Below are 108539 nucleotides of genomic sequence, written 5' to 3' on the forward strand. Positions count from 1 at the left end.
TTTTTTTTCTTTTTTGGCCTACACAATTTTGGAACCTGGCTCTGATGACTGTATGTGAAATAGCATTCTGTTCGTCTTTATTGCTGCAACTGTGTTTCATATATTTTTTGAATATCATAGTACATTCTTATTGTCCTAGAAATTTTATTTGCTTAATTAGCTGATATAAATATATGAATGTTGTTTTGTACATATACATTACTGATCTGTACTGATTTTTTTTTAATTAATTATTAAAAAATTTAGTGCTAAAAAACAGCAATCAACCAGTCAACCTTAATTACTTTATGATCTTAAAAAATTTGATTGAGGCCAAAGATTTAGTTATATTTAAGATATAGTTATCACTTTCAATTTTTTAGTACAAGTAACAAAATTACCCAATAGATTTAATATGTTGAGTCATAGCAATTTCCTTAATAGATACTTTTACATTTTTACAAATACATTTTCTTATTTAAGTAATTTTACATGTAATTCTAACTAAATTTATTATTTCTAAGTAGTTAATTCATATATATGTAGTTTTTAATGATATAATTGCATATATGCATCATAAATTTTAATAAAAATATAACTATAAATATAAAAATATAAAAAATTATTGGTTCTCTTAACTTAGCAGTTTATTTGTTGAATTTTGAACATGGTGCCAAGTTTTAATTAATTCTTTAAAACATAAATTTAAGCAAAGTTTAGATTATAATGAAATAGAACTTTTATTAAAATAACAGATGAAAAGGCTATTTACTTTTTCATATGTTAAGTTTTGATAATATTTTCTTTTGTGTTTTTTTCTTATTTTAACATAGTTCAGTTTCATTATCAAGCATATAAATTTACAAAAATGTGAAAAAATGAAATGAAATGCATAAGAAGATAAGTTGTAGTTTTATTAGTATTAAGTAAATGACTGTTTTACTAATGCCAATAGTAAATAAAACATTTGAATTTAATGAAGTAATAAGCATAATTCTGTACTACAAGCATCATCCAATCAGTCTACTGGGTGCTTATTTATGGTTGTTGCTGTTGACTTGCTAACTGCTTCAAAACTGTTTTACATATAGGGGAGACTGTTCCATATCTGGACACTTTTTGGTTTATAATTATTTGTTGTGAATTGAGGCTACAGAACAAATTTAATCAAAAACAGCAAATTGTACAATTGTGAAAACAGGGTGATACACAACTGGACAGTGACATTCTACATTCAGAGATAAAAATTTCAGGGCCAAAAATTTGAATATCATGTACTGTACATTTTGTAAAAGTTTAAAACTATCATCCTTGTATTTAAATAATTATAAAAATTCTTGAGAATCAAAGGAATGACTCATTTAACAAAAATTTTGAATACATAATATCCACTTTTCAATTAAAAGCATAAATAAACATGCTAAAAATAAAATGTTATATTTAATGCTGATATTAGCCAACATTGGCATACCTATGCTTACTGAGAAACTTAAAAGTGCCACCTGAAAAAGTTAAATGTGATCACTGAAATTGGTCTACCAGTTTATGTCTACATGGTTGCCCAATCTTGCTGAAGTTCATACTGTAGATTTGGTGCATGGATACCATTTAGAAATAAATCTCAATCTCTTGACAAGATATGCATTGTGAAATTAAAATTGTCTGTTGGTAAAACTGTCTCCCATATTAATAATGTAATTGTGTTTTGGAATAGTTATAATTCATTTGTTTAAGTTGTTTTATAATGTAATTATTTATTATTATAATTAATATAATTTTATAAATATATTTAAAATATAATAGTGTACAGAGGCAAACCATTATTAATTTGAGGAGGAAAGCATATATATTAAATGAAATTAATTAAAAATATATGCTCTCCACCTCAAATTAGTAGTGGCTTGACCTTGTACATCATACTTTTTCTTTAACAACAGAGTTGTATTGGTCATCTACCTAACACTTTTCACAGGAAAATTTTTGAATTTACATAATGTGACTTGCAGTTTGCATCAGAAGTTCTTATATAGTTAATCGGGGCCTCCTGCCCCAAGGTTTCCATATCTGGTCTCATCTTTCATCTACCTAACTTCATTCTCTACATTAAGGAAAGATGATGGATGGACAACAGTGGGAATTTATAGGTCTACAATTTTTGAAATTGCAGTCCAACAATTGCTCATTTAAGGTTACATTTATTTTAAATTTTGATTTATGAAGATTCAATACTTAAACTATTTATAATTGCCTGTACTGTATGATAGCAGTTTATTGTGAACATTAATATTTTGTTAGTTCAATTGTATCACTCATATTTTTATAAATTAATGTTTTTTAAACACAAGAAATACAATTAGAAATGTGTCTAGTTGTAAAAATGTACATTTTGCAATGAAAATGTAGTTAGAAGTTTATTCATTAGAAGTAAAGGGGAAGTTAATAGTGGATGAGCAATTAAATCCTGCTGTTATAATGAATATTTTAAATATGACTATTTCACTGTAACAATGATAATGAAAAATATTGATAAAATTGAAAAAGACAACAGAAACTGCAAGAAGGAAAAACTGCAGGAAATAATTCTTAGTAAGTGAATACCTAAAAGTTCTTTTAGTTTTTCCTTCTTGTCCTGTGATTGTACTCTTATGGATTTGTTCATTCTTTTTACAGAATAAATATAATATAAACATTAGACATATGGATTTATATTTAATATACTATAAACATTTTTTATTCTATTTTATGAAAAAAGTCTTAATTTCTGTACACCAGAAATGCATCCTGTTGAAATAGATTGCAAGTTGTCTTTAATTTATGCTGATCTGATATTTGCTGGCATCTCCTAGAACCAAATCTCAGTATAAAATAAGGTTCTACTGTATCTTTCTAATTTAGTTGAATTTATAAATTATTTAAAATTTATTACTAATATACAGTAGAGCATTGATTATCCGACTCAGTTGGGGACTCAGGTTGGTTGGATAACTGAAAAATAATGAAAAAAATACATTAGTACAGTATATTAGGATATCCCATGTAATTAGTATATCGCTATTAACCAACTTCGCGTTAAATTTTCATCGATGTTTAGCCTAACAAATTTTTTAAAAATAATAATTGTCGCTATTGTATCGTTAAAAATTATTTTTAAATTATTTTATTGCTCACAAAACAAACAACCACTCATAATTAGAAAAGTAAATCTTGTTTAAATACTGGCCTCCCTTCAATGGTCGAGCCGATGTTGCCAGCTAAAACACGCAAAAATTTAACAAAAATAATATTAAAATATCCAAGACATAGCCAAATATTGTAGCGCCACATCATTAGCGGACATTTGAAATTTGCCGACTAGAACGGTCGATTAACCGATGTGATGGTTAATTGGGGGTCGGATAATCGATGCTCTACTGTATATACATTGTTTATTATCTGCTGAGGTTATTGAATTGCAATTTTTGAATAGTATGACCATCAGGGCCAATGCAAGGCAGGCTCTGTGAATTCTCTGGAACTCAGCCCCACAGTTTACTAAAAGTTCATTGTAAATTTTGCAGGATCCTATGCTTCATATCATACATGTATGTAAATTCAAATACAGAATATATAGTTAAAAAACTAAACTAAAACATGTAGTTTATTTGTAATTGTAAAATAAGTTGTTGTTGGTATGTATTTGCACTTTTTATTATAATAAATAATTTATTATTTTAAAATTCAGAAGTATGTATAAATGCAGTTTTTTTTTTCTTTTTTGGCCTACACAATTTTGGAACCTGGCTCTGATGACTGTATGTGAAATAGCATTCTGTNAAAAGAAATGAAAAAATTTTTCCCAAACATATTGAATATAAATATGTATTTTGAGTTAAAAATATTCACTGAATTCACTTAAAAATATTTCCAGAATCTTTTATTTCTTTGCTTTATCAACAAATATATAGCTTTTAATTTTGTGGTTAGCATTATATTTTAAATAATTATTGGGCTGCAATTTGAAAAACCTGTAGACCTATAAATTTCCTCTGTCTGTCTGTCTTTGCTTCCTTAATCTCAAGAACAGAGTTAGATAGATGAAAGACAAGACCAGATATGGAAACTTAGGAGCAAGAGGCCCCGATTAACTACATATGAACTTCTGATGCAAACTGGAAGTCACATTATTTAAATGAAAAAATTTTTCCATGAAAAGTGTTAGATAGATGACTGGCAAGACTCTATTATTAAAGGAAAAGTATGATGTACAGGGGCAAGCCACTGGTAATTTGAGGTAGAGAGCATATATTTTAAAGTAAATAAATTAAAAATATGGTTAAAAATTGCAGCCCAGCATTGTGACAACGTCACAATAAATAATTGCTCATTTGAATTTACATTTAATAACTATCTGTAGGATGACAGTTTCATAACTATGTAATTCTCATCTTATAGAAAGAATTAATCATAGACACAAACCCAAAATTCTTTTCACTTTATAATTTGTAAATCTTTGCATTATATTATATGCTCAAATAAGTGTCAACATAAGGAATGTTTTCTATTACAGTACTTATTTTGATATTTTATTTGGCTTGTATATATCAAATTACCATATAAAATTAAAATATCTCATAAATTAAAACCACATAATTTAAACTAAACAATAGCCTGTTTAGTGATAACTTATTAAAGAATGTATTGTTTATTTTGAAAAATCTATGAAAGCATTAAACATTTTATAAAAATTTTGTTTCATTGATTCTTCAGAAAGCGAGACATTCTAATAATTAAATTTTATTGTAATTTTGTTAATAATATAGGTAAAAGAAAAAATTATATCAATACTGTAAAATTGGAATTTTTGATGTTTAGTAAAAACCATTGGGATTGATAAGTATAAATTCAGAAAATTAAAAATGTTCACTATCTGAGAGAATTTATGCATGATGATGACATAATAATCATCATACATAAACAATGTAAGTATTAACAAAAATGATGCAATTCAATATAACAAAATTTTAGTAATATAACTTTCAGTAAATGGCTATATTATAGTGTAAGAAGCAAAGTTTTCTAAAAATATTTAATAACTGTGATTAATTTTAAATGAATGAAACAATGTTAAATAGAAAATGATCATTATTATGAATAAAATTAAAATGAAGTATTTTGATATTTTATATAGTAAAATTTTTTTTTTACAATTATTTAAAGTGAACAGAAACAAATGAACAAAACTCAATAATAATAATATATGCCAAAAGATATATGAGAAATATTATTGATTGTGTTCAATTACTTGTACTAGATATTTAATCATCAATGTCAATCATCATTTAAATATTAAGAAATATTGATAAAATTTACGAATTAAATTTCTGTTTAACTTGTGTCCCTAAACACTTCCAGTGATCTGTTTATCAATGAAGAGAGATTTATGCAATCATAGAAAATGATTACAACTAATTTTGCAATCATTTCCAACGAGTAATCATTACTTTATATGTTAATGTCACAAGTATATTATTGACTTTACTACTAGAAATGATTACAACAAATATTCAAAATTGCTTCTAACATTTTGGCTATAGGCCCAATTGTCCAACATTTGCAACAATAGATTCATGTAGATAGTGTAACTGTTATTGAATGCAGCATGCTTTATCAGCAACATAAAGAATTTGCTGAAACAACTAACCTCTAGTACATAACCATCCTCTGTACTGTACATTGTTGACTTTGCTGTAAATGTATTGCTAGTTAGCCTTTACTCCAGTTAGAATTAATTGTTGCATTTTTTTTAACAATTTCAAATGCTTGAGTTGCAGTTAGATTTCAAGAAAATATTTCAAAATTTTTTATTACACTTTTACGATTATTTAAGAGTAATGTTACTTTAAAGAATTAAAAGCTATTGGCTTTTTTTTTTTTCAGTAACGAGGAGAAGTTGTTGATGTAGGCTTTATTGATGGAGGAAATGCATTTTGTCCATCAATAAAGCCCATATCAACAACTGCTCCTTGTTACTGAAAAAAAAGCCAATAGCTTTTAATTCTTCAAAATCCAGAACAAAACCAGTAATGGAACGTTTAATTAAATATTACTTTACATTGTTGGATATTCTGTGTTGCATTTGAATAGACTTGCATTGATTATGCAAATGAATTGCATTAATTATTATTAATGGAAATAAAAGAATGTCAAACTCTAAAAAATTAAGATAATAACTAATAAAACTAAAACTAAACATTATATAATTCATGAATAAATAAATAAATATATATGATCAATTTTATTATCATTTAATTCCATTTTTTGTAAAAAAAAATCTATAAAAGATTAATGTTATTTGCCTGTGAATTGAGGTATTAAAATAATGATCTCAAATAAATATATTTTCAAAAATTGTCAATTATGCCAGGTTATTATAAACTCAGTTATAAAATTTATGAATAATTTGTAATAATTAGTATATTTAAATTTAATAGTTATTAGATAATTAATATTATTTTGATTTCATTATTGCTTGATTTGATGATTGTTATTTTTGTCATCATAAAGTAACTTTCAAATCATTATAAAAATAGTCATGTTAATATGTCAGAAATCAAGTATAAAAGTTTATAGAAATATTGATTTTAATAAAAATAGAAGTAAAACGGATTTATTGAAAATAAAGCTCTAAAAAATCTGAGAGAAAATGAAGTTGATTAATGAAAGTTGTCAAAATTATCTAGTTTTTTTGTTGTGAATGTATAATCATATTAATTACTATTGTATTTATCATGAAACATTTTTTCAATACATTATCCTTTTGAAGTACTATAGATATGCATTTTTTTCTAATATGCATGGTCGTGATATTTTAATGTTATAGGATATTTTTATAATTCTTCAGGATAGCCTTGAAAAATGATAAATTACCAATGATCCTGTCATACCAATTTTAATTTATTTAACACAAAATAAATTGCATATATAAATTATAATAATATGAATAATATACTATGTGATTTTTTTTTAAATAATTTGTTTTAGCTAATTCATTAATTAGTATATATAGAACTATTTTATTAACTCATTTTAGAATGTTACCATATTTAGTTTTTCTGTAAAAGTAAAATAAACTTTTTATTTCTTTCATACAGAATATCATTTCCACATCAAAAAGTATTTGACAGAAATGTAATAAATCTTCAGATATCAGTTACTTAATAAAACATTTCACAGTTTAATTTTTATTTATATTAAAATATTTCAGATTTAAAATTAATTTTATTTTATTTACATTTATATTTATTTATTGAACACTCACAAAGTAGTGTACAGTCAAAAAAAAACCATTGGTAAAAAAATAATTTTTCAGGTTTTTCTGTAAAGAAAACAGGGAAAGGTCAGGTTTTAAATTAATTGTACTCTGTAATTCAGTATAATAAAATTATTTTTAGAACTAATGAGTTATAATTATCTAATTTCTTTCAAAAGTATAGTGTTTTATTAAATCTTTAGGAAATAATATTCATACCTATATATTTACACTGGTATAAATAGTATTTCGATAAGGAAATCCAAGAACATAGAATCATTCATATCTATATTTTTCCTTCCATTTTATAGAACAAATTATATTTATTGTTACCTATAAAATTATTATCAAGTAAATTGCTTGTGACTGGACTAACCAGAATCACCATCAGGTAATGGGGATAAAATAGAATTTCTATTTGCAGGTATTATTTAAATAATTTTAAAATACAGTAGAACCTCGATTATCCGGACCTCTATTATCCGGATTTTCGATTATCCGGATTGTTCAAAATAAACAAAAATTTTACGAATTTGCTGATTTGCACTTGGCGAATTACGACACTGTTTATGTACGTGATGGAATGCATAACTTTTTTTGNGCAGCATGCTTTATCAGCAACATAAAGAATTTGCTGAAACAACTAACCTCTAGTACATAACCATCCTCTGTACTGTACATTGTTGACTTTGCTGTAAATGTATTGCTAGTTAGCCTTTACTCCAGTTAGAATTAATTGTTGCATTTTTTTTAACAATTTCAAATGCTTGAGTTGCAGTTAGATTTCAAGAAAATATTTCAAAATTTTTTATTACACTTTTACGATTATTTAAGAGTAATGTTACTTTAAAGAATTAAAAGCTATTGGCTTTTTTTTTTTTCAGTAACGAGGAGAAGTTGTTGATGTAGGCTTTATTGATGGAGGAAATGCATTTTGTCCATCAATAAAGCCCATATCAACAACTGCTCCTTGTTACTGAAAAAAAAGCCAATAGCTTTTAATTCTTCAAAATCCAGAACAAAACCAGTAATGGAACGTTTAATTAAATATTACTTTACATTGTTGGATATTCTGTGTTGCATTTGAATAGACTTGCATTGATTATGCAAATGAATTGCATTAATTATTATTAATGGAAATAAAAGAATGTCAAACTCTAAAAAATTAAGATAATAACTAATAAAACTAAAACTAAACATTATATAATTCATGAATAAATAAATAAATATATATGATCAATTTTATTATCATTTAATTCCATTTTTTGTAAAAAAAAATCTATAAAAGATTAATGTTATTTGCCTGTGAATTGAGGTATTAAAATAATGATCTCAAATAAATATATTTTCAAAAATTGTCAATTATGCCAGGTTATTATAAACTCAGTTATAAAATTTATGAATAATTTGTAATAATTAGTATATTTAAATTTAATAGTTATTAGATAATTAATATTATTTTGATTTCATTATTGCTTGATTTGATGATTGTTATTTTTGTCATCATAAAGTAACTTTCAAATCATTATAAAAATAGTCATGTTAATATGTCAGAAATCAAGTATAAAAGTTTATAGAAATATTGATTTTAATAAAAATAGAAGTAAAACGGATTTATTGAAAATAAAGCTCTAAAAAATCTGAGAGAAAATGAAGTTGATTAATGAAAGTTGTCAAAATTATCTAGTTTTTTTGTTGTGAATGTATAATCATATTAATTACTATTGTATTTATCATGAAACATTTTTTCAATACATTATCCTTTTGAAGTACTATAGATATGCATTTTTTTCTAATATGCATGGTCGTGATATTTTAATGTTATAGGATATTTTTATAATTCTTCAGGATAGCCTTGAAAAATGATAAATTACCAATGATCCTGTCATACCAATTTTAATTTATTTAACACAAAATAAATTGCATATATAAATTATAATAATATGAATAATATACTATGTGATTTTTTTTTAAATAATTTGTTTTAGCTAATTCATTAATTAGTATATATAGAACTATTTTATTAACTCATTTTAGAATGTTACCATATTTAGTTTTTCTGTAAAAGTAAAATAAACTTTTTATTTCTTTCATACAGAATATCATTTCCACATCAAAAAGTATTTGACAGAAATGTAATAAATCTTCAGATATCAGTTACTTAATAAAACATTTCACAGTTTAATTTTTATTTATATTAAAATATTTCAGATTTAAAATTAATTTTATTTTATTTACATTTATATTTATTTATTGAACACTCACAAAGTAGTGTACAGTCAAAAAAAAACCATTGGTAAAAAAATAATTTTTCAGGTTTTTCTGTAAAGAAAACAGGGAAAGGTCAGGTTTTAAATTAATTGTACTCTGTAATTCAGTATAATAAAATTATTTTTAGAACTAATGAGTTATAATTATCTAATTTCTTTCAAAAGTATAGTGTTTTATTAAATCTTTAGGAAATAATATTCATACCTATATATTTACACTGGTATAAATAGTATTTCGATAAGGAAATCCAAGAACATAGAATCATTCATATCTATATTTTTCCTTCCATTTTATAGAACAAATTATATTTATTGTTACCTATAAAATTATTATCAAGTAAATTGCTTGTGACTGGACTAACCAGAATCACCATCAGGTAATGGGGATAAAATAGAATTTCTATTTGCAGGTATTATTTAAATAATTTTAAAATACAGTAGAACCTCGATTATCCGGACCTCTATTATCCGGATTTTCGATTATCCGGATTGTTCAAAATAAACAAAAATTTTACGAATTTGCTGATTTGCACTTGGCGAATTACGACACTGTTTATGTACGTGATGGAATGCATAACATTTTTTGTTTCAACAACGTCTCGCCCAGCACAGTGGTCGTAAACTCTTAAATATATTTTGTGTCGTAATAAAAATATAACTTGACATACGTATTTATAAATACTTTATACTCAAATTACGTCATTTCTATAACCAAGGGCGGCATAAGGCATGGGCAACATGGGCCACCGCCTATGCCTCGCGGTTCGAAGGTTTATGCATTACTTAAAAGCCGCGAACGCGATGAAAAAATTTTACTCGTCATAAAACTATAAATAGTTTGCCAAATTTTTATTCATAAAAATGCAGTTTCAACTGCTTTTTATTTTATAAAATCTGTATTCTTGAGCCGCCAGAGGGAATTTTAAACAATAGGTAGTCTGTTAGTGCTGGTCAGTAGTAGTCCAAATTCAATAAAACATTTGTTTCTTGAAAATTTGATCACAATTTAAATACAGTATTTATTTTTAATATTACCGATATGTCATCGAAAAGAAAACGTGTTGTATTATCATTAAAAGACGAATTAAAGTATCTGTTTCGATTATCCGGATTTTTCCTTATCCGGACTACCTTCATCCCCAATTAGTCCGGATAATCGAGGTTCTACTGTATATGTAATAGATTTTTTTTATTTTTGCAAATACAAGACCAAAATGAAAATAGTTGATAATTATATATATAATACAAAATTAATATATAATTTAATCTTGCATATAAAGATAAATATGAATGTAAAACATAAATTTTGAAATTATTTACATATCTTTTCTTATAGTTTTAACATACTGCAGTCCACTAGTTTCATATAAAATTACTACCAGAAAATATTTTAAAAAATGTAAGTGAGATCTAATTGGAGAAATAAACAAAAGAAACAGTGCACCTTGCAACTCCAACAGTATATTTAATAAGTCATAATGCTTTTGACCTAATACCATAGGCCTTTCTCAACGAAGTACACCATTTAAAATAAAATTAATGCAAACATATCGAATTCAACAGAAACTATTTAAAATAAAAAAAAAGTTCTAAAGAGAACTCACTCACAGAAAAAATTAACAATTAATAATTACAAATAATACAAATAAAAATAAAAATAAAGATTAATATAAACAAAAATAATTATTAGAGGACCAAGTCCAGGTTACATTTCATACAAGGACATCCATGCCATATGTAAGGTGTTAGCATCCCTTTGATTGATACAAAATAGTTTTTGGTTGGCTTTAAAAATTTCTAACATTTCTAAGAGCCTAATAGTATTAATGTTCTTAGCAGGTCTAATGATTCTAGCCTCATTCCATTTTATTCATTTATCTCATTTGGCAGCATAGGCCTCTAAGACAGTTGAGTTCCTTTTTCACTGCTTTTCCAAATGTAAATATTTGGAAAAATTGTATTTATAATTCATTTTCATTTACTTAATACATATAATATTATATAAATATAGTTTTATATAATTTATGTAACTTGAGTATTATATTATATAGTTATATAAATTCAGCTAATGTGTTCCAAAAAATTACCACACTAATGGAAGTTATACTAATCAGAGGATGTATTTAATAGGAAAAATGATGATTTTCTTGTTAAATATATTCCCCAATTTGAAAAGGGATTTTAAAATTAGAAAATTATTAGAACTAACTTGATAACAGGTCATAAAATTCAGTAAAAAAAATACAAGGTGCAATGAAAAGATGATCTTTAATATAAATTTTTTAAAATATATTTTATGGCATAAGACAACCCTCATTTCAGTACAGGATATTTAGGAAAAAGTATTTAGTAAGTTTAAGCCATCCTCTTTGGTACTTGACTCCAATTTTTTTTTTACTGTATTCTGGTTAAAAAAAAAGGAAAATTAGAATGCACACTTTTTTTAACAGGGAAAAAACAGGAGTTTAAAATAAGTCATTTACAATTAAAATTAACCATTAAAATATTCAAAAAATATAGCAAAAAATAATAATATGTTTAATTAATAACATTTTTATTCAAGAGTTGGGCTAGGTAGAGGTTACCTGTAACCCATTGAAGCCTTTTGGGGAATTTATTAATCTATGGGAGTCACAATCTCATATATAAGATGCAGGGCAATTTTTGAGCTTCTCTGTTTTTGGACAAAAGTTGCATCTTAGATGCTGTAAAATATGGTAAATATTTTTATTAAAGCATAAATTTATTCAATGTTACTTGGACTGCCTCCCCCTTTATTTTTGCTTGAAGCTCTTAGTAGCACTGAAAATTGTTTTTTCTAATTATTTTCTACATAAATGCTATATTCTTCATTTGGATCATCATTCAAAATTATGCCAAAAGTGAACTCAAAAATGTGCTTGAAAAGTTCAAATTGTGTTGCACCTAAAGATAGGTAGTGAAAAATGAGCATCTGGACTAAATAGCACTAGCCATTTTGCCAACTCTTTTCAATCTAAATTGGTAGAATTGCTGTCAGCAATGTGTTATATACCATTTTTCTGCTTTGAAGTGTTTAATAACTAAATAGTTACTTATGTGCGATTAAAAATTCTCTACACTGTTTTAAAAGGAGATGCAACTTTATATTAAAATAAATTTGTAATATAAGTTAATACAGGGTTATTGTACATCCTCATTTATGTAGATATCATTTTTGGGGTAAAAATTACTGTTAATTAACACAATTTTGTGAATTTCCTGTTTTGTCTGCATTTATAATGATTGGAATTTTTTTCCATTTTTACAGTATACCATGCAAAAATGAGAGAAGTTTTTTGTGTTGTTAACAGTAAAGCAATGAATTTAAAAGTTGGCTACTTGACTAATTACATTAGCAATTGAGTATGATATTATATTTTTAGCAATGATTTTTTGCTGTTTCTGATTTCAGTTTTGATTCTAGTTTTGGTCCTAATCAATAAAATGCTTTTAGTGAAATGTGGATGGCATATAGCTTTTGTTGGCTGTTTACTGTATGAAATCTACAGATTTAGCAGTTTCTTTTTTAAATCAGCTTACCATGCTAATTGACATAAAATTTTATTGATTATAATGTAATAGTCCTGAGACTTCCAAAAGTAAAGCTTACAGTGTATTATTATAACATTTGAATTTTTAAGATTTTTTTCAAAACTTGATGCTCAACTCTGAGCACAGAATTGGTTAGAAATTCCCATTTTAGGGGTAATCATATTCATAATATGGTAACCATAAGTTAATAAGGCATTTAAACTGATGTTCCACATCTTAATGTTATATTATAGTTATAATTTCTCTTTATATATATTAGGCTGGTAGTGTAATTCATTATAAGTAGGCTAATTCTTAATAATATATATATTATTATGAATCATTGTTTTATAATTTAATCCTCTGGCACATATAAACCATTTAGTGTGTGATTCACCATAGTGTAAGGATGTACTGTACAAGATATTCCTCTATATGTAAATGTAACCAAATAAATTCATTAAAATATAAATTTTGATTTTGAAAATGTAAAAGATGAATTAAATATGTTACTTAACTGACATCATCATTAATAAGTCTCCTTAATAAAAAAAAAACATAAGGTTTATAAATATCTAATTGTTTTTTATAGTGATGCTATAAGGAAAGATAAATATCTCCTTTCAAAATTATATCATTATTCCATTAATATAAAAAAAGCATTCAGTTATGAGACCATTATACATCAATTAATTAATGATGGTGTGTTTATCATTAACTTTTTGATGATATTATTAGTATCAAATGACTATTTTAGCAGTAATAATTGGTAGACTTGTTATAATTTTTTGATAGTTTTAATTATTAATTAGTAACTAAATTAAATCTTTTTATCATCTGTTTTTGATTAATATGAGAAATGTAGTTATTTAGAATGAAATATGAACCTACATTTTTAGATACCAATGATTATATTTTCATTTAGCATTAAATGATTTATATTATAAATAATTGATATTTTTATTTTTTAATAAATTTATGAATTGTGTAAATTTCTTATTTCATCATTAGAGTTTAACATAATTTATAAATATAAAACATTACCAGAACAATTATATAAATTTATTTTTGTGAATAAATGAAAAAATTATTTTTAATTTACATTATAGAATAATTCTTATACATAAAAATATTTAAAATTATATTCTGTAAACATATATTGTAGATATATTAAAAAAATTGTATGAAGCAAACAAAATTAACACAAATATATTTAAATAAAGCATTTTACAGAAAATTTTAAAATTCTTATTTAAAAACTTATATTATTAAATTAATTTTATTTTTAAAAATATAGAAAATTAATTAACAGAGTATATGACATTATATGACAAAATGCATGTTCAAAAAATTTACAATAAAATTCAAGAAATCAACATAAGTTTATTTTAAAAATAAGTATTATATATAAAAGATATATAAGAAAAAAGTAATGAACTTTCTCACCACACCTGGTTGTATATACTCAAAATACATAACAACCTACAAATAACCAATAACGTGCCTTTTTTCAGAAAAAGGGCACATTTCAAATTTTTAAAAACATTTGAATTAAAGAATCCAGTTACAACGGAAGATATAAAAATAAGCCTGAAGAAGAGCCCAGGAGGGGCATCGAAAACGTTCGCCGATTTTTTGAAGAATTTCATGCCAGTAATTGGTTATTTGTAGGTTGTTTTTTAATTTGAGTATAAGAAAAAAGAGTTCACAAATATATTTGACTGTTTTTTTTTTTTTTGTTTTTTGAAGTCAATAAAAATTAATAACAGCATTAACTATAATGATCACAATGATTGTATCTAATTTTTCCAAATGATTGTAATTGTTGATTATTTCAAAGAAGAACATGATTGATTAATTCTATTAAAATTTAATTGCTACTCATTTCATGTTAATGACCATAGAATTCTGTATTTATTTATTTTAATTTTTGTAATTTTTAATTTTAATTTATGTAACTTGAGTATTATATTATATAGTTATATAAATTCAGCTAATGTGTTCCAAAAAATTACCACACTAATGGAAGTTATACTAATCAGAGGATGTATTTAATAGGAAAAATGATGATTTTCTTGTTAAATATATTCCCCAATTTGAAAAGGGATTTTAAAATTAGAAAATTATTAGAACTAACTTGATAACAGGTCATAAAATTCAGTAAAAAAAATACAAGGTGCAATGAAAAGATGATCTTTAATTTAAATTTTTGAGAACATACTTTTTTTATATAATTAATTTGATTTTTCTTTATTTTAAAGATAATTTCAATTTTTTATATGGTCATTTTCACAAAAACTATAAACATGTAATAAGTAACAATTCAATTTTTATCTGTTAATCATTAATCTGTGATAGTTTGTGGTAAACATTGCAGTACTCTTAAAGAAAAATAAAATCACAAAATAATACAGAGTTTGTGCACAACATATTTCATGTTCTATTTACTAGACATTATAATTATAAACACAACATTAGATGATGATTGTGCATCCAAGTCTGTAACGTTGTAAAAATATAACAAACATAGATGCCATTACAACTCTTGCTTTGTTTTCTGCTAGTGATATTTAAGATTAGGTTATTGCATTAACATTTAAATAATTAACAGACAATAACTAAAAGCAAGATTACAAACATGGGTATCAAAGCAAAAGTATTATAGCCGACAAACACTATGTGCATTCTTATGTGGGTGTGCATAACAATGACAATGTATTGATGTCGATTAAATATGATTGGTTCTGCAATTTTATAAAATAAACTTCTAATGTGAAACTTTTCTTATGCTTAATCTGGTACTTTATGCATAAAGTTATAATATTTAGACACATTTTTATGTATAAAAAATACCTAAAAATGTGTGAAAACTCTATAATGTCCTGATTTTTATTACATAATAATTATATAAATTAATTATACACAATTAAAATTAATTAAACTTGTACCAATCAAAATGGTATTCTTATAAAGATGCTTCTAGTATAAGGGCTCCTGTGACAGCACTGTTAAATAGTTCAGTGCAGTACCATCTCTCAAGGTCATATCCCCACCCCTTCCTCAGAAAGCAATCCTACTTGTTTCGCCACCATGTCTAATGATTTGTTTACATGCTTAGGAGAGACAGTATTGCACTGTTTTGTAGTGTTGTTACAAACAATATGGCAGGAATTAGTTACTGAGTCAGAGCAGAGGTGCAGAGTACTCAAGTACCTGCTAATATTAATGTGAAAAAGACAAAAATTTTGAATCTTGAATTAATTATCTTAATTAAAATGAAATAAATAAATATTGCTTATTATGTAAAATAATAATTGTTACTCAGCAGTAGTGGACCAGAGAGGACTCTTACCCTTGTAAGTAAATAAATAAATAAAAATCAAGTAAGTACAGAAAAAAGATTTGAATATGTCAAATGCACTTATACAAATGTGTATGAAATATCTAAAAGTTTACTCTCCATTCAAAGTACTGGTGGCTACATCCATAGTAGAACATGGTTGAATGTAGGCTTACACATTCTAACTTGGGCCACCCTATATCGATTCTAGTTATCCCATGTTAGATAGTCTTGAGTCATTACTGTTATTAATGATAACTAGAATCAGTGGTGTACAAGGGAGTACAAGGGATTGAGGACTGCACCAGGTGATACTATCAGAGAGGATGACATCAAAATGACTCTCTATAGAATTTTTGTACAGTGTTTTAGCAGAAATTTATTATTATTTTTTAATAAAAATAGTAGTGTAATTAGTTATAACAACAAAAATATTTTTTGTAAGACCAGCTTACCTGTATCAATATACTTGCAATACTAAAACACTATGCTAATTTACTTTTTGAACCTTTAAATGCACTCCAGTCAGAGCTTATTACCAAATTACAATAAAAAATACAAAAATATTTTACATTTTAAATATATAATACAATTACAAAAGTAAATAAATTAATGTGAGTAACTTTTATGTTGCTATAAGGGAATTACAATTTACAAATAACAAACAACTCTACTAAGCCCAATACTTTGTAATATTAAAGCCAACCAATGCCATATGCTATCAGGCTACAAATAACATTAGTATATATATATATATATAAACTTACTAAGGATTCTGTATGGTCTGTTTACAAAAAGAGACTGCAACCCTAGTAATGCCTCTGATTAGAATGGTGAATTGTAAGTTTTAAAATTCACAACAGACTATCTACATAGATATTAATACCAGTAATCAATTTGAGTCAAAATTTATCTATTTATATTTTAATTTTTATTTCATATACTCAATATGAAATTTACATTTTTTTATTTATTATGTTAAATACTACCTTTTATATATTTTAGAAACAATATATTTGAATAATAAATATTATACTACATTTTTATTACATAAAATAAATTATTAAAATTTTATTTAAAAAATTAAATTCTTAAAAACTGAATTTAAGAATTTAATGAAAAGATTCATTATATATAAAATCAGATAAATTTCACTAAAGTATATGTAAAGACACAAAATAGATTTTGATGAGTTTCAAGGATGAAATTAGACAAAGGAACTGTTGTTGCCAATTGTGTTACAAACAAAATTGTTCAGATAATGAGAATATTTAATTACGTATTCAAAAATAAAGGTCCTACACAGTTTATTACTATAATTTATTTATATAAATTTCATATAAATTAGATATGAATTATTTAATTTAAATATTTATGAAAATAATTTATTTTTGAAGGCATGTTATCTGTAAGCATTGAAGTATTGGAAATGTATATAGGATTAAGTGCTAAATTTATTTTTTAACCTTGTTTTAATTTATAAAGTTTACTGTTACAATATACATTGGCAACTTTGCTATGCTTACAGTTAGTTTGTCCTAGTTGCAAAGAATTGAAGTTGTGTACATGCCACTCACAAAACAAAGACAATTCTTATATTCATTGTAAGATTTTTTTTTCTCACTGTATTAAATTTAATGTCAAAAACAGTTCAGACATAAACTTTGTGGTGTACAACTTATCTTGAAAAAACACAGTTATGAAAAATTCTATTGTAAACAGTTTGACAAGCAAGAAAAAGTTAAATGTTGTATCTGCCATTATACACAAGGATTCAGACTGATGTAATAAAGTGAATAAAATTTAAAAAACAAGATATTTATCAATACATTTTGCAAGTTTTTAGATAATATTGCTTAAACTGTTTATAATTTAAAAATTTTTTATGTACACCATAATAAAATTGTTTGATACATTAAATATCTGAAGAAACAATAAAACATATTTCACTTTTTTTCTTCTTAATTTATATATATCTAATACAATAAAACTACATTGGTCCATTTGTTGATTATGTCACTAATATGAAGTGTGTGGATAGAAGCAGACTTCTTACAGAAAAACAATGGTAAAGTTGAAATGGTATGTCAGAGATATTTAAATTTTTGAAAAAATAAAATATTTTATGCTCTATGAGGGTCAAACCCTTGGCATCTCATAGAATACCGTGGTATCTGAGAGGTCAGAAAAATTATTAAGTTTTCCTTATTGGATATAAATATATTACCAGATATTTTTATAACATTGAGAATATGTGGATGATTTTTTATTATAATGTATATAAAGTTATTGATAAAATAAGTAAAAAAAAAGAGTTTTATGATAAAATGCAATAATAAAGCCCACATGGAAATTGCACAGAGTAAACCGACTGTCATAATGTGCACACGGAAAATTGCCGACAGAAAAATATGCATATACTGTGTCATAATTTTATTGTATATGTAAAGATGTTCAATTTCAAGTTTATAATTTACCATTCATCTTCCATTTATGAGAATGAATAGGTATTACTATATTTTCAATTGTTATCAATATCATATCATTAACATAGTTCATATTCATAAGCAATGATTTATGTTATGATTTTATTGTGTATAATTGGGTTGCAATTTTCACATTGCAGATCTATACATCCCCACTGTTATATGTCTGTCCTTTGTTAATTAGGTAGATGGAAATTGAGACCAGGTACAGAAATCTTAGGGGCTGGATACCCTGATTAACTGTATACAAACTTTTGATCTGGACTAGAAGTTGCATTTTTTTAATTAAAAGATGATTAAAAATTGCAGTTAGACATTTTGATATGCATTTGATTTTTAAATAATAATTTTATTATGCTATAGGTATATTAATTTATTGCTATACAAAAGTGATTGATATGAAGAGGGCTTTAATGATCTTGAATGTAAAAAGAAATAGAAGGAATAAAAGTGAAACATTTTTTTACCAGCAAACTGTATTTAGGAGGAAAAACAAAAGTAATTGAAATTAAAAAATAACAATATAAATGAAATAACTTACACTATATAGATATTTAATGTTTTAACTAGAACTAATATTCGAAAAGAGTCTGAATTCACAAACCTATATTCACACCTATACTACTATGGCTCTATCATTAGCACTGTGGATGAAGTGTAACTTTTAGATATTGTATATACATCTATACAAATGCAATTTGTCACATTTAAATAATTTTCCTGTACTTATTTGATTTTATCTTCATTTATTTATTTACAAAGGAAGAGGAGGTCTAGGCCCTGGGCCCTTTTCTAGTTATACTATTGAATTAATGTCAGATTGAAAGATATATCTGATTGCTTAAAATTATTAATGAATATATGAGTATGATTTAAAATTTAAAATTATTCTTATGCAATTGTATCTAAAGCAAGATTAAACGATATAATAATATTTTTGTAATTATTATTCTGAATAATAACATTAATCAATATCACACCTTCTTTATATCTTTCAACAATACTTTATTAGAACAAACATTTGAATCAATTATTGCTGGAAGACACAAGGAAGGTGTGATATCGATGAAAACCCTTACAAAAAACCTTTACCAAAAACTTGGAAAACCCTTACAAAATGTCTCATTTATTTAGGAAGAAATTGGAAACAAAATTTTTTTTGTTAAATATCTCAGTAGTAGTAATTTTTCTGTGTGGGTGATTTTCCATGTGGGCATTTTTCTGCATTGATAATTTTCCATGTGGGCATTTTTCTGTGTGTGGTATTTTCTGGTTATGGATTAAAATACTTAATATCATAGTAACAGACAAACTTGAATAGGAAACAATATGATTTATCTTCATATCTTTATGTGAAAAATTTCTGAAGTATGTTTTGGAAATAATATAATTCTTTAGTGAATTTTTTAATTTCATTTTATTAAGAATAAATTATGTTTTAAGTAAAATAGGTAGAATTATAAGCATTTAACATTTACATATACATACATTTTATATAATATTTACATGTACATCTTTGTAAAAAACAAAATATTTTACTTTGTCTTTTTACAAAAATGAGTTTAAATAGAACTTATTTATTATTAAATTATCTGAAAGATAATTAGTTAGTTAATAAGAAAATTCTGAAGCTAATTAGTAATTTTAGTTAATGTTTAGTTTTTAAAAAAATCTAAATAAAGTTTTCAATCTTTGAACTAAATAAGTATTTTTAATATGCTGTAATTTATTTGCTGTTTTGTATTTCATTATATGCTTGTATGTTTTTGTTCTATGAGATTAGAAATTTAGAAGTAATAATTGTTTGTTTCTTTATTGAATAAATATTGAAAATATTTTATTGGTATTATTGTGTGAATTTAGTCAATATTTTTATTATGTAATATCTTTATTTTGCAGAACAAATGTTCTCAAATTCAGAAGAAAAATGAGCACATGGAAATGGAAGTCATGGAAGCAAGAACTTATCGTCCAAGTGAACTGAATGGAGATTTACTTGATGATGATGAAAGTAAGAAAAATATTATAAACTCATTAAAGTAACACTACATTACATTTTCTGTTTTAAATGCTATTTTTATTATAATAATTTCTTCAATGTTTTTGAAGCAAAAGCTTACTGAGAAAGTACTGTATGTAGAACATTATTATACCAGTACATGATAAAATAACTGTTGATTCAGTTTTAAAAATTTTAGACTTCATTTGTCATGCTGTAGTTTTGCCTTCCAGTACAAATTCCCTTAAACTGGGTTCTTCAAAATGAAAAAAATCTATGATTTGCATCTTTATTGAACTTTATTTGCATCTTTATTGAACTTTATTGAACTTTATTTGCATCTTTATTGAACTCTATGATTATGTGACTATATGATTCCATATTTAAACATCGTTTCTTAGTGATATATGGTAGACTGCTACTTTATGGTAAGAATATATTTCAGAGATCCCATTGAATCATAAAAATATCTTAATCTTAACTTAAACTCAATAATACATTGTTTATTTGTAATTTATTCCAAAATTTTAAGAGTTGAAATGTTTATTACAGAATAAATAAAAGTGATCCTGTCTAAAAAGTAATTTTTCTAATAAAAGCATTAGTTTTTATTACTATTCTGTATAGGATGCTAAATAAGTAAATATTTAAATATGATAAAAAGAAAAAATAGGTAAAAATGTTGATAGTCTTATTTTTTTACTTATTTTTTAACCAAATTATTATTTAATATACATGCTTACCAAAACACTTGCATTTGTTTGGCTTATTTACCTGTGTGATCAAGTTTGATGCAATCATAAGCCTTTTGTAAAGCAAATATTTATCGTGCCGTGAACTGTATTTTCTTTTGGAAAGTCCATCATGAAGTAAAGATCCACTGTATTTCAAAAAATTTTCAACATTCTCAGCTTCAAATTTAGATCATAATGACTTTTTAAGTCTCTGTTTTTATTCATTTTTGGAATTTCTAAAATCATTTGTCAAACAGAATTCTTTTTTACATGAACACATGTGTGACGTCATTTTTATATTTATCTATCATCATACTCTAAATTTTTCACTGTCATCACATTTTCAATCATTTCACTACATCGTTTCTTTTCCTAAAACATCTTAAAACATTTAATGCATGAGAATTAAACTATCTTATTGTTGTATACTGGTTTTAATACTTTATATGATGGAACAGATTTTACTATATTTAAATATTAATAGTATTTCTAGTTAATTCTTTGTCCATTAAATTTGCTGTACCTTATAATTGATAATGCAAAAGAAATGTAAAATTATTATAAATATTAATTATAAAAAGTAAATAAATTGTAAATATAAAACTTCTTACTTACATTAGTAATAATAGAGAAAACTGTTTTTGTAAGTAGCCATAAATTTTATACAAGTAACTTGCTTTGGAAAATTCTGGGAAAAACTGCTTTATTATTAAGTTTATAACAATTCTAAATTGTTGGAATATTTATGTATATTGGAAATATTCAAAATACTTTTTTTTTTAATTGTCTATAAAGAATTTAAGCTCTTGGAATTGCTTGCTTCTTAGCAACTTAAAAAAATATTAAATTAATTATAGGAGTAAAGGATTTAACTGTTTTCTTTTATAAATTAAATAATGAATATTTTAATAATCTGTATAACATAGTATAGATAATAAATTAAAATTAAATGAATCATATAAATTTATTCTTTCATTCTATTATCAGATCTTTATCATTTGGCTTAAAGTTAAGTCAGGCTTTGAATTTTATAATTTTTTTGTTATATATTAATAGATGACATTGATATCAAGATATTTTAGAACTAGTTGCCAACCCAATCTATTTTTGCAGAAATTGGACTTAATGTTTCATAACTAATTAAAAGGCATGAATTCAAAATTTTGCACTTGTAGTATTAATGCCAAATGATTTGATTTGTGTGTTATATTTTTCAGAGTTTTTATTAGTAGACCTGTATTTTGATATATATTTAATTTTAAATTTATATATATATATATATATATATATATGTGTGCATGTGTGAGAATTCTCCCCATAAAATACAAAAATACAATTGTTGATGATAAACAATAACACTCTTGGTCAATTAATAAGTTATTTCAATAAATATAAAATAACTTATATTTCATATGTACAATTTTTATCACATGCAATATTAATAATATTTTTCTTCTTTTGGAAACATTACATATATTTATTCAGTCTTAATAATTTGAAAGAGTTGATTTTATTGCTAAAATATAGTACAAAATTATAAACTAGAATTAAAAATAATAGGCATTAATTTGTATTTTAAAAATGGTAATTTGGAAATAATTAGAGTTCTAGTCTCTAATTTAAATAAATTGATGTATGATGGTTTTAGGTTGTGAAATGTAAGTATTTGGCAATTGCAAGAAAAATAATCTTGCCATCTGTTAGTCAAATTTGGGTTTTCATCTCATATAATTAAACAAATTATACTCTTATAACAAAATTTTTTATAAAAGAAATTATTAAACTTTTTCTACACAATAGAAAAATTGGTATTTTCATCTAATTTAATTGAAAATATCAGTCTTAAACAGTAAAAATAATTTTACTTTTGAACATTTTTGAGCTAATCAGCTTAACATTAATAAGGATAAACATTTCTACATTTCCTTATGCTAGAAATGTGCCTTCTGAATAAGGAAAATAATAAATAAACTTTATTTTATTAGAATTAAAGATATACAAAAATACTTGAATGCTTAATTCAGAATTGTTAAAGATATACATATGAATTTATCTACTTTATATATTTTTAGCTGCAGTAAAATAGTAAATGATATTTAATTTTTTTATATAAATTTTCAAAAAACTGTATATCTATTTAAAACATATGCATATTGTGTAGTTATGTAATGAAATAGAAATTTATATTTTGATTTTAAAAATGCTAATTTTTATTTCTGTAACAAACAAAATAGAACTTCTTGTTATATGTCACATTATATACAACATTAAGATGTTATCATAATATACACATGGGATAAGATATTACATAGATGGTTAGTTTGAATATATCTATATTAAATAGAGAAAAGTAAATGACAAGATGTGTAAAATATAGGAATCAAAATAATTTGATGTAAATTAATGTCTTAGGTCAATTAGAAGTTTACAAAGTGATAACAGATTAAAAAAGAAAAAGGTGATTTACACAGTGTACTATTTGACAGTAAGGAGTATTGTTATTGCTTACGTTAACCTAAAAAAAGCATTGTTTTCTAAGGCTAAAAAATGAGAATAGATTTTTTTAGTCTATGAAGTCTACACTTATTAGATGTTAAATTTAAACAACTTAAATTCTAAGAGACTGAGTCAAGCTAAAACAAGGAATTTCCAAATATAAAGAGTATAGTGAAGATTAAAAATTAAGATTAAAACAGGAAGTGTTAGTTTTTCTGTGGTTTGAAATAATATAAGTCTTGAAAAATGTAGACGTAAATGCATATAATTTTTCAGTTGAAAATAAAAATACTTCAATAAGAAGGATGATAACTAATATATTAATTTATGTAATCATAACAACCAAAATTGTGAAAATTAAACTTTAATTTTAATTATGCCCATAGTGAAACTTTGGGTGTAAAATTTAATCATAGTCATTGCAAGATAGTTTTTTTTTTTTAAATAGTAAAAATAAACTTAATTAGTTTAGCATTATTTTAATAATTAAAATTAATTATAAATAATAATGCTTATCCACACTAAGTTCTGGCGAAGTTATTTGCACCCTTTAGTTGCAATTACTAAGAACATCTGTGTGCCAAAACATGATACATTTACTTCCTTGTTTGGGATAGATTCAAATTTCACCATGTTCGACTCATACTGGCAGACAATGATACTATTCTTCTCTATGAATTTTTTTATAATTAACATCCTTGTTTGGGATAGATTCAAATTTCACCATGTTCGACTCATACTGGCAGACAATGATACTATTCTTCTCAATGAATTTTTTTATAATTAAATTCGAACACATTTTAAAACGTTTGCATTTATTTGTTCGAAGTGAATAGTTCTTTTAAAAAATGTATGATGGATGAGGCTTTAGAGACAGAAACAATATGTCACGTTTCGTTTACTTTAACAGAAACTTTTGTTACATTGACATAATTTCCTTACATAACTTTCTCGATTACATAAGAAATGTCCAAAATATACTTCACGTTCATCTATGCAAGCATAGAAACGTTAGAACACAAACAGCCACAGTCTTTAGAAGGTCGCGAATAATGATATAGGCAAGCGTTGTCGATGGGGGTGACATACACTAGCGTTTTCAGATGGCCTTACAGAAAAAACCTGCATTGTAACATTACAAGACATTGTAACATCTGTCACGTATATCTTATGTCCGGAAAGCGTCAATTTCCGGCCTTTTATCTTTATTTTCTTGTCAGGAATCATCGACTGTTTCTGAAATACCTTGTATAAAGCAAAACTGTTATTGTCTTAATTCCATAACATTTTTTTTACTGTTAAATTTTCTATTCATTTATACAAATTAGAGAATTTTTGAATTTGGCAAAGAAAATTATATATTAAACAGAGAAAATACTTAAAATTCTTATCAGTTAAGTGTAAAAAAGTGCTGAGAAGATCTCAGAATCTTATATTAATAAGTCTTTTGTGTCGATTCGACAGAATTTTTAATCTATTTGACAAAATGTAATTTTACTCTTTTAAAAATCTAATATATATATTTTTTTCTTATCGATTTTCAAATTCTTTAATTTGAAAACTGAATCCGCAGATATAGTTTTTTGTTAAGCACTTTTTAAATATGTATGATAATTGGCACATCTGGACCCTCTAATATACTGCAGCCCGTTTAAAAGGGGAAAAAGATGTTTTCAGGTTAAAAAAACTGCTATTAATCAAGCAATAACATAGTTTATTTTGTATGAAACAAACAATTATTAGCTTACTTAGTTCCTTGTTACCGAACACTTATACTATCTCTGCTTCGTAAACAAGCTTAAGTTTTATTTTATGCAAAAATTTAAAATAAATACATAAATAAAATTTTATAAACACAGTAGTTAAGTACTATTTATTTATTGATGTGATTTTCTAAAATTTAAATAGGCCACTGTGGAATTTAGTGACCGAGTGGATAGTCACTGAACAGTAGGTTCGCTCCTCTCTCCAACAGGCTTTCCTCTTGGAATCTCACGTGTTTAACATCTAAATATGGGCCAGTTTCCCATTTTAAAATAATCCTTCCAGAACTGCCCCCCTATAGAGTAGTTATCGAAGAGTTTAACAGGTTCCAGTCACTTCCCACTAATTACATACAGCAATCTGGATGAAATCTGTTAAATAAGATCCTATTAGTCCCACAGGACGGAAAGAGATTGGTTTAGATAGGATACGTCAAGGCAAAATGGAAGATCTGAAAAGAATGTTACCTCCGAGAAAACTTTTTGTGGGAAATTGGGTCCTATTTGGGTGTTAAGCATATGAAGAAAACTAAAAAAACTCTACGTGGCCCATCGGAAAGACGTCAATCCACGGTAAAGAGGGCAAGAAGGAGGGAGAGAGGAGATAGACAGTAGAGAAAGATAGGATCCCTCTAAACGGCGTACGTACGGCAACAGTACCCTCTATGNAATTTTGATAAAAATTTTAAAGTAATATTCTTTCATTTCGATTCCAAGCAAGAAATTTTTTTACATCAAAAATTTAAGTACAAAATAAGAGTTTAATAATATGGAATTTTTTGTCTTTTTTGCGTTAAAATACATAGACACTGATCAATTCGTTTTTTTTTTAATTTAAATTAATACTTCATTACAGCTGGAAAATAAAAGAGCAGATAATTATAAGCATTAATAAATTTTTTATTTTGTGTTCTTATGCAAGATTATAACTTGCAGAATAGAAAGATAACAATTTTACAATAAATGCACTTTTAATATTTGCAGTTTGCAGAAGTTTTAGAGGATCTGGAAGAAGAAAAAAGAGTGTCAAGTCAATGGAAAAGAAAAGCAATGAAAGCCAATAGTGAAATTCAGGATCAGAGATTAATGCTAGAGGAACAAATGGCAAGAAATGCTGAATTAGAAAAAAAACAAAGAAAGTAAATATCGAAAAATATTACTTATTAAGTTCGTAATAAATTTTGGTAATTAATGGATGAAGTAATTAATTTCTATCAATATATTAAGATATTATAAATTATGCAATATAATCTGTAAAATTTATATTATAAAAATATTCTTCTTGGATTATATTGGCTTATAAGAAAGACAATAGAATTCAAAAAACTAATTTCATGTGTTAAATAATTCAAACATAAATTTCTCAAACAAATATTTTTCTTTTACTTGATAACATCCATCGTTTGGTTATTATTCCTTTACTTCATAAATATACCATTTTTTAATGAATATATCTGCAAACTGTAGGACATTCTGGTGTCTATGTTGCATATGTAATCTTTAAATAACAACATATTTTTAGAGAAAGACAATGTGTTAACAATAAAAATTCAAAATTTAATAAATAATCTTGCTTTTAGTTTAGTTTCGAGGCTAAAAAACAAGAAAATAAAATATTCTAAACAATATAACATTATATAAAATTTTGGATAATTTCATTTCACTTTACATTGCATTGTTTATTATCACGATTAATATTTTTATTTTCTCCTTATTCTTCTCCTTATTCTATCTGTAATTTTACAAAATATTAATGAATTGTTTTTTTTTACAGATTTGATGTAGAATTAAGTAATCGACAAGAAGAAATTATAAAAGAACACTTTTTAAGGGAAAAGGTTGAAAGAGAGAAGGACATGCTCCAACGTGAAAAATATTCGTTAGAACAAGAATTGCATGTATGTAATAAAAGATAATAATAAAAATTAAAATAATAAAACCAATATTTTGAATTTAACATACCATATTTACTTGCATATAAGATGTCCTCGCATACAGGACGAAGTATGACTTTAAAGATCAAAATAAAGAAAATTAGATTTATTAATACAAATTTAATTTTATTTCATTTAATCACAAGTAAAATATTAAATGAATGTAAATGCACACATTGTCCTGCAAAAATTACTGTCATTTTAAACTTTAAGGAAAAATCCTGTAAAATTGACAACATAGTTTGTTCATTTAAAGCTGGACAATCGAGAATTTTTTTTTTTCCAATTCTTACCAGTCAAATCCACTCTCCATCAATTACACTTATGAATTTCTTTGAATTCTGATTTCCAAATAATCATCTGTTTTCATATGGGAATGGATTAAAACTTATATCATGCTTCTATGTGATTTTGGAATTTCAATCTGGAATTCAATTCAAAAGCTTTGCTTTTCCTATTGCTATTCATCTTTACTCCTGACAATATATTGGGTCTACTGGAAAGTTCTGTCTGTTTCAGTTACAACAAATTTCAGCAACCATGCACATATTCATTTGATGCATATTTGTCTCTCTCTTTTTATCACTGAATGTATACAAACTGACCTAGCAAATGAACTAAAACAAAGATGATTCATGTTAGTATTAAGTGAGATGCGATCGTATACACATGGCTACTGATAAAGTTCATTTATGCCACTGTATTTTGTACGAATTCCAACAAGGAAGAAATGTTGCAGAAGCATGTAGAAATTTATTGAAAGTGTTTGGTGAAGGTACAGTTTCTGATAGAACATGCAGAAGATAATTTGAAAAATTTCAAATAGGTGATTTTGACCTTTCTGATAAGCCATGCTCTGGGCGACCATCTTTGATCGACAACGATACTGTCAAGATCATGTTAGAGCAAAATCCTTTTTGACAACATCGGAGATTGCGGAAAAGCTTGACTCAGCTCAACAAACCATTTCAAATCATATTTGGAAATTAGGATTGGTGTGGAAATATTCGAGATGGGTGCCACATGAGTTAAGTGAGAAGAATCTGAATGATCGAGTCATCATGTGTACATCTATGCTTGCATGGAACAAAATTGAACCCTTCTTGGACTGGATGATAACTGGGGATGAAAAGTGGATTACCTATGAAAACATCATAAGGAAAAGGGCATATTGTGAATCCGGAAAACCTGCCCCTCCACCTCTAAACCAAAGTTGAGCCTGAATAAGAGAATGTTGTGTATATGGTGGGACATTCGAGGACTAATACATTTTGAGCTGTTAAAACCGAACGAAAAGCAAAATTCGGAGAGGTACTGTCAGCAATTGGATAATTTAAAAACAGCACTCCAAGAAAACAGGCTGGTGATGTTCAATAGGAAGGACATCATACTGCTTCATGATAATGCCAGGTCACATACTGCTTTGGGGACTCGTCAGAAACTTGCAGAGCTAGGCTAGGAAATTCTGTCACATCTACCATACTCCCTGGACCTAGCACCCTCCGATTATCACTTGTTTTTGTCCTTACAAAATTTTTTGCAGGGCAAAAAATTCAAAAACGAAGACGATATCAGACAAGCACTGGTTCAATTTTTCACCTCTAGGGATAAGGCATTTTTTTAAAAATGGGATATACAAATTACCATCATGCTGGCAAGAAGTCATAAATAATGATGGAAATTATATTATTCAATACAGTTTATTCAAGGTATGAAAAATTTATTATTTTGTTTTATTCTAAAAACGGACAGAACTTTCCAGTAGACCTAATACAAGAACGATTTAGACGAGCCAGACGTCTTTAAATACAAGAGGGTAAGCATCCAATAAAAAATACAAATACACAGTTCACAAAAATTATTTGCAAAAACATGAAGAATCTTTTCCTTGTGCGTATGGGATGACCTAGGAATTTGAAGCTGTGATAAATGAATAAAAACCTCATCTTATATTCGAGTAAATATGGTATGTAGTAGACTCCCTGATTTTATGATCTAATTGATTCATGGGATATCATCTGTAAGCAGGTCATCATACTTCCTGTAAGTACAATATTTTAAATTGAATTTATGTTCCAAGAAATGTAGTTTGAACTATGACAGAAATGGCCAACAAAGAAACATAGCATTTTGTGTAGACATAATAGAAAATTTGTAATAGTTGCACATTTTTTTACCCTACTTTTATAGTCATAAAATGGGGGACTCTATTGTATTTTACATAAATTTATTTTGAAATTATAATATCGTTTTCTTTCTAGTCAACTAGATTAGATATGGAAATGCAATCTGAAAAAATTATAATGTTAAATAAAGAATTAGAAGAACTTGCTGGAAGTACTAGTGGAGAGGAAGAAGTAAGTTTATATTTACTATAACTTAAAATGTTAGTCAAGATTTTCTTTATATTTGTATGCATTACATTAAATAGTTTAAGTAATATGCATATGCTGTATACATTCACAATTTTTATTAAAGACATCTCATGATCTACGAGATAAATATAACTAATATAAGAAAATAGGAAAATGATTTTAAAATGATATAGTCATTCTGTTAGAAAATATTATGATATTATCATCATATTTTAAATAAGTTAATTTAATTATATTTTAATTGATTTAATTACTTATTTGGAACATATGTCAAGATTAATGAGATATTTTGTAAGTTAGAATTAAAAAAAAGTATATTTAAGAATTGAATGAATTGTAATGTACAAAGTTTTATTTTAAAATGTTCTATGTGAATTAATATTGAAATCAGGAATGATATTATATCTACTATCTAATGCAATAGGAATTATTTTGGGAAGATTTTGATTCCTGTTATATTGAAAGAATGTTGGATATTAATTGTGTCTTGGTTTCTGTTTCTGAATATTTGTTTAAAAATAAGTTTTTGATTGACTATCATCTTAAAAGTCATAAAATCATAAAATTAATCAAAAGGATACACTACAGTAATCTGTAATTAGTTTTATAGTGGTTATACAGAATCATAAAATACTACAATTCCACATTCACTATTCAATATTTCTGCATAATATGTAGTGTGAAATGGGACAAAAGTTCAAAGTACAAAGAAAATTACATTAGTGACTTTTTAAAGAATTTTTATTTTTTTTGAATGATAATATTGTTATCGAGATATTAATGTCTTAAATGAGAAATTTATAAAATTTCAAAAATTGATAAATTTTCTGCTATCATTATTCTATTAAAACCAGATTTTTTATTTAATTTGTTAATTGTCTAATCTATTAAGTAATGATTTCATATACATAATTTAAATCAGATTATCATTACCAATTCTGGAACATAATGGCATTAATGGTAATCAGCAGAGATCTATTATGGATCAGGTGTACTGTAATAGATAAAATTGCAATTATCCTTAGTGCCTGTGGCTTTCTTTTTAAAATTGAAATTAAATCTGTATAAAAGTATATATTAAAGCAGACATGGCCAACATACGACCCACGGGCTGGATGTGGCCCATGTAATGGATTCATGTGGCCCACGATTAATCTTTCAATATTAGCTACTCAAGTGAGAATAGAAAAAAAAAGGTCAACAACTCGCTGTCCAGTTAGAGTTAACCCTCCATTACAAATCTCTTAAGTACAGCATAGAACGTTGATAAAGCATGATAATGTGAAAAATGTATCTGTAATCTCTATGTACAATTTAGTCTCTATGGGGTGACACCACCTCAAAATCTTCCTAGGGCAGCCTCTGATTTGGCCTGGGGGCAAAAACTGTTGGCCACCCCTGCATTAAAGTATATTATTGCAGTGGGAAAAAAAGAATTTGAATTCTATCTCATTTCTATTTTTTCTGATATAAAGCAAATATTGATATGAAAGAACATACTAAATAAATTACAGAAGCCATATATTTATTGCAATAAAATATTTTTTAAGACAAAAGTCTTGTCATCAGATTGAACATTTTTCTAAAGAAATAATGAATATATATTCAAATCAAATTTAGCATTTTGTATTCAATTTCAATTACATTTTTATCATAATAAATATATTTCTATAATTTATTTAGCATATTTTTTTGTCTTGATGATGATCAATGAATTAATAGTTAAGATTATATAAGATATCCTAAGTTTACAGATTTATAAAAATTAAGTATATATGATTTTATTATTATTTGTGTGTATGTATGTGAATTTTATATTTCTTTTACATAAATGTAAATTGATAGAAGAAGATTTTTAGAATAATTAACAATAATTTAAAAACAACAATTTTGTAATCAGATAACACAGCTGAAAAGGGCCAAGCAGGAATTGGAAAGGAAGTTTAAAGATCAAGAAGAAGAATTAGAAGAACTTGCAGGTCAAGTACAATTATTAGAACAATCCAAATTAAGATTAGAAATGTCTCTTGAAAAATCAAGACAAGAACTTAGAAGAGAGTTATCTGTAAAAGATGAAGAAATAGAAGAAGTAAGGGCAGCTGCCCAAAAGAAGGTAAGAAAGTTTAAAATTAATCATACGAAAATAATTTACAAATTTAGATTAAATTTTCTTACTATAACCAAATAGCTTATATGACAATAGTGGAAACTCTTGTGAATTAGCATGTACTGTAGTGGTGACAGTAATTCACTCAAACTTGTGACATCTAGCAGTTTGAGGAGAAAAACACTGCAGACTATGTAAAGTCTAACAAAACTTGCAAAAGTGCAACAAAATAAATATTTTATCATCTTTTTTTCTATATTTTATTATCCTAAAACTTGAATTATAATTTTATTTAGTAGGAAATGTGGATGGATAGTGATTTAAAGGAAGGAATAATATCAATAAAACAAATCAAATGCAATAAGAGTAAGATTTTTTAAATTAAAATCTGAGGTTTTAATTTCATTTTATTAAATTGAAACAATTTTTTAAAATAAAACATTTTTACATTAAATTAAAACACATTGAACACCAAAATGTATTATGTGCACAGTTTGATCATATAGGTCATGGATAATACAGTTATTAAATATGTGAAATCTTTAATTTAGCATTTTTCGTTCTCAGAAAACTTTCAGATGAATCATTATTTTTTGTCACATATGTTTTAATAAGAACTTTGAAATATTTATCTGCCAATAATTTAATACAATTGTCACAAACACATTTAATATTTGCATTCTTTAAGAAATAATTAATTAACTTAGTTTTAATTCCATATGGGCTCTGTAACAAAAATGTATTAAAATTGTTTTGAAATATTTATGAAGATAATCTTTTTCCATAAAATGGTCAGAAAACACAACGTAATTTCTATTTAAATATTCTGGCCCTTTTGTTTTCAAAATCTTGTCTAAATTGTATCTTCTGCTCTTAAATACCCATTGAGTGCATCTGAAAATCAAATCAATCTAGTTGCTTATTAATTTACTTACACTTGTTTGTTTTTAGGGAATCTATACGACTTGTGATCACTTTGTATCTTATAATTAAAGCAGCCATACATAGCACAAATAACTCCTCTTCTAGCCACTCTAATTATTGTGAGATATAAAAATGTTCAAAACTTTGTATTAATACCCAAAAACGTCTCCTTATACACGAAGTACTGTACAAATGGATTGAAGTGTAGTTATCTCCTCAAACCACTAGATGGAGGGCAGAAGCTTGTCACCAGTTTTCAGCAGAAGTTTCCACTATTGTCGTAATAAACTATTTGCTATAACTATTGATAATTTAGAAAGTTTTTTTTATATACAAAAAAACTATCAATTAATGTTTTCAAATAATGAATTGTATGGATTGAATATGTTCTTAATAATCAACATCTAGTTTATACAGATCATTGTAAAAGCTATATTAAATTTTTTACATTTATTTCACATTCATATTTATTTTTTTTATTTATATTTAGATTTTTATCTATGAAATGTTTATTACTCTCATTAACTACAAGCATATATGAGTTAAAAATAATATGACTTTTTGTCAGTTGAGCCACATTGTCACTAAAGCATTGAATACATGAACTTAATTATCTATTTTTGTGGTTATTTTCAATTTTTTAATAACATATAAAACCAAAATAATAACTAAGATTTAGTGCTAGATTAATAATAAACTGTAGAATTAATAAATAATCCTAACTATTTTCCCACAGACCAACCTGAAAAATAAAACTAATTCTTAACTCTCCTGGATAAGTTTGAAAGTACTTGGGAATTAAGAATCAGAATTTTTTTCAGGATGGTCTCTGGAAAGTAGTTAGGATTACTTATAAAAGTTTGTTTTGAGAGAGACTTATGGTTAATAAATAAATTTTATAAACAGGTTAAAAATCTTGAATCTCAATTGGAATCAGAACAAGAAGAACGCCATCAAGTATTGAAACAGAAACATGAATTAGAAAGAAAAATAGTTGAATTATCTGACCAACCTCCACCTCATGATCCTGAAGTGGAGCGACGTCTTCGACGGGATCTAAAACGTACAAAGGCTCTGCTTCAAGATGCACAAATGATGTTAGAACGTGTGCGTGAGGGCCAAGCTGGTAAATCAATAATACGCCAATTAAAGAACCAAGTAAGTACATTAAAATTTAAATTAAATAATTTTGAAACAAATTCAAAACTTAAGTTTAAATATTAATAACACAGTTAGAAGATGCAGAATTTGCCAAAACAGCTGCTATAAAAGCAAGACAGGGAGCAGAAATGGAATTGCAAGATTTACAATCTCAATTGGAAGAAGTGACAAGAACAAAGTGTGAGGTAAATAAATTTTTTTATTAATTAAATAGAAATTATTCTAATAAACACACTCAAGAAAACCTTTTAAATATGCAGCATTAACATTCTAACATTTTTGGTCATATTTAATGACCTTTATCAAAAATAAATGGAAAAAAGAAAAAAATCAAACTCCTAACTAAATTGTTCATATTAGAATAATTTCTAATATGAACAATTTGCCATTAGTGTATTATATGATGGTGATCAATTGTGCTTATACTCATTTTTTATCTCAGGTTCCATTATATTTAAATTTTAAATTTGTATATTCTATTTAATGTTTATATTTTTTATTCTTTTACATTTCAAACTTTGTATTTGATAGTTCATTAACTGAAGAATGCCAGTTAATTTGGTTGATAGTTAATAAGTTAATAATTTTGTTAATAAGTTGTGAATTTTTGACTACAAGTGTCATTTCTTCCAGTTTTTTTTAATCATTTTTGATACTCATTACATTAACCTTCCATCTCAGTATTCCCCAGTTGCTTTCATTAAACTGTGATATTTTTAATAATTGTACTTGATAGTAACCTGTACTACTGCTACATATGATGGAAAAAAATCATGATGATAAATTTTTTCACTCATTTTCTGGACTGTGTGGTGAATCCTTATTGCACATTCTACAACAGACAATACTTTTTACAATTGAAAATACTTCAAAAATAAAGATTTTAGTGAGTTATGTTTGCATATTCCTATTTATTACTCTATATGGAAATATTTTTTGTCTTGTTTTATATCCATTTTTTAAATATACTCTATAAGTAGATAAATCTGATGAGTGCCACAAAGCAACCATTTACTATGTCATAAATATTTATTGCATAGTAAACTATTGCTTTCTGTAGTAAATAATAAATGAGTTTTGTATAGTAAATAGTTATGTTTTGTGGTTAATGCTAATGCATTACATAATATGATGAGAATATGTAAATTGTGATTGCTCTGTAATCCTCTTCACTATAGTGTTGAAATATACAAATTATAGTGACAGTTTATTGGTTGCAAAGACAATATCTTACTCACTAACAGTTGATGGTAATTAAGTTGAGAGAGCCATTTGTAGCAGTAGACCAAATTACAAGATTATCAAGTCATTTTACTCATATTGGCATTGTTAATAAATGTTCCATTGGGTAAAATCTTGAATAATTGGAGAGAAGAGATGTAGGACTGGCCATTGGGATAAAATTGTCTATTTACAAGTGACTTAAAAATTGAATTAATAACTGGAAATTTCCTGGGAATAAAGCATTTTATTTTTCTTCAACCAAATAATTTAAATGTTGGGGTATAATCTAAAGAAGGAAAAATAATGAAAGTATGATTTAATTTATTTCTTTTATACTATACAGTATTTACTTTTGCAGTATTTGAACATTCCTTAATTTTATTATTGATTATTTTAAAAGCATGACCAAACTTTAGTAGAAACAGATTAAGAGCACTAAAAAGATCTCACAGTTCTTAATCTGGTATGATATCTTTAATAATAGTAATAAAAAAAATTGATATATGCCATATTTTCCGTAAGCACTTTCCAAAAGTCTGTCATGGAAACTATTTTTACCTAATAAGTTGATAATCAAATCTGGATAGGCCTTAGGAGTTGCATGATAAAAATCCAAATGGCTTTATTTTGATAGTGATCCTTAGACTTATCAAAATGAAATACTTACATACATTTATAAGTTGTTATACAATAAAAACAAATTAAAATAATTTAAATGTACAAAACCAATAGTTGTTAGCCAGAAGCAAACCATTTTTTTATATTTATCTGCTTTATTTGTTACCTAGTCCTTAATGGTCTGTAGTTATTTGCATCATTTGTTTCTTTTTTTTTATCTCTGAATGAATCCTTATTTGATAATTTCATTCAAGTTTATCTTAAAATTTTTTAGAAAACTACAATGACCATTTTTATTAATGTTATCTCATTAATAATTTGTTCATATTCATCAATCTAATATTAAGAACTCTTGTTAGAATAGTTAAAACAGTCTATCTCAATAATAGTTGTTTTTCTAGACTTGACATTAGAATTTCATTTCTCAGTTCTTTAAAAATATATATAAATTTTTTCTAAATAATAATTGCTAAATTGTGGATCCATCTTATAATTTGTAAATATGAGAATTTTATTTATAAAATATACTGTTGTTATTCCATTATTATTATTTTTTATAAGCACTGCACACACAACCAATATCCAGCAAGAAAATACAGAACTACATAAAAACAAACATTTTGATCTGTGTTGAACGATCATCAGGCTAATTGTTTTACCAGCTGCATTCAAACTCCAAAGGTGAAACATATTTGCTTTCATGTAGTTTTATATTTTCTTGCTGGATTTTGGTTCTGTGTGTAGTGCTCATTTATGTATACCCAGTTTGAATGGTTGAATTATTTTTTATAATTTTATAAATATAAACACACAAATATAGAAAATTTTATATATAGTCAGCAGCTTGAGTAATAAAATAAATGATATATTGCCATTCCATTCCACCATAGCATACTAATTTTCATGGAAACTGAATTTAAAAATTTAATATTTGTGACTAAATCTTCTCAAACAAGTATAATAATTTTCATAGAAACCTTAAATTTAGAATTTTTAAAATATCTTAAATCAATATTTTTGTTAGGGGAAATTACAAGCAGAAAGATGTATTTCATTATATTACAGTACATTTAAATTTTAAAAAGTTACATATTTTCTTTAGGTTGAGAGCAGATCTCTTCAGTTGTCTCGAGAGAAAAATGCTCTACAAACTCAGTTAGAAGAAATGGAAGAAGAACTTGCAGAAGTCATGAAAAAATATAAAGCAGTTGTACAACAAGTAAGATTATTTAAGAAAAATTCTATTATAGTTAGAATTATAATATAATATTATTGACTGATAGTATTATTCTATATTAATTTCATATTTAGAAACATCATTTAGTTATTTAAATATTAAAAGTCAAATCAGAATATCAAATGGCTGTTTTAAAAAGGCCAAAAGTACTTGTTTTAAAAAATTAGTGCTAGATAGTAAATGTTTCAATTATTTAGAATTTATTAAATGAATTTTTTTGTTAGTAACTAAATTTTTAAATAAAATATTTTAAAAAGTAGTGAATATTTTATAATTTTAACAGATTAAAATAAAAATTATTTTATTTCATTTTATGGTGTAATGTATTTTCTTATTGCATGTAATCATCCTATTTTGGTTATATCTATAGTATTTATTTTATATTACTCAGATTTTTTAATTACCCTAATGTGGTTTGCATGGTATTTTGGATTTGTAGATATTGTCTGTGATGCATATTAGTTCTTATTGTTTTTTTATTTCAACCACCATGTTTTATTTCTCCTTATTTGAAAATATAAAGTTTTATTTTAGTGTGTAAATCTTTAATTTTATTTTAAAAGAATAAATCTTAAAAGTGATATGAAATTTTATAAATGGAAACTATATCTTGTTGTTTATTATATTTATATATAGTTTTGTTATTTATATGAATAATAATTTAAATATTGGGATAATCATGTTGTACTTTATATCTAATTATATGAAAATCATTTCCAATATTTAATATGCAAGTAATATTATATTAAAAGCATGGTGGTCAGATGAAATCAATAAGAACTAATGCTCAGATCTTACAAAAAAGACTAGTAACATCCTATAATAATATCCAAAGTTCAAATTATCAATTATACAGTGTGAATTACTAATAAATACAATACTCTTGATGAAAATTAAGATATATTAAAAAGAATTCTTTATTTTTCTAATAGAATACTAGAATGATAATTAGATAAATAATTATGGTCACTGAAATATAAATACTTCAGTATTTACAATTTGTTTGTTTGCCAAAGATTGGTAAATTGCCCATCTTGAATAATTAAAATTTCTGACCAGTTCACTGACTAAAAGAAAAATCTAAATTAAAATTTGTAAATTCTTACCTAATTGATCACTTGAAATGAAGTTTTTCATTTTTTAGTTTAACAATAATTAAAATTGAGATATTTTCATTGATAGTTTAGTCCTCAACTTGCATTCTGTTTCAGTTTTTCTATTAATTAGTTAATAAATTTTGTAAAAATGAATGACCAAGAATTTTTCATTTTGTAAATTAATTATTTTTTATTTGAAAATCTTACAACTATGGAGATTCAAACAAAAATATTAATATATGCTGATGACAAAAGAAAATAGTATTATTAGTATGTCTAATTAGGTCTAATTATATCTGTAGGTGTTTCATAAAAAAAATTTCCTTTATGTGAAAATTTTGCATTATCAAAGTATGAAATAACAGAATTTCTTTATTGTTTTTTATTTTACTATTAGCTGGAAGCTTATCAAACAGTGTTAGACAGTAACTAATATGTTAAAATAATTTTTAAAAAATTAAAAAGTATTCTTCAAAACTTTAATATTGCTAAAATGATCAAAGTGCTAGAATCAATAGAAGACAACTGAAAGATAATAGACAAATAAGACTAATGTCACCAATAATTGTTATTTTAATACTATAAAAAAATAAATAAAACTTACTCAGATTAAAACAGAAAACTCAATTCAGAAAGCTAGATCTAAATCTGTGATGTTTAGAGCTGTTCTATTCAGATTTCTGCCATGGTCAATTACTTGTCTAAAGATAAGAATGACAATGAGGATAATGTTTAGATAATATGCTATTTAAAAACCAACTCATAATATTCAAAATTGCACTATCAGTTTATACAAAAATATTACTCTTTTATTTATTCATGGAAATATTAAACAGAATTGCTCAGTAGGAAAAACAGAAATTATCAAATGAAAACTAAATGTAGTTACTGGAACCACAATACTTTATTTATCATATTGTTATGTGATATTTGTCTTATTTTTGTTCATAAAATATAAGGCAATGTCACAGACAACGAGAGCCTCCCAGTTGTAACAATTAGAAAACAGAATATGTTAATAATATGGCTGTATATGGAGGAAATGTACTCTTTCAGTGTTAAATTTATTTATTTGATGAATTGATCACATGCAAGTACTTCCAACATTTCAAAATGTCATCCTAAGGTGAAGAAAGAATATACAAAATTCTTTGTATTTTCAAAGTTTGACTTTTGTGTATTCTTTGCTTGAGGATGTCATTTTGAAATGTCAAAAGTCCTTGTCTGTGATCAATTCATCAGATAAATTAATTTAACACTGAATGACAGTACATTTTCTCCATATACTATATTTGGCATTGTATATGAGTATAAAGTTTTTATTAGTGACTAAGTATATTTGTACATAATATTACAATGAATTTTAACTGATTAAAAAGTTAAGAGTTTATGTTGTGATTTCATAAACCAGACTGTTTTATGTATTAAAACATGCTTGCATTAAAATATTTAAGTGATATCTACATCATTTTTCAATATATTATTTCACAGTATGAGTGGCGAATGAATATAAGTTTTACAAATAAAAGAGAGCATATATTAAATATAATTGATTAAATTGTTTTGCAAAAAGGAATTATTTTTAAACAACAACAAAACATAAGATATAATTAAGTTATAATAAAAAATTAATAAGGCAAGTTTTATATTTATTATTAAACTAAAATTAAATTTAAATAGTAAAAATTGAAATATACTGAATTTACTGACTTTGAATTTCTAGAGATATGAAATAAATTTAAGACAGTCATCAGCTGTAACTTAATCCATTTCTTACAGGTACAGCTTAGCACAATAAGACATATGATGATGATACTTTTAGTCTTCATTAATTTGTGTTATTAATGATATGTTTATATAGTTTTTGAGGCAGATCAAACAGGCTTATTTGGGTAGAACAGTTACAAGAATAATCAAAACAATCTGTGACACTGATCAATATAGCAAGTAAACTAACAATATTAATGAAATTTATAGATCATATTGACTAAATAGATAGATGTGTAGAGTTATGCATTGAAATCAAAGATCAGTGGTAGATAAGCAAAATAAGTATAACATTGTCTTTTTTGTTACTGTTATATATCCAGAGCCAAATAGAATATATGTAAACATAGACATAAGGAATTAAAGAGTTTAATTAATAAATTAAACATTTAATATTTCTGAAAGATAACGAGATATAAATTGATAAGGTTCGTACAGCAGAATGGGTGAAATTGATTTGTAAAAGTGAACATTAATCACATTGTTTAATAGTATAATTTTAAACGTTTGCATCAAAAGAAGAAAGTTCCTAAATCCAAATATTACAATCAATATCTGTTACTAATGCATGAAAAACTTTTATTGCTGGACAAATTAACTAACAATTATTTATATAATGGCTGATTTCAAATTAATCAATGATTAGCAGATTATATTTTGATGATAGTACAGTTCTATCTTTTATGTAGAAATTGAAAATATGGAGATTTTCAATTTTTACATGATATTGATATGACATGATACGATATGATATTTAAATTAATATGCTTCTGTTGTTTATGTTGCAAGTTACCAAACTTTGAAGATATTTAATTTTAGTGCATTTGTCTTGCATTTTCCACAAGCTTATGCTAAAATATGCAAAATTTTATGGGCTAAATACACTATTGATCATATCTAACCATCAATAAGAGTATTGTATTTATTAATTATCAATATTTACTCATAAAAAATAGCTATTTGGCTTTTAACTTGCATTTTAATGAAATAATAATGTAAAAATTGAAGGTAGAATATTTAATAAGAGTATTGTATTTATTAACAGTCAATATTTTACTCATTTATTAAAAATAGGAGCTATTTGGCTTTTAACTTGCATTTTAATCAAATTATAATGTAAAAGTTGAAGGTAGAATATTCCTCTCTAGATGTCCTCAGATCAGAAGCTATTGACAGACCAGCATGAACAAATTACTGAACTGGAAGCTGAGAAACAGACACTTAAAGAACAGGTAGGCTCTGAGAGAAAAAAAATTATTGTTAGGGAAAGTTTTTATCATAACTTAAGTCTAAATTTGAAAAGGAAAATTGTCAATTTAATAAGATCAATTTTATTCTAGAAAAGTATGATTTATACAGCATACACATTCTGTAGTCTGGTTAAATTCAGAACTTCCCATGAAAAAGAAAATTAGTTTTAAATTATTGATTATTAATAATTAGTATTATGAAAGTACATTCTTGAAAACATACAATAAACAGTATATTCTGTATATGTAAGTCTGTCATAATATATTTTTCCATGAATATAGTAAACTAGATGAACTAGAAAATCAATACAGGTCTAAATTGTTTATCATTATATTATAATCAGTATTTTGGTTAAATTCAGAACTTCCCATGAAAAAGAAAATTAGTTTTAAATTATTGATTATTAATAATTAGTTATGAAAGTACATTCTTGAAAACATACAATAAACAGTATATTCTGTATATGTAAGTCTGTCATAATATATTTTTCCATGAATATAGTAAACTAGATGAACTAGAAAATCAATACAGGTCTAAATTGTTTATCATTATATTATAATCAGTATTTGTGTATTAAAATTAATATTAAATAAGAAATGAAATCTTTAATTTTATCTCTTCTTTTTCATTCAAATACTATATTATATCAATATACTAAATATTATANTTGGAAATGATGATAAATATATTAATTGATATTTATCTATTTTTTTTTTACGTAATGACATTTTTTTTAATGTTATATATATTGATGTATTTGTCAGCAGTTTATTAATTACATTTTAATAAATTATTGTAAGTGATATTAGAAGATATATTCACTTTCTACTATATGTAATCAGATCAGAATTGCATATAATTAACTGAATAAAGTTAACATAAATAAAAATTGGTGTCTCACCTTATCTTAATATTTTAAAATTTACTCTGATTTACTTTAATTTGTCAAATGTAGACAATAATAAATAACAAAATCTTCTGTACTGTAATAGATGATAATATAAACTAGTCAATCTACTGTACATACTAAAGAATTTTTTAATTATTATGTATATTGTTACTAATTTGTGTAACTTAATATTATAGGGTATATCACATATTTGAGACCATAAATAATTTGTTTAATAACTAACGTATAATATATCTGACCATTATACTAACTTTTTAATGTAGGGATATTTTGTATAATGTACTATCTGTAATCTACATACAAAAAAAGTTGCATATATAATGGTCTGAGATATCGATTTATCATCATCATTTAAATTTACAACGTAAAGTAGTAGTCATTCAAGTATATTTTTTTTATTATTGAATTTAATATTGAAAATTCTGATCATAAAGCAAATATTAGTCAAACAATACAAATCTATGAACAATAGTTGCAGATTTACATTTTTACTGTTTAAAATAATAAAAAGAACTGCAAATCATATAATTGGAAAAATTTACATTTCCAATAATCAACACACTTTTACTGGACATTTTCTATGTAACTCATCACAAATCTTAATATTTCACTGTTAGGATTGAAAGGCAGATGGAAAATATTTTATATGTATACAATGATGGATATTATATTATTGCTGTAACAGCATGATTCCAAAATTACTATAGAAAACTTTTTTTGTTTACTTTTTGGCAACTTGGAATTTGTGACAATAGAATTCTTTTTACAAGCATTCCTCATGATGAGTTTTGAAGCTGGAAAGTGCTTAGCATTTTTGAGTTTACATTTGGCTTTTTTCTCCCTCTGTTAAAGTAATTTTAATTTTGTTTTCTCATTTATGGAATTATTTTAATGTAAAGTTAAGTATTAGAAAAACTATGTGCAAATTTGTTAATTGATGACTTTCGCATTGAATAATTGCTTCTGCAAATTTTGATAATTTTTCTTTTGATCCTCTCTTAGAAATCTATTTTTTTTAATGCATTTTTGTACAGACTTGTTCCATTGTGTTTTACAAAATATTTGCAAATTTAAAAAATTTCTCTCAAATGACAAAGAAAGTAATTTTTAGTAAAGCAATCTGTAATGAAACAATTTTAAGTGATATATTTCAAGAGACAATACAGTAATTATATTTCAAAAAAACACTGAAAGTAGATGAGAAATAATAATATTTTTCAAAATATTCCTGCATATAAAGTAACTTACTGGGCAGTAACCAATTAAATAGTAACAACACTGCTTAGCCAGTTGCAAGTCATTTAGATCACATAAATTAATAAAATAATTTAATTATTAAGAATATTATTTCCAAAATGGACGTAATTGAATGTGAAGTTAAATGTCTTGTTGGTTTCTGATGATGGATTGGTCTGTAGGCAGTGATGTCACAGATTTGTTTGCTAAAATAAACTTTTATGATCCTTCAAGAGAAATTTGTATTATTTTGCAAATTTTTCTATAAAATACAGTGGATTGATTTGTAGGAAAGAATACAACTAAAAAGAAAGAAAAATTTTCTGAATAAAAGTTGAGAGAAAGAAGAAATTCAATGACATCACAATTCCAAAACACCTCACACAGATTTTAAATAAAGGAAAAATTTTGTTTGTTTGCAAGATTTTTAATACAAATTCTTGTAACAAATCTCTACAATAAAAATTAAATGATTCTAAATTTATAGTACATAAATACATTTCATCAATAATAATTGAAACAATTTGAAGAAAACTTTCCAATAGCATGTTGTTAATTATTGGTTCTTGTATTTTAATAGAAGTTTTTAATATATATTTTTATTCTTGAAAAGAATTAATAAAAAAAAGTTAATAATTTATACACATTATATATATATATATATATACACACAACCTAAATCATTTACATTACGAAACCAATGAAAAGAAGGTTCTTGAATATAAATTTGCCATATACACACACGCACAATTAAGCGATATGTAAAATTTAAGATCCTTTTGAGTGTTTGGTGCAAATCAAATGACCCATCTTTATTTCCTCTAATAGGATCTGCATCTCTTTCAATGTTGTAATTCACTATCCAAAGTTGTAAGATGCGTCAAATTTTAGGCATTTATTTGATAAGTTGAAGAATTGCTATAGTATCAAATTTAAATAAAATAGAAAAGCATTGTATACTTGCAAACACACAGTCGTTCTACACAGTTGAATATCCGGATTTTTGCTCAGGCTTTTTGCGTATCCCAGTTTTTCTAAATCAAATCCATCTATTTCCCATTGCTTCTCAATAGACAGACCACTTTCCTCAAGAATAGACTTGTATGAATGAATAGTGTAGAATTCCTTTAACACNGAAGAAGTAGGAAGATGTCAGAACAACGGTCTTAAAATGGCATCCAAACCAAGTTGAGGTTAATAGGCCAATTACAATGCTATTAATTACTTCTGAAAAATCATGAATAAGACAGAAAAGCAATCGACATTGGATAGATTCTTTAACCCCCACAAACAGAAAAAACATGACTAATAAAAATCCAAGACCGTGTATATATGTATTTTTATTATTACATATGAATAAACGTAGTAAAAAAGTATATACTTTTTTTATCTTTGGGGATCTCCAGAACGAATTAATGAAATTCCCATAGAAACCTATGATAATCGATAATCGGTTAACGAACAATTCAGATAGCGAACAAAGTCTTGGAACGGATTATGTTCGTTAACCGATCACCCACTGTACTAACATTTAGTGATCTAAATCAGGGCTTCTTAAACTTTTTTTATTCATAACACCATTTATGATTGTGATTTTTTTCATGACCCAAAAAATATAAAATAAAGATATATATACAAATTTGCAAAAAACAATAATGGTGTACTACCACAATTCACTCTTGTGTTACAATGGAACAGAGACAACTGAATACACTGAAAAGCGGCAACACTACACTAGTTCACACTACAATCAATGTTGCTGAATCATTGTCTCGCTGCACCAGAAGTGACACAAAGTGCAATTCACGAAACCTATGACACAAAGCATGCCATTTTCAAACTCTCACAAATTATTTTCAATATTTTGCATTAACATCTCACGACCCCAAGATTTCACTAAGTGACCCCAAATGGGGTCGCGACCCATAGTTTAAGAAGCCCTGATCTAAATGATGATACTAAGCATTCTTAATCCTGGATGTCCCGCATAAAACTGGGCCACCTTAAATGACGAAGTGCTAATTATGAAGCTTCCATAATGTTTTGTGAATAAAATGGCTTTCAGTATTTCTTTGTCTAATTTGTCCTTTTTATCAGAATGAAAATTACTATAATTTACTCAATTAGCGAGCTTGCATTAGTGATTTTACGTGGGATGCATCATATATACTGTTAACCCTTTTGTCTTTGTTTCAAAGACTTCGAAAATTTCAAATTTTGGTATAAAATTATCAATCAATTGTGATTGTCAGCAAGCCAGAATACAAGTAGTTAGAATTGTGAATTTGAACTTTTAGGAAATTTTTACAAGCCATTCTTAATAGTTCTCGTCATATGGTGTTGCCTTTATTATATCATTACAATCGTTCTGAGCATCATGTCATTTAACTGTTCTTATTGTATCCTTTCTGTTTGTAGTTTTTTCACTTTGTATTGTGTAATAACCTATCAATTATCTTACATCTTCTGCAGTATGGGGTGTGTGAAAAGTTGCCGTAAAGTGAAAAATTTGTGACAACATCAAATTTATATGTATGGCAGTGTATACTAGATACATAAGTTGTATGTCCCATTTTTCACTTTGTGAACAAGTGGTAACACCATCTACCACGGACGTTCTGGTTTTTGGAAGACTTCTTTGCCGGTCTTATAATCTCTTGCGGAATCTGGCCCGCTAGATCTTTGGACCTCCAGACATTTCCAGCATTTTTCTGTAGGGGGAACTGCAGAAAAGTAAAAGTTAAAATTAAAAGTGAAGTATCATACATGAAACTTCACTTTTAATAAAACTTAAACTTTTCCACTGCAAGGCAGCTTTTCACTCATCTTGTAGTAATGTGAAAAATTTTATTCAAGAGAAAATTTGAAAATAAATATATTTAGTAATGTTTTTCATTATTCAAAGCAAGTTTCAAGTTTTCTCCTATTTCTGTATTTAACAACTACACAAAGAAAACACCAGCAATAAAAATTTTTAATAATCTAACAATAAAAGTTTATTTATTTTATAACAGGTGAAGTCCAAATGATTCGATGATCAAATATCTTTATTAAACATTTATATTCTTTGTAGGGGTACAATGCCACCAAACTTTAAAAATTATACAAGAATTTTTATTAATATTAACAAATAAAATATTTTTCAAAAGGAATAAATGAATTTTTATGAAATATGATGTAAAAAACTTTACAGGAAAATAATAGTTATCAAATATTAAATAATTAAAATTTAGTGATATTGCAATAATAATTAGGTAGGGATATCGACAAATAAATAACGAGGACATTATTATTTTTGCCTTTAATCAGGCTTTTGGAAATTCTCTTACTTGGTGGGACAATAAGTACAGTCGACCCCCCTATAACACTGTTGATTATTCCGTTTTATATGAATTCCATGTTGTACGAGTCACTTAGATTTTACAAATACGTGAGCCGTTCACAGCCGGCACACTTATTTGTAAAATCTAAGTAACTCGTACAACATGGAATTCATATAAAACGGAATAATCAACAGTGTTATAGGGGGGTCGACTGTATTGCTACTCATTTTTAAGCATTTCTAAATATTATTCTGAGCTGCTTTTATGTGTGTGTGTAATATATATATATATTTGTTTTATTGCATTCAATTTTTTATAAGTTGGTAGTTAAAAATGATTGCTTATTTTTCATATTGCATATACAATAGCTACATTGTTTTTAAAAGTATACCACTGACTCTTTCTATCCAATTATTTTGTATGAGATATTAATCAAACAATATAAAAGTAAATTGTTTGTAGTGAATCATGCTACACAATCATGTTTGGTTACATTGGATAAGTGGTATTTAAACTGTTCGGATTTTATTGTTCGTCAATAAAATTCTTCTTTATCGGAAATGACTGTATTTAAGATAAGACGTTTAGTTTAAATTGTAAATCTAATTTTGCTTATTTTAAACTAAATGGAATTTATTTAGTGAATTCTTATCTGTCTCCATATTTGATTATCCATATTTACATTAGGTAGATTGTAAAGGAAAAGACTGTTACTGCAGTTTATAACTTTAAATTTTCCTTAATAATCCACATTTCTTTAATTTAAATACAGAAAAGGAACTTACTAAGTACTCCGGCTGCTGGTTTTTCTTTAATTTTTGTGTACATGAATATATCTTGAGGAAGAAATAAAGTAAAATAAATATTAATATACAAATCACTTGGATGTACAGTACTTATATTAGTGCATCATTTGATGAGTCTATAATTTGCAGTATGATTTTGGCAACATATTATTCTCTCTTTGTTGCTTTCAATCTTTTGAAAGCAAAATGATTCTAACTTGACGTTTTTTCCAACATCAACATTTTATATACACAGTACCTCTAAAGGAATTATATAATTGCCCTATCACTGAACTATGTATTACTGTAATACATGTTAAAATTTTACACTTTACTGTCATGTTACTTGGATTCTCAAAAAAGGAAGGGGGGAAAAACTATCTTTGAAACATCACCAAATATAAAACCACACAAAAATTATTTAATTTTTATAGATATTTAAAGTAATTAACCGCACTTTCTCAATATTCCATTGTTGTTATAAATATTTCATTTGTTAGTTATCGGACCTGACAAATAAAGTAGAACAAATGAGCGGACATCCCGACGACATTCACAAGATTCATCAGCTGGAAGGCAGGATCCGCGATCTGGAGATGAGGTTAGAATTAGAACAGACCACCAGAGCCAGATTGGAGGTAAAGAGTTTTGCCGATCATGTAAAATATTAAAAATTTAGTAGCACGACGGTAATTTTAAAATACGTAAAAAACAGAGTCAGCTGCACAGACTGAAAGAACAGTGCGAAAGAACGAGGCAAGAGTGCGATTCTCTACACAATAAAGAAGTACAATCTCAGGAGTCGTCGAGAAGACTGCAGAGACAGCTGAGAGAATTACGCGAAGATTACAGCGCTCTCCAGCAGAAAGAGTCGGAAGCTTACCAAAAGCAACACGAATTAGTATGTCCGTTCTTTCGCTAATGAATTTTTTAAAACGTAATATTTAAAAATAATTTTTATATTAGGAAATGGCTTTAGAAAACACCGAAGCAGACCTCCAGGCAACGCGAGCCGATCTCAGATTGGCCTGTCAGAGAATACAAGACCTGCAACACGCCCTCGAGGACGACATAAGTTCGGAGACGGACGTCCCCGAAGACAGGTAAATGTACCGAACTCCGTCGGATAACGTTCCGGGGTCGAAGGTCGAAACCTCATCCGAATCATTTCATTTTAAAGCGGATCGGAGAGCGACGGCAGCATCGACGTGTCCTCGGTGAGAAGCCATCGTCACTACGTTCCGATTTCCCGTCGACTGAGCAGTTCGAGCAACGAGGGAAGTCTGGAAACCGCGCTCCATCTTTCTCGCACTTCGTCTTTCGACCACGATTCGGCCTTTGGCAGTAGGTATGATTTTATCTAAGCATGCCGGCCCGTTCGAGCTCGAGCATACTTATTCACTTTTTCCTGGCTTGCAACATACTATTAACAAGTAAATAACTATTACTAATATAAAAATTCGTTACGTTTAATATCAGGTAAGAGATATTAACACGCATTCTGTCTTTATTAATTGCAAAATTAATTAATTTGTAGGAAATTAAATAGGAATAACATACTAACGTCTGTTGCTTTCTTGATAAATAAGAATTAATCTGGATAGCAAACACTTTGCATTCTGTTCATATTATGGAAAAGTTGCGTAATTGTGATGGGACGAGTTAAAAAATGCTTTACCTTAATGATTACAGGATGGACAAGGAGACCGATATCGCTGAACGAAGTTTCTCTCCACTGAATGGAGAACGGACGTCTCCGGATCACAAGCAGTCGGACGTCGCATGAATACCGAGGTGCTAACAAGTTAGGAAAACAGTCCGTCCCTTGGCGACAATTTTTACTTTCTCAAATAACGTAGGTAACTACTTTTGAGCGTTTCAGTTTAACGGATATACCGACAGGACGGTCACAAACCAACCAAAGATACTTCCAAATAATAACACGCGCCCATGCAAGATTCTCTGTATTTCGGGGCGGTTAGAAATAATCCGCAAGTAATTTTAACCGGTCAAAATATTTAAAACACGATATTTTTGGCATCGTCTACGTTATCCATCATCCGTTAATAAAGTAATGTACATTAGGAATCGACCGGCGGAAAATTTGTTTTCGTTACGAAAGTCCGAATTTTTAATCGTCGTTTTTTACCGGGCCAAAACACGAGACCGGACCATTCGACTAATTTTCTATGGCACCACGCTTTCCTTTTTTTTGTATCGATTACGGATATCCGTCGTCGACTGGTACTTAAGGGAAATCGAGCGGCCGTAACCACTCTCAAGGTGCTTCCTCTGGTAGTTTAAGAAACAAAATTATTATATAAAAAACTAGTCATCTCTTTCGAGTGTGTAATATGTATAATTAAAAATTCCAAAAATGTCAAATATAAATGTCAATCTTTCTATATTTTTCTTGGGTTGTTTGTTATACTGCTTTGATCTGCAATAAGCCTTATTACCATGTGTACGAGTCAGTTATTTGTAAAATGACTTATTGTGATTAATAAGATCTTTATAAATCATTATTTAATAAATACAATTTTGCAGATTTCATTTAAACTGCAAAACAAAATAATTATTATCTAAAATTTTTGTAGGATAAAATTTTATTAAATATAAATTTTCCTTATAAACAACTTATCTAGACTCTTCATTTGTCTTTCCGTGAAGAAACACACACCCGTTACCCTACGACTTATCCGCATTATCTCGTCTAAAAAACCACGATAAAATTACTAAAATCTATCCGTTATCTTTTGCCATTCGTTTAAACATTACGATTTCTTTTAATTACGTAATGTCTACACCTTTAAGAGTTATCAAAAGTCTTTGTAAAAACTTTGGCTACATATTTAAGCAAATGAATGTATTCGATATCGGTACATATCAGAATTTATCGAGTAAAAAATTAGATAATTGTTGTAAAATGGAATGGAAGTTACGGTCTTTTTAAAGTAAGACAAACGTAATTTAAACACCGATCGTAATGCGACAAAGCTCATTTAACTGTAGAGGACTGTTTTCTGTATTTTTTATGAAGAGAGATTTGTAACATAAACCAGTTCTTAGAATAATGCGACCGAATAGAATATTTACTGTAATTTAACAAGTTTATGGATATATTTAGGCATTCTTACTAAATAATTCCATACGATCCAGGCACCGCATGGCCTGGCGGTGGCACGTCTCGATTATACGCATCTAATTTAAAAGAGACCAAACAAAATTTGTAATTATCGACCTTGGTGCTTCTCCGACGGGTAAGATATTTAAAAAGGCCCCCCGCCGTCCGGCCTTTTTTCTCCTCCCACTCCGCCGGTATAGGGGACTGGCCAACTGTCCCAAACATTATGCCAAAAGGCTTTAATCTTTCGACAGTTAAATTTGTTGCCGAGTTAAACGTCAAAAGCATTTTCCGATAGTTTAATTTGTAAGAATTAGAAGGGAGCCAAGCCACGAGATAATGTGTCATAGACAAATCATTTATTATAAAAAAAAAACATTACAACGTGGAATGGTGCAGTCAACAATAAAAAGGAAACGCAATATAATTTTGGTTTTGGCTTTTCTCGACTCTTTGGTATTTTCGAACGCATCCGCCGACGCCAATTAACGGCAAAAGACGTAATAATTTTAAACGGCGGCTTTTTAAAACTACGATGTACAAAACGGACAAAAATAACGTCGTATACTCTAAAATAACGGCGGAAATTCCAATCGGCGCGTCCTCCTACAAAACGGATAACTCGAAATTTCGAACACGGAAACAAAAATAGCGGTGGCGAGGGGACGGCCCGGGCTCACACCGGCGTCTCATTCTGCTTTGTCGTATATTCTGGTGGACACGATGTTGTCGACCGTGCAGATCTGTAAATACAAGGACGGAAAAAGTTCCAGCAAACGGACAAATCGAAAAGAAAAGAAAATGTCGGAAGGAAGGGAGACTCACCACTTTCAACTTTTCGCCGTCCAATTCTCGGGTGATGACCACTTCCTTGTCTCCGAACTGCTTCTGGATCAGTTTGTTATCCTCCAATGTAATCACCGTCTAAAACGAAGCCGGGGATGAATACGCGGCTATTTTAAGCGGTTAATTAATTACAAAGTATAAAGAGGAGGGAACAGACCTTAACCACGCTTCCGTCCATGCGGGTCTCTTCGAACTCCTCTCCCAGTTTGAATTTGATTTCGCTGGTCTTGAACGTGGTGATGGTCTTGATGGACCAGGTGTCTCCGTCCTGCGAGATCTCCACCGTGGGTTTAGAAGTGGCGCCCAACTTGCGCATCACCATCCCCACTCCTGAAAAGAAATTACTCAGTCCAATAACGTTTTACTTCTTTTCGCCGTTCTTGGCTTTAACCGGAGTCTTAAGTACGTCGATACCGAAATCAGAAGGAAAATCCAAGTTACTATAAAACACGGGCTATTTCATTTCGCGCACATTCCACACAAATCGGGCTTTTGCCATTTCTAAGGTCACCGGATACCGCAGGAAATTGTAATTTATAACTCGAATTTTACGTTTAACGTCGTCCACCGCATTTTTCTGCCTCGGCAATTCGCTCTTCCTTCGAAAATCTTTAATTCCCGCAGGAGGCGGCGACGCCTCCGGGCGGAAAGGGTCAAAGGGCGCCGACTTAGAACAAACAAAAAACCAACTTTTCTGCGCAGACCGTTCCCCCTCTTATCGCCGGCAGTGGGTTCAAAGTCGCCCGAACCCAGCCGATTGTCGCTCTTCTTTTTATAATCCGATCGAGAGTATCGAAATTGCCCCGCTCTTTTTAATCGTGCGGAGAACGACAAACATTAAAAAGTCGTAAAGCGACGAAAGGAAAAAATTTTTCCCTCGACCCCTTTGCGAAAAGAAATTTAGACACGCGAATTTTGCGGTTCGGACGGGAAAGGGAAATTCCGGAAAATTGGGAGCGGGAAGGGACGGACGCCGGCACGTGCCGGGAGAAAAGGGGGAAAAAGTGTCGCGTGGGAGGAGAGACTGGAAGGGAAGACTCACCGGTGGCTTTCATGAACTCGTCGAAATTTTCGCTGGAGACCAGCTTGAACTTTCCCAGAAGAGCCGACATGACGCGATTGGAATTTGGGTTCGACTGCCTGGGGGACAGACGCTTCGCGGTTTTAAATACTCCACGCCCCAAACGTCGGACCTGCAGATAAAGGGGCCGCGTCACCGTCCGTTCCGAAGTCCGATCCGTCCCCCCCGTCGTCTTTTCCGCCGATCTTCGTTCCGGGGCCGAAGTTTTATTTGCCGTCGCGATAACAATTTTAAAAAAAACTTTTTGAATCACTCCTTTATCTCCCTTCTCCCCTCCCCTCTTACGCGCACTCGGCGCTTCCCTAGGCCTTAACGGAATTTACACGTTAGCTTTATATTTTTGCCGGATACAGGGAGTCCTTTCTCCATTTTTGAACAAACGAAATATGCTTAACGTTTCGTTTCTTCTTCCCCCTCCGATGCCCACCCAATCCGTAAATTTTTGTAATTAATCCGGAAGCGCCGGTTTCGCCGTTCGGCCAGACCGCGGCGCCTTCCAGTCACGTGATCGGCGATAAATTATTTTATTTTGGGAATCGGCAGACGTCGCCCGTGAAATTCTTCCCGGGATTTTAGTAAACGTCGAACGTAATTAAGTCTCGAAAACAACGACGACAAAGAAAAACGGCGTTAAGCTAAGCGCCATTATTATTACTACATGTATATATATATATATATATATCTGTAATATACTCGTAGTTTTCTTTATCTAGATTCTTTTCGTTTAGCGGACGTTACGACACATCCCGTCTGAAAATTCGGAAGCGAATAAATATGTCCGCGCACGATCGAGACCCAAAAAGAAAATCGGTCGGACGATAACGTACGATAATCACGTGACGTAGGCGGGCGAGGGGAACGACCGAAAAATCGGAAAAAGTCCTTTACTCGCAAACTGTTCCCTCCACTTGTATTTGGCCAGACAAAAGAGAGAGGGAAAAAAAAGGGGAATTTCTTTCTTTCGTATTAAATTTCTTAGAATTAGGTGGTAAGCCGGATTTCGAGGGAGAAAGGTCAGGCGGGCGGCAGACTGGACCCGTTCGGAGAACAATGGGAGAGACAGAGAAAGGTAGACCACGTGCGTCTCCCTCCGCCCGGTCCGATTTTTTTCCGCCGTCGGATCGATGTCCACCATTTTCCCACCCGATTTAATTTCCGTAGAGTCGGCTCCGGCGCGGCCGGCGTCCGGAAGCGTAGACGCGTCGATCCGGCGCGTAGCGTTACGCCGGCGACGTTGGCGCGCGCGTAATAAGTCGAAACGTTCTTGGCAAAATGGATAACGAAGATAATAATAAAAATTGCGGCCGGAAACGTCGATCGAACGGCCGGATCCCGTCGGAAGAAGAAGCTTATCTCCGTCTTATCAGATAATGCGACGGTTTCCGTTTCTTACCCAGAGCCTTCATGAAGTCTTCGAAGTTCTCGCTGGACACCAGCTTGTATTTTCCCTTTAAGTCGGCCATTTTACAGCTCTTTTCGTCGTCGCTTCGCCGGAACGGACTGCTCTCCGGCGTTTCTTCTGTCTAGATTCGATATTTCGCCGGTAGCGCCATCTGCCGTCCGTTATCCGTATCCCAGTCGGATCTGCATATTTGGCATTTCTAAAGGGCCGTTTGCGGCCTTCCAGCCGTTTTGTAATTAAGGAGGCGACGACGTAAATTCGGATAAGCTCTTCGCCCGCGTAAACCATTGGCGTACGCCGTAGAATTTTCCTCGAAAAATATCAGGAAATGGCGGCGGAAATAACGGTCCGTTCGATGAAGAAAATATAAAAATTTCGCGGACCGAAACGTTTAAAAATACAAACGCTTCGACCATTAAAGTTCGTGACCAGAAACAATAAGGCTGCTATTTATTGGCGCAAGTTTAAAATAATTCGATAAACATTAAATTCCCCGGCGAAAAGGAAATGGAATTGAACTGTGTTTATTTTTCTTCCTATTAAATTTAGGAACGACGAGTATCGCGGATGCTTTGGCATTCGAAGAATCGTTCGAGGATATCCACAATTTAAAAAGCCAATTCGGTGGGGAAAAAATTAGCCATAGGCTTCTCTCTGCCTACTCCAAAACGACTATCTTAAGGTAAAAATTCCCAAGAAAGCTTAAAGATAGGCGAGTACCGATAAAAAGTCGTACCAGTCGACACCAGAAAACACAGGAACCGAAGGGAAAGACTAACGAACGTGTTAAAAAAACGTACTTCGAACGAGGGAAGAAAATCGCTCGAATTTCCACCAATTAACGTCTCGATAACAAATTTGGTAAAAGTCAAGTTGTTAGTTTCCGGTCATTTGGGAATTTCGGAATTTATCCCCGTGAGTGTTAGCGTTTCGTAGAACGGGAAAGATACCCCCCGCATCAGCAAAAGCAGTACGTGTATTTGGAAAAGTAAAACAAAAATGTTTTCGTCCGTTTGCCAATAAAATTTTACTCAACAAAAAATTGATACCGGAGAAATTTTTAATATTGAAGCTAGGTTAAATCAATATTAAAAAAAAAAACAAAAGTAGTGTCAATTGGCCGACATTAAAACGTATCGAATAATATAAAAAGATAACGAACATTTCCCAATAAATAACGTAGAGAACGTCGATATATAATCCCCAGAATTAAAATATCGCAATTTATTTGATATCGATTAATTAGCGTTATATTTGTGGAAAATGAATCTAATGATAGAAAGGAAAGAGAATATTCAAATTTTATAGGAACTTATAAAGGAATAAATTTTTTCGAGTGGGACGGGAAGAGAGCGGAAAAAAAGAAAGAAATCTGTGGAACGGCATAGTAAAGAGGGTGCAAATGATAACAGAGGTCGTAATTAAAGTTAGGAGCAATCGTTGCATACGTGCGAACGGGGAGGTCGTGGTCGATGCGAGTCATTGAACTAAACGACGGCAGTACGTAATGCATTCGTCCTGTTTTTTTCTTCTTTTGTTCACTTATTTGGAAGACAGGAAATAACTCATTTCTTTCCGTAGGCCATTTACGCTCCGATTAAAGATACGAAGGACTATTTGTTCTACCAACGGACAAATCCTACGGATGAATTACCGGATCACGTCCGATAAGAGCCGACATTTTACACTAACCAGCGGATATCTTCTTATGCTTTACCGCTACCCACCTCGGTCAAGGTCGAATAAAGCGCTGACATTGCGCATTTAAGACCTCTTTATACCGTATTTACTCCGTTACGTATTACACTTATCTAGGCCTGTTTCTTATTACTACACTACTTCGTATTGTTCGCTTTGATTTCGTTTTGGTAATTCTTAGGCATGTGTGAAAACTAGACGACTTTCCTTCGCAATTCGCTTTTTAATACTCCTTCCATACATTAATTTATTTTATTAACTAAATTAATTTATTTTAAGAGGTATTCTGTACTTATTAAGGCTGAATTTTAATCTAGAATAACTTCAAATTAAACGTACGCCCATAAAACGGAAGCTTATCGAAGTACCGATAGCGAAATTCTCACTAATTTCCTTAAAAGTCTCTTATTTACGAGAACAAACAGAAAATTTACGCAATTCCTCACGTTCCCGAAATCAATAAGCATATTAATGCGAAAAATAAATTCGTTTAATTTTCCTAAAATTTATTTTCTTTTTTAATTTTCTAGAAACTAAAAGTAGTGGATTAAAAGCTTTAAAAAATCCCTATTGTCCTCGTTTAACTTATAGAATTTCTCATCCAGTCTCGGATTACGGTGTAACGTGCACCACTCTATCATCTCGCCCTTTCCCACTGAAACTATTGGGTTTCTAATTAATATAATATGGGATTTTAATTACAGAAAAAATCGAGTCGAAAAACCTCGTGTTAAGCTTTACGTAATACGGTAATTAACCGATGTATTTAAGATCACAGATGTATGTATATATATATATTGTAATAATTATTCGAAACACGTATAAGGAACAAGTTGAAGTCGCGTGCCGAAGTGCCCTCGGGATATAAACTTGTAAACGGTTTGATATGCAAACATAAAAAAAAAAGCTATTTATCACCAGTTAGGACGAACTTACAAGGAAAAAAGTTGTAATTCCGTTAGTGTTGTTGTCATAATCACTACTCCGAGTTTAATTAATTTCGTAAACTTCCTATGCCAGTTTTTTAAACACTGCTCTTTCAAATAATGCGAGTATTTTTGATAAATCCTTATTATATTTTAAAAACTGATAGGGAAAATATCAGAGCAATGATTAATTACTAATTAGAAACTCAGACGAACGTCCTTAAATAATTATTATTAATAAGAATTTGGGTCGGTTTTTTGCATCAATTAATCTTTAATAATATATATATTATTAATCGGTGCGAGAGGGTTTTTTTTTTATTTTTTGTATCGTAGAGATCCTTCGCTGATAATTGAGAGAAAGGAAGTCTGTAGCATTCTATGTAATTTTTGAACGAGGTCTGTCAATGGTTGATTTAATTATCTGTGTGAATAGCAGTTGGTCGATCAATTTATTCATTAGTGGCAATCAGTAACGTTTCACATCTCTCGACCTTGGCGTTTTTAAAATATTTCTCGATTGTTACTAATATTCACATGTAACATAGATTGCAGACCTACACAAAATTCGAGGTCATCCGACTAAATCTTATCAATCTGGCCTCGTGCTTTATGACTGATAGAACATAGATAAATAGCAGATGAACGATGCCTCTCGATATATTTTTAGCAACAGTTTCTAGAATTAGCCTATTACGGAATCCGACGGAACACTTATGTGAGCCGAAATGTTCACAAAAGTCCGAATTGTACGGTATAAAAGCCTGCCGAATTCGAATAAATTTTACACTAAGAAGAAAAGTGATTTATTAAGGAACCACGGAAAATTTTTACACAGTTATTAAGATGAGTGATTCGTTGAGAAACTTAAATATTTGTTACAGTGGGAACGCCCAGTTGGGAAAGTAAACGCACTTACTTGACTGTAGCTTAAACCGCAGTTTATCAAGATATCGGACAACGTTTATTCAATTCTGAAACTTGATCCCTCCAACTTAAATTCCCAAGAGAAAAATTATTTATTAAATATATTCCGGGAATAATTCAATTTGCTTTAGCGACGCAAAACAATCTCAAACAAAATTCATTTAACCTTTCAATTTTTGTAAAACTTAACTTTCTGATTCATTTGATCATATATTCTTTGTACTGAAAGCGATGGGGATTTTAAGCATTGATGATTTGAAAGTGAAATTATAAAATATGTTCGAGAATTTGTATATTTGCCAAATCAATTATTGGACCATGGATTTATGATAATGCTGAATGTACTAAATTTCCGAAATTAGACTTCGGGATCGTGTAACGAACCTGAGTAGTTCCTTCGAAATACGCAAATATTGCATTTACTTTATCGTTTATACAAATTAGAAACTTTCAATAAAACTGCATGTTTTATCATCATAATATACAATAGAATACGTTTGACAGAAAGACACGAAGATATATCTTAAAACTAGTTTAATAGTGGTATTCGTAAACATAGACAAATGTCCTTTTTTTCCTATGGTATAACGCACCATTGATGGTAACATATATATTTCCAAAGATAAAAAATTAGAAAAACGTATGATTTAAACAAGTATTGAACATAAATTAAAAGCAGAAACACTACATTAGAGAGATGATCAAAAATTGTGTAGACATCATGTTTTTACATAATGTCTTCCACCGGCTTAACATTATCGACGTAGGAACGTCGCTCGCACCATGTTTAAAGTGTGTATGTCAACACACACTACAATAAATTTATTTGCGCTTCGATAAGAGAATCCGGTACGTTTTTATTCAAGGGCCCATGGGACATTTATTAGATCAACAAGGAATTCTCTTGAAACTAAAATTCAACTAAGCTTAAGAAATTTTCTAAAAAAAAAAAGGTATAAAATTGGAAATTGTTGGAAAAAATCTGTAGATAGAAATGTTATTTATTAAAAGTCAACGATGGCAATATTTCATTTGTATTTACTTACAAATCCAAATGTATATTTTACTCGTTTATTTTAGTGAAAATATTGCAACAATAATATAACTTCTATATAAAGAAAGAGTCGTATGAAATTTATTACATATTAAAATTTTGGAGCAAGCCAGATCCTTCATAAAACCAAATGATAATATAAATAAACCATCTTAATTTAATATGAAAATTCAAATTTTTCTTTTAGAAACATGTTTAAAATAAAGTAGCGCATTAGCTTGTTACATATATTTATTTAAGAATTTATCTTTATATACAAATAAATTTCTATATAATACTGTCTCTGAAAATGAAAATCTACGATAACGAATTTTTTTGATTAAAATGAACAATTACTTTCCTAAAAATAAAAGTTTTTGAACGTTTTTTTTTTCAAAATATTACGCTGATAAACAGAAAAGGGACAAGATCAGGACAAAACAAGAGAAAAATGAACATTTCCAAGAAACAAACAAGTTCAGTAAGCTGAGGAATTTACAGAGATAAGACTGTTAATCTTTTTCTTGATTAGAATATAGGCCTAACATATTATAGTCGTTAAATCTTCTGAAAGTAAATTTTCATTCCATTAAATAAATATTTACATGCAGAGAAAGATTTACGATAAAAATAGTTTATGAAATGCCGTACAGAAAAATATACTATTCAGGATCATCTGATATCTGTAAATATATATATATATATATAAAGTCTATATATATTATTTCATTCAGATTTTTTTCCAGAATTTTGATTTTTAATTAATCATACTGCAGTTTTTCCAATTAAATTCCAAACTATGCGTTAAAATTAACGCATAATTTAGAATTTAATTGGAGTAATTTAATGGCAACACACTGTACAAAAATTTAAAGTTAAAAATTTTTTTGCTTGTCTCATTCTGTTTCATAAATACAGTATAAGCATTTCATAACCGATTTAACTAATTTTCAAGAATTTTTGATTGACTCTGCCATCAGACTTCCGCACAATTCACCTAGAAGTCCCTTTTACTGTAGAATTAACGTCAATAGTGTAGACGTTGACACAGTAACAATTTTGTCTCAATCAACCATGATTCGTTATTTAGTAGAGAGGCCCATATACCCGGAGTGAGAAGAAACAATTAGGAAGTGATTACTGGCAATATGTTAGGCCTCGGTAAAATGATGAAAATAATGTTAACACAATGAATAACCAATTAGAAAATGAAGTTCTTCCTTAAAAAAATTGACACGCTTTATCTCAACGATGAAAACCCTTCAAATTGGACAAATAACAGATAAGCTAATTAACAGTTTTAAAAAAATTTATGAAAATAAATAGAGTTTCCATTGAAAAACAACAGAAATTGTTTATTAAAGGAATTAATCTATCATACTTAATTTTTTTTAAAAATATTCAACCACTTATGCACTTTTCGTTAATCACGTTCATTTTCTTTGTATATCTCCACGTGTCTCTAATTAAGAATATATATTAATTAAATGAAAAATGTGTACACGATATTAAGGATGTTTATAATAATAAACAGAATTCTCGATCGAAAGTGGGAAATCAAATTACAATTTCGTTTTAGAAAATAACGCCATTGTAAATGATCTTAACAACTGCCAGATTTTCGGTGAAAATCTGTTAATTTTTGACTGAAAATTCACAATTCCTTCCCTTTAAGGAAAGGATTTTAATTTAGTAAATTCTCGCAATTGTTGGATACATTTATCTTCATTTTAACAAATAATACTCTGTTACGGAATTAATCGTATCTAAACAACGAGTATTACAAATATTTCCTAATCGTTTGGAATGAAAGTAAGTTATATGATGCAAAATCTGCGTGACCGATTTTCGATAAAACGGAAATTTCATTCGAGTTTTTCTTCTCGTATTAATGATATATAATCCGCAACATGGACATGCGATACTTGTTTTTGTAAGCCATTCGAGGAATAAAACAAACAAGATTTAATATAGTCTATAACTCTATACGACTACGTAACGTACGCACATTTACGTCATATAGTTATTAACATAGTTAAGTAATGATGTTTTTGAATCATTAACGGTGTAACATGTATTAATTGAACACAGATAATATTCTTTAAAATATCACTTCAATGAATTATAAAAAATGTTTCAAAAGAACATATGGCGACTGAAACAAGATACCTTTCCAAAATGCTGATATTGCTATATGAGAATCATTTTATAAAATAAAAATTTAAATATGAACAATTATTGTATTTGGATTTAAATAATTTTTTTTTTAATTTTTCAAATCATTGGCATCTCCTATATATTTGATAAATTCACAATGTAAACAATAACGAATATTTCTGATTATTATGCAAAAAATTATTGCAGGACTTCTCAAAAGTCGAGAGAGGCCCGAGATACCTTCCGGAAGCAAAAAATATATAAATAAAATAAAAGTTCATTTCTTAATGAAGAAGAAATGCAACAGAATAAATAATTTATAAAGCGTTGTATATATAAAAAAGTTTAACGGGAACTTCAGAACTTTTTGTATAAAAAATGTTTTTGAGGTTGCCCTAGATATGATGCCCCGGCTAAATTTGACCCTATTAGTCAGTAAAAGAACCTCTCATTAAAAATAGATAATATTTTTTAACATATTAAGAGCATAAAAACATTTGAATATGATAAACAAATTTATTAAAGAGGAAATTTTGTAATGTTTTCTTGTGTATTAAAAACATATTTTTTGAAATTTAATATCAAGAAAAGGATTTGAAAAATTAGATAAAGAAAGAAAAGACAAATAAAAAAACAAAAACTTACCACAAGCTTGAAGAAATTCGTCGAAATTTTCGCTAGATACAAATTTATATTTCCCGCAGAAGGATGACATCTTGACCAGCTCAACGGATGGACAGACAAACTGTATATTATAGCGCAATTCTTCTGCAAATTAAAGCAGTCATTTTTGTTGCGTCACCTCCGTGTCTCATTCTAACCAATAAAATTTGACAATTATATTCGAGATTGATGCATTTTCAAGGGAATTATTTAAATTTTATTACTTACATCTCCTGATCTTAATAATATTTAAATAGAATTTTTCAGAAGAAAGAATTATTAATTTTTGTTATTAAAATAACATTTTATCAGGAATTTTATATAAATTAAGTGATTATTATGATAATAAATTAGCTCTAAAATTATTTTCCTCTCTCTTTTATAATATTTTTTTTAAATCAAACTTTTTCTATTAAAGCAAATTAAGAAATTTGTTTCAGAAAATAACATACAACGCAAATATTAAAAATTATATATCTAAATTCAAATTTTCACATATCAATAAGTACAACACAAGCAAATAAAATTAAAGAACAATGTTCTTTTTTTTATGTTAATTTTCTAAAATTAAAACATTATATAATAAAGATATATTTGCATATACTTTGGATGAAATTACAACTACATTATCTTGCCATATAAACCTACATTGAAAAAAAAATTAAAAATCTGTTATAGCTTCTTTCTCCTAAAGAAAATGAAATTGTAATTTCATTTAAAGTATTTGCAAGTATAGCTTTACTTTATATATTTTCTGTGCTAGTTAAGTTAATTTTGAAAAAAATTGACACTAAAGAAATAGTTGTTCTTTAATTTTATTAGTTTTAAAAGTTTGATGTGTAAAGACTATATTTTTATGGATACAAAATTTTGAAATCCTCTTATGAATGAATATTTTATAAAAAGCTGAAAATATTTGATAAGAAATATAAAGTTTATATTTTGTAATTTTAAATATACAAGAAAAAATATTTTTTTACACATATTTCCTGTTTACAATGTAACCTGATCATGAAAAAATTTTTTAAGTCTAGTAAATATGGAGTATTTCCACATAACAAATCAAACAAACAGCTTACAAATTGCCACCAGATACTTATCTGATAAATAATATTAAAATTTCAGATTCATTTCTTGAAATTGTTATTTGGGTGGCAATTTGAAAAAACTGTAGACCTATAAATTCCATCTGTCTGTCTTTCCTTAATCTCGAGAATGGAATTAGATACACGAACGACAAGACCAGATATGGAAATCTTCGGGGCAGGAGGCACTGATTAACTACAAATGAACTTCTGATGCAAACTGGAAGTCATGTTATTTCAATTCAAACCTTTTCTCCCAAAAGGCATTAGATAAATGACTGACATATCTCTATTGTTAAAGGAAAAGTATGATGTTCAGGGGCAAGCCACTACTAATTTGAGACGTACAATATACTGTACATTGCATACTGTACAATATTTTAAATTAAATAAATTAAAAATTGCAGCCTGACATTGTGATGATGTCATAATAAATAACTGCTTGTTTATAATAGTTTATTAATCAAATAGAGAAATGTTTGATCTCTCAACTTTAATATAATAGAAAAATAAACATAGAAAATATAAATTTATTTTCTGAGAAAATTATCCTCCTTGATTAGTCATAATGCCACTTAAAAATATATGAAAAGCAAATGGAAATAATATGCAATTGCTTTCGAAAAGACTTATAATTATAAATTCATATTGTAATGTAAACAATAACGAATATTTCTGATTATTATGCAAAAAATTATTGCAGGACTTCTCAAAAGTCGAGAGAGGCCCGAGATACCTTCCGGAAGCAAAAAATATATAAATAAAATAAAAGTTCATTTCTTAATGAAGAAGAAATGCAACAGAATAAATAATTTATAAAGCGTTGTATATATAAAAAAGTTTAACGGGAACTTCAGAACTTTTTGTATAAAAAATGTTTTTGAGGTTGCCCTAGATATGATGCCCCGGCTAAATTTGACCCTATTAGTCAGTAAAAGAACCTCTCATTAAAAATAGATAATATTTTTTAACATATTAAGAGCATAAAAACATTTGAATATGATAAACAAATTTATTAAAGAGGAAATTTTGTAATGTTTTCTTGTGTATTAAAAACATATTTTTTGAAATTTAATATCAAGAAAAGGATTTGAAAAATTAGATAAAGAAAGAAAAGACAAATAAAAAAACAAAAACTTACCACAAGCTTGAAGAAATTCGTCGAAATTTTCGCTAGATACAAATTTATATTTCCCGCAGAAGGATGACATCTTGACCAGCTCAACGGATGGACAGACAAACTGTATATTATAGCGCAATTCTTCTGCAAATTAAAGCAGTCATTTTTGTTGCGTCACCTCCGTGTCTCATTCTAACCAATAAAATTTGACAATTATATTCGAGATTGATGCATTTTCAAGGGAATTATTTAAATTTTATTACTTACATCTCCTGATCTTAATAATATTTAAATAGAATTTTTCAGAAGAAAGAATTATTAATTTTTGTTATTAAAATAACATTTTATCAGGAATTTTATATAAATTAAGTGATTATTATGATAATAAATTAGCTCTAAAATTATTTTCCTCTCTCTTTTATAATATTTTTTTTTAAATCAAACTTTTTCTATTAAGGCAAATTAAGAAATTTGTTTCAGAAAATAACATACAACGCAAATATTAAAAATTATATATCTAAATTCAAATTTTCACATATCAATAAGTACAACACAAGCAAATAAAATTAAAGAACAATGTTCTTTTTTTTATGTTAATTTTCTAAAATTAAAACATTATATAATAAAGATATATTTGCATATACTTTGGATGAAATTACAACTACATTATCTTGCCATATAAANAAGTCTGTCTTAACACGCATTGAACAGAGCATGGAATGTGGGATGGTGCACCATCTTTCATGAACATTATATTTGAAGTCTTTGTTGAAGCTCTGTAATCAAAAAGTCATTAGCATGTTAAGGTTCTGTTCTCCAATAACGAAACAGGTTCAGATCCTAGTTGCATAACTTTAACGCCACCTATCAGTGACTTTTTGTACGAAAAATGACTGCATAATTTGAAGTACCTGTTGTCCAAATATTGTTTCATTTTGACAGTAGAACACTCTCTAAAGCCCTCTGGTTGGGAAAGTTTAATTTTGACAACCCTGTATTTATTAATAAAAGGAAGACTATAGCTAAGCTTTAAAAAAGTTCTTTGTGCAAATTTGGAAAAATTTTGATTGCATTATAACCATTCTTAACACTTTTATGTAAATTTTTATTGTCAGTATAATTCAAAATGAAGAAAAATGTTAAATATGAAGAAATATATTTTGTTGGAAAAGTTATGTTACCAGAAGAATGAATAGGCATTCTATGACTTTATTTATAGATATTAATGTATATAAAGATTATGAAGACAATCACTTTCTCAAAATGCTTTACAAAACAGAAAAATATTTCATCAAAACTTGTACAGTACCTCACTTTTTTTGTTGTAGATGCATTGATGTTATTAATGATGAATATACTGTAAGTATATACTGTAGTACTGTATTATTGCTTATCATTGAAAAGTCAAAAATCTACAAAATTCCTTAATGGTTTGTTTATACATTAGAATTACGAATTTATACAGTCAACATCAACTGATTTATAGTAGCATTTCAAGTTTTGCTTCGTGATTTCTTGTACTATTTTATAATACTTATTTTCAGTTATGTAATGCTTAACTGGATAATAAAATTAGTATGTAAAGAATCACTATGACTATAATATTATCAACAGAATGCTTTCTATTATCCATGCTCTGTTCTTTACAAGTTCACAATAGATTTCGTAGATGAAACATTTTTATTCAAGATTTCAGGTTATTCAGAAGCAATGACTGAAGTCTTTCTCCAGCTGATTATTTTGAAAATGAATGATGAACATTTTGCAATGTACCATACAAGGTATTCATAATTAAATAGTAGTTGTTCAAAGCTCTCTATAGAAAGAACTATTGGACAAATGTCAATTAAATTTGGTATACATATTGACCCAAGTATGTGGTTTTGATTTTCAGGGAAAAAAATTTTACTTCAAAATTCATTCACTAAGGTAAATTTGACATTACTGTCCCTTTAATGTGTACATTACATAAGTTTTCTATGAATTTCAGAAATTAAGAAATAAAGTGCAATAATTTTATTTCAATTATAGATGTGATTACTGATGTAAAATGTAGAATTGACAATTACATCAAAGATTTGACCTCATGTGCTCTCCATGCTCTAAAAACTGCATTCATTGCATAGCACACTCAACAGCAGAACTTAACTGACCTGCATGTGGTTGTTACACATGTAAAATTTTGTCTTTTAAAACATCTAGAATGGAAACATTGCTTGATAAACAAGGCTCTTTAGGTAGTCCTATAACCAAATGTCACAGAGGTTCAGATATGGGGAGTCTATTCTGTGTTCTTTCATAAGTTATAGGAAGAGATAAACAAAATTTTCAATAACTTGTCTTCATGCAAGTCAGTTAATGAATGTTAGTGAAATTGCTATTCTCTGCTCTGTATTTGGCAGCTACTTTAGAAGTAATTGGGTGAAATGCATCTGGGTTCCATGCTATCAGTTACAATAAATATTTTAGAATTTTAATAAAGTTATAATTGCTTATTTGTATCATGTGACCTCAATGCATCATTTATGAAATACCTTTGCTTTAATCATTATTGTTTAGACACATGTTTTAAAGATGTCATCTACAAGAAAATAGCATAGTCAGCTTACTAGTTAACAAGATTTTAAGATTTCACTCAAATTGATGGTAAATTATCTATTAAGTTGTCAATTATGCAGCAAACAATTATAACAATGGAAAAATATAAACAAACCAACTGACTTCAGAAAAGTGGCAAATGGTAGTGTTATGTCATCTATGCACAGTCTATTTCCATATTTTGTTGGTTCTTTACCATAAAACATTTATTTTGTGTTAAAGAAAAAAATCAAAAAAAGAGCAACCTGTTTAGAGAAGTAAATATCAAATTGACTATTAAATGATTTAAGGATAACTTACGGAAAATGATGATAAAAAATAAATAATCATTAAATGATATTGACACAGAAGACTGCTAATTCCACCTTTTTTAGAATAAATGACTAATCATAATAATTTATAAATATTAGTTTATGATCATTTTTATTAATAATTGACTTAGTCTTATTATGGTTTAAAAATTATTATTTTTTAAATCATATATTCACTATTTTTAATTTTCTGTTCAGAATAAAATTCCACTTAATCTTTCATTAAAATAAATATAGCATACTTTTTTAGCAGTATAATATTCATCAATACAGAAAGTTTTTATCCTTAACATACTTCAGTAATTTGAATTTCCAAAAAATTTAGTATCACACAACAATTACTGAATTTAATACGTTTTTAGATTGAACCTTGAAAACATTTTAGATTTTCTTCCAAATTATGAAATAATGAATATAATTCTTAAAGTTCTAAAAATTTCCAAATAATGGCATAGTTCATGCTTTACAAATGTTTTATCTCTCTGAAACTTTATCTAAATGTTAATACGAGACAAAAATGTAGATAAAGTTTATTAATAAGTTTATAAAGTATCTATCTTTAATTTAAAATTTTAGTTTAAAACTTTATCACTTGACTGCAGTTAAAAATTTGACATATCATTTCTATAATTCTCTAATCTGTTCTGATAAAACTTTATTTAGCATATACTAGTACTATTCATCTTATCAAATTTTGTCTTGTACTGATTCATATCTTAAATAATCTTATCTAAATGTGTCTCAAAAAACAGCAAATCAAATATTGCCGTAAAATTTCATCATTTTTCAGCTTTAAATTCATTTAAAATAAAATCGTAATTCCTAAACAATATAGAATTAACTTGTATTAACTACATATTTCTATATCACCAACTTGACATATTAAAATTCTGATTGGTTTTTGATTTACAATTCTTTTATAGAAATATAATCAAGATAAAAAGTTAAATTAACATATAAAATAAGAAATTTAATAAAATAAAAAAAATTTTTTTATCAAATAAATCATTAATGTTAACTGAATGATTATAAAATGTTCTTATTCATTATACTACTAATAATATTACATTGTTAAGTAATCAGAAAGTAAATTATAAAAAATAAAATTAAAAGCATTTAATCTATTGAGCAAGTATATAACACTAATATTAATATTTTTATAGCTTCAACTTTTTAAATTTCTTATTTTCTCAATAGCACTAGTTTTTATTATAGATGAATAAAGTATTATAATTCAATCTATATAACATTAACCTATTGACAAATGTTTAAAGTATTATAAAACCAGTAATAAGAATTATCGATGATAAAAATTTTACAAATTTAATTATAATACAAAATAAAGTAAAAATTTAAATTATATTAAATTTACAAAATTATTCTTTAATATTTTAAAATATTAATAAATTAATTTAAATTATAGACATTAAATTATTTAACAAAAAATTAATTGATAAGCTATCAATTCACTACTGATGTTAAGTATGTTTATTTAAGATTAATCTCTCTAGCCAAGTCAACTACTACTTAAACAGACAAAATAAAGTTTAATTTTGTAATATTATTTTCATAAAATTATTAAAGCATTACAAAATTGAAACATAAATATTATCAATTAAAACTTAATTTATATTTTAGCTCTCAATTTATAAACTTTTGTATTAAAAACTGTAATTTTATATGTAAAACGATTATATATTGTATTGCTCCTTTACTCCTTTATGTTATCTACTTTAAAAAAATTATAAAATTTATAAAATTATAAAACAGGTGATAACTTTATATTTTAGAAAGGAATTTCTTTTAATAAAATTCATTCACAATAAATTGATGTATAGCCTGTCAGTCATATTATGAAATACATCAAAAAATTTTACAACTTTTTATGATTCAAAATTCAATTTACAACTTTTTAAGTATGGAATTGTTTTAAGATAACATGCTCCATAATGCTCTAAACAAATTCTGTTATCAAAATCAGCTTTCACTTAAGCAATTCAGCCTACTTATCCCTATTTGAGTTATAATTTTTCTAGTGTTTACAAAGATATTTTCCATTAGAGATAAATAATATCAGAAATTGTATAGTAGTAAATAGAAAAAACAACACATTTCAATACATTTTTGCTTTCAGTATCTACTTCATATCTACTAACGTACTAGGCAAAAAGTTCTGGCGGTATCTCATTTTCTGCTGAGAAATGCATTGAAACATATTTTTTATGATTTTAGCTTAAATAGAAGCTAAAAAAGTAATATCATCTTTCTAATTGAAATTAAAATAAGTTAATTATTAAAAAAACCTCAAATTAGAAATTATAGTATGTTTTTTTATTTTTTACATAAACTTTTTTACTTGGTATTTTGACATAAATAAACAAGTCTTATCAAGAAGTCAGGAAAATGTTTATTCTGAAACACTCAGGAATTTTCTTTCCAACTTCAAAAGCTATACTTTAAAAAAAAAAAATCAAAGTTTACATCAATAAACTGAAAACTTATAAGTTTTCATGAGTAATAAACTTTATTTATCACTCATAAAAATATCAAAAATTAACCAAGTTAACAAAAAAAATATGAACTTTTTTCCCCACTTTTTTCTGTTTATAGAATAAACCAATTTAAGTTAGTCAGATTTAAGTTTCAAAGAAATTATTAAGTTCCATTAAACTTATTATTTCTGAATAAATCAATTTTCTAATCAGAAAAATTTTAAAACTTTGTGTATTTTTTTTCAACTAAACAAACTTGTAAGTGAATTAGTTTAGACATATATCCTATAAAAAGCCAGTAAAAGTTTTTATAACGATCAATCATCTGAAACCGTGTTTTCTTAATTTCTATGATTCACAAACACAAGTCGTGCTACTATTTTAACACTTGGCGGTTTAAATAGTAGCACGACTTGTGTTTGTGAATCATTTTTATAACAAGTAAAAAAGTAACAATAACAAAATAAAAACTAACATAGTTAAGATAAAAAGCTTTATACTTCTAAATGGTCCCTTCAAAAAAAGTAAAAGTATTAAACATCTATTTTCAAATTAAAGTAATGAACTTTATCCCATGTTTAGATTATGAAAACTCTAGAAATATTTCATTATTTGAAATTCCAAGTTTAATTCCATATAAAATATATCTTTCGATATCATTTCTTTCCTTAGAGATGAAGTTACTGACATAATAATAAGTTTTCTAAGAGACTTAAAAATTTCATCCAATGTCAGTGCATAATTACAGGCAGGTGGTGAACCAAATTATGTATGTGATCTTGTCTTTTCCCACTAAGAACAGCATTCTGTAGGAGAAAAGTTTGTTACATAATTTAAATAATGCAATTCATTGGTTTTATCTGTATCTAATTTGTAATAGAGAGTACTACAAAAACTAGAGGCCTGAATAATTCATTTAATACTAATGAGTCAAATGTATAGGTGTAAAATAATTCTTCATTTTCATTCATTTTCCAACATAGATCCAAAATATCTTTGCTATCTCCATTCTTTCATTTTTTCTGGAACACAAAATTGGATTTCAATCTATCATTCATTATTAGTCAAATATACTCAAATGAACTGTATTGATTTGCTTATTGTTAATTTTTGTTTTATTATATTCAATTTTATCTGAATAAATTTTAATTTTTGTTATAGTGTGGTGCAATGAAGTAGCATCAATACATATTCAGTATGAATCACATTCTTTTAAATTAAATACATCTACATATAATTTTAAAATTTTGCTCTTCATTTATTTCAATTCAATTGTAAACTTCCAATTGTTTAAATTATCTGTTCTTAGATTTTCAAAATCTTCAAATAACAATACATCCATTTTTATCTTTATAAAAACACCAACTGAAGATGGATATTGTGTGTTTTAGATTCAATCATTGTAATTTTTTTTTTATTCTTTCATAAACTTAGAGATAAAATAAACCGGATACTTAGATATACCAAAGACATTTTTTGTAATATCATATTCACCAGTGTAATAAGCTCTAAAATTTAAATAACTGGTTAGGTTATCACAAAAAGCTAATATTTAAATCTGTAATCTCATTTATTTTTATTAGGATAATATGCATATAAAAACAAATAGCTATTCTCTAACAACTAGATAATAGAAATGACAATTTCATTTTTATCATTTTTAAATGTTTCCACATTTAAGGTACTGACAGGACCTTTTCAGTCATTACGGTTTGGCCAGGCCCACAATGGGAATGATTGGATGGTAAAAGATTTGGTCTATGAGATAAATCTATGAAAATTTTCCAAGATTCCCAGCCTAAACTCAGGTTCCCCAGAATGGCAGCTTTTTGTTAGATTATTTATAAATAGTTAGAATGAAAGAAAAACATATTGTTTTAATAATTAAAATATAATATTTATTAGTTACATATTGTGTTACTAATTTAAACTGACTAATTTATATTGTTTTATTTATTAAATTAAATTTATTAAATTAACACAACAGAATTTTTACAGTGAGAAAATAACATCTACATAAAAACTAACAAAGTTAATTTCATCCATTTATAAACAGCAAATAAAAATTTAGGTAGTTGTGGTTATAATCTACAAATAATTAGTCCATTTCATTCACATAAAAACTTAAAGATTGATTTTTTTAATAAGTAAATGACATGTAAAGTGTAAACTTTCTGGACATTGACTGGACATGCACTTTGATCATCATTTATTTATTAATAAAATCAGCCACTTAATTATTACATGAACAAATTGATATGACTATTAAAATTTACTGTTTCCAGAATAAAAATTAAGAGTTTGATTAGATAGTATTAGTTAATGAAATTTATATAGTATATGAAGCACTTTTTACTGACATGAGTTCAGGTTTGACCAGAGATCAAATATTCATTTTGTTTTAATTTCTATTTAACATTCATGTTGAATGTTAAATAGAAATAAACTCATGTTTAACTGATCTAAACTCATGTTGAACTCATTTATAAACTACATGTGTAATCAAAATAGAAATTAAAACAAAATGAATATTTGATCTCTGATCAAACCTGAACTCATGTCAGTAAAAAATGCTGCATATACTATATAAATTTCATTAACTGACTAATACTATCTAATCAAACTCTTAATTTTTAATGCTATGTTTTATTATTTTTTTTAACATTACTTGCTTATTAATATATTTTTACTGTAAACAAAATAATGAAAATATATTTTCTGATATTTTGAGTTGAAGACATTTGATATACTTTATTCATTATTATGAAATATATTGCAGCAATATCCATAGTAATAAGGCTTGGAAAAATTATTTATCCTAGTAATTAACATTTAAATATCTTAATGTCACAGCACAATTTAAATAGTTTAAATTCTGCAGTGTTATTAATATTGTTAATGAAATGGAAGAATTTAATAGAGTAATATGAATGCTAATGAGAAATCTTGACAAAGGGATAAAAGATTAAAATTATTGAAACTTGAAAAAATATTTTATATTTCATTTTGCTTATAAGTTGTACATATCAGAAATATGACAGATTTTGTTTTATTAGAGTGTAATTAATTTTGATATATTAAACAAACTTTAGATATGAAAATAATTAAAAACATATCAAGTATTTCAAGGAAAAATAATTACCAAATGTTTTTACACAATGTATAAATACACTCTACTCCCCTTTCATAAAACATCTGGATCTCATTGAAATTATTGACTGTAAAAGTGTTGGTGTTATTTAATAAATGAAAATTAAATTTGTAAAGCAAAATTTACAATAACATTAATTTAAATAATTATTTATAAGAAAAATTAATGGAAAATAATTATTATTGTTACAATAATAGAATAACTGAAAACTTATATAACACATTATCTTTATTATTACTATTTATGACGACACTTAAACAATTACAATATTTATTATAAAATACTATTTAGGGCTGTTACTTATAAGTGTTCAGATTTTAATTTTATAAGCATGAAATAATCTTTTTCAAAATATATTCTAAAAATTAATAGACAAATTATAAATGATAACATTCTTCTTCTTGTAATATCAAAAATCACTTATTACATCAGAATGCTACCTCTTCTATTTGTCTAATAGAATCCTTGAAATTTAACCCAATGTATATCTCTGGCATGAAAGTGAGAAAGGAGAAAATAATGACTCAGATTTAATCATAAAAAATTATAAAACTTGGTACCATTGTAAATATATAAATTCTAATTTCAGGAAGCCAATGTTTTATTAAAATGTAACTGAAATCTGATTTAATAACTGATCAAGCTTTTATAAAGATATGAGAGATGTATGGAAGGAAAACAATATTTATCCTGTTTAACTTCCAAACTAAGATGAGTCAAATGAAAGTGGGTAATATATTTTATTCTCAAACTGTTACATTTAAGTTAAAAGTAATGACCACCAGCATTATTATGGAAGGCATTTTTTCCCATTGGGTAACAAGCCTGACGATTCCCTGCTTATAGAAGTCCTTTTGTTTCTGTTCCAGGAAGTTTGTGACCTTCTCCTGCACCTTTGTATCTGAAGCAAACTTCTGACCCTTCAATTCATCAAACACATGAAAGTCACATGGTCCAGACTGTAGAGAGTGCTACAGAAATTTCCATTTTAAGTTCTCAAACTTGTCATGAGTAATATTGGCAATGTGACTCATGATTGATTGAACAAGTCTGCATTGTTATGCAAGAGGATAACATGAACTGATAACAAGTACTGCACTTATTCTTGATTGCCACGAGTGTCTTTATTAAAATTATTTCTACAATTACACATTTATTTTAAGAGTACCCTCAATACAAATTATCTTCCATCAGAGTATTTTTAAGAGATCTGTATTGTTCTAGCATTATTGTTATCTTTGAATAGTTAAATTTTAAAAAAGGAGCCAAGGATCACAGATACCAAAAATGTATTATTCATAGTAAGATTAAGACTTATTCATGACTTTCACCTAAATCTTTATCTTAAACCAGGGGTGTCCAAGCCGCGGCCCGCATGCGGCCCAAGGCAAGTTCCAATGCGTCCCAATAAACCTGTAAACAAAACGACAAATTTTTTATTATTTTTTTATTTATTTATTTAAACGGCATAAACCTCAAAAAAGAAGTTTCACAAAGCCTTAAACCTTTATACATATCTTATTTTTTAATAGAAAGGAAATATTTTCAAATACTTGAAATGTGTGAATGAGGAAGGAATACTAAATAAAGCTGGAGTCATGACTCAAAGAATTATAGCTCCAAATTCGGGGAAAGAAGAGAAAGGCCAAAAGATAAAAAGAAGTGAGAAAGGTTAGAAAATTAAGGATCAATACTGTATTTGCATATCAGAAGATCTATTTAACCTTTCTCACTTCTTTGTATTTTGACCTTTCTCTCCATTCCCCGAATTTGGGTCTATAATCCTTTGAATCCCAACTCTAGCTTTACAGGTAACCCTCGTGTAACACGGCACTTCTATAGCACGGATTCGCTCTAACACGGTTCGAAAATTGGTACCATCCCCCATATAACACGGTACTTTTATAGCACGGATTCACTCTGACACGGTTCGAGAATTGGATAAAACCCTCGTACAACAGGAAATGTAATAAATTTTTACATACTTAAGTAATAATAGTTCACGAAAATTATTATTTTCGTGAACTATTAGTACTTAAGTATGTAAATTTTCTCTTCTCGCCTTCTGTCGATACACGTGGTCCTTCTCGAAACTTGTTTCAATGTTGCCAGATCGCGACGCTTCTGCTTCTGATGTTGCCGAATGTTTTTCCCTTATTCCATACTTGCTTTATTCTTCATAAGTGCTTAGCACCATATAAGGAAATTTATAAAGACCTTTTAACTAGAAGCAAGCAATCTAAAATTACATACATTTTGCAAAAGGTAAAGCATGGATCTGAAGATAATGCAGAAAAATGCTCAGAGGATAAGGATAACTTGCCAAAAAGAAAACGCTCTCGGTTAATTAATAGTGTTTTTAGTGATGATGAAGAAAACATTGTTTAATTTATATTAATATGTATCACTTAAAAAAATTTTAATGAAGATATTTATCTTAATTATGAAAATATAGTAGCATGTTTTTTAATTTTTGGAACCTAACCCTCCTTTTCGTATTAGTTCTTTGTATCGTATAACACGGATTCGCATAACACGGCAATTTTTTGGAACGTAACTACCGTGTTATACGGGGGTTACCTGTATTTAATATTCCTTCCAGCGTTGCAAGATTTGGCTACTTTGTGCCAAATTTGCCTACTCTTTTTTCAGTTTGGCGTAAAAAATATAATTTGGCACATTGGCTACATTTTGAGCTACATATTATTTATAAATATGTTAGTTGAATAAAAATGCACTTTAAAATACTGTTTTGTTGTCTTTTTATTAATTAAAAACCCAAATAAAACAAATATTTGTGTTTTTCAAATAAATTTTTGTTTGTCTTCTTTATAATAAATAAATTTATCTATTTCTAAGTAGAAATTAAAAGTGTCTGTAGAAGTAATTTTTTAAAATATCCTCTTTCCTGATAAAGATTTAATACTTATTACTTTAATCTAGACATGTAAATACTTAAATATACAAGTATATTTAAGTATTTACATGTCTAGATTAAATAATGTCCTAAATTACATGTCTAGATTAAATAAAATCCTTAAATATACTTGTATATTTAAGGATTGGGCCACAATATACTTGTGGTCCAGAACTCCATGACTTCTTCCAATGTGGCCCAGAGAAACAAAAAGGTTGGACACCCCTGTCTTAAATCATCCTGCAACTAAGACATTAAAGACTGCAACACATACTATATAACTGATACATATTTATAATAATATTGTCAATTTCAGAAACTTTGATATGGGTTAAAGTATAATCTAACAGTACAGTCATTGAAAATCAAAGAAGCTATTTGATTGAACTGTCCATCAGTGGCTGGAATCTATTTGTTCCAAGCACTGATAGTTAAATGTATATATAGATTATATGACCAACAGAATAAAGAAGCATCATATACTGTTAGAAAATGCATCTCTACATTGTTAATTGCTTTTATGGTGCAGAAAGATAATGAAATTCTAAGCCAAAATTATAAAAAACATCCTGAATCAGCACAATGCTGAACATCTGCTAGAAATTATTTCTAGCATCTCCAAGGCCTCAAAGGGCATTGCATCTCAAAGATTCATATAATATACATCATTGGATACAAAGTAATTCTACTTACTGAGAGATACTACATAATCGATTTTATCACTTAATGTTCCAAACATATTCATGTTTGTTTTCTACTTCATGTATCTATTATTTTAACTTTTTTATCTTATACAGTCTACCTCCTATAACACTAGATAATTCCGTGTTATATGAATTTCATGTTATACGAGTCACTTAGATTTTACAAATACGTGAGCCATTCACAGCCTGGCACACGTATTTGTAAAATCTAAGTGAGTCATACAATATGGAATTCGTATAACATGGAATTATCTACAGTGTTATAGGGGGTCTACCATATATTTGTTATTTTTATTTTTGTTATTTATTGCCTTAAACAATATTTATTTGTAAATATGTTCTTAAAAAGTTTTGCATCATATACTTTATTTATTCAATGATGTCATTTGTTTAAAATTTGTAAAATATCATTCATCTTCATTTGAAGATGTTCTGGCCAACTAGCAGCTTGCAGGCAAGATCCAAAATGCAAGACCATTTCTTATGGCTAATGCAATATTCCTACAATAATCATAAAACTTTCCCATTAGAAACATTTAATATAGTTACAATCAATTGATGAGAAAGAAGGAGAATAAATGTTGAAGAGTGTATGAAGAAATCTGTAAATTTGTGAATTATTCAGCAAAATGTACAAGGTGTGACATAATTACTCCAACAATACCTCCAACAATTCATTTATATGTATATCTGGAAGTCTTTTGTGTATCAGTTTTATTTCTGAGAAATTTGTTGCGGTTGGCTTTGTTCATTGGTAGGCTAAGAGAGAAAATGCAGAAAATAAGAACAGTATTATGTCTTCCCAAGGAAATGGCAGTGTTCATTCATAAAGATCTTGTCTCCTGTTCCCACATCTTCTTGCAAACTGATGTGGTCCAAAAAAGGGTTACAACCATTTTACAAAAGATTATCATGTATTGAAGTGGGGAAACAAAAACTTTAAGATAGCAGTGAGAAATTGACATATCATTGTTAATATTGATAGACTCAAGCCAGTCTACATATGTAAGAAAAACGCAGAATCTGGAAACAGCACAACAATTCAACCAGTCACTTAGACCAATCCTCACACTCCAACAGCTAAAGCAGCAGATTCGCAGCAGCAACAGGACACATTAATCACATGCTCAGGATGTCAAGTGAGATTCAACCCCAGATACTTGTAATATTTCTGGCAGGGGACTGCTGTTATGGTTGCAAACTACTTCCCAAAAAGATGTGAAGAGGCCAGAACAACTGCATAGGAGGACAAGAAGGAGAAGACACAAAGGAATAAACTCTCACTTTTGGACTAGAGGTCTCAGTGTCCAGACAGAAAAAGTCCCACTCTATGCTTTCTAAGTTGTATTGCAAAAATTATTTATATTAGGGTGAGAAATGTGTTATAAATCAATGTTATGTTTTATAATTTATGCCAAGTTATTTCTAAACACTGGCAAGTTGGAACATCCCAACAAATTTAAATATGGCAGCGAGTTCTACACATTGCATTAAAAGCATTTCATATTATATGTATTCATCTACCATGTTAAAAATTGTTAAAATTATTACTTTTTGACTTAAAGAGAAGCCAAAAAGCAATAATTTCAATGTGATTTGTTCTCTAGTAGCATTGATTGAGAATGAGAATTTCTTCAGATTTTGTGTTTTTACTATTTGATAAAATTAGCATCAAATTAATTTGTCAGTCACAAGGAGGTTAATATCTATGACTTTCTGCTTTTGATGTAGTTGAGTTTTGAGATGTAGACTTTTGATGCTTTTGAGTTTTTTTAAATACCACAATGCTATTATTAAAAACATCATAAATTGATAATATTTTATTATTATTATTTTGTTTTATGCTTATTAGAAAATAAATTAAATTTTGAATATAATGACTTCAGATCTTTTCTTATTCCCATTCCTAAGATTGTGAATCTATTTCATAACAAACAAATTTAAAAACATCTTCACTACCATCTAATAAAAAAAGGCAAATTTTCTTCAATTTTACACTACTTTTTATCACTTGTATATTTCATCTTTAAATTGTAATCATTTTCAAAAAATTTAATCAAATTGTTTTGTCTCTAATTACTAATTAAAAGGTTAAATTTACTGCCATCATATTCTTGAAATAAAACTGTTATCATCATTTCCTTTCCAACTTTCAAAATTTTTCTTCCTATTTTAAATTAGTTTGAATATTTTCAAAATTTATTTTGTAGTATTCCTATAACATTAACTAATTGATTGAATTATAACAAGAATCTTGTTTTAGATGTCAGAGACAAAACAAACTTGAGTGATAGCAAAAAATAAGTTAACAAGTATGATAAACAAAACAGTAGTACATTTGTTCATAAAGGACTCTTCTAATTACATCATATAATAAATAATATATTATACAGGTTAATATGCTATTCACGCCAAGTAATATTAATTAATAGTTAAAACTCACTGTGTTCAGCGTTATTAATCGCTTTTTAACGATTAATAACGCTGAACACAGTGAGTTTTAACTATTAATTAATATATTATACTTTATAGATTTTTAAGATTAATATTTTAGGAATTTGTTCATATATTTGAAATTTAATAAATTATTTTTTGAATAATAAACTAATTTATAATCATGTAAAGCAGTTCACCTTGCATTTAAAATGCCTTTAATTTTAACAAAGATATATTTAAATTACCAGATGTTTAGTTTTCGACTTATGTTATTTAATTATTTTTCTATTAATGACATCTGATACTAATCTTAGCATCTGTCTAGAAATAATTTATTTATTCATTATTATTATAATTGAAAAAAAAAAAACTTATTAATTATAATTATAACTTAGCTTATTACAACAATTACTATAATAATATCATAATCTAGCTACTTTTATTACAGTTACAATGCAACTATTCAACATTTTTAATAATTTTAATATGCTAGTAGCAAATAACGAATAATATAGTTTTGACAAAGTCAATATAATAATTTTGTTTTATCTATAAAGATGAAACATATTATTGTAAAATTTAAAATAAAATGTGATACTAATAATGAAATACCATCCATATAATATCATCAAATTCTCACAGTAATAAATACAAAACTTATTTCTAGACAGATGTTTAAATTTGCTGTCAGATGTGGATAGCAAAAAAACAAAAAAAATATATATATATATCTAGAAAACTAAACATCTGGTAATGTGAATACATCTTTGTTAAGAATTGAAACATAGGATAAAATGATACACATTATGAATCAGTTTATTAATTAATGTAAACTTTTGGGCATATGGACATATCTAACAATTTACAGAGTATCATATGATGCAATTATTATAATACTTCCATTCAATAATAATCATTGTTATATTGTAATTTATCTCTAATTCACAAGCATTTAATTTAATTATAAATAAATGGTATCATTTTTAATATTAATGTTATAACAGAGATGCAGAAAATGCCTGATTGTAAAAAGTTTGAGAGAAATTAAAGCAGTTCCATAGTCATTGGCAGTATGAAAAATATTACTATAGTGAGAGCCACAGAAAACAGAACATCTTGACTATGCCTATAGACTTTAATTAAGGAAATCAGTTAAAATGCAAAAATCTTGTGTTTTAAAATTGGAATGTTGTTTACTTTGTTTTTCATCAATTCAGTCACTTGTTACATTTCTGCTTAATTACATTGTTATGTACTTGCACTAAGAATGTGTTGTCTTGGTTACTGAATCACAGTTTCAATTTTTATAAAAAACCAAAAACTAAAGCTTTAAAAAAATGGAGAAAAAAATTCATATTTATTTCAAAATGCTTTTCAACACCATTTAATGGTAAAATTTCATGTCAGCTTGAATTAAAACAAAACATTCACTTGTTCCCTACATAGGAAATTTGCAAATTAATAAACTTTGAAAGAGAAAAACAAATAGTGCCATTATGCAGCGAAGAAAAATATGTACTGTACAGTATACTGTTTTCCTTCGCCAAACAATGCAGAAAAAAAAATAATAAAGTTAACAAAGTTAAATAAAAATAAAATTATAGTAAGTAAGTACAAAATATAAATATGAATATTGTACATAGGATTGTAGAATTAAAGTTATAGACACAATAAGCAAACTTTTTAGTGGCTTCAAAAAAAATAAAGGAAAAGTATGGCAATTAGTCAAATTTTGTGTGTCCAAACACTGAGAAACATAAAAAATTGAGGAGGTAAAATTTTGACCCTTTCTTGATGTTCTGACACTTTATGAGCCTAGAAATATAAAAATCTTTTACAAAAATTGTGTTTATGTTAGTCTATTTTGTAAAAATAAATGGACCAAAAATTTTGAAATTTGGCAAGAATANATAGGCAGTCAAAAACTTTAAAAAAGTTTATTTTTTAGATAAACTTTTTAGAGTTTTTGCAAAAGCAAAAAGTTAGTGCATTTCTTAAGTAATTTTTCAGAAAAAAATGTACAACCATCATGTATTGTCAAATTTTGTGTTTTTGGCTGTCAAAAAGTCCATTAATTAACACTGTGCTAAAAATTCATGGTGTTGGTGATAACTTCAGTTTTATTTTTATTAATCAACATATTACACCAATAGCTGTATGCTTCTTGCCTCTAAAACATTAATAATTATCTCAATTGCAGTTTGATAAGCCTCATATATCTACCAATTGGCTATTGACAAAATTATTAAATTAATATTACACCATGTTTATAATTTTATATGCTGTTTTATAGTGATGGAACATTAAAGCTTGAGCTTATATTAAAGTTTTCTTTTAATTAAAAAAAAAATTTTATGTTAATTTATCCATTTAGGATTGCATATCAATTATGCAGTAAGTCTATTTGATTATTTGTATGGTTTAATTTGAATTTTCCAAACTGCTTAATGATAATTATTAATTCGTTTATAAATTGTTGTTTTATTTGTTGTGCTAATATGCAATAATTTTTGAGTCCTGAAAATATTCTGTATCTCTGATTAATAATTGCTATAATCTATTATATATGCATATAAATATAATGATGTTAAAAAATAAATAACAACATAAAAATAGTAAACTACTTTTTAAATAAAAACATTTGTTGAAAAAATTATTTGTAGAAATGTTATATCATAATAAAGAATGAATTATTTAGGGTAGTAAAGATAAAAGTTAATTGAAATTACCTTTTATTTTTTTTAAGAAACAAAAACATGATACATGTTTGAATAAGTTGTTTCTATTTTCTCTTCAATTTAATTCTTTAAACATTTTCTACTACTTCAAAACTTTTTTAAAATATTCCAACTTTCCTATAAATAAACTTTTTAAATTAAAATTTATTTCAAAAGAATAAAAACAACTGCAACAAAATTCAAATCAAAATTGAAATATTTTCTTTCTTTAAAACAAAGCCATAAAATAATAAAGTTAACAAAGTTAAATAAAAATAAAATTATAGTAAGTAAGTACAAAATATAAATATGAATATTGTACATAGGATTGTAGAATTAAAGTTATAGACACAATAAGCAAACTTTTTAGTGGCTTCAAAAAAAATAAAGGAAAAGTATGGCAATTAGTCAAATTTTGTGTGTCCAAACACTGAGAAACATAAAAAATTGAGGAGGTAAAATTTTGACCCTTTCTTGATGTTCTGACACTTTATGAGCCTAGAAATATAAAAATCTTTTACAAAAATTGTGTTTATGTTAGTCTATTTTGTAAAAATAAATGGACCAAAAATTTTGAAATTTGTCAAGAATATTTCTGCATATAGGGTATTGATGCTATTATATTTTTTGGAGATTGTAAGTCAAGGGAGAGGAGAGATAGAATGGAATAGGGGATCTCATATCTCAAGACATGACTAAAATTTTCATTAAGTCTAACTTAATGAAAATCTTACTCATTATTGTCATTTATAATTTTTTAAAAAACTTGCCCCTATCCCAAAATGAGGATTTTGTCTTTTATAATAATTACTATTAAAAAATTTATATTTTTATAAAATCTCATAACAGATGGCCCACACACAATTTCAACTTTAAGCCACATTCCTAGTGTTTCCTCTTATAATAATCCATTTTTAAACTTAAATATTCTCTTCTGAATAGAGAAATTTTGCATAATTCAGTAAAATTACTCCTTTTAACCTATTATTATTATTATTATTATTTAAATTTTATTCCTATTGTAAGTAAGATATAAGAAATGAACCTCTTCGTAAACACCAGAGGAATTACAATTCATCACATACAAAAAACCTTTATAACTCCAGGGATACTTGTTTACACACCAGCGAACGTTTTTGACCCCATCTGGGTCTTCATCAGGCTACATTTATGAACGTTTATAAATGTAGCCTGATGAAGACCTGGATGGGGTCAAAAACGTTCGCTGGTGTGTAAACAAGTATCACTGGAGTTACAAAGGTTTTTTGTATGTGGTNCACACCAGCGAATGTTTTTGACCCCATCCGGGTCTTCATCAGGCTACGTTTATAAACGTTCATAAATGTAGCCTGATAGATGTTTATTTCTTAATCATAAATAAAAGCTACAGTTTGCATAGAGATATTACAAATTTATTGAAAATAATATTTTTTATAAACAGATAATATATAATAACTAAATATAAGTAGAATAATTTTATTTATTTTATAAAGCCATTCTTCTTGCTTTTTTGATCAAAAATATTGATAAGTTTTTTCAAGATCAATCTTTCTTGATTCATTATAAATCTCAAAATAGTTTTGATCAATTTCAGCTTAGAAAGACTACAATTCACAAAAAGTTATCATCATAGGAATAGTCAAAACACTCTTAGTACTACAGAAATATTTAGAAATGCTTCATCAAATTCATTTTAATGTGTAGAACTAAAATTCAAAGATAAAACGTTTGATAAGCTTCAAAGTTCAATACGAAGATTTCGACAACTCCATTCACTTACACACAGTAAGACCTCGTTTAGTGCTTCCTTGATTAATGCTGATTCAATATAACACAATCTTCTCAGGAATGTGTTTTTCACAGATGAAGCAACATTAGTGATATTTTACAAACTTAGATCACTTTAAGAAGATAAATGCTATTCATTTATAAAAGTCTTTTCTTTATTTTAACTGCATAAAACACTTTTGAGGCTTTGCTAACTCATCATCAGATACAATAAAAGCTCATTTGAACAAAAGAACTAATAGAACATTTATGTTACGAGTTCAAAAAACTTCTGCTTGATGTATAATAGAGCTTTAATAAGTTTAAAGTTCAAAAATATTATTAATCAAAATTGTTCAGGAAAAATTTATGATGCACTTAAATTCCTTAAGTCTTTAAACTGTTAATGTTCTAAAAGTTTTTAAATATTATATGATTTAGAAATAGTGACAATTTTCAAAGTTCTTAAAACTTTTAAAAATTATTTTACGATGATTAAGACTAGGACATAATGTGACTTTGTTATATCATGATAGAACTGAGACAAAACCAGAAATAAAGAAGTGATCCTTGAACTTTTAGGATCAATCCTTGAAATTGAAGAGGAAATTCCTATACCTGACAATTGTAGACAGGCAAAATGCAGTTGCTGTCATAAAGGAGGCTATCCTTGCACCTGCCAGCCACAAGAGAAGTGATACTTGCACTGGATGAGTATGGAGAGAGCATCTCTGCACTTGCTGACACGAAAAGGCAATCCAAGAGCAATTGATGCCAATTTCTTTGTTCTTTTGCACCTATTTTCCATTAAGTGAATGCAATGCTGTTTTTTTATTTTTGAGCCCTAAATTCTGTTAGGTGCACTCAGTTGCATCAGGGGGTAAGGACATTGTCAAAGTGACATATCAAAAATAAAGTCAGGGACTGCTATTTATTACATTTTTAAATTCCTTATCACAATTAATGGAAAATTGCAAAGTTTAGTCAAAATTGATTGATCAAATTTTGCAATTGAATGCAATTTTGTAAGCCATATAGAATAGGCTTTGCTAATATTCCATCTCAAATACTTTAGCCAATGTGCAGATTATCTACAAATAATTTTAGTATTTTATATTCAAACAATCACCTTAATAAATTGGGCTATTAATTTGCTATTTAATGATTGAATACTAAGTAATCTGCTACTATAGGTAGATGTTAGGCATTAAATAGTGAATTTATAGCCAGATTATTTAAAGTGATTGTTTGGTTATATTTCTACATATTTATTGGGCTTTGAGATGTTTGATATACTGTACTTGTATTTTATATTCATTCTATTATTGTAATTTATTCAGAAATTTTATTGAGATTGTTGGTTAAGATATTAAGCTGCAATTTGAAAAAAATTGTATACCTATAAATTTCCACTGTCATCCATCTTTCCTTAATCTTGGGAACAGAGTTAGATAGATGAAAGATGAGACCAGATATGGAAACCTTAGGGGCAGGAGGCTCCGATTAACTATATATGAACTTCCAATGCAAACTGTCAGATATTTAAATATCACTTTGAAATTTGTAAATTGTTTTTAACGCAATCAGTNCTTGCACCTGCCAGCCACAAGAGAAGTGATACTTGCACTGGATGAGTATGGAGAGAGCATCTCTGCACTTGCTGACACGAAAAGGCAATCCAAGAACATAGCAACTGATGCCAATTTCTTTGTTCTTTTGCACCTATTTTCCATTAAGTGAATGCAATGCTGTTTTTTTTATTTTTGAGCCCTAAATTCTGTTAGGTGCACTTAGTTGCATCAGGGAGTAAGGACATTGTCAAGGTGACATATCAAAAATAAAGTCAGGGACTGCTATTTATTACATTTTTAAATTCCTTATCACAATTAATGGAAAATGGCAAAGTTTAGTAAAAATTGATTGATCAAATTTTGAGATTGAATGCAATTTTGTAAGCCATAGAGAATAAGCTTTGCTAATATTCCATCTCAAATACTTTAGCCAATGTGCAGATTATCTACAAATAATTTTAGTATTTTATATTCAAATGATCACCTTAATTAATTGGGCTATTAATTTGCTATTTAATGATTGAATACTAAGTAATTTGCTACTATAGGTAGATGTTAGGCATTAAATGGTGAATTTATAGCCAGATTATTTAAAGTGATTGTTTTGTTATATTTCTACATATTTATTGGGTTTTGAGATGTTTGATGTACTTGTATTTTATATTCATTATATTATTTTAATTTATTCAGAAATTTTATTGAGATTGTTGGTTAAGATATTTTATAAGGCTGCAATTTGAAAAAAATTGTAGACCTATAAATTTCCACTGTCATACATCTTTCCTTAATCTTGGGAACAGAGTTAGATAGATGAAAGATGAGACCAGATATGGAAACCTTAGGGGCAGGAGGCTCCGATTAACTATATATGAACTTCCGATGCAAATTGTCAGATATTTAAATATCACTTTGAAATTTGTGAATTGTTTTTAATGCAATCAGTTCCCGATTAAAAAAAAAAACAGATTAATATAGTTTGATAAATAACAAGAAATAAATATAAGCAGAAGCAATTAGCTTAAAATTAGCAAATTTCTATTGACTAAATAAAAAACTTCAAATAAACCTCATTTTCATCTGCATGATTTTATTTAAATAAACTTCGTTAGCTTTTTAATTCTTTTATTTTTTGTTATTTTAAAACTATATAATTATATTTTTAACAGTAAAATTATACTTAACTTTATTATTAATATGTGGTGGAGTCAAAAATAAATGAAACTTTTAATATAATTTTTATTACTTTAGTAATACAAGTATTTACAAATGACTACTTTCAAAAATAAGTTTCTTCTGCACCTACACACTTCTGCTAGCATTCATACTACTTGTCAAAACATTTCTGGAAGTCGCTTTTTTATGTCTTGAGGGCTTTTGTAACTATATCATTAGCCATATTTGGTTTCCATTAATCATTTATATATGACCTAACAATGCTTACTCAACATCTCTATTTTTCTAATTTGCCCTTGCAGACTTATCTGACTCCTAAAAAGAAAGGGAATTCTTCAGCAAATTGCAGAATCCAATCAGCAGCATAAAGGTGAAAACTGCAATAATGAGAGTCCATACAGACATTAGAAAAAAACACATTTACTAGTAGTTTAGACGCAGGCAAAAATGTAGCTACAATACAAATTTATTTTGAAAATGGTAGGATGTAAGAGTTTCAATGTGCAATAAAGCATTGATTACCCAAAATAATCAAGTAGCATAATTTCAGATAACCAATCACATTTGGTAGGAAAAGAATAAAAAGATAATAATTTAAATAAACTATAAACATTAATTTTAATTCTAGTGCAACAGGAAAAAAGGTTAAGCCATAAAAACTTAATACATACAAATGATAAGAAATGAAAAAAACTTTCTAACTTATTAAAAATAAGTAGTAGTTTTTCATTGCAATCTACAAAATACTAATGAAATGGAATTCAAAGTAAAAAGTACCTAATAGTAAAATTAATATTAAATAAAGTACAGTTATTACACAAAAATTATTTATTACACTTGTTTTTTAAAGAAGGCATTTGTTTTGTTTGATTTTACAAAGTTTTTTCTTTTTAATGCTAAATCCCTGGCATGTTTGATCATCATGAGAGTTGAAAAATCTGCTTATGGGTGCATTTATAACTATGTCAATGCTATTTCTAATGCATCAAATGCTTTACTGAGCCTTTGCTTAGTGGAGAATTTGATCCATTAGAAGCCCCTGACACATTAATCATGCTTTTTCTACTTGCACTGCAATAAGTAAAACCTAACACTAGTGTTGATAATGAGATAGCTTAATAGCAAGTATACAGATCACTGACAATCAATATTATATAAAAAACTTATTAATTTCTGGAATTACTACTTTCTCAAGTCAATGTTGATTAATCAACTTTTTGGATGATTGACACTACTATATCATATAATAAAACCTGCGCCAAAAGTTTATTTTTGACTCTACTATGCATACAGCAATCGTTTATTTCAAAATATGTGAAATTTTTTGTACATTTTAAATTCTTAGTAATTACCTATTATTTCATGGATATATGTTATATGTTTTGAAGCTTATACAAGATAGCTGTAATTAATTTGACGCTATTTACACCTTGTATAGCTCGATCTAACAACTAAAATGGTACCAAATTTGGTGAGAAAACTAATAAAGACATGGAGGAACGATTCTTCAAAAAATATTGTAGTTTCAAATGTTACCAATAGGGAAAAATGTGTTTGCAGCCTACAGGTTTTGATCAGTGTATTATACTGGTAAAAAACTTCAATTAATGCAAATTCACAACAACATAGGTTACTCAGCCTCAGTAATTCTGGCTATGAAGTGATGGAAAAACATAAGAATGATATTGATGTGGCTTCATAGCAGATTTCATTGTAGGGTAATTCTTTATTTCAGGACATTACACCAATAGGATCAGTAGCCTGTTCTGTTATTGCACAGAAAATCATGAAAATTCTGAACAGTTTCATCATTCTGTAACTTCATCAAGGACAATGACAAGACAACTTTTTGCAAGATGGAGCACCAGCACGCATTGCTAAACCTGTACAGCAGCTTCTACAGTGTCACTTCACAGATGAAAGAGATCAGTCAGTTCTTTCTAATTCTTAACAGCTGCCTCCCACTCTAGATCTAACTCCATGCAACTTTTGGCTTTGGAGTTACTTAAAATCCAAGATCTATCTTGGCAGGGTCCCAAACTTTACCTTAACAAACAATGTATCACAGGCTGTGATGAACATTTTTTCAGGCATGTCATGTTTAGCTGTAGAGAATGTTTTGCATAGGATGTAATTCCTGGTCCACAAGAATAATAACCACATTAAAACTTGTCCAATTCAGAACAGGGAAAGTGAATGTGCGCTGAATAAAAAGGTGACGATTCTGTTCACTTTCATCATTGTTGTTCATTCATCTGTCCATTGTAATGCTTTTTTATGTTATACAGTGCCACATTTTTCCCTAACAGACTTTTGAAACTACTAATTTTTCATACAATCCTTCTTCCCAATTTTCACTAGTTTCTGCATAAAATATTATACCTTTTCGGTTGTAAGATTGAGCTACACTAGTGTCAGTTTAATTACAGTCACCCTGTACTACTATTGTGTAATCAGCCAGTCTAAAATGAAGTGCACAGTACATTATAAAATTGTGATATACAGATATTACTTTAGTTTTTACAAAAAAATTGGAAACATTTTTAACAACATAAATTTATTTATAAGTTAATCATAAAATGGGTACCTGATATTTGAAATATAAAATTTTTGTCTTGATAAAAGTAACCACGTTTTCAGAATAAATTTTATCATGATCATTTTAAATTTTCCTGCTGACATTGGACAATAAATAGTTCACCTATTTTCCAAAGACATTGCTCTATAAAAGAAAGAAAATAAATTTAAAAATAAACCAAAATTACATCTGTAAAAATTAAAATAATGGTTTATAACTATAGCTAGCTAATAACTCTTATTTTGTTTTTGTTCTTACAAAGAATTTTATATCACATTAATCCACAGAACAATTGTTTATGAAAATTCACTTTTTAAAATTAAANATTCTGGTATGACTCAGTTTATGTAGTACTTTACACTTCACCTCTCACAGGTCATGACTGGAGGATATGATGACTCATGACTGCTCCACTTCTTAGACACAGATGGTTCCAACATTGTAATAAAACTATAATACTAAATAATTAAACAAAAAAACAGTATATGAAATGCTATAAGAAAACAAACTATATTAACTGCAGGCTAATAAATGACAAACTGGTGTCTAAACAACAGGATGCTGTAAGGTTAAGTATGGTTGGACCTATATTTAAGGCAATTTCTACTCTACGATCCTTTTAACAAGCAACTTCTTCCCTCCTAGTTGCTCTCAGTTTTTCTAGGTGTTTGTGTGTTGTGGTCTATCTTGTATTCTTTTATTATTTTCAAATATCTATCATGATCCCAAAACATGTATCATCTGGCCAAGAGACAAAAAACAACGTAAACCATTGACAATTGAATTCTCTCTAATTAAAGAAAAAATGGAAACTATTTGGTGAATGGAGAATAGTGAAATTCAAACCAGAGACATCTACTTTATTATTTTTAAAGAGTAAATTCTCTTTCTTTTTCTTAAATATTAAACAATTTTTAGTATTTAAACTTCATAAAAGAAATTACAATATGTTGATTATTAAAAATCATGGAACAAAACCTAACATATTTACATTTATTCTTATTATATTTTTACTTCAATTTATATCGCTTCATTTTAGCCAAAAATCTTAAAAAGTTAACCCTGGTGTAAACCAAATTATACCTTTATATACACCAGTGTTTTTCAACCTGGGGGTCGCAAAGCCTTACACGGGGGGTCGCGGGTAGAGTACAGTAATGTTATAGATAACAGTGCATTTTTACCTATAAAATTATGATTTATATATATATATATATTTGCTTTGTTGGATTTATCATTTCTATTATAATAATTAAGGTAATGTGATAAATGGATACAATAATAGATAAATTCAAAGAACAGCATCTAGAGATCAAAAACTTAAGATTTCATCATATTTGTAAGATAGATTTGTAACTTTTAGTTTTTTAGAACATTTTTAAAGTATTCTCAACACCATTCAAATTTCATTTGACTCATTAGACCAGAGGTGATGCTATTTTATAATTAGAAGGCTATATCTGATTTCAGAGGAATCTCATTCATAAGGCTGCTTTTTGTATAGCAGGTTAATTTAAACACAAATTATGCACATGTTATAATAAAATAAATATACCAAAGTAAAGATTAAAAGTGTGTACTATTGTTCTTTACACTAGAACTTTTTCAATCTTGAAAATTCTAAAAACTTGTTACAAAATAAAACAAAAATTATTGATTACTGTAGATATTCTAAAAGATAATTCTGTAATGATCTTTTGAATTTATAAGGTTGAAAAAGTTCTGCTATAAAGAATGAAATATTTGCTTTAACTATAAGTTTAGTTTATTTTTTATTTTACTTTAATATTCTATGTGCATAATATGTGCTTAATTTTATTACTGTAATAATGTTCAGACATCCATTTGGATATATACAGCAGATTGCTTAAATTTATACATAAATAGTTGAATAAAACACAACTTTCATAACTCAGAATTCATATCATCAAACTTAAACTTATACTATTTCATATTTTATCAGGATAAACTAGAAATTAAAGAAGGCCAGAAATTCTCCGCATTTGCATTAAACAATAAAACAAATTACTAATAATATCTGAAATATACGTTATCTTTTAATTTATGAAAAAAAATGTATCATATAAATTAACTAAAAATAATCTTTAATACAGAAAACAATGACTGTATGATGTATATTAATTTTCACACCAAAAATCTTTAATCAAGCAACGACTTTTATCATCAAAACATTTTTAAGAAATGTTATCCTCATCTTCAGCAGCCTACATACATTACATTCTAACAGGATTTTTTAAATGTTCAAAAAATCCTGTTTGATTTAGAATTAACATATGTAGATCACTGAAGATGGAAGATAATACTTCATTTAAATATTATCATAAGTTGGTTTCTCAAATACAAAATGTTGACAAGATCAAATTTCTATGGATTAATATATAAAATTCTGTGTGTAGTGTTTTCTAATCATACAACTTGTAATGAAACTTTTAAATTAAATATATTTAATTTTCCGAACCTATTACTAAATATGATATATTAAACACATTAAAAAAGTGTTGTAATATAAAAATAGTCAGCTAAAATGTGTTATTTTATAATTTTCCAAATGAGTATAGTACACATAATGGAAATTATATTATACAAAATGTTTGTTTATTTTGCTTTTTAATATTGTTGTTTTTGTTTGTAATACTGTTGTTATTGTTGTTTAATATTTTTACCATTTATTATATCAATATAATCAATCTTAGGTTTGCTGAAGAGAGTCTACTATATAGATAACACTATCCTAAGTGAGTTTTTTTAGCTATAGTAGCTATAATCTCGATTTTACTTTAAAAAATATTATAGCAAAGCATGAAAAAAGATTTATTAAAGCACTTCAAAACTTTCAATATAATTCCAAAAATTTATAATAAATCAAATTAAATTATTATTCATTAATTAAAGACTATAATTATTAAAGTTTTGAATAATGTGTAGTGCTTATTTATGTATACCCAGTACAAGTTGTTGAATTAAAATTTATATTAAAAGAGTATTTAAAGTATTTTATTAAAAAAATAATCCCTTATATATATATATTCTGGTATGACTCAGTTTATGTAGTACTTTACACTTCACCTCTCACAGGTCATGACTGGAGGATATGATGACTCATGACTGCTNTTTAAGCGGGATTAAGGTTTAAGCAGAATTAAGTTAAGCCGCATTGCCGAAAACAAGTTTAACTACTTGTTCACACTAGGTAATTAAAGCGAATTATTCGCTTAGCCCTCAAGCGGGTGTACTCAATATTACATTTTAAATAAAATCAAACTTTTGCTTATTTTTGATAAATCATGATAAATTAATTTATATTTAGAAATTTAAAATATAAGTAACTTATTTAAAATGCATAAGATGTTAGTTAGGAATTATTAACATTTATTATCAGTGTTGTCGTTGGCAGCACGATTCTCTCAATGTTTATATCACTTTAGTGATAGACTGTGATAAGAATGGATTCTCGACAGAAATATATATTATTATTATTATTTAAACTTGTTGTACTGAAGCAGTGTATACATGCTATCAGAGAAGAGTCTCATTTGCTCGAACATTTGTACATCTGCTTCTGCCATTATTTTTGAACTTGTGGCGAACCTCGAGGAAAGCTTGAAGCAACTTAAGCTTCTTTGAGAAAGCGATTTAAGCTGAGCCGGTTGTTGGTAGTTAAACCTGTTTAACGTTAAGTCAGTTCCGTTCATATTTCATACCTTAAGTTGGCTTAGTCATTTAAGCTGGCTTAAAATATACAGTGTGAATAGGGTATTACAGACAACACAAAAACAAGAACTGGAGTTGAAGAATTTATTACAAGAAGAATTACCTAAATTCAGAGTTAATAAAAATAGGGAAAATAAAATAATAAAAAAGTCCAAAATGGAAATTCTAAGGCAATTTTTAGAACAGAATAAGTTAACAATAATTAAAGCTAAAGACAAAACAGGTGATAGTCATGAATGAACAGAATGAGAAGGATGTAGTGTGTTATTAGAACCTTTGAGGAGTGGCAAACTTTGTTGAGGCCTGAATGCCATAGTAAGCATACCTAGCTTTAAAGATTTTTATGCAAGCCAATGTTTTAGACTTCAAATAATGATATTTCAATAAATTAAACAAATATGCTTTAATTAGAATAAATGTAAAAAAAGCTGATTGAAATGAAGGATGATCAGGTGATAAGAAAAAAGGATGATTGAAAAAGACAGATGATAAATTGAAATCATATGATACATTACATGCCAGATGACATGCCATTTTGGGCACATGTGTATCAAATGTTTGATGAATAAATAAATTTAAGTTTAGAATGTAAAATTTATTTTAAGATGTACTGTACTTTAAAGAATTTTTTTATTATTATGTTCTAATTTAACAATAGATAACAAATCATTAATAATCACTGTTTTTTACTAATAACAATCATAAGAATTTGTTAAATCATTCAGTACCATAATATTGTATATTCTTCCCCCACTAAATAAAAATTAGAAAAATTCTCTCTGCTGGAGACTATTAACATCCTGTCAGATTTGTATGCATCTATATACAAGTAAAAATTTGAACTGTGGGTCCAGAAGCATAGTGATATCCTAATGAATTTTATTCAGTTTTCCTTGCATTGCTTCTAGCTAGGCTGAACACACACAAAAGTGGTCCTATTTTTTTTTAAACATTCTTAACAAATAGCTTAGTAGAATCTTATAATTTATATACTATATACTACATATTTTAGTTTGGTTTTGGTAGTTTCGTCCTTGCATCCTAAATATAACTCAATCAAGTATTTGCACTTATCACTTATAAAATACTGGCTCTTCATATTCCATAAATAACTAACTAAATATAAATAACTAGTTTTAAGAAAATAGATGAACCATGAGTTTGATCTATTTAATGTAGTTTAATCTAGACAAGTGCACTATAGTATTTATTATAAAATATTAATAAGATGTCTATATTCCATGGAAAGGAAGAGGATAAACATGAAGGAAAGAATGAACTAGGAAAGGAATTTGAACATGTGAGAAGAGGATAAATGTAATAAATGTAAAAAACAAAAACGATAAGTTGAAGGACAACAGGAACCATTTAAGCATTAACATCTGGTACTTAAAAACATGCCTTAGAAAAGAATTATCACTCCTTACACTACAGTTACCAAGAAGTATTATAGAATATAAGCAAAAAAAATTATGTAAAAATTGTATAAAAAGTAATATTAAAGTCTGTTATTAGATACAAAAAATAGAGTAAAAAAGTTAACTAGGCAGATTAAAAAATTAAGCGATATAGAAGTTAGAGGCAAATTTCAGTATCCTCCTAAAAAAATCCAGTCATATTATGCTTTCTAACATAATATGACTGGATTTTTAAAACTGGTTAGTTAAAAAAACTTACTTATCCTACAATTGAAGAAAGAGAGGCTTGGTTAAATAATAGTAAATTTAACTAACATAGATATCAATGGAATTGTATAAATTATTAAATAAAGGATGAAATTTTAAGTCTAAGCACAGTATGCTAGACAGAGGGTAGTCAGATTAAAAATTATTATTAATTTGTTATACCCTATTCACACTGTACATTTTAAGTGGGATTAAGGTTTAAGCAGAATTAAGTTAAGTTGCATTGCCGAAAACAAGATTAACTACTTGTTCACACTAAGTAATTAAAGCGAATTATTCGCTTAGCCCTCAAGCAGGTGTACTCAATATTACATTTTAAATAAAATCAAACTTTTGCTTATTTTTGATAAATCATGATAAATTAATTTATATTTAGAAATTTAAAATATAAGTAACTTATTTAAAATGCATAAGATGTTAGTTAGGAATTATTAACATTTATTATCAGTGTTGTCGTTGGCAGCACGATTCTCTCAATGTTTATATCACTTTAGTGATAGACTGTGATAAGAATGGATTCTCGACAGAAATATATATTATTATTATTATTTAAACTTGTTGTACTGAAGCAGTGTATACATGCTATCAGAGAAGAGTCTCATTTGCTCGAACATTTGTACATCTGCTTCTGCCATTATTTTTGAACTTGTGGCGAACCTCGAGGAAAGCTTGAAGCGACTTAAGCTTCTTTGAGAAAGCGATTTAAGCTGAGCCGGTTGTTGGTAGTTAAACCTGTTTAACGTTAAGTCAGTTCCGTTCATATTTCATACCTTAAGTTGGCTTAGTCATTTAAGCTGGCTTAAAATATACAGTGTGAATAGGGTATTACAGACAACACAAAAACAAGAACTGGAGTTGAAGAATTTATTACAAGAAGAATTACCTAAATTCAGAGTTAATAAAAATAGGGAAAATAAAATAATAAAAAAGTCCAAAATGGAAATTCTAAGGCAATTTTTAGAACAGAATAAGTTAACAATAATTAAAGCTAAAGACAAAACAGGTGATAGTCATGAATGAACAGAATGAGAAGGATGTAGTGTGTTATTAGAACCTTTGAGGAGTGGCAAACTTTGTTGAGGCCTGAATGCCATAGTAAGCATACCTAGCTTTAAAGATTTTTATGCAAGCCAATGTTTTAGACTTCAAATAATGATATTTCAATAAATTAAACAAATATGCTTTAATTAGAATAAATATAAAAAAACTGTTTGAAAAAAGGATGATTGAAAAAGACAGATGATAAATTGAAATCATATGATACATTACATGCCAGATGACATGCCATTTTGGGCACATGTGCTATAAGTTCACCACCCTGTTATAGACCATTATTTTTATAATTTAGAAATTTTATGAAAGATAAGTTAAACAGCTTAGAGAAACAACATATAGCATACAACACATTTATTTTGTACAATTATTTTGTACAAATATTAACATAAACAAATTTAAATCAACATATAGAATAGCATTGTGAAATAGATGGAGTATGTATCTGTCAAACATCTATAATTAATGAAATGCTAAAACTGAAAATTTGCCCACAATGGTTATATAATTTAGTATTTCTAGCATTAGAATAATTACTTTATGCACAATAATAAATTTTATATACAAATAGATGGTATTGCAATGGGCTTTTGTATTGGTCAAATTCTTCCTGAATTAAGCATGTCAAAAATAGATTATGGATCAATTATGGATTGTCATAATTGATATAAAAGGAATAGTAAGTTTTTATCATTATGCTAATGATTGTTTTATAATCCATAATAAAAATGCAATAAACAAAAATAACATTTTAAAAATTGTTAACCAAATTGATAAAAATATTCAGTTTGATTTTGAATCAGAAAAAAATAATGAGTTATCTTTCTTAGACATCTTGATAGTTACACCCTATGATAATGTTAAAATCAGAAAATATAAAAAACTGTGCACTGTTGACACTGTTATACAACATACATCAAAAATAACTACATATATTAAACAGAATGTTTCTTGTATTTATATTAATAAGATATAAACAGTGACACCCACTGATGAAAGTGACAAAAAAAGGGATACAGAGGAAATTATCAAAATGTATTTAATAAATGGCTACAGTAAGAAAATTCACAATTGGATAAATATCATAAAAGAATAAGTGGAAAATAAAAGGAAAAAATAAGTTAAACCAATATCAAATTTTTTAAAATAAAGTATGAAAAAATATTTTTGAAAAATTTAAAAATTAAAGTATTATGGAATTATTTTATTACACATTATAGAATATAAGCAAAAAAAATTATGTAAAAATTGTATAAAAAGTAATATTAAAGTCTGTTATTAGATACAAAAAATAGAGTAAAAAAGTTAACTAGGCAGATTAAAAAATTAAGCGATATAGAAGTTAGAGGCAAATTTCAGTATCCTCCTAAAAAAATCCAGTCATATTATGCTTTCTAACATAATATGACTGGATTTTTAAAACTGGTTAGTTAAAAAAACTTACTTATCCTACAATTGAAGAAAGAGAGGCTTGGTTAAATAATAGTAAATTTAACTAACATAGATATCAATGGAATTGTATAAATTATTAAATAAAGGATGAAATTTTAAGTCTAAGCACAGTATGCTAGACAGAGGGTAGTCAGATAAAAAATTATTATTAATTTGTTATACCCTATTCACACTGTACATTTTAAGTGGGATTAAGGTTTAAGCAGAATTAAGTTAAGTTGCATTGCCGAAAACAAGATTAACTACTTGTTCACACTAAGTAGTTAAAGCGAATTATTCGCTTAGCCCTCAAGCAGGTGTACTCAATATTACATTTTAAATAAAATCAAACTTTTGCTTATTTTTGATAAATCATGATAAATTAATTTATATTTAGAAATTTAAAATATAAGTAACTTATTTAAAATGCATAAGATGTTAGTTAGGAATTATTAACATTTATTATCAGTGTTNTATATATATATCAATTTTAATTGCAGTTGTAACAATCCTAAAAGTTATGCAGAAGAAACAGGAAAAGAATTAAAATGAAATTTAAGGAATATTTCTGCAAATAAAAATCATGATGATAATTCAGCAGTTGCTGATCATTGTAAAAATGATGGTTTGTGAAATAGTTAAATATACTGTTAAAATAATCTGCAACGAATCAAATACATTTAGAAGACTTCTGTGTTAATACTTAAAATAGTAAAAAAAAAAAAAAAAAAAGGTAACATCATGAATAACAATTCCTGTTCAAAATTCACAGTTCCTGTTACTAGTATTTAATAGAAAGGGGCCCACAGGAAGGTCTAGATTTAGTGGTTTATAAAGGAAGTGTGGTTACATGATTTTAATGTCTTGTCTATTGGTTTATCATCTTTCATTATTTCAAATCTATCTTTGGAAATATTAATAATGGAAGCAAGTTGAAAATGTTAGTGTGTAATATTGATTAAACTTATCAAATAGACTAAGTATTTTGGAGAAGATAATATAATTTTGTAATTTAATATTTTTCTGTAATAATATGCCATTATAGTCAGCATGTATCAATTCAAGTATCCAAAGATCATTAAGAAAGGCAAAGACAAACACGGTTTACATGCAATAGTCTATGTAAATTTGGTCATATATATAAATTATAATGTTATATCAGTTAGTAACAACACATAAAACTAAAAATGATCATGATTGTGTTAATTTTATTAATACTATTTGAATAAGTTGGCTGAAGAGAGATTCCGTCAGAACTGTATACCAACAAAGAAAACCTTAATGAAAGTGACATACTAAATTCATAGCTTGTCTATTTTCCTAAAACAGCATAAGCCTAGGCTTAGAAAGCTATCATTATGCTTACATCTGTAGTTTAAGCTAGACAAGAAGCACACTATACTACTTACATTTTTGGTAGAAGCGCATCTAGGTAGCCACAATGGTGGTACTTTCAAGACAATGGAGTTTAATTATGACTATGCTGGCTTTGATTAGCCCATTTGACTGTTTGTGGAGTACTTGATGTTATATAGTTTTAGGGGGTGTGGGGGCACGCCACCACCTGGGCGCTGAGGTGAGAATGATAGCAAGCACCAAGGCACACATCAACATGCAAAAAATTGCACATACAGGTATTGTTCCTTTGACTTTTTTGTTCCTATGACTATACTCTACAGCTCTGTCAAGGTCCCAACTGTCTCATTCAGAGCTTGAATTGACCCATGCAGCACCGTAAAGATAAACTTTGGTGAAACTGGTTACAGCATTTTCGTGAAATGTTGTCCTATACGTGGTGGAAGTTTCTTATGATATTTTACACGGTACGAACGGCTTACAACTTTAACAGAATACCAATACCCTCTGGCAGAGAGAAAATTTGCCACTATTACCAAAATTGTATTAGAATTATGTTGCAATTTAAAATATACAGCTTATGGTAAGAGTATTTTTCTCTTCGTTTATTTTATTTACTCTTACCAAATAAACTAAGTTCTATCATTGATTTCTTCATTTAAAAACGAAAAAGTTATTCTTGAAATACTCGACGCAAAAAACTCACTCTCTTTGATATATTTTAACAAGAATATATCAAAATATTCTAAATGAGGAAACAGTAATCTATTAAAGCAAAACTTTCGTTTCTTATTCGTCAGTGACGCCATTTTTAAAAACAATCTTATGAGTAATAGCGTTGCCAGATAAATAAATTAATATAATTTAAAAAAAAAATTGTAATTGTCGTTTATACGCTAAATTAATGTGCTTTACATTTATTCGTCAAATAAATTATATATAGTATTTCTTTACATAACTAAACTAAAACTAATGTTTATTTTTTTAAAATTTAGTTTCGTAATATAATCCTTTTTAAATATTTGTTACAAATTATAGATCTTTCTTCTAAGTCCGAATAGCTTCAATCTTTTCGCTTTATTGAGCGATTGTTAAAATTTATTTTTTAGGCTTACCGTATAGCCTATTGTAAATTTATAAAATGAGACACCGTTAGATAAGAAAGGAATTGATGACATACAACAATGCAACACATGGGCGATCTGTCAAAAAGAGATGCATTTTTATGGTAACTGGTTCATATTTAGGTCTTAGAAACGTGAAGAAAACTTGAAAATTCCACGTAGTCAGGTCGTTGGTCAAGTGCGAACCCACGACCAACTACAGTAGAACCCCTCTAGTCCGCCCTCGGCTAGTCCGTCGCTCCGGTTAATCCGACCGTGGTCGTAGTCGAGAAACTTGTCCCGACTCGTCGGTGACTCACCGTCCGTGGCGTTTTTCTGTGTTCGTTACAGTATATGTTTTACATTGTGTGTACGTTTACAGTTTTGTGTGTGTTTTCAACATGTCGGGAGTGAAACGTAAACACGTTACTCTTTCATTAAATGAAAAATTAGCGGTGCACAAAGACTGGACAAAGGGAAAGATTGTTATTTTACTTTTTTCTGATAATCCGACTTTTTTTGCGTTCCGACCATACCCCCAGTCCCAAAGGTGATGGATTAGAGGGGTTCTACTGTACTAGTCTTCAGTGGTTTTTCACTCGACTACCGATGGACGATTCTGAAACCAGATGATGCCGTGCAAAAAAAAAAAAAAAACTGTACTCAAAGTTTTCTTCAACAATTCTTTGGTTTCATATTGTGATGCATATTCGTCCACTCTATATGTGCTAATAGCAAAAATAAATTTTAATTAGTAATCAGTAACGCAGTTCATATTGATAAAGCGTGTGGTATTATTAACTTATTACCATTTAAATCCAAAATTTAAACAATAGAAATGTTTTATTGAAATAAATTAATTTGAAAGTGCAATAAATATAAATTAGTACCAAACAAATTAACTGAAAAAACCAGGAGAAAGTAAAAACCGCTCCGAAGATGTTCTAGAAAACAGAGTTGTACAGTACGGTAAATCTAATTATTATACGTACTGTATATGATTTGAATTTTTAATTAAAAATTATTAATAGGTCATAAATTACAATGACCATTGTAATTTTTGTAATTATTTGCAATGGTCAATGTAAAAATTACAATGACCACATTAAATTTCTGATTATCACAAGTTTTTAAATGTAATTAATAAAAAGTAAATACAATTAATCTAAAATCGTATAATTAGTAGGCCTATATAAAGCATTTGTCAATAAAATATAAAAAGATCAATCTATAATCAAATCTAATATTTTGAATTAGTTTTGCTGATGATAAAAAAGTGTTATCATTAAATGGATGTTTTATCTGTTATTGATATAGAGAGAGGGTGTATTAAAACAATTTTGTAATTCTATCAATTTTAAAGGGTGAGTACAATAATAAATTATTACTTGCATTTTTTGAATTTAATTATTTAAAGAACTAACGAAATATTTATTGTAAAATAAATTAATCATTTCCCAGAATAATTTGAAAATTTTAAAATATGTTTAATGCAGTGAGTAATTAAAGTTGAAATGTTCAAGTACAGATTTATTACTGTATTTGATTCTTTATTGATTTTGTAAATATTTCTTAGACATCTATATAGCCTATATACATATAATGCCTGTCTATATGTTCCTATTAACTCCTAAACCCTTCTGATATGGACCATATCAACCTACTAGAGGCACGGTCCATATAGAAAGGATTTAGGGCTACTGGTTAAAACTACTGAACAATCGTAATTGATAATGAGTAGTGCCTAATTAACGAGTTGGCCGCGTGAGTTTTTCGAATTTTCTTCACTTAAATAGGAGTTACTTTTCTCTAGAAAGTCCTCTCGGAAGGTACTGCCCCTCGGCAGTTCGCCGATGTGTTTCATTGCCTTATCTTATCAATCTAATCCATTCCGATCCGAACCAAATTTGCATAGTTACTTTCTAGGACCAGCGGAAAATATAGGCTGAACACGTCACCCTCCCTGATTATCCCTTGACTATAAATAACCATGTATCATAAATATAATCAATAAAATAATGAACAAAATTTAAATTTATTAGATTTTCTTTCTAACAAAGAAAAATTAGATATCAAACAGTTATGAATACCGAAAAATCATTAGTAAATCAAATCAATAAATTGTTATTGATTTGCAAACATATCTGGACGTACATATGTGTAAAATAATTTGCTAATCACAGAATGCAATGAAAGAAAATGATAATTTCTGTATCTATGAACCGAGTAATTGATGTTAAATAATTTATTAACCTAACTCTCAATTTGATGTTTGAATATGTCTAAAGCTGAATATTCACTTATTTCTTTATAATAAAAGTATTTTTTGTCTTTAGAACTTTTATTTTTGTTGAATGGGTGTTTTCAACAGAGGAAATGTGTACATTTCTTTATTGCTTCTATCCAAAAAAAAAAATCCAGCAACGAGTTGCGTAACTTTCCCGGCTGTTTTAATTTTTTTTATTTAAAANTTTGGCCACCAATTTAAAGCTTTTCATCTTTAAAATTGGCGTTTCCACTTACCAGGACGGGAACCCAGGGGTTGGATTTTTGGGAAGCGAGTGTTCGGGTTGTTTCATTTTGTTCAATTACACAGAACGGAAAAAAAGTTCAATTTTATTTTTTAAAAATTAAAAAAATTTGAAGAAACTACGTCTTCTTTCCGCCATGTCCAATCATCAGAAAGCAATAACAGTCTTTCTTCACAGAGGTGACCATTTTGATTAAAATTGTATATACAGTAGATACCCCTATAACGCGGAGATTCGTTCCTCGTTATACGAATTTCGCGTTGTAGGAATCCTTAAATACGTGAGCCAATCACAGCCCGACACGTGTGAAGTTTACGTTTTACGGCTGTTTGAAAGGTTTTCTTCCATAAAATTAATCGATTCTAGACTAATTCGACTTAACATTTCCAAACCACGTATAATTTTTTGGGAATAATCCGTATAAACTATGCTATAAACAAAAAATTGTAGGATTACTTACCGAGTGTGCACCGTTCGACTACGCCGTTGCTCAAGCTTGTTTTCGTCGCGGAACAGCGCACGAAACGGCGGCCGCGATTTCTGATAACGAATTTTTCGCAGAAAAATAACTTGACCTTTGGAGACATCATTAATATAAATAATTTTTATGGCCGTTGAATAAGAAATGTTTCTTTCACAAGAAATGTATAAAATTAGTGCTGTATTAGACTTACGGTACCTAATTTACATACTGTACAGACGATAGTAAACTCAACTTACTCGCCTAAACTCTCCGTAGCGTGACGCTGGACGGCGGAAAGTATATATATAATTATAATAAAATTAAAATAAATTAAGTTAATATATAATTATATATACAGTGCCTAATTTATATATAATACTGTACAGACGATAGTAAACTCAATTTACCCGCCTAAACTCTCCGTAGCGTGGCGCTGGACGGCGGAAAATAGTTCGGTTGCTCGTCCGCGATGACGAGTTGGCGATGACGTTTTACCGCGTTATATGCGTCCCTTTTAGCGTCTTTATACGAATATTGTCGCAATTTTTTTGCCGCGTTATAGAAATCTACGTTATAGGAATTCGCGTTATAGGGGTCTACTGTACAGTATATTCTTTAGTTGGCTAATCATCAATTAACTTTTTAAACTGTTTTACATAATTCTGCAGAGGCGTAGTCTACAATATATGGTGGTCTCTGTGAAGAAAGACTGTTATTGTTTTATGGTGACTGAACATGGAGGAAAGAAGACGACTTACTGTTAGTTCTTTCAAAATTTTTAACTATTTAATATAATTTAATATATTTGATAATTACCCAACTTATTCTTTTGAAAATTAACTTTATATTTAAAAATAATTATAAAGTTTGTGTACAGAAAAATTAAAATTGGGAGATACTTAATCTACAATAATTAATCACTAATAATTAGTCAAATAAATAATTAACAATACATCATGTTGTTAATTATAGGGGGAGGAGAGAGGGAAAGAGAAGAGAAGAGATGGGAGGAAAGTTGAGTAAGAAAGATTATAAAACAAACTTGATTTGCTTACAAAAATCAAATTTTGGAAATTAAGTTATATTTTATAAAAAGTTCTAAAATCTGAACTGGTCGAAAAATCCCCAAGAATTTTTCGAGGGGTGGTCCATCCGGATATGTTGGGTCCCGTCCTTCACCATCCGGTGGGTCTGGCAAAACCCATAATGGGCTTGCTAAAAGAGACCCTCTTAGTGCCCACAGGGCGGAAAGAGTTATTATTTAAAAAAAGATATGAAAGTGCTTGGAGTATTGGCTCTAATAAAAGAGTTTCCTTGTATAAACAATACACAATTGTTTCTGAACATAATATATTTTCTCTGTAATTTTTATTGTGTAGTCTTTAGACAATAAGAAAATTGTAAATGATATTCAATACTATTTAAATTATTAAAATTGAATTATTATTATTTTTTTAATTTAGGAAAATCACAGTGAACATAAAATGGAAATCATCTCTTTCTTGAAAAAGCTACGAATTGAACCGTTTATGTTTTTTGTAGTATTTACTCTCACAGTCAGAGAAGTATCTCAACAGAATTTAATACTTAATAAAGTTTGCAGAATTCACTTCAATTATCCAGAAGATATTTGTAGTAATCTTACGGCTTATAAAACTGAACGCCAAGCCGTTGAAAGCGTGTCAAGTCATTATAAAATGGGATACACTCTAGTTACCATATTACCTTCCATAGCAAGTGCAACATTATTAAGTCCGTGGAGTGACAAATATGGTAGAAGATTTCCCATGATGGCATCAACATGTAGCTTAATTTTAGAAAACATTGCATTGGCAATAGTGAGTGCATTTCCATCTGCTCCTGCTTATTTCATAATTATAGCTGGAATTCCAGCGGGAATTTTCGGAGGATTTGTAGTGGCATTTTCTTCTATTTATACATATATTTCTGATGTCACGCAAAAAGAAAATCGAACAATTAGATTCGCCATTTTGGAAATTGTATTCATTCTAGCTACACCTGTAGGAATTGAAACAGGAGGTCAAATTTATAAATATTTCAATGCTACTATAGTTTATGTGACAGCTATATTAGCATTGTTGAGCAGTTTTATTTGGGTTTTCTTCTTTGTCCCAGAAACTCGAATTAGAGACGAAAAGAGCACCTTTAAGGAAATGATCCAGCATGTGTTTCAACTAGATAATCTAAAAGAAAGTATTCATACGTGTATTTCTCCCCGTCCTGGTAATATTAGGGCACAAATATGGTTAATAGTTTTTGCTATGACTGTCACTATGATGTGTATTTTAGGTAAAATTTCTTTTTATTAAATTTAGATTTACTGATAATTTTAATATATTAATGTTATATACTATTAATGATCCATACTATTAAAAAGATTTGATTAATTCTTTTATGATACTGTTTAAAATAATAATTTAACAAAAAATTTCATATATTATTAATACGAGAATGGTTCAGGGTGTACATAAGCCTTTTATCTTTAAGCTTTTTAGCCTTTACAACAAAAGATGAAATAGGTTTACTGTATATTTCGGAAAAATGCCGAATTTTTCTTTAAACTTTTGTTTTTCCTGACTCTAAATGTTTTGAATTTTCTATTGAAAGAATAGTTGATGGTGATTCTGGGAGAAGACAGAATATGGAGTGAACATTTATCTACTTCTAGTGTTTGCCAAATCAATGTGTAGGAACAGTAAACGTGTAGAAAGTACACATATACTGTTCGTATACAATAATTTTTATGCAAAAGGAAAGAATCGACAAACTCGATACGTGTCTATGGGAACATTTGTTTGTTTATACATACCTGACCGTTTCCGGAAAAAAGAAAACTCAATGTTAAATTTATTTAAAATCTTATGCGATAATTTTATTTTTAAATTTTAATATGTAATGTAAGATATTATCATAATTTCACGTCGATAACCCGCGAGGTATCTGAAATTAACAGTCAGTGAGAATTACGCAAAGGTTTTATTTTTAGTTTTACTAATTTTTTGGATTTTCGTTCGTGCGGATTATATTTTATTACGGTAATATTTATACAGTATTGTCTAATAAAATTACTGTTATTATAATCATTACTATTAATTAAATTAATGTTTCTTGTTTTTTAGGTTCCAGCGCAGTAGGGTTTTACTTTTCACAAGAAATGTATAATTGGACAAATGATAAATATTCCACCATATCTGCTGCAGCTAGCCTGTTACGCGGACTGGCACTTATTATCGCTGTTCCTATTTTCACAAAAATATTGAAAATACCAGAAGGTATAATTGGTGTAATAGGCATTTTCTCAATACTTGGAGAAAATATCATCAAAAGTTTAGCTTACTATCCATGGCTGTATTATTATGGTATATAACCAGTTCAGACACCATTATTTTCTAGGATTTATCGACTCCAAAAATACTAGCCAATCAACTTTATTTTACTCAGATGCATTTTGGAAATTACAATATTTTCTTCCTCAGCAGACTTTCTTTCATATAAGCTAAACAAGGCACAAATACTTTTTCAATACTCTGTTAAAATATTGAAAAATTGTGTGAGTTTTTTNTATAATTTAATTATATACACAAAACTTCAGATTATTTTCGTAATATCCAAACTCTTAATTCCTAGGTTAATGGCTCGGGTGTAGTATCTATATTAATTAAGTCATTTTCTTCAAAATTAACTTGAGACTAAACTTAGATCTATTAATTATGTAATGAAGTCTCATCCAATCCGAGTAAAACAGAGATCAATTAAGGACAATTTTATCTATAATGGTCTCTATTTTATTCGGATTAGATGAGACTTCATTACATAATAAGATTACGTTTATTTAAAAAGTATGTAGTTATGTAAAAATGTATGGAGTTTGCGATAGAGCGAGCCCCTTTTCATTTTTTTTTTTTTTTTGAACAAATGAAATACGTAGAAGGTTTGTTTCTTTATTAATAAAAAGCAGTTTTAAAGATTTCAATTCCTTTAGTAAAAATATTAATTTATAGAGGTAGGGACATCTACCAGCCCTTAAGAGGGGGGAAGCGAAAAAAAAAATTTCCAGCGCCCCTTCTCGATCATCAAAGTTGCGTTGCCTTATCCTTTACTCCACTCCTTAAGGAACAATTGAAACTTAAAATTATGAATAAAAAATTAAAGAGCAAACATCGAAAAATTTTGTTCGAATCTAACAAAAATATAATTATTTAGTTTTTGTTCTTTAAATATTTTGTTCTTTTCTTCAATTCTATTTGCTGTTTTTGTTTTATGGGATGCTGAAAATAAATATCATTAAAAATTAATTTAGATTTTAATTGATTTTTTAAATTAAATTAAATTTACAAAATTCGTGTTCTGGGAAACTAATAAATTGTTAATAGATTCATTAATGAAATCTTAGCTAGAAACCATAAAGATCTTACATGATACAAATGCCCAAGCTAGAGAACAGTAGTCTTAACACAAATCACCTTAAACTGACATATATAATTATATTCATTTGCTTTTTTTCATCTATTGGAAATTCTCCTCTTATCTCTATTTCCTTACATATTGATGCAAATAAATGAATATGTGACGATGAAAAACAATATATTTGACGTGATAAAACATTTTTCGTCTTCTTTTAACATTTAAAGTGAAGTTTACAATGAAAATCATTCCATATTTGACGTTTTTCAAATAGCTTACACTCATTTTTTTAGATAAATGACAATTATACAATGATTATATTTTTTAAAATATCATTTTATTTAGCTTCTGTTACTGGAATATTAGGAGGAATCAGTAGTGTTGCTGTGAGATCAAGGCTTTCTAAACTAGTAAATCAAGCAGAGTTAAGTAAGTATATTTACATACATTTTAGAAATGTTTAGAATATAGTTTGATAAATATTTACATTTATTTATTAGGTAAAATATTTTCGTTATTAACCATTTGCGAAGCATTGACGCCCGCATTTTCCGCTGTTATTTTCAATGAACTCTTTGCGCAAACTGTTTCTACCTTTCCTGGAGCATCTTTTCTGACAATGTTTTTTCTCTTACTGTTGCCGGCAGTTATATTCATGTGAGTAAAACTTTTTCTATTTATTTATTTTGTATATATTTAAAACGTTGACAATGTTCCTTTTTTTCCAATTAGATGGATCAATAAACAATCACTTCCTCAAACATCATCTGCAGACATTAATGAAGGAGGTTACAGAATGGAAAGTTTCAATGAAACAGATGAAACGTTTAAAAGTTTTTCATAATTTACTCTATTAAAAATAAAGACATTTTCAACTTACGTTTGCTAACCAGTTTTTATGCATATATGCACTAAATTTCAGCATAGGATCATTATATATTTTTACTATTAAATATGCTTAGGCCTACTAGAAAAAAGATTCGGTTTCCTTACAATAAATTAAAATAGATCCATTTTTTCACCTTTTTACAAAAAAGGTCTAGAATTTATTTTCCTTAAATTTATGATTTATGTATCCGTTTGTCATAAAAATTTCTTTCCACTTTTTCCCGAGACTACAAATACTCGAGTACAAAGTAACTGGTTTCGACTTATTTCTACTTAAGAAATAGTTAAATAATTAAGTGATTAGGGAATTGGAACCAAACCAATCTCTAGTCCAGTACAGTGGGACTGATTTCTTCGAAATATTAGACGTAATAAAGACAGACATTTTTCCAGTTCAACGAGAGTGACCGAAAAGTCGTAAATTTTGGAAATTTCCGTGTACAACACCCGGTCCTAAAACGAATTAGTCAGAAAACAAACGACGGACAATCTATTAAAGTTTAACATGTTTGGACTTTTACAGCTATGATGAGAAACGTTTAAAATTTACAACAACCCTGTGGCGTCTTTTGAAGTGTATTAGTGATGCGACAAAAGAAGCATTTGACATAGACCGTTATCGGAACCCTCGGGATTTGGCAGCCCACGTGCATGTACAGTATACATACCGCACACCTAGCAGGACCGTCTCTGATTCCACTCGTAGGGAGCTATTTGACTAAGTGGTTAAGATTTAAAGAGTAAAGAATATTTTATGTTATTTTTATGTACGTTTCATTACAAAGCTATACAGTCGACCCCCCGATAAAACGGGTTCCTATAGTTCGGATTCCTATATGACGGCGAGAAAATTGCGACGGTATCCGTACAAACATGGTAAAAAAAAACTCCTATAATTCGGTAAATCGTCATTGGGTAGCCGAATTACTTTCCGCCGTCCAGCGCCACGCTACGGAGAATTTAGGCGGGTAAATTGAGTTTACTATCGTCTGTACAGTATTATATATAAATCTATATATATATAAATGAATGTATGTGTGTCTGTCCTTCATGCATTACCACACCGTTTATCCAATTGCCGTGAAACTTTGGGAAGTTGTTTAATATACTCTGGCGAAGGTTTGTGGCATAGTACGATTGCCATAAAACTTTGGAAAGTTTTTTAATTTTTTAATGCACTCCCGCGAAGTACATTTATCCTACGATAGATGGCGCGCGTTTACACGAGCATTAGAGCACAGTGTGTCCGATCGATTTCAAATTGTGAAGACCATTTCCCCCTTCAAAAAATATCTCTATATATGTATTTGTGAACTGTTATTTACGATATTTATAATAATTTTTGTTTAATCACTTTATTTCAACTTTTTTTTGCTAATTATGTATTCGCTCGAACTTCGTTAAAACCTTAACTGTACCCCGAACAACAACCGAAGTTGTAGGAAGAAATTCGCGTATTTTACCGATCTAGGTATCCCCCCTTTTCCAAATTTTAATATCGACTCAAAATAATTTAAAAAGACAAATTACAATAAAACG

General features: G+C 27.7%; 3 protein-coding genes, 1 long non-coding RNA gene and 1 pseudogene across 8 annotated transcripts; 3 read left to right on the plus strand and 2 right to left on the minus strand.

The window, feature by feature from the left end:
• The first annotated feature begins 26863 nt into the window (after positions 1–26863).
• On the plus strand, positions 26864–50401 carry LOC111635796 (unconventional myosin-XVIIIa-like). Of its 2 annotated transcripts, none has more exons than XM_023380865.1 (13): positions 26864–27046; positions 27682–27805; positions 30103–30198; positions 32117–32329; positions 34154–34405; positions 34480–34593; positions 37353–37469; positions 41500–41583; positions 48357–48494; positions 48572–48757; positions 48823–48959; positions 49037–49204; positions 49549–50401. In XM_023380865.1, the coding sequence occupies exons 1-13, from the start codon at positions 26958–26960 to the stop codon at positions 49640–49642; spliced, it is 1812 nt and encodes a 603-aa protein (XP_023236633.1). In that variant the 5' UTR covers positions 26864–26957; the 3' UTR covers positions 49643–50401. The 2 variants fall into 2 exon arrangements, with proteins under 2 accessions (XP_023236633.1, XP_023236634.1); XM_023380866.1 differs by having other exon boundaries at positions 26865–27046; positions 49037–49200.
• Positions 28233–30096, plus strand: LOC111635797 (annotated as a pseudogene).
• Positions 50402–51317: 916 nt separating the features above from the next.
• On the minus strand, positions 51318–61846 carry LOC111635798 (fatty acid-binding protein-like). Of its 3 annotated transcripts, none has more exons than XM_023380869.1 (4): positions 61696–61846; positions 51984–52156; positions 51806–51904; positions 51318–51723 (listed from the first exon to the last, which is right to left on the minus strand). In XM_023380869.1, the coding sequence occupies exons 1-4, from the start codon at positions 61763–61765 to the stop codon at positions 51670–51672; spliced, it is 396 nt and encodes a 131-aa protein (XP_023236637.1). In that variant the 5' UTR covers positions 61766–61846; the 3' UTR covers positions 51318–51669. The 3 variants fall into 3 exon arrangements, with proteins under 3 accessions (XP_023236637.1, XP_023236636.1, XP_023236635.1); XM_023380868.1 differs by lacking the exon at positions 61696–61846 and adding an exon at positions 54301–54455; XM_023380867.1 differs by lacking the exon at positions 61696–61846 and adding an exon at positions 52869–53022.
• A 1623-nt stretch (positions 61847–63469) lies between these two features.
• On the minus strand, positions 63470–98389 carry LOC111635794. The gene is made up of 4 exons (XR_002758437.1): positions 98215–98389; positions 88343–88477; positions 81257–81382; positions 63470–64110 (listed from the first exon to the last, which is right to left on the minus strand). It is a non-coding gene; the product is annotated as an uncharacterized LOC111635794 (long non-coding RNA).
• A 1584-nt stretch (positions 98390–99973) lies between these two features.
• On the plus strand, positions 99974–107033 carry LOC111635795 (proton-coupled folate transporter-like). 2 transcript variants are annotated; one of them, XM_023380863.1, is made up of 6 exons: positions 99974–100057; positions 103151–103997; positions 104828–105067; positions 106458–106541; positions 106613–106769; positions 106845–107033. In XM_023380863.1, the coding sequence occupies exons 2-6, from the start codon at positions 103172–103174 to the stop codon at positions 106954–106956; spliced, it is 1419 nt and encodes a 472-aa protein (XP_023236631.1). In that variant the 5' UTR covers positions 99974–100057; positions 103151–103171; the 3' UTR covers positions 106957–107033. The 2 variants fall into 2 exon arrangements, with proteins under 2 accessions (XP_023236631.1, XP_023236632.1); XM_023380864.1 differs by lacking the exon at positions 99974–100057 and adding an exon at positions 102424–102446.
• The last annotated feature ends 1506 nt before the right edge of the window (positions 107034–108539 follow it).

This window comes from Centruroides sculpturatus, unplaced genomic scaffold, assembly GCF_000671375.1.
Source record: "Centruroides sculpturatus isolate CEXI.00-Female unplaced genomic scaffold, Cexi_2.0 scaffold989, whole genome shotgun sequence".
Lineage (NCBI taxonomy): Eukaryota > Metazoa > Arthropoda > Arachnida > Scorpiones > Buthidae > Centruroides > Centruroides sculpturatus.

Coding starts and splice junctions, on each gene's coding strand:
- LOC111635796 (XM_023380865.1), top strand. CDS start 26,958: ATGAAAGCCAATAGTGAAATTCAGGATCAGAGATTAATGCTAGAGGAA. Junction 32,330..34,153: donor GGGCAGCTGCCCAAAAGAAG/GTAAGAAAGTTT, acceptor TTTTATAAACAG/GTTAAAAATCTTGAATCTCA. Junction 48,495..48,571: donor CCACCAGAGCCAGATTGGAG/GTAAAGAGTTTT, acceptor CGTAAAAAACAG/AGTCAGCTGCACAGACTGAA.
- LOC111635798 (XM_023380869.1), bottom strand. CDS start 61,765: ATGTCATCCTTCTGCGGGAAATATAAATTTGTATCTAGCGAAAATTTC. Junction 52,157..61,695: donor CGAATTTCTTCAAGCTTGTG/GTAAGTTTTTGT, acceptor ATTTCTTTTCAG/GAGTGGGGATGGTGATGCGC. Junction 51,905..51,983: donor TGGACGGAAGCGTGGTTAAG/GTCTGTTCCCTC, acceptor GCTTCGTTTTAG/ACGGTGATTACATTGGAGGA.
- LOC111635795 (XM_023380863.1), top strand. CDS start 103,172: ATGGAAATCATCTCTTTCTTGAAAAAGCTACGAATTGAACCGTTTATG. Junction 105,068..106,457: donor TCCATGGCTGTATTATTATG/GTATATAACCAG, acceptor CATTTTATTTAG/CTTCTGTTACTGGAATATTA. Junction 106,770..106,844: donor TTGCCGGCAGTTATATTCAT/GTGAGTAAAACT, acceptor TTTTCCAATTAG/ATGGATCAATAAACAATCAC.